The sequence below is a fragment of the Mesoplodon densirostris genome, chromosome 5, assembly GCF_025265405.1.
Source record: "Mesoplodon densirostris isolate mMesDen1 chromosome 5, mMesDen1 primary haplotype, whole genome shotgun sequence".
In the NCBI taxonomy this organism is placed as follows: Eukaryota; Metazoa; Chordata; class Mammalia; order Artiodactyla; family Ziphiidae; genus Mesoplodon; species Mesoplodon densirostris.
Window position 1 is genome coordinate 152,810,843 of NC_082665.1, and position 120,352 is coordinate 152,931,194.

The window sequence follows — 120,352 nt, forward strand, 5'->3', positions numbered from 1 at the left end:
AACACTCCCTAACACCATACACAAAAATAAACTCCAAATGGATTAGAGATCTAAATGTAAGACCAGACACTATAAAACTCTTAGAGGAAAACATAGGAAGAACACACTTTGACATAAATCACAGCAAGATGTTTTTTGATCCACCTCCTGGAGTAATGGAAATAAAAACACAAATTAAAAAATGGGACCTAATGAAACAAAATCTTTTGCAAAGCAAAGAAACTACAAACGACAAAAAGACAACCCTCAGAATGGGAGAAAATATTTGCAAATGAATCAACGGACAAAGGATTAATCTCCAAAATATATAAACAGCTCATGCAGCTCAATATTAAAAAAACAAACAACCCAATCAATAAATGGGCAGAAGACCTAAATAGACATTTCTCCAAAGAAGACAGACAGATGGCCAAGAAGCACATGAAAAGTTGCTCAACATCACTAATTATTAGAGAAATACAAATCAAAACTACAATGAGCTATCACCTCACACCAGTTAGAATGGGCATCATCAGAAAATCTACAAACAACAAATGCTGGAGAGGGTGTGGAGAAAAGGGAACCCTCTTGCACTGTTGGTGGGAATGTAAATTGATACAGTCACTGTGAAGAACAGTATGGAGATTCCTTAAAAAACTAAAAGTAGAATTACCATATGATCCAGCAATCCCACTACTGGGCATATACCCAGAGAAAACCATAATTCAAAAAGACACATGCACCCCAATGTTCGTTGTAGCACTATTTACAATAACCAGGTCATGGAAACCACCTAAATGCCCATAGACAGACGAATGGATAAAGAAGAAGTGGTACATATATACAATGGAATATTACTCAGCCTTAAAAAGGAATGAAATTGGGTCATTTGTAGAGACGTGGTTGGATCTAGAGACTGTCATACAGAGTGAAGTAAGTCAGAAAGAGAAAAACAAATATCATATATTAATGCATATATGTGGAACCTAGAAAAATGGTACAGATGAACCGGTTTGCAGGGCATTAATTGAGACACAGATGTAGAGAACAAACGTATGGACACCAAGGGGGGAAAGTGGCGGGGGGGTGGTGGTGGTGGTGTGATGAATTGGTCGATTGGGTTTGACATGTATACACTGATGTGTATAAAATGGATAACTAATAAGAACCTGCTGTATAATAAAATAAATAAAATTTTAAAAAAGACAATTAAAAAAATTAAAGTTTCATGCTGCACAATTGTAATTACTAAATATGAAATCACTTGGTATATTGGCCTCTTCTCTCAAATCTCAAAATTACCTGTGACCTCAAAATGGCTGGACCCAAATAACCACCGCAAAGTACCCATCTGCCTAGAGCTCCTGTGGCCTCCCCTGAGGACCTCAGTGCTACCTGACATCCGCTCAGTCTTCTGAGCTGAGGAGGCACCCTCCCTCTCAGCCCAATAGAATTTGGCTTGCTGGCCTACTCCCCAGTCTGGGGTTTGAGGGAGGTGCCTGGCATAGCCTCAAGGAATCATTGATTAGCCCCTAGTCAAATGTTTACACAGAGGAAGAAAGTATTTTGATGAGTTGGACCAACCTCCTGTGTGGAGTTCCTCCAAGATGGTATGATTCTGGGGTCTGCACCCTACCCCCGTCCACCCCCAGGCCCATCCTCAGGCAGACATCTCCATGCAGTGGGTTGCCCAGCCTGAGAAGTGCCAGAGGGTAGAAACTGGAAACTTTTTGTGAGGCTGCTGGGAGCTTTCACCCTTGTTGTTGGCAAACCTCCTCCTTATGGGCCTCTGGGGGTCTTGGCCCTGGAGGAACAAAAAGCATGTCACGTAACCAATTGTAAAATAATATAAATCAATAAGATACAATCAAAGGTTATGTATTAAAGCTGCTGCCAAACACAGCTCAATGAAGAATACCTCTGCTTGTAAGTTCTAGTAAAATGGCAAAGTTAATTAAAGGTTCTTAGTGATGCTGTGCCCTTCCGTCTCCCCTAGCCCCACATCCATGAAAAAGAAGCTCCGATACCAGCTTACCCTGTCCTGCTCCGCCAAACTGCAGCAAATCTGCAATGGCTCCAAGAATGCTTATCACCATATTCCAACTCAATTCCCAGGTCCCTGGGTCCTCACATTCCCCAGGATGGCCTACACAAAAGGGAACCTCGTTTCCTGGGTGTGGAAAATGTGCAGCCTGAAAATCTCCTCCCTTTACCCTTGAGTGTGACATCTGGATGAAAACGACCTGGCATTTGGTCTTGCCTGACCAGCCTCGGTGGAAGCTGACTCCAGGTGCATGTCGACTTTGATAACCTTCCGAGGTTCCCGAGGACTTCCTGTGTTCAGTTCCAGTTTACTCAAAGCACTGTCCCCAGAGTCCCCTTCCCAAGCCTGCTCCTTCCTGCACTTCATTCAGGGTCCTCTCCTGGACCCTTGCTCTGTCTGGATCCACCCATGAGACTCATGGCCCTTTTGAGATTTGGTGGACATTGGAATGGTTTTGAAAGATATGATTTAGTGTTTTATAGGTTTATTTTTGCATACCTTATTTCCTCATCTAAAGACTTAAATAGAAAGAAGGCAAAAGGAAAACTACAGGTAGGAATGTAATGCAGGGAGAGATGAAGCTAGTGCAAAAAATACACATCCAAATGCTCTGGAAAGTTGCTTTTGGAGGTGGGGACAGGGCAAGCTCAGAATGAGCTGCCTAGCATTTTTCCCAGATGATGTCACAGGAAATTTTGATTTTAGCCACTGACGATGAAGATGATTTGGGGGCCAAGTTTGGATTGTTGTCCCAGACCCTCACAGGCTTGTGAGTCTGAGCTGTATGAACAGCTGTGCCTCCTTGCATCTGGAAAGAATCATGCCACTGCAAAGCTTCTCTGTCTCCCGCACATCCTGTATTTCCCCTCTTTGGACTTTTTCATTGACCACTGCCTCTTAGAATGTTCTTCATTCTCCTGTCTCCTTGTGGAAGTCAACATGTTTTTTAGGGCCGCCATCACTTCTTCACTTTCCCAGGCATCCAGATGGAATTAAACTCTGCCTTTCCCAGGTTTGCATCTCTCTTAAAGCACTGATCCCAGCCTGTGCTAGTCACCTTGGTATTTGTCACTGGCTGGCTATAGATCTTTGGGAGGGCAGGGACCCAGGGGATTTTCTTCCTGGGCCTACATCTGAGCTGATGCTTTCCCTTAGGTATAGGATCAGTCAGAATCTTCAAACTGAAAAGCTCCAGGGACTTGATGACCTCTAGCACAAACGGTCCCTGAAGATGGGGTACTCCTGGTCCCTTGGTGGGAAGGAGGGATTAACAGTCTCTGGGTTACTAAGGCCTCATGGACTCAGGGCCTTCCCCAGTGTCCTCAGTTCTTCTGCTGGGCCAGCTGGGCCTTCCTAGAGCCCTCTGATTCCATGAGCTGGCCTGGCCTATGGGTCCCTCCTTCTGGTCATCAGTCCCTGTGACTAAGTAGTCAGCCAGCCAGAGCCCTGGGGCATAAGCATCTGAAGTCAGCCTGATTGTCTGCCTCCATCACAGCCTGCCCCAGGCCCGGCCCTCAGGCACGCCTAGCTCACTGGTCCAAGAAAGAACTACTTATCATTCCCTTCTTTTTCTGCTTCTCATCCTACCCACCCAGCTGCCCTGGGCAGAGCCCTAGGGTCATGCTAGAGTACTCCTTGTTCCTCACGCTCCATCCCCTTAATCACTAAACCCTGCCCTCCAAACCAGGGTGTTTTTTTCTGGATCAAAAAATCAGATCAGGTTATCACTCCCCTGTTTAAAACCATTCAATGGTTACTCATTGCTCTCAGGGTACCAGCTACAATTCTTAACAGGATTTAAAAACCTTTCACCTGGCCCTTTTGAAATAAGGGGATTTATAATCTTTTCAAAACCAGCAAGAATCCTGACACAACCTTAATTTTCCAGCTGTCAAAACTATTTAAGATCTATGAGGTCTGCATTAAATTGTTAAAAGGTGATTAACTCATCTGGCTTGAATGGGTGTGAATTCCGAGGGAATTGCTTTTCCTACCCCCTTCTCTGCTCTGCCTGTGACACTCTCCTTAGGTGACTGCTGGTGACAAGGTTCATTAAGGCAGTCAGGGTGGAGAGGACTGTGGAGGGGGCTGGAGGTGGAGTCTTGTAAATGAGATTCCTAGTAATACCAAAGAATGGCCCACCCCTCCCTTTAAAATTCCTACTCTGTATCAATACTATGCAACTGTCAGAATTCCTTTTAATGGCAAAAAGATTTGGAAGGAATGTAAATACTCAACAATAGGGGAATGGTATGTAAACTACGGTTGGATTAATATGCTGTCATTTAAAAGGAAGGTTTTGGGCTGTTTCCCTGGTGGCACAGTGGTTAAGAATCCACCTGCCAGTGCAGGGGACATGGATTCAAGCCCTGGTCCGGGAAGATCTCACATGCTGCGGAGCAACTAAGCCCGTGCGCCACAACTACTGAGCCTGTGCTCTAGAGCCCACGTGCCACAACTACTGAAGCCCTCTTGCCTAGAGCCCGTGCTCTGCAACTAGAGAAGCCACTGCAATGAGAAGCTCATGCACCACAATGTAGCATAGCCCCAGCTCGCCGCAACTAGAGAAAGCCCGCGTGCAGCAACAAAGACCCAACGCAGCCAAAAATAAATAAATAAATAAAAATTTTAAAAATAAAAGGAAGGTTTTGAAGGCTTTGCAACATGAAGAAGCACATATTATGTCACATTAAGTGGAATGTAGATCACAGTCTGAGACAAGAGAGGTGGCGTAGGGATGTGAGATGGTGAAAAAAACATGGATTTTTTAGCTGCATATATAGACTGGCCATTCAATCGCCCCTACTCTCCCCACTCACAAGCTGTGTGATCATCTGCAAGTTAACTTCTCTGGGCTTTGATTTCTTGTTTTTTAGAAATGTAGATAGTAACACAAGCTAGATGCTCTTGAGTGTTAGATAAGGTAATGCATATAAAATTGCCAGGCAGAAATCAAAACAGGAGCTCAGTAAGTATTAGTTCCCTTCCCCTTCTCTAAGTTGTGTGTGTGTATATTTTTAATTTTGTAAAAAGACTTGAAAATAATTAACAAAATTAAAGACTTTATTTTCTGAACCATTTCAGTTATCTGTTGCTGTGTGACAAAGCAGCCTACAACCTAGTGGCTTAAAACAACCACCTTATTGAAACCGTGCGCCTCAGATTGGAACTTGAACCCATGTGCCGGGACACGAACCCAGCCAAAACCCACAGTCTTCCAACTGAGATCACACACCGGGTTTCAGGACTCAGTGAAGCTCAGGTTCTTGATGTCTCTTCACAGAAGTAATTCAGTGAGAGACAAAGTAATAGGTAAGAAGTGGACTTATTTAGAGAGAAACACTCCACAGAGTGTGGGCCATCTCAGAAGTGAGAAAGGCACCAGGGTATGGGGTTGTCAGTTTTTATAGGGGTGGGTAATTTCATAGGCTAAAGACTGGGAGGAGTATTCCAGCTATTTCAGGAAGGGGCGGGGATTTCCAGGAATTGGGCCACCACCCACTTTTTGATCCTTATGGTTGGTCTTGGAACTGTCATGGCGCCTGTGGGTGTGTCATTTAGCTTGCTGATGTGTTACAGTGAATATATACTGAAGCTCAAGGTCTAGTGGAAGTCGACTTGTCCACCATCTTGGACCCACTTGGTTCTAATCAGTGTATGTCATGTCCTCGGGCTGCGTCCTTCTTTCAAAGGCTGTGCCCTGCCCCCTTCCTTCCCTCCCGTTTCACTATTATCATATCACACAATTGTCACAAAAGTCAGGAATTTCTGCAAATCTCACCCAGGCAGTTCTTCTGCTTCACATGGCATTAACTGAGGCCACTCCATGGTATTTATCTGGTGACTGGGCTGGTCAGGAGGGTTAAGACAGCTTCCTCATTCACAGGTTAACACCTTGGTGAAGATGACTGGCAGGCTGGGCTCAGCCGGACTATTGGCCAGGACAGAAGTGAATCACAGGAGGACAACTTATAATATGCAAATATGTGAAGTTGTGAAAGTCCAGAGCAAGTACAGGCAGACCTGGGAGATATTGTGGGTTCAGTCCAGACCACTGCAGTAAAGCAAATACTGCAATCGAGTGAGTCACATGAATTTTTTTGGTTTTCCAGTGCATATAAAATTTATGTTTACACTGTACTGTAATCTATTAAGTGTGCAATGGCTTTATGTCTTTACTATTAAAAAGTGCTAACCATCATCTGACAATGCATGGTTGCCACAAACCTTTGATTTGTAAAAATCACAATACTTGTAAAGCACAATAAATGAGGTATGCCCATACTTCAAAATAACATGGTACTTTGGAGCCTCAGATGAAAGAAAGCTTATATCTGTGTGAGAGATTCTGCAAAGGCCCTCACATGGACTTTTGAGGGTGTGGGAGAGTTCCCAGGTCCAGTTGGGATGGAAGGCGTCTTAGAGGAAATAAAAAAGCACCAGCAAATGTGTGAATGTGAGAAGGTAAGGGACCTGTTTGGGCATGAAGGAGGAGATAGATTCGGAATGAGGTGTAGTCACAGGGGTAAGTCTCAGTAAGCTGTGCTGTGAAGGATGTTTGAATGCCAGGGTGAGATTAGATCTGTTTCACTTGATAGGCAGAGGGGAAGTCTCACCTGGCCTGAGTGAAAAAGATTCCCACAGGGGTCAGGCAGGGATGATAAGTGAGTCAAATGGTCTGGGTATAAAAATAATCAACTTGGAGGTAGCCACTACTCAACTTTGTCATAGTTACCATTCAGGGATATGAAGCCACTTGGCCAGAACCTTTGATTTTCCAAAAGAAGTTAAAAAAAAAATCCAGATTCTTAGAGAAAACTTCTCACTTAAATATATATATATATATATATATATATATATATATATATATATATATATTTTTTTTTAGGCTGTGCCGGGTCTTTGTTGCAGCATGTGGGATCTTCATTGCAGCATGCAGAATCTTTATTTGAGGCATACAGGATCTTTAGTTGCAGCATGCGGGATCTTTTAGTTGTGGCGTATGGGCTTCTTAGTTGCTGCATGCAGACTTAGTTGCGTCATGCAAACTCTTTAAGTTGCGGCATGCATGTGGGATCTAGCTCCCCCACCAGGGATTGAACCCAGGTCCCCTGCATTGGGATCATGGACTCTTGCCCACTGGACCACCAGGGAAGTCCCCAAACTTCTCACTTTTAAAATGTTTACCACTACAACACGTAAAAACTATGGGCCAGATGAGGCCTGTGGGTGTTAGCTCTCCTTGGATATTTGTAGGGCTGAACTGTGTTTGGAAGGGTGGCTGGGGCAGAGGGGCTGGAGGGAAGACCAGGATACGGCTCGGCCAGAGGACTTAGCTACTTTTGTTCTCTTTCTGTCCTGCCGAAGAAATCCGAGGGAATTCATCTCCAGAGTTTTTGCGTGTGTTTTTGGTTTTGTCTATTGGAATCCTCTCTACCCTAGGGCTGGTTTGCCAGGGAATTTTGGATTGGGCTTGGCAGCTGGTTCTCACTTTTCAAGGTTTCTCACTAAAAAATCTTATATATTCCATCCTCTTTCAGTGGTTTGTTTCTATGTCCCGGGGTGAGGCCTCATATAAGCATTTGTGTGTGTGTGTGTGTGTGTGTGTGTGTGTGTGTGTGTGTGTGTGTAAGAGTTCTTCCTTCTGAAGAATTCAGAATTAACAGCAGATCTTCTGCGCTGGGCTTTCTGAACCTGGCAGGAGCTGACCTTTATGGAAACAGAACCCTTTACCTGCTGTAGACTTGAGGGAGGCCACTGACTGAACTCATAATCTTGGCTGATTACCTTGCATCCAGAGGTTATCAGCAAACCTTTGTAGAGGAAAATGTTCTACTCTATTATGTCTATACGTTGGGATGACAGATAACATACTGGAAGAAATATTAGAAGCAGCAGAGCTAGATGAGAATGTTCTATTTGCTGGGTGACCTTGGTCCAGTCACCTCCCCTCTCTGCATCTCAGTTCCCTCATCTATAATGTTAAAACCACAAGTGTTCACCTCCTTGTGTATTGTGAGGATTCAGTGAGACCATGCATGCAGAAGTACCTGACACCCAGCTATGCTGAGTCAGAGGAATAAATAAAGGTATCGAGCTAAGGAGATGTGGATTTAAATATTGACTCCACTACTTTTCTCATGCTAAGACATCTGTGTTCACTACAAAGCAATCATCACCCGAAGTCTGGTTACCATCCATCACCATATGATTGACCCTCCCTCACCTATCACCCCCCCCCAAACATCTTCCCCGCTGGTAACCACTAATTTGTTCTCTGAGTCTGTGAGTCTGTTTTTGTTTTGTTTTGTTTGTTTGTTTAGATTCCACATATGAGTGATATCATATGGTTTTTGTTTTTCACCTTCTATCTTATTTCACTTGACTCTACAACTAAAATAACAGCTACCATGAGTTCAGTAATTACTATGCACTAGGCTCTGTGCATCTTTTAAAATCCTTACAACAACTCTATATGGATGGAGGTATGATTGTTGTTATCCTCATTTTACAAATGAGGAAACTGAGGCACAGGATTAAGTAATTTACCCAAGACCTCCCAGCTAAGTGGTGAACCCAGGCTATCTGATTCCAGAGCCTATACTTTCTTTCCAGCTGTGTGAGTTACGACAAGCCCTGTAATCTTTCTGCTCCTCAGTTTCTGATGTATAAAATTGGAAACTTTTTGGGAGGATTAGAAATAATGTAGATAAAATGACTATCATGGCAAGTGCCTGGCATTCCATGGATATTAACTTTCTACTAACTGCTCAGTGTTATGGGTTGAAGTGTACCCCTCCGGAAGATGTTGAAGCCCTAGTACCTGGTGCCTATGGATATGACCTTATTTGGAAATAGGGTTTTTGCAGATGATGAAGTTAAGATGAGGTCATTAGGGTGAGAAATTTGGACACAGAGACAGACACAAAGGGAGAGTGCCATCTGAACTTGAAGGCAGAGATCGGGGTGATGCATCAACAAGCCAAGCAATGCCAACGCCTGCCAGCAAACCACCAGAAGCTAAGGTAGAAGATTGGCACAGATTTACCCTCACAGCTCTCAGAAGGAACCAGCCCTGCTGACACCTTAATTTGGACATCTAGCCTCCAGGACTATGAGAGAATACCTTTCTGTTGTTTTCAGCCACCCAGCTTGTGGCACTTTGCTATGGCAGCCCCAGGGATCTAACAGGTCAGTGAATGGTACTTACACCGTCATTCACTCTGCAGTGTGTCTCGGGTTCTTTGGGTGCGCACAGTAGCCTGCCACTGAGCATGCTGGGTGCCCTGCACACGTGCAGCCCTGCAGCCTAACTGTACATAGAGTCAGTCTAATGTATTAGGAGGTGGACCAAGGTCAGCTTTTGAGATCCCACCTGCCTTTTGTGCTTCCCTGGATTGAGTTCCAACTACTGTACTCCTATGCTATCCTGGGCAGGGCAGAATGTCTTCAATAAACTCATTCTGAAGAAGGTGCTAGTGGATAATTTGTGCCTCCCAAATGAATTAATCACATTTGAAAGGTGAAATCTCAGATACCTTGGTGCCTGGTTAGAAGAGATTTTAGGTTAAGACCCCTCAGGCCCCCACAGAATATCTGCATGTCTGACAGGACATGCACCCTGTGCATTGCTCTCTGCACACAGATATCCATGTTGCCAGAGATCAAGGGATACTTTCTAGCAGAGAAGGTGATTTAAGCAGCCCAGGTAAGCACCTCAGGCCTTCAGGGAAATCAGGACAGCCTCAGAGAGCATTCAGAAATGGAGAGGCAGGAGGACTTTGTGAGCCCAAGAGATTCATTGTTAAAGCTTGGAAAACAATCAAGAGTTGGAATGAGCTCAAGCAGCAGCAACCAGGGGCCCTGCCAGCCACTGTTCTTCAGGAACTCTAGAAGCAGAATTCCCTCAGGTTGATTTTCAGGAAAGGAAAAGAAATTCCCAAAGAGAAAGACCATCACAGCTGTTTAAAACAGGGGGAGATCAATATCTGTTAACCACCCCTGTTCCTGTTATCTATTAGGGGGTATCAGACCACCTGCATAAGTTACCTATTGCTGTTTAAAAAACTACCCCAGCTTAAAATAAGAGCAGCTTAAAATAATCAGTATTTATTGTCTCACAGTCTCTGGGGGTCACCTTACCTGGGTGGCTCTGGATCAGGGTCTTTCATGAGGTTGCAGCTGAGCTGTTGGCTGGGGCTGCAGGTGGCCCAAGGCTTGACTGGGGCTGGTAGATTTGCTCCTGAGATGCCTCCCTCATGTGGCTGTTGGTAGGAGGCCTTGGTTTCTTGCTCCCTGTTGTCCAGAAGCCTCACTTCCTCACCACATAGGCATAGGGTGACCAATCATCCTGGTTTGCCCAGGATTAAGGGCGTTCTCAGGATGTGAGAATTTCAGTCTATAACTTCAGTCCTGGGCAACCTGGGGACAAGTTGGTCATCCTATGTGGACCTCTCTCCCAGGGGCTGGTCAGAACATGAAGAGTGACCTGAGAGAGTGGCCAAGACAGGAGCCACGAGGTCTTTTATCATCTAACCTTGGAAGTAACATACCGTGTACATCACTTCCGGTCTATTCTATTGGTCACACAGACGAGCCCTGGTACAGTGTGCAAAGTGACTATACAAGGTGTAAATATCAAGAGGTGGGGATCAGTGGAGCCATCTTGGAGGTCCCCAAACTCATTGGTTTAAAGCAACCACCATGTTAATATCTCTCATGAGTCTGTGGGTTAACAGGACTCAGCTGGGGGGTTCTTCTGTCCCACATGATGTCTGTTGGACCTGCAGTCTTCGGGGCTCAACTGGGCTGGAATCCCAAATGACTTATTCCCATGGCTGGCAGTTGGTGCTGGCTGTTGGCTTGGAGCTCACCTAATTCTGCCAATGGGAACATCTTGGTTCTGCTTCCTGTGACCTCTGCACATGGCTTGGGCTAGGTTCTGAGAGGGAACATCCCAAGAACAAGTGTGTAAGAGCAAGGAAACAGAAGCTGCCAAATCTCCTAAGACTTGAGATCAGAAGTCCTCGAACAGTTTATACTGCATTCCACTGGCAAAGCTGTCACAGGGACAGCCCAGATTCAAGGAAAGGGGAAATAAACCATACTTCTTGATGTGAGGAACAGCATATGTTTATAGGAAGGGGAGAAATTATTAGGGGCTACTACATTGCCTAATGGGGCTACCACTCCCCAAAGATTGTGCTGCAAGGCCTCTCATTGGCCAATGTGCAAAATCCCCAGGGGTGGAGAAGTACTCCAGGCATTCTTAAATTTATGCATCTATAACCCTGGCTTTATTTTTTTTTAAATATTCTTAGTTAAAAAAATTACACATGTAACTGTAATGAGCTTCATTATAAATAGAAAATACAGGTAAGCATAAGAAAAAAACCTATAATTCCTATACCTAAAGACAATACTGTATAATTTTGGTACATAGCATCTTAGAATTTATTCTATGCAAAAATAACAATTTTGGGACTTCCCTGGTGGTGCAGTGGTTAAGAATCCACCTGCCAATGCAGGGGACACGGGTTTGATCCCTGGAATGGGAAGATCCCACATGCCGCAGAGCAGCTAAGCCCGTGTACCACAACTACTGCAGCCCACACGCCTAGAGCCCGTGCTCCGCAACAAGAGAAGCCACCACAATGAGAAGCACGCACACCGCAACAAAGAGTAACCCCGCTCACCGCCACTAGAGAAAGCCCGCACGCAGTAGCGAAGACCCAATGCAGCCAAAAATAAATAAATAAAATAAATAAATTTATGGAAAAAAAAACAATTTTATTTTACAAAACTGTAACCATTCTGTACCTACTATTTTTGAATCTGCCATTTTCTCTTAAAACTACATTACGAACTTCTTTCTGTGACAGTTAATACAGAGCTACCTCAGCTTAAGGGTTGCATAGTGTTTCATTGTGTATCTACCAACTGAGACTGTAGATGGCAACAACAGAAACAAACCGTGGTTAACTTAATTAGCAGAAAAGGAAATTTTTGGAGCGTATTGGATAGCCCATAGAATCTATGATATGTCAGTTTAGAGTTCCATTAGTTCTTGTTGTGTAACAACCCATAAGACTTGGTGGAATAAAAGAATCACCATTTTAACGTATTCATAAATTCTGTGGGTCAGGAATTCCAATAGGGAGCAGCAAGGATGATGCCAGAATGTCTGGGACCTCGGCTGGGAAAACTCAAACTAGGAGTGAAATGAAAGGCTGGGGTGGGGTGTGGGTGGAATCATCTGGAGGCTTCTTCATGCACATGTTGGAGATTGGGATGGCATGAGTTGGACTATGGGCTGAGTGGGGACTCTTGATCAGACTGCCTATGTGAGGTCTCTCTACATGGCTTGGGCTTCCTCACAGTGTGGCAGCCTCTGGGAAGTCTGACTTCTTACAAGATGGCTCAGTGCTCCAGGAGCTGGTGTCCCAGCAAGTAGGGAGGAAGCTGCATGGCCTTTCATGACCTAGCCCTGGAAGTCACTTCCACCAAGGTCCAGTGATTGAAGTGGTCACAAGCCTGCTCAGATTCAAAAGGAGGGGACATACTCTCTACTTCTCAGTGGGAGGAGTATCAGAGAATTTGTGGCCATGTTCTAAAATCACCATAATTAGGATAAGCTAAGATACCATAACAAAGGAAGTTCCACTAAGAGTGACTTAATGCATATAGAAGTTTATTTCCCTCGCACATAACAGCTCCAAGGGGAGTGGTCTAGCTCATGGAGGCAGCTCTTCTCCAGCAGACGCTTACCTCTATGCCGCTGGAATCCAGGCTCCACCGCCAACGTGGCAATCTTGAAAAGCACTAGCCGTCCCTGTATCTTTGTGGGCAAAACCTTAGGCAGGAGCATCACACTGGCCACTCAGCTCACATGCTTGTACCTTGCCTTCCAGGGAGCAGGGAGTAGGCATATCTGCCTTCTTCCTGCTTCTGTAGTGGAAAGAAGAGGTGCTTCTTTCTTGTTTTAGAATTTTCTCTTAAAAGGAAGGAAGATCAGATGCTAGATACTCTAAAAGCAACAAATATCCAGTAGAATATGGATGTATCATATTCCATCCCTTATTGATAGATATTTAGGTTGATACGTTTCTATTGATAAGATGTTATACACCCTGCTGCAAAGAACATTCAAATATCTTTGAGGGCCTCCCTGGTGGCGCAGTGGTTGAGAGTCTGCCTGCCGATGCAGGGGATACGGGTTCGTGCCCCGATCTGGGAGGATCCCATATGCCGCGGAGCGGCTGGGCCCGTGAGCCATGGCCGCTGGGCCTGCGCATCCGGAGCCCGTGCTCCGCAACGGGAGAGGCCACAACAGTGAGAGGCCCACATACCGCAAAAAGAAAAAAAAAAAATCTTTGAATACTTGTAAGATATTTTTTTCCCTTTAAGATACATTCCAGGACTTCCCTGGTGGCACAGTGGTTAAGAATCCAACTGCCATTGCAGGGGACGCCAGTTAGAGTCCTTTTTGGGGAAGATCCCACATGCCGCAGAGCAACTAAGCCCGTGCGCCACAACTACTGAGCCTGCACTCTAGAGCCCGTGAGCCACAACTACTGAGCCTTCGTGCCACAACTACTGAAGCCCGCGTGCCTAGAGGCTGTGCTCCACAAGAGAAGCCACTGCAATGAGAAGCCCACGCACCACAATAAGGAGCAGCCCCCGCTTGCAGCAACTAGAGAAAGCCTGCACACAGCAACAAAGACCCAACATGGCCAAAATAAATAAATAAATGAATAAATTTATTTAAACAAGGAACATTCCAAGGAGTCATGTCATAGTTTCTGACTTCTGCATCTAGTCCTACAGGACCCCACTAAAGAAGGCAGCCTCCTTTTCTTCAAGTCAGGGGTGGTAGCTCAGCAATTTGTATGAGCCAGGGAGAAAGAATGGAGAGATTCAGCAGGTACTATCAAGGATGCTCCAGGATCAAGTGTTGGTGTGGCCATGATCATAACCCACTGTGGTTTACGGAGCACTGTGTGAAGGACTTTACATGTATGTCTCATTTAGTCTTCACAGAAATCGGATGGGGAAGGTATTATCTTCATTTGGAAGATGGAGAAGCTTAGGCTCCAAGAGATTGGGTAATTTATCCAAGGCCTTAGAGCCAAATCAGTGCTTGGAACACTTGTTCTTAGGATACTCCCTCTCCTAGCCCAGCTGCCATACTGTGGGAATCCCAAGCCACATGAAGAGGCTATGTGTCGACATGTCAGCCAACAGCCCCAGCTGAGCTCCCAGCTGCCAGCCAGCATCCGCTCTCAGCCATGTGAGTGAGCCAGCTTGGACCCTGCAGCCCAGCTCTTCAGCCCAGTCGAGCCCCCAGTTGGCTGCAGCCTCAACCAACATCACAAGTAGCAGCACTGCGAAGCTGAGCTCAGCCAATCCAAAGACTGGTGAGAACGAATAATACAATAGTTTTTGTGTCAAGTCACTGAGGTTTGGCAAGATTTGTTACGTAGCAATGGGTAACCAAAGCAGGTGAGGAGCTCCTCATTCTTGGATGAATCCCAGCAGAGCCTGAAGAGGGGGTTCCTCCTCTGGGGATGTAACTGGGGTAGGGAGCCTTTGATGATCCTTATGAACTCAGTGCACTAAGCTGGGTCTATATATGACAGTTTTCCTTGCTCCCTGCCCCAGATGGGGAAAACTTCATTGAGTCACAAGTCTGGGAGGAGAAACTGTGTGTAAATGAGTTGACAGAAATCTGGGAAAGATTCCTAAAGTAAATAATGTTGATTCTCAGCACAAAGAAGGCATGGCTTAATGCTGGAAAAACTCACATAAACAGTCATTGCTTTATTACTGATTTGCTATATTTTTAAATTTCAAAAGGTAACCATAATAACCATCATTAAAAAAAATAGTACTTGGAAATGCTTGAACACTCTGCGCAGTTCCTGAGGTCATAAGAGTGTCCTTATCTTTTGGAACTTCCCCGTCCTGTGGGCCAGAGGTGGTGCCAATATGACCTTTGGGTAGCCCCAGTTGGCACTTGGATCCCAAAGCAAAATCCAACTTCTCTCTCCCTCTCAAAGAGCAGAGGAGGAAGCTCACAACAGTTCAGTAAGACGGTGGCCTTATCAATCTTAGGTGTTTACTCTCCTAACCCTCCCTTCTCAGTCCCTTCCAGTTCAGTGGTCCTCAGATTTGGGGGCATCAAAATCATCTAGGAAGTATGTTAAAAAGTGCAAAAATCTCGGGTTCTTCCCCAAAGATTCCCATTCTCTAAGTGTGGGGTGGGATCCCAGAATTTTTATTTTAACAAGAACCAGCTGGGACTTCCCTGGCAGTCCAGTGGTTACGACTCCGAGCTGCCAGTGCAGGGGGCGTGGGTTCAATCCCTGGTCGGGGAAATTACCACACATTGAAGATTGCTGTAATCTCAGGCCTTTCCTAAAAGTATAGAATAGAGATGGGGAGAGTCCTCTCTAAGCCAGACCTCCAGAGACCAGGATGGACCTTGAAGGGGATCAAGATGGGATATTCAGGTACTAAGCCAGGAAGGATATAACAAACCCACCTGGAGCAAATGGTTTTCAAACTGTGTTTCTTCAAACCCCAGGGGGTTCCTCAGATGTGCTATGACCTCCACCCCAGCAGTTTCTCTTTGATCTGCTTTACTATAGTAGGTTTCCAAGAAAGATTTCATTCGAAGAAAAGGTTTTATTACTAAATTCCCTTCCTGCTTAAAGATATTATCAGTTTGGTGAGGATGAGGAGCAAATAGAATCCTCAAACCTTGGTGGTGAGAATGAAAAATGATGCAGCCACTGTGGAAAATAGTGTGGTGGTTCTGTAATAAGTTAAGCATGGATTACCATATGTCTTAGTCTGCTTAGGCTGCTGTAACAAAATACCATAGATTAGGTGGCTTAAACAACAGACATTTATTTCTCACAGTTCTGGAGGCTGGGAGTATAAGATCAGGGTTAGATTCTTGGTGAAGACACCCTTCCTGACTTACAGATCACTGGGTCCTCACACGGGTGGGCAGGGGTGGGGGGGTTGGGAGGGAGACTGCTGGTCTCTTTCTCTTCTTATAAGGACACTAATCCCACCATGGGGGCCCCACCCACATGACCTCATCTAAACTTAAATTACCTCTCACAGACCCCATGTCCACATATCATCACATTGGAGGTTAGGACTTCAACGCATGAATCTGGGAGGATGCAGACATTCAGTCCATAACACCCTATATCCCAGCAATTCTACTCCTGGATATATCCCCCCAAAGAATTGGAAACAGATACTCAAATAGATTCTTGTACACATATGTTCATTGAATGTTTGGCTCTTTACAACAGCCCAAAGGTGGAAACAACCCAAATGTCCATAACTGATAACTGATGAATGGATAAAAGATAACTGATGAATGAAATTATCTAGCCAGAAAAAAGATTGAAGCATTGATACATGGATGAACCTTGAAAACATTACGGTGGGTGAAAGAAGCCAGTCACAAAAGACCACATAATTGTATGATTCCATTTATATGAAATATTCAGAATAGGCAAATCCATAGAGACAGAGACAGATAGCAGATTAGTGGTTGCCAGGGGTTAGGGGGAGGGGGTAATGGGGAGTGACTGCTTAATGGGTGCAGGACTTCTTTTTGAGGTGATGAAAATGTCCTGGAACTAGATAGTGGTGACGGTCACACAACATTGTGAATGTACTAAATGTCAGTAATGACAAGTTTTATGTTATATGAATTTTACAAAATACAACAATTTAAAAAAATCCCAATCAACAGATCTAGAACAACTATCTCATTTTTTTTTTACTGATAAGGAAGCTGAGGTCAGAAAGAGGAAATGACTTGGTGAGGTCACCCAGCCTGTCAGGGGTAAAGCCAAGGCTGGTGACCCCCAGCCTGCCATAGCAGGCTGCCTCTCTTCCTCAACATCCTTAGTCCCCTACACCCAGGCCCTACCAAAAAAGCTAAGATCCAGGGACATGCAAAGTCCTGAGCTACATGCCACGCCATAGTTTTTGCAGCCAGGCCCCCTGCTTCCCAGGCAGCAGTCCACCTTACCCACCCATAGAGCTGGGTCAGCCTTTCTTCTGCTGACTCCAGTGCCTACTGCCTTCAAGTGTGTTGATGAAAGACAAACCCACTTCTAACTTCATACCTAAGTAAGTAGTCCTAAGGGCCTCGCTGCAGCTGCAGTCTTCAGACAGGTTTGATAGGGCTGGGTGCATCAGATTCCTTACACAGACATTGCTGAGCTTCCCAAACTCCAGCTGAGCAGACAGTCTGGAGGAGCTGGTGGTGGTCCCAGGGCTGGGTTGGATTTCTCCCAGCCATATGCATTTGTGCGGTTGGCTCTTCTCTCCAGCTGTTGGACCGTATGCATCTATCCCATAGTAGGTGCTTAATAAAGATTCATTGGCACCAGTTGTTCCTGTCTTGTGGTCATCCTGGGACTGTTTTCTTCATTCTAGTTAAAAGAGTTCAGGAAAAAGCCTCCGTTTCCTCAGTGCCCTTGAGAAGAAAGGACTCAGGGTAAGCTTGTACGTGAAGTGAGAGTCATGTATCTGATCACCGTCTGAGATGGAATTATTTGCCATTCTGGGAAGTGGCAGCGACCGAAGGGTATGACTTATTCGCATTGGCTTTACTGTGTACTTTAGAGGTCAGGTCTTCCGGAACAATCCCTTCAGCCCCTTCCCCGGGGTCTCAAAAAGCTGCTAAGGCTTTTGCTCTGTCCCAGATCCTGACCTCTTCTTACATCTCTTAGTTACAGCCTCCAAACAGACCATGGATTTTTAAAAAAACTGCATAAATATACAAAAGGGCAATTGCAGGACCCAAGAAAGCTGGTTCTCTGGAAATGTACTGAACTCAGATGAGAACCTGAGTTGAGAAGGGATACCTAATTCTGCCCACTTGTGTTCAAGACCTGCTTCAGTGTGGGAGTGGGGAGGGCGAACTCCCTCAATCCTGAGAAGGTGACTCTCTTCATTCAGCCGCGGAAGATTATCTAACACCTTGAACTTGAACCTGGATATTGGCTTCATGCAGCAGGGATGAATGGTGCCATTATGGAAGGTGGCAGAGTAACAGTGGCTGCAGTTTCTAAGTTGCCATTTGGGATAAAGCAGGAAAGGCGAGGATTGCTACAATGCAGAGGTTTGGGAGTGAATATTTAGAACTCGCAGCTGAGGCTGACCTTGGTGGTTGTATGTGGTTTCCCTGCTGTGTGGACGATGCCTTATGTTTGGATGCAGATTTTCCTTTCCCAGGACAGAGAGGTTTAGGAAACGCTGTTGACTCCATGTCTCATTGGGGATTTCAAAGTGCATGACTCTGCTCAATGCTCTGAGGAGTCCTGCAGAAGAGAAACCTACTTTGATGTTTTTAACCCAGTGTTTCCCAGTTATTTGACCTCAGAATTCCTCCCCGCTACCCCCACCTTATAGCACTTCTTTATGCCCTGTGAAAGGCAGGTTTCCAAGAAATGCTGGGAAATGCCTCCCTATGTCCTGTGGAGTTGGTTCCCCTGATGCCCTACGGTGAGCAACAATGGGGATATTTGGGTAGGACACAGGACAGGGGGCCCTGCTATGATAACCCAGGAAGTAGCATTGTGTGTTGTACCTATCAGGCTCCCTCCCACACTGAGATGTTGTGATTCTCTCCACGCTGACCAGGTAACCACTGACATTTGCTGAGCACACGTGCTAGGAGCTTTTTGTATGTCACCTATGTAATCTTCCCTCAAGTCTGTTGTCCCCATTTTACAATGAGGAAATGGAGACTCTTAAGAGGTTACGTAAGAAGGTCACCCAGTTGAGTCTGTGGCAGAGCTAAGATTCGGGCTGGGGACTCTGGGACTCCACACTGGTACTCCCTCTTCAGACATCAATTATGGGAATAGAAAACAGTGCAGCCACGTGGAAAATAGTTCCGCCGTTCCTCCATCAGTTAAAGAGAATTGTCTTAGTCTGCTCTTGGGCTCCTCTAACAAAATACCATGGACTGGGTGGCTTAAACAGCAGGCATTTAGTTCTCACAGTTCTGGAGGCTGAAGAGTCCCAGAACAGGGTCAGTGTTTGGTGAGGGCTGGCGGGTGGCTGCCTCTCTCTATGGCTCCCCTGTGCTGTGCCACTTCACTAGCAAGGTGCATTTCGTGTCACTCTTTCCAGAGTGTCTGGTTCCCGTGAGGGGCTGTTACTGGTCATGTGACCTTGGGCCTCTGGGCCTCAGTTTCCTCATCTGTAAAATAGGATAATACTCTCATTTTCTTCCTTTTGAACGTTTCCTCTTTTTCCTCTAACTTCCCTCCTTTCCTCTTTCCTTCTCCCTTAATTTCTTTCTCCCTCAATTCGTTTTTCCACATTGTGATAATCCTCAACCTCCTGTATTAATTTTCCCCTGGAAGATCCTTGAAACTGCCCTGCGAGCTCCTCCCTAAAGTGGCTTGAGAAGCACTGACGGTTTGTCAGTAACAGAGACCAGAAGAGAAGGCAGCTGCTGATTAATTCCACGTCAGCCGGGCGTTCTGTGCTCTGCATCTAGAATAGGGCAGTTTCCAAGGTGACTGAGCCTGGTGTGTGAGGATAAGGTGAGGGCCTGTAGTTATGAGCTGCCAAACTCGTAAACCACGTGGGCTTCCTCTGAGCCACTCGCCGAGCAGTTTAACAACCGGCTTGTGGCAAAGTGTTCCAACACTATTTAATGATCAGTGCATCTATAAATAGGGTCGTAAGAACAATCTGGATGGATGTTAATGTATGGGTCCAGTCCTGGAGTGACTAAACCTTGAGTTGTTTTGACCTCAGAGAGCCATCAAAAGTCTGCTGCAAGGAACAATTCTGCAGTTGTCTTGTGGCAGATGTTTCGCTCCTGTTCAACATGTCCTTGTGTGTATAATTTACTAACATGGTAATAATGTTCTGCTTGGCACTTGCAGTTTACTAAGTGCCTTCACACACATGTTTTCATTTGATCCTGGCATGACAGGAGTTATTACTGAGGCTCAGGGAGCCAAGTGACTTGCCCAGGGACGTCCAGATTGTGGGGTGAATGGGGCTGGGGTGGGGGAGTAGGGATGATGGTGGTGGTAGCAGAGTCCAGATTTCAGATAAGGACGACGTGGCTTCCAAATTGATCTTCCTTTCTTATTCCATCAAATCCTATTTCCTGGTTTAAAAGACTTGAAATAATCAATGACTCTCCTGTCCTCAAAAGGGCCAGCACATCAGGGTGCAGCACCCTGATCTCTCCTTTGATTGCTTTGCATTAAAAGTAGGCTTGCCATGGGCTTCCCTGGTGGCGCAGTGGTTGAGAGTCCACTTGCCGATGCAGGGGACACGGGTTCGTACCCCGGTCCAGGAAGATCCCACATGCCACGGAGCGGCTGGGCCCATGAGCCATGGCCGCTGAGCCTGCGCATCCGGAGCCTGTGCTCCACAATGGGAGAGGCCACAACAGTGACAGGCCCGTGTACCCCCCAAAAATAAATAAATAAATAAATAAATAAATAAAAGTAGGCTTGCCAGATTTAGTAAATAAAAATACAAAGCACCTCATTAAATTTAAATTTCAGATTAAACAATGAATAATTTTTTGGTATAAGTATGTCTCATGATATTTGGCAACTGTAATTTAAAGTACTTGTCATTAAAATTTTTTCTTTTAAAAGATAATACAAATTACTTGTAGAAATTTTTGGGAAATGATAAGCAAAAGGAAAAAATATAAATTACTCCTAATTTTACCATCAGGTAATATTAATCTTTTAATATTAACTGTTAATACTTTTGTATATTTACTGAGACCTCTTTTTCCATGCATACGTTTATATGCATAAATTCCTTTTATTAAAATAGAAAATGAGAATTACTGAATACATTATTTTAGACCTGTCTTTTTTCACTCAGTAATATGTCATGAACATCTTTCTGTGCCTTTATGTACTCTGTAACATTCAAATGACTGCAAGGCCATTGATGGGATAGCACACAGCCTTCAGCGAATCCCCTATAGGCGCGAACATTTAAGTTGCGTCCAATGTTACTTATTGTTTTTTTAAAGGCTAGATTTCTTTTTTTCAATATTTATTTATTTATTTGGTTGCACCAGGTCTTAGTTTCGGCTTGCGGGCTCCTTAGTTTCGGCACGTGGGCTCCTTAGTTGTGGAATGTGAACTCTTAGTTGCATCATGCATGTGGGATCTAGTTCCCTGACCAGGGATCGAACCCAGGCCCCCTGCATTGGGAGTGCGGAGCTTTTTCCACTGCGCCACCAGGGAAGTCCCTGTGTCCAATGTTTTATTACTACAGACTTGTCATGAACAACCTTCATTGAGTCTTTCTGCACATCCCTGGGATAAATTTCTGGCAGTAGAATTTCTAGGTTAAAGGATATGCAAATTTTAAGGCTTTTTTACATATTGTCAAATTGTCCTCCGGAAAAATTGTACCAATTTACAATCTCACAAACAGTATCTGAAAGTGCCATTTCCTTGCATATTGTCAACATTGGAAATTATCATTAAAAACGAAAAGAAAAATAACCATTTTGATTCTGAGCCTACCCTGACTCCATAATCACATTCAGCATTCTGTCCTTAAACATTAATGATCTTCTTTCTACTGAGACTTCACTTCTTAAAGAGGGGAGTAAATTAGATTAGGAGTAGAAATCACTACCACTGTCCCGTCACATGCCCACGTCAGACATCAATAATCAACCCTGCCGTTCTTTCTACTGAATTTCAACAGGGCTTCAGAATCTTATTCATCCCAGCCTTGCTGGTGGCCATTACTAATGTAAAGAACTTGCTCATTCAGTTAATAAATGGAGAAAGAATGGCAGAATTACAATGGCATTGATCATCAGTGGCTGTTTACTTCAGGTGCAGAGAAAATGTTAAACTACACTATGAACATGTAATCAGTGAAATCCAGACTGTGGGAAACTCTATAGTTCAAACGACCTCTTTTCTTTAAAAAAAAAAAAAAAAAAAAAGAATGGAGGGGAATCATATAGAGTAAAAGATACCTGAAACACATATCCGTCAGTCACAATGAACGTATGGACCTTATCTGAATCCTTATTTTTTAAAAAACCTTCGGAAACAGTCCACTTATACCTTTTATGAGACAATTAAAAATTTTAACACTGTATTTTTTGGGGGGGTGCGGTACGTGGGCCTCTCACTGTTGTGGCCTCTGCCGTTGTGGAGCACAGGCTCCGGACGCGCAGGCTCGGCGGCCATGGTTCACGGGCCCAGCCGCTCCGCGGCATGTGGGATCTTCCCGGACCGGGGCACGAACCCGTGTCCCCTGCATCGGCAGGCGGACTCTCAACCACTGTGCCACCAGGGAAGCCCCAACACTGGATATTTGATTACATTAAGAAATAATTATTAATTTAAAAATATATGATAGTATTATCATATCTATGTTTTTTAAAAGAGCCCTCATCTTTTACAGCAGTGGTTCTCAGTTTTGAGATTTTGCTGCTCAGGACATTTGGCAATCTCAAGACATTTTTGGTTGTTAAAACTGGGGTGAAGGTGTTATAGCCTCTAGTGGGTAGAACCCTGGGATACTGCTAAACATCCTACAATGCACTGGACAGCTCCTCGCAACAAAGAATTATTTGGCTTACAATGTTAATAGTGCTGAGGTTAAGAGGCTCTGTTTTAGAGATATATACTGAAATATTTATGGGTAAAAGGATCCTATGGGTGAGATTTGCTTCAAAATAATACAGTAGTGCCCCCCCCCGGCCCCATCGCGGTTTTGCTTTCTGCCCCGTTTCCGTTACCTGTGGTCAGCTCTGGTTCAAAAATATTAAATGGAAAATTCTAGAAATAATTCATAAATTTTAAATTGCACAGCATTCTGAGTAGCGTGATGAAATCTCACACCACCTCACTCCATCCTGCCTGAGATGTAAATTATCCCTTTGTCCAGCGTATCTGCCCATTAGCCACTTAGTAACCGTCTAGGTTATCAGGTCGACTGCCATGGTAGTGCAGTTCTCATATTCAAGTAACCCTCATTTTATAGGGACCACATTTACATAACTTTTATTCCAGTATACTGTTATAATTGTTTTATTTTATTGTTGATTATTGTTGTTAATCTCTTGCAGTGCCTAATTTATAAATTAAACTGTGTCTTAGGTATATATGTATAGGAAAGAGCATCATATATATAGGGCTCAGTACTGTCCACAGTTTCAGGCGTCCACGGGGGGTCTTGTATCCCCCGCAGACAAGGGGGACTACTGTATGTGACGGAGGAAATGGATAGAGGTCTGGACGCACAGACTGGTTGATGGTTGTCGTTTGGGGCTGGGTAAGTGGTATGGTACTTCATTATATTCTAACCCCTTTAGATAAGTTTGAAATTCTCTATAATAAAAAGCTTAGGAAATTCCCTGGCGGCCCAGTGGTTAGGACTCTGCGCTCTTCCACAGCAGGGGGCCCGGGTTTGATCCCTGATCTGGGAACTAAGGTCCTGTAAGCTGCGTGGCGCAGCCAGAAAAAAAAAACAAAAAAACTTCCCATGAAGTGAACTGCCATCTCCGGAGTCCTTCTCTAAGGACCATCTTTTCTGTTCTCTAGTGACTTCAAACTTTTTCTGACCTCATCCACAAGGAAATTGTGAAACACCTTATTTTGGGTGTTCTCCTTACTCTGCCTACCCCCAGAGGGGAGATGTGTAGGTCAAAGTTTCCCCAACCTATTTCTTATCTGCGAAGCAGGGACACAAATGAAACTGTTTACTTCCTGGAGCTTTTCTGAGACTGAGGATTCCATTTGCCTGCTATTACCAAAATTGTGATATTTTTTTCTCCCCTTAATATTAAGTGCAGTATTTGGTCTTGAAGTAAAGTCTTTTAATTTCAGTGTAATTTTAACTTCATAGTTAGTTGGGAAATAATCCCTCCTCTTCAATTTTTGAAAATAATTTGTATAGAATTCATATTATTTCTTCCTTACATTATCTGGTAGAATTTACCTGTAAAGCCATCTGGACCTGGAGTTTTCTTTGTGGAAAAGTTTTAAACTATAAATTCAATTTCTTTAATAGGTATGATATGCAGGTTATCTGTCTGTTCTTCAGTGAGCTTTGGTAGTTTGTGTCTTTCAAGGAATTCGTCCATTTCATCTAAGTTGTCAAATATATTGACATAAAGTTAAGTTGTTCATAAATGTCTCTAATCCTTTTTTTAAAAATAAATTTATTTATTTATTTATTTATTTATTTATTTATTTATTTATTTATTTATTTTTGGCTGCATTGGGCCTTCATTGCTGCACGCAGGCTTTCTCTAGTTGTGGTGAGCGGGGGCTACTCTTCGTTGCAGTGCGGGTGCTTCTCATTGCGGTGGCTTTTCTTGTTGCAGAGCATGGGCTCTAGGAGTGTAGGCTTCAGTAGTTGTGGCTCGCAGGCTCTAGAGCGCAGGCTCAGTAGTTGTGACGCATGGACTTAGTTGCTTTGCGGCATGTGGGGTCTTCCAGGACCAGGGTTCAAACTCGTGTTCCCTGCATTGGCAGGCGGATTCTTAACCACTGCACCACCAGGGAAGTCCCAAATGTCTCCTACCCTTTTAATCTTTGTAGAATCTATAGTGATGTCTTCTCTCTCATTTCTTAAATTGGTAATTTGTGTTTGAATTAAAGTGTTTTTTTTTTTTTTTTTTGGCTGCACCATGTGGGATCTTAGTTCCCCGACCCGGGATCGAACCCGTGCCCCCTGCATTGGAAGCGTGGAGTCTTAACCACTGGACTGCCAGGGAAGTCCCTGAATTAAAGTCTTTTAGAAGACAAAAATTCAACAGGAAGACAGAATTTCTTTGTTCACATGAGAGAATCTACTTATGTTAGAGGTTTTTGCTTTTACATGTTTTATAGATTTATTCCTTATGCTGAATTAATGCAGCAGGAGGCTTATGGGAAGCAGAAGGGAGACAGATGAAAATCTGATTTGTAACCAGGCTCTGTCTTTATGAAAGGAGGAAGCAGGGGTGATGGGTCACCTTGGTTTTTTGCATTCTGAGTTGCTTCAAAGAAGCAGGTAGTTTGTTCTGTTTTGTTTTTAGACGTAGGTAGTTTTGTTCAAGGTCATTGACTCCTACATTCTGGATCCTTTCCAAACCATTCAGTTTACTACCCTATTATTTTGGTAGCATGTGATCGTAAGTGATGTCACTGTGCCTGTTTATTCCCAAACACTGGAGATTCTGACAACAACATTGACCAGCTCAGATAATATTCTAGGTCTGCTTTTCCAGGAAGAGTCTGGGGGAAGTTTGAAATAGTGAGAAAACCATGGGTTTTAGAGTAAGACAGACCTAAATTCAAAGTTTTCCTTTGCCACTCACTAGCTATGGACCCAGGGTAAATTGTGGAATTTCTCTGAGCTCCACTTTCCTCATGGACAAAATGGGGACAATGAGACCTACTTCATAGTGCTCTTGGGGTGCTTAAATGAGACAATATATGGGTCTAGCACATATTATCAACTCTGAGTGGATCTCAAAGTGTGGTCCCTGGACCAGCAGCATCAATAGCACTTGGAAACTTGTTAGAAATGTGAATTCTTGAACTCAACTCCAGAACTACTGAATCAGAAATTCTGGGGTGGGGCCCAGCAATCTACGTTTTCACAAGTCTCCTAGGGGATCCTGAGGACCTGCCATGTTCAGAACCACCGGATTAACACATTCCTTGGCAGATGGTAGAAGCTCAAGATAAGCTAGCTTTCTCCCCTCATTTATACTTTCTTGATAACTATTCTTTCAGCTTATTCTTGGCTCTCACATTAAGTAAACTCTTCAAGAGTTAAGCGAGTCTTTCTCTGCCTCCTCTTCATTTTTCTTTCTTTTTGCAAAGTTGCTGGTGCAGAAAGTTCACTGAATTTCCGTGCCACATAAGGACAGAACTGCCCTTGGCTTTCCAGCTCTTTACTTATTTATTTGACTTATATGGCACCTTGGCTCAGTCGTGTGTCTGGAAGATGAAGTGTTCCGTGTGCATCCAGAGTGAATACCACTCCAGCTCTGACACCAGGGATGTAGGGAGTGTAATGTCGTCCTCTCAGTGTCAGCCAATAAACATAAAGGCCTGAGCAATGTCACAGACCATTTGGTCCTGATTAAAGAAGAGATGTCATAAAACCACATCAGTTCATAGCAAGTGGAGTGAGAGAGAGAGAGGAGGGCAGGCCAATAAATAAATGAAAAACCTAAGTTATATAGAAAATTCTTTTGTTTAAAAAATGCAACTTTATTTGCATGGCACTTTATGGTTTAAGAAGCACCTTAATCTAAGACCGGTCACAGCTACCCTACAGAACTGTTGTGAGAAATGAATGTGATAATCCAGTAACATTGGAGGCATGGTGACCTTAATATTTATTAAGCACTCAATAAAGAATATTACTAAATTATTACTGGTAGTAATAATAGGTGACAGGTGAATGCTTACTGGATAAATGGCTTACTGAATGAGAGCTTGGTTGAATGATATAATGAACTATCAACTTGTTTGATCACAGATATTTTTTCTTAGTGCAAAAACAAGCTTCAGGGAAAATTATTCATTCCGTAGCTAGTGAGTCCCATAGCAGCTATTGAATAAGTACAGTTAAAACTCAAAAAAGGAAAGAAAAGAAAACTTTTACTTATGATAGCCCCAAACTAGAAACCACCCAAATGTCCATCAAAAGGTGAATGAATAAAGAAATTGTGGTTCATCCATACAATGGAATACTCTTTTTTTAAATTAAATTTAATTTATTTTTTTATAGAGCAGGTTCTTATTAGTCAGCCATTTTATACATATTAGTGTATATATGTCAATCCCAGTCTCCCAATTCATCACATCACCACCCACGCCCCCCACTGCTTTCCCCTCTTGGTATCCACATGTTTGTTCTCTACATCTGTGTCTCAATTTCTGCCCTGCAAACCAGTTCATCTGTACCATTTTCTAGGTTCCACATATATGCGTTAATATACGATATTTGTTTTTCTCTTTCTGACTTACTTCACCCTGTATGACAGTCTCTAGATCCATCCACGTCTCTACAAATGACTCAATTTCATTCTTTTTTACAATGGAATACTCTTAAGCAACAAAAAGAAAAGAACTATTGGCAAACACAACTTGGATGAATCTCATAAACATTATACTGAGCAAAAGAAGCCAGACACAAAAGGGTGCATGCTGTATGATTTCATTTCTGTCACATTTTAGAAGAGGCAAACCTAATGTACAGTCAGGAAGCGCATCAGTGGTTGCCTGAGGCTGGGAATGGGGGTTGGGATTGACTACAAAGGGACCTGCAGGAACCTGAAAAGGTGATGGTGAAGTTCTATATCTTGATTACAAGATATATATATATATATTACAAGTTCTATATCTTGGTTACAAGAGTGTGTACATTTGTCAAAACTCATCGAACTGTTCATTTTAAATGGATGGATTTTATTGGCTCTAAATTATATTTCAACAAAGCTGATTTAAAAAAAAGATCAGAAAAGAAAATACCAGCAGTCTCTCCTACCAAGGCCTGGAAGCCACTGTGGATTCTGAATCCAAAGTGAGATGGAGCCAAGGCTGCACAGTTTGTCCTGCTCTGGCTGGAGAGTCTGTGCCCCATACACCCCGGTGCCACCTACCAGGGCTGATCACCCTGGGAAGGCCAATGCAGTGGTGTGGGACAGCGTGCCCTAAAATGAAGTAATTTTTGCAAGCAGAGCAGATATTTCAACTTGTTCCTCAAGCCTTCTCTTGTTTTGTTCTTAAACTAAAAGCTAACCTCTAATTTCACCCTGACCTGGCATGTGTCCAAATGCATTTAAACACGATGTTCCAAGCCCTGCAGGATTCTTTCAGAGGGCCTCGAAGAATCTTAACAAGTTGTCTTGAAAGGCTATCTTACAAATCATTTTTCAGACTCCTACAGTCACAGACATTCTGTGTGGCCCCACTGCAGTGTGTGTTTTGTTACCACAGAAGAATCCAGACCAAAGTCTGGGATGAGAGAACAGGCACCAGGGAGGGACTGCTTCCATCTACCCAGCTACCATTCACCTCTCCATCCGCTTAGATATCTTCTCAAGTAATGTTTCACACTCTAAATACAAAATCTAAAAGTGGTCATTTAGTTTACTTAAAGCATAGAAAAAAACACATACAAAATAAAAATTACCGGGCTTCCCTGGTGGCGCAGTGGTTGAGAGTCCGCCTGCTGATGCAGGGGACACGGGTTCGTGCCCCGGTCCGGGAAGATCCCACATGCCGCGGAGCGGCTGGGCCCGTGAGCCATGGCTGCTGAGCCTGTGCGTCCGGAGCCTGTGCTCTGCAACAGGAGAGGCCACAACAGTGAGAGGCCCGTGTACCGCAAAAAATAAATAAATAAATAAATAAATTAAAAAAAAATAAAAAAAATAAAAATTACCACCTATCAGTGATAACCACTGACTAACATTTTGGTTTATATTTTTTCAGGGACACAAACACATACACAAATTTATTTAAAATACAAAATAAGATCTTACTGTATGAATTATTTAGTAATCTTCTTTTGCCATTATGTAATTTATTGGGAACATTTCCTCATGTCATGTAATAATCTCAGTCAACCCCCTGTTAGTCAGTTACTGCTGGGTAACAAGTAATCTCAAATTCTCAGTACACACACAGTTAACATTAGTTCTCACTTAAGTGTTTTCAGGTCAGTTGGGGTGACTCTGGTCCGTATGTCTCCATCCTGCCCCTGGGATCAGCAGGCTAGTTCCAGCATGTTCTCACGATGATGAGAGAAACACAGGGGACTCACCCCACTGGCACACTTCAAATCTCTACTAATTTCACATCTGCTAACATCCCATTGGCCAGAGCAAGTCACAGTATACAGGGGGACTGTGGTTGTACACAGGGGACTGTGGCAATATACAGGGGGACTGTGGTTGTATACATGGGGTCTGTGGTAGTGTACAGGGGGTCTGTGGTAGTATACATGGGGACTGTGGTTGTATACATGGGGTCTGTGGTAGTGTACAGGGGGTCTGTGGTATTATACAGGGGGACTATGATAGTATACAGCGGGACTGTGATAGTGTACATGGAGAGTGTGGTTGTACACAGGGGGACTCTGGTAGTATACAGGGGGACTGTGATAGTATACAGGGGGCCTGTGGTAGTATATGGGGGGACTCTGGTAGTGTACAGGGGGACTCTGGTAGTATACGGGGGACTGTGATAGTATATAGGGGGACTGTGATAGTATAGAGGGGGACTGTGGTAGTATATAGGGGGACTGTGATAGTGTACAGGGAGACTGTGGTTGTACACAGGGAGACTGTGGTAGTATACCGGGGGACGGTGGTAGTATACAGTGGGACTGTTGTTGTATACAAGGGGTCTGTGGTAGTGTACAGGGGGACTGTGGTTGTATACAGGGGGACCACAGTACTGTACAGGGGGACTGTGGTAGTGTACAGGGGATTGTAGTAGTATAGAGTGGGACTGTGGTTGTACACAGGGGGACTGTGGTAGTGTACAGATGGACTGTGGTGGTATATAGGGTGACCGTGGCAGTGTTTAGGGGGACTATGGTAGTACAGGAATCCTAAGCAGGAATGGTCACTCTGAGGAAGGGTCAGGGAAGGCATTTCAGAGCAGAGGATGTTTGTGCCTAGTGTTAAAGGATAACTGGTGGGCTGGTGGGCAGGACAGTAATGTAGGTCTTGGTCAAATTGAAGCTAGGTTAAAACAAAACGTGTAAGTTTTCTAGAGCATACAGGTCTTTCGTGAGACCCACAGGAAACAGAGTCTGCCCAGGCCTTGAATAGGAGCCCTGTACACTCTGAGAGCCAAGGCAGAGATCTTCCTCAGTCTCCAAAGCCGGGAGTTCTCTGTCTCTCCTCCTCTCTGCACGTCTGCTTCCTGTCTTCCCCTCAGTAGACCAGCCTTCTAGGTTTCTCTGCCCACCCACAGCTCCTGAGCTGGCCCATCTTTCAGTCAAGCAACCAACAGAAATGGACTCACTTGTTTTAGGCCCAATTTACATTTTTGGGAGAAGACTGACTGATCTTCAGTCAGGTGTCCATCCTTGACCCAGTCAGCTATGGTCAGGGATGGGCAGGTCACTGGTGACAAAATGGCTGCCAAGTCCCCTTCCTGAAGGTGGGTCAGGTGGTTCTCAGGGAGGGGTGAGTTGAGCCACACTGACGCTGCAGAAAGCCTCTCCGACAAGGTGTAAAGGTGAGGAATCCATTAAGGCTTCTAATTTTAAAATCATTCAAGAAAACTGGCAGCATATGCTATGAAGAGGAGCAAATACCACAGGTCAAATTCCCAAACCAACAAGAATAACTGAACACAAAGAACTACATAGTAAAGCTTGCATAACAAATACCAGAGGATTAAGTAATAGAATCTCGTGAGAATTCCATAGTCACTCTAACCAAGAAGGAGGAAGTGTACGTGAATTCAGGGGGTCAGGATCTTGAAAGCTGGGAGTAGGAAAAGAGCAGCAAAAAGAGAAAATGAAATCTCCCTAGGTGGGAGTCTATAGCATAGAGGTCCTTACTTCACAGGCTGCTGTGAGGACAAAATAAGATCATGCACAAGAAGAATTTAGCCCCATGCCTGGCCCAATTGTACCTATAATTAGGAACATTAAAGGGTACAGGGCATGTTGGGGCTTCTCTTTGGTTAGCTGACAAATCACTGAAGCCCAGCCCCAGGAAAGCAGTGCCATCCAATGAAGATGTGAGTATAGGTCCCCATCTCTTTGGGCATGAGGACCTCTTTCTAATGTCAAATTTTCCAAGCTAGGACCTTCAGTGTTCAGATCTGGAAAGTCTGAAATTTGAAAGCTGAAAGGAACATTTAATGTCATTGCGTTGAGACACCTCAATTTACTGTTGAGGAAACTAAGGGTCAGAAAAGTGAAGGCTTTGCTACTATCATACTGCAGGCTCGACACTGACAGAACCTACGCCCCCTACCTGCCTTCCACGAGGATCCTTCTTGCCTCACCACCCCCACTCTGAGAGATTGGGTTTTATAGGTCCTTGCTCTGAACTTCCTTAATTTGAGGTTGTGCTAACATTCATGCACTCCTTCATGTAAGCCTTTGTCCATCCACCAGCGACCAGCCACTATTTGGTACCCAGGGCCAGTCTGGACACTGAGTGTACAGCTAGATATCAGAGGGTCCTAGTGAATGAAGGTTCTTCGTTATCGAGAAGAGTCCCCAAATATAGAAGGACAGGAGCACCAGCCCCTCAGTGTCACTTGAGGATTTCTAATTAATACCAGTAGTATTAACATCTTTGTTTAGGGGTTCAGAAGTCCTACAGGCTTCAGAATGATTGAAAACTAGCCCAATAGCTTATTTACATGGCCTCATCTTTATTTTTGATCTAGTTTAGTAACCATTATTTATCCAGCTAGCCAGCTTGAAATTCACATTTTCCCCTAGCACACAGTTAAGGAAACTGGTGAAAGGCTCATGTTTGATGAATCAAGGAGGAAACAGGCATACACAGACACAGGAGAGTGAGCTGTCTCATTTTAGCCCCTGGATTCATGAGTTTTGGGAAGCACATTTTCATGCCCTGTCTTAAGAATGGAATGCTGAGAGTTAACACTTATTCAAGACACAGCCATGTAAAATCAAAGCTCTCACCACATTCTTTCTAGGAAGCAGATACTTTAAAATGTTCAGCCACTGGCATTGTGTTTCTAAAATAGCACATGTTTCCTTTTCATGTTATTTCAGTTGTTAAGGAGACAGATGAAACTGATGGTTATTTGGCTGAAAATATTTATGTTGGGTGATGTCCCTATTCTGTCTCTACATCCAAGACATTCTTTCTACAAATATTTATTAATGGTATTAGAGTGGAGTGCAGGGTTTTTCAAGCTGTGGGTCACAACATATGGATGAGTCATGAACTCTGGTGGGCTGCAATTGGCCTTTAAAAAAATGAAATAGAACCAAATAAAATAGAATAGAATACATCAGCACGAATTATGTGCAGTAAGGGTAAATATTGTTACATGCACCTTTTGATTCCTCTGTGTTTGTGTATGTGTGTGTGTGTGTGTGTGTGTGTGTGTGTGTGTGTGAGTGTGAGTACTGCACTGTGCTGTAAAACATTTCTTATTGGGAGTCACCAATGAAAATGTTTGAAAACACTGATAGAGCAGTGAAAAGCACAGGCTCTGGAGTTAGACAGAATGATCCCAATCCTGGCTCCATCACTTTTCTGGATGTACGATTATTGGGCAATTATTTAAACTCTCTGTGAAACGGGAATTAGGGCAGAATATGACTCAGGGCCGACACATTGTTAGTCCTGGGAGGATGTGGGCACGATGACTGGGACACATGGTATTTTTAGGAGCCTACTAAAATGTTTGATTTCTTTTAAAATCAGAAGGAAGAAAATGACCCTTCAGGGTTGAAGAAAACATTTTACATTTTTTTTCTCATATCATAAAAAAATGAAGTTTTTAGGGCCCACTAAAATCTACTACAGTGGGAGGGTCCCTCGAAAGCAAAAGTTCCTGGGCCAAAGAAAGTCATAACACAGCCCTGAACTGACCTAATAGGTAAGGTGACCAATCCGTCCCAGTTTTAAATAGAAAGTCCTGCATCCCATGAACCCCCTCAGCCCTGGGCAAACAGGACTCTCAGCCTCCATGCGGATAGGCTTGTTGTGAGGCTGAAATTGATGGTTGTTGACAAAGCTTGGCAGATTGCCTAGAACATCAGCGCTCAATAAATGCCTTACCAAGGGTCAGGCGCTGTGCTGGTCTTGGAGAATTGTAAGAGGAATCAGATAAGGCCAGCCCTTGAGAAGCGATAGAACACTATGGAGGTTGAGAGTGTGAATGCGGAGCCAGAAGACCTCTGTTCAAATCCCAGGTCTGCTACTTGTCAGCTTCATGATTTAGGGCCAAGTACTCAGCCTTTCTGTGCCTCAGATTCTTATCTGTATGGTGGATAAGATCGTAACTGTACCTACTTCACTGGAAAGTTGTGAATATTACATGAATTGGTGCTTTAAAAATACTTAGACTGGTGTCTAGCATATGGCAAGCACTTAGCAAATCTCAGCTATTTAAGCATTATCAACTAGCAGCTGGGGTTGCTATAACAAAATGCCATAGACTTGTTGGCTTAACCAACAGAAATTCATTTTCTCATAGTTCTGAAGAGTGAATGTCCAAGGTCAAGGTTTGGCAGGGTTCAGTTTCTGGTGAGAGTTCTCTTCCTGGCAGGCAGATGGCTGCCTTCCTGCTGTGTCCTACATGGGAGAGATAGAGAGAAAGAGAGAGAGAGAGAGAGAGAGAGAGAGAGAGAGCGAGCACATGGTCTGGCATCTCTACACCCTAACGACCAGAAATGAGCCACGTGCCCAAGCTTACATCCCTCACTGGCAGAGGACTGTGGGATTGCCATGACTGGTTTAGCCTAATCGTGATGTCTCCAAATATGATTGGTCTTCTGTTTGCAAGGAGGAAGAGGGGCATGGCTGTTGGGTAGGCTTCTGACAGTGTCTGCCTTGAGGCGCTCACAGCCCACCTGGGAAGCCAGACAAAATGCTAACAGGTGATGGAGTGGGAGCCGTGGCGCTCATGGTGCAAACAAAGATGGGGGGGGTGCTTCAGGGATGTGACGGGCACATGAGTGGGGTCTTGGGGCTCGAGGAAGATTTCTTCAGGCAAAGAAGTGGGGCAGAGGAAAGGAAGCAGCGTGGGGAAGGGTGCGGAAGCAGCAGGAGCACAGGGTGGTCAGGGACCCTGAGGAAAGTGCTGGAAGGGAGTCTTCAGGAGGTAGGAGTGGGTGCTGAGAGGCAGGAGAAGCGGGTGATCCCAGATCATGGAGGCCTTGAATGCTGGGCTAGGGAGGTTGGGCTTGATCCTGAGAGCGGTCAGGAGCCTTTGGACGTTTGAAGCAGGGAAGTGGCTGATTAGCTGAGCCACTTTTCAAGGGAAAGCCTATGTTCCTCAGTTTTGGGTGTGCACTTCCCAGGGGTTATATGGTGGTGTGATCGGGGCTTTTGAAGCCACAGGATGAATGCGTGCATCTTCTTGCATGTAAGGGAATGGTTAGAGGAGAAAAAAATTAAGACATGTATCCAATAAGCAACTTAAAATTTATTTGGATACTGAAACTAGCAAAGTAAGACACAGGATTTGCAGGAATAATAGAGATAAAAGAGACGACTTTAAATAAGTCGTGAGTTTGTAGTGGGTTTCTTTGGGATACGATCCCAGTCCTCCTGAGTCTACGTTTACTGTCGTATCTGATCAGGGGTTTGTTGATGGAGAGGTTGCAAAGCCCTGGAGAATGTAACGAGGGCAGCAGGGAGCTATCTTATCCCCCACCCCCACCCCGCACCCAGGATGTTTGCCACTGGCCTGCCAGTGTCTGAGATCCCTGAAAGTTTCACTGGAAAGTATCTTTCTCAGAGGCGTTCACAGAGAGTATCAGGCATTTGCAACTCTGTATGAATTAACCTAAACATACTCTGCTGGATTGTTCTATTGTCGTCAACTTGGTTAACTGGGAACTATGTTTCCAGAATCCCCTTTCCTGTATGGTTTCAGGTTAGAGTTGGCCAAAAGAGGAACCTGCACCAAATTTGGGAGGTGGAAGAGAAGCAGAAGGCATTACTTTTGGATGTCATCATGGTTAGAGGCAGTGACAGGTGAAGAGGTGTCAGCGTGTTCCGGCTCGCCCTGGCCCTCCTGAGCTCTGAGACCAGCTCTTCTATCCAAGCGCTGTCCCTGATGACCACTGGCAGCCCCAGGCCCATCACCAGATGCTGTGGACCCACAGCCCACACAGGCACAGCTTCGTACATGCTTCTCCATCAGCTTCCCCTTCGCATCCCACTTCAACAGTGGATGTACTTCTTTGATTGACAGGCTGGGGACTCTCTCATCTCACTCCTCCTTTCTGACCTCCACTTCCAAGCTCCTCCCATCATTGTAAAAGGTCTAATTCCAAATCCGTTATCCCAGAGCTCACTGCGGTTCTGCTTCCCTGATTGAACCTGGATTGATATACATAATTTCCTTTTGATGCTTCACTCAGCCCTGAGGACAGAGAGGTTTTGATAGAAAATAAAGAGAGGAGGTAATCTCCAACAAGGACCTACTGCATAGTGCAGGGGACTATACTCAATATTTTGTAATAACCTATAAGGGAAAATAATCTGAAAAAAAAAAAATATATATATATAACTGAATCACTTTGCTGTACACCTGAAACTAACACAGCATTGTAAATCAGCTATACCTCAATAAAAATAAACTAAGTTAAAAAAACAAAGAGAGAGGAGGTAATCTTAAAGCTGTGGCAATATTTGAGAGGTGAGCCTAGACAGGGATATGGCAGTGGGAAGTTGTAAGCCCAGAGATTAGTGAGGTCCCACCACGGGTGGCAGATATAAGGGCCGTGCAGAGGTGAGAGAGCGTCAGTGGAAGAATGGTTCCTGGTTCCTGCTTCCTGCTTTCACCATGACCTGCTTCGGACAACAGCTTACTCATTCTCTTCTGGCTGTCAGAATGGTTTGTTGAACAATGGCTTGTAACAGATGAGGCTTTCATGCCCAAGAGAGAAACAGAATCACAGAAAGTGCACAAAGGCAGGAGCAGTGGAAAATAGAACATTGAGTAAGAAGAAAGCCGCACAAGGGATTCATTAATCTAGACAGGACTTTGAAGAATTCCTTTTGTGGCACTGACTTTATAAAACTACATCTTTCTTTATTGTCTTCATATCTGGAATCATAGAAGACATAAGTAGGTCTCTCTGTACATTTTGAGAATGTTGTCTATTCCACTGTTGATGATCCTATACATAAAGATCCATGTAAAAATTGTCCTTTCAGACTGCAAAGATGGGAAAAATTTGGAGTCTTGCAATAATCTGCAAAACAATCATTTATAAGGCAAAAAGGAGTATGACACCTATTTTATTTTCCTTTTTGTTCTGGCTGCCAGGAAACTCAGAGATACATTTAATGATTGGAGGCAAGAGTGTTCTTTAGTCTGAGTTGGTATTATCATTCTGTATTTGGTTCCTTTGAGAGTCAGTCCTTGAAAAGTTTCTTTGTGAATACTTTAAGGTAATTTTGTGTTTGTTGAATTTGCCAAAGGTCCCGCCTCTTGCCTTCTTCTTTGGTTTTGGAGACAACCTAGAGAGGACATATTTCATTTCTGATACTTGACACCATTCCTTCCCATTCCACCCAAGAAATCAATGTGATTCTTGACTGAGAGGAAGACAAAGGAGAACGTGGAAGCTGTATTTAGTTTGGACAGAAATGAAATTACACTTGCACATGGATCATAATTATGCATATGGTTATTTTTGTGATGAAATACAACCAAGATATGGAATACCTTCAGGATTGCTTAGTCGTTTGGGAAAAAGCTTAGTGGTTTGCTCCCAAATAGTCAATAAGGGGTTTTCAGAGTCATATAATGCATGTTCTTATAGGTTACCATGGAGACCGTGGGCTCCTTCTATTGGTTCCTCAGCTTTTTCATTTTTAGGTAATGGTCCAGTTACTAAAACAAACAAACAAATAAAAAATATATAAATTGTTGTCCAATAGAATCATATAGAGGTGGCTTTATTCTTTTCCAACTGTTTGAAAATGTAGTTATATAATTAGTAATTAAGTTTATAAAGAAAAGTTTGTTATGACAACAAACTGAATTCCCATTTGTAAGGTTGAAGCCCATAAATTTAATCACAACAACTTTATCCTCAGGCTACAGAAAAGTAGATTAAAATCAACATGGATAATTTAATCTGAAGCCCTGAGGGGAATTCAAACTGGTTCCAGAGAACAGGAAAACAATAAATGTCAAGGTAAATTCAATCTCACTTCATTAGAGAAATGAAAGATCTGGGTAGCACAGCCCAGATTAACTATCAGTAAAATGGCAAAAAAATGATATAGTTATTATGTAAACATATCATAGCAAACCCAAATACACAGACACACTCTATGTACACACACAAACATGCCCACACAACAAAAGTACCACGAAAGCAAGAACTTTTTCTGTTTTGTGGTATTGCCAGAGACCAAAACCCTGTCTTGCAGTGGTAGGTACTCAAATCTATGTTGAATAAATGATTCAAATATAAACAATATAGAAAGATACCAGCATGGAAGAAAATATCACCCTTAACCTGGGGCGTATTCTCCATAAGTGCTTTGTACTAAAAGAACATGTAGATTCTTAATTTAATATGATAATATCTATGAGATAATCAACAAGACAGCAGAATGGGTTGAAGAGGATATTGCAGAGCTAAATAAAAGTTAATACTATTAATATGTAATAAATAAGCCCAATATAGTTATGAATAGATGTAGCTGCAAGTCAAATTTTGGTGGGGAGTCTTGAGATAATCAGAATGAATGCAGAGAAAAGGAGAAAAAATTCTTTTAAATTAGACAGGAGATGATAGAAATGAAGAGGGCAAAGATGACCCTTTGATGGCTTTGAAGTAGAGACTCTCACAGATGGAACAGAAAAAATATTCAGAGATGTAATACAAAAAAGTTGCCTTGGAATGAAAGAAGAATAAAATTTTTAGGCAGAAAGGGCATATCACATACTTGGAAAAACTGATTAAGACTGATGGTGATTAAAGCAGATCTACATTCTGATTTATTTAAGAACTTGAAAAAGTGGAGGAAAATTATTCAGGTGTCCAGGAAGAAGAGGTAGGAGTTAGGCTGGCCTTAGACTTTAAAAGTCCAAAAGCCAAAGACTAAGAAGTAAAGTCAGCCGAGTTCTGAGGGAAACAAAGTGTGACCCAGAAACACTGTACCTAGTCAATTCTTATCCGAATGTAACAGAATCAGTCAGACATGCTCAAACATGAAGTAAGTCAGGAAGTCAAGTTCCCATCAGCCATCAGCACTTCTTGGAAAATTCATTAAAGATAAATCTATTTAACCAAGAGATGAAACACAATAAAGAATCCAAGAATGACAAAGCTGTGGTTAAAGTAATCATAGTTCATTTAAATATAGACAGACCAAGGCTGGACAACAAAAGGAATTATAGTTTCAGAAAAGAATGTGAATACTACAAACCTTGATTAAGTAAAAATGACGTGAGCCAAAAAAAAAAAAAAAAAAAAAACTAAGAGGGAAAGAGAAAGAAAAAGAGAAAGGGTGTAGCTGTGCTAACAAATGCATGTTTTCTAGTATAGAGAACTGATACTATATAAAACCAAAACATGTATTATAAAGTAATACATAATATTCCAACCAAATGAGTTGAAAACTTATGTCCACACAGAGTCTGTACACAGATGTCTGTAGCAGCTTTATTCATAATTGCCCCAAATTGAAAGCAACCAAGATTTCCTTCAATAGATGAATGGATAAACAAATTGGTGTACCATATTTCATCCATACAGTGGAATAGTATTCAGTAACAAAAAGAAATGAGCTATCAAGCCATGAAAAAACATGCAGGAACTTTAAATTCATAGTGCTAAGTGAAAGAAAGCAATCTGAAAAGGCTACATGCTGTATGATTCCTACTATATGACATTCGGGAAAAAGCAAAACTATAGGGACAGTAAAAAGATCAGTAGTTGCCAGGGGTGCCAGGAGGGGGAAAGGATGAATAGGTACAGCACAGAGGACCTTTAGGAAAGTGACACTATTCTGTATGATACTGTTATGGTGGATACATTTATCAAAACCCAAAGAATGTACAACACAAAGAGCAAACCCTAATGTAAATTATGGACTTTAGTTAATAATAATGTATTAATATTGGTTCACCAATTGTAACAAAGGTACTGCACTAATGCAAGATGTTAATAATAGAGAACACTCTGTGTGGGAGACAGAGTATACAGGAACTCTCTGTACAATCTGCTCAATTTTTCCGTAAACCTAAAACCGTTACAAAAAATAGTCTACTAATTAGAAATTATTACCTAACTTTAGAAATTTTAAATAATAAATCCCAAATTTAAAGTTTTTGTCTCAGTGTTTGCCTGTCAAAATTTCTAGAGCTAGATAAGTATACAAGAAATTTTAATACCTTAACTTTAAAATAATTTTTTGTAAGTTGTAGCATATATATGTCTGAAGTTCATAAAGCTTAATACTGCATTAAGAATTTTAGGGTGGTTATCTATCTATCTTTCTATCTATCTATATCTATCTATCCATCCATCTATCTATCCATCAATCATCTATCTGTCATCATCTATCTAGAACGTTAATATTCGTGGAATCTAAGTGAAGGGTATACAGGAATTCTTTGAAACGTATTCTTTCAACTCTTCTGTGTCTGAAATTATGTCAAAATAATAAGTAAAAGAAAAAAAATCTTCAAATCCCAAACGTTGTAGCCTTATGGGTTACAGACAAATACATTTTGTGTTGCTTCTGGAAATCTAGCTTTGCGCCCCTTTCCTTGTGGTGGCTGGTGTGTAAAGTACAGCATGTGTCTCACTTTAGAAGGTCTATCCCAACAACCCCAGACCACTGGACCCTCAGAGGCTTCACCCATGTTCTTAGGGTTTATCTCCCCCATCTGGCATGAAGGTACCTTACTGAGGCACCAAATGCTAGCTCCTTGGGCCCACCAAGTCCAATTAGCATCATGAAAACATGTAATGGATCAGCTTGGTGTTCTTGGGTCCTTCTAGAATACAGTATGACCAAGTGCAGGGGAGCAGACATGGCCGGAGGCAAGACAGGAAATGTATACCTTTGTCCCTGCTGGGAGGGACAGGAGAGGATGGGGATAAAAGCATTTTCCGGGTCAATAGAGGCACACCAGGTGCCAGGGCTATGTGGATTTGCTCCAGTGAAAATACCACCCCTGCAATCTTGCTGTGATTCCCCTCACCATTTGCTTACTCTGTGATCATTCTCCCTGACCCACCTGACTGTGCGCTGACCATCCAGGTGAGTTAGCTGGGCATAAGGTAGGAACCACCACCCTGCATCTTCAAGTCTTTGGTGGTGGCACTAAACTCTCATGGGGGGCAGAGAAAAGCATTATAAGAAGGCTGGCACACTGAAGGAGCTTGATAAATGGTAGCCACCATCATCATCATCATCATCGTCATGGTTGTCGTTGTTATTGTTTAAGCCAAACCAGAGCCAAAATTTACATGACCACTTTCCTTTATAAGTACCATATTTCATGGGTCCGAGGAAGCACATTGTTTCACACTTTAACGTCTCTGAAATCAATATATGATAACAGTTGATGATGTGTTACTGCTTTCCAATTGGATTGAAATTGAATTCATTCACAGAGGATTTCTGTTTGCTTCTACCAGTCCCTTGGGGGCAGAAACGGATCTACCTGAAGCCAACGAAACGAAAACCTCAAGGCCCATCACTTGTGTTGCTCTTCCAAGGCCCTACAAGGGGCCTGAGTCACAGCTTCACATGTTCATCTGTTTTTGTAAAATTTGCAAGAAAAAGATATTCTTTATTCCTTTCCTAAAGATGGCTCCGAATTGTGTAAGCTTCAGGCTCTGGCTGAAGCTTCTCTGGCTGTCCTACTCTGCTGGTCTTTTTCTTGCTCTCTCTTTTCTGTATATTCTCTTTTACCCATAAACTGAGGCCTTTAGTGTCTCAGTTTTCTCTGGGGTCTCATAGTAGACTTCCATTTGGGGTGGTTTTATTTCTTAGGGTTACCTCCAGTAATAGTGCATTTTATAATCAATGATTCCTTAAGTTCTATGAACATAGTATGTAATAGGGCGCTCAGGCTGGGTCCAGACCCTGTGGAGTTGGACTGCCCTGTTCCCTAGAGGTCCCTTTTGTGCTCTGGGGAGATTAGCCCCCCCTAACTCAAACTGACAGTTCAGGAGTTTCTTAAAACTTAGGAAATATCTGGGGACATTGAAACAGATGCCTGGTCACATACCCTGATTTGCACGGGGCTGAGAAAAGAATATGAATTCAGCCCAGATGTGGGGTTCACATCTGTCTGAGGAACTGAAGTGGTTGGTGGTAAGTCCTGATGTAGCTAGACTGAGGGAGAGGCTGTGGGACCTTGGAGAGAAAGTCACTATGAGGGAGAGGAAACTGGCAGAATGGTTCAGCTGAGCAAGTGGGAGCTAGATGTGAGGTCATGTGAGCCTCTCTTGATTCATTACCCCTTCCAAGAGGTCAAAGAAAGGAGAGGGATGCGCATAAAATGAAAGACCTACATCACAGGAGGCCAAGCGCTCTGCTAGGGGAACTCCTTCCAAAAGAGCTGGTTATGAGAAGCAGTGCAGTGGAGTAGAAGGATTACCTGGAGGAAGGCTGCAACACTGTTGGAATGGCAGCCACGCAATTTATACTCACTTAGGATACTATGGGATACTCTCCTGCCAGGCACTTCAGACATAATTGGGGAAGTGGAAGCAGGACTCCTCACAAATAAGCTTGCAAATATGACCTCAGTTGTTTTCATGGTTAAGCCCATTGTACATCCCACCTACCTCTACTCAACTTTAATCTTCACTGTCCAATATGGTAGCCACCATCCATGTGTGGCTATTGAGCTCTTGAAATATGGCTAGTGTGGCTGAGGAACTGAAATTTAAAAAAAATTTTTTTAATTGGGATATAGTTGTTTTACAATGTTGTGTTTGTTTTTACTGTACAGCGAAGTGGAGTTCCCTGTGCTATACAGCAGGTTCTCATTAGTTATCTGTTTTATACATATTAGTGTACATATGTCAACCCCAATCTCCCAGTTCATCCCAGCCCCCCTTCCCCCTTGATGTCCATCTGATGTCCATCTTGTTCTTTACATCTGTGTCTCTATTTCTGCCTTGCAAACTAAAATGTTGTTTAATTTTAATTAAAATTTTAATTTAAAAATTGAAACAGTATAGAATATTTGTCCTGTAAAACTTATAAGAAAAATTTGAAACATGTTTCATTTTTGATATTTATAGATTTAGAATTGATTTTGCAATTTATGTAATACCTCCTTAAACATGATATTAATAATTGGACACAAGAGTGAGTGGATTTACTCAACTTGGGCAGGTGTGGTTTTGAAATTGACATGCTTTTGCTTCAAAGTTACATGAACTCTTCTGAAAAAGGTGAATATAGGTGGTCAATATAGTTGTAAACATCAAAGGAAAACAATTTTTTGGTCCTCAATTCACTTACTGGAAAACTTTTTTTTTTTTTTTTTTTTTTGTGGTACACGGACCTCTCACTGTTGTGGCGTCTCCCGTTGCGGAGCACAGGCTCCGGACGCGCAGGCTCAGCAGCCATGGCTCACGGGCCCAGCCGCTCCACGGCATGTGGGATCTTCCCGGACCGGGGCATGAACCCATGTCCCCTGCATCGGCAGGCGGACTCTCAACCACTGCACCACCAGGGAAGCCCTACTGGAAAAGTTTTAAGTATGTTTGGAACAACTTGGATTTGTAAATCTACTTTTTCAGCTATAACTTTTATGAGAGCTAAATACAGATCAAGTACTTCTGATGAAAATTTAGTATCCAAATTGAGATGGACTAGAGGGCAAAATATAAGCCGGATTAGAAGATTTAGTACCCCAAAAGAATGTAAAATTTCTAATTCATAAACTGCATGCTGAAATGATAGGATTTTGGATATAATGAGATTAAGTAAAATGTTATCAAAATTAGTTTGACATATATACACCTGTCCCCCACTCCCTTTTATTTTTTTTATTTTTATTTTTTTGTGGTACGCAGGCCTCTCACTGTTGTGGCCTCTCCCGTTGCAGAGCATACCCGGGCCTCTCACTGTTGTGGCCTCTCCCATTGCGGAGCACAGGCTCCGGACGTGCAGGCTCAGCGGCCACGGCTCATGGGCCCAGCCACTCCGCGGCATGTGGGATCTTCCCAGACCGGGGCACAAACCCGTGTCCCCTGCATCGGCAGGCGGACTCCCAACCACTGCGCCGCCAGGGAAGCCCCCCCCCCACTCCCTTTTAAAAATGTGACTATTAGAAAATTTTAAATGACATATGTGGCTTGCATTCTATTTCTATTGGACAGTGCTGATCTAGATTATTTGAAGGCAGGTCCACATTTTGTACATCTCTGTATCCTTGGCACATACCATGGTGACATGTAACAGGGCTGCATAAATGTTATTGAGGAAGAGGATTTAATCTTGGAGTGAGTTTTCCACTACTGAGCATGATGATTGCTCAGGTAAACTGCTAAGACTGAATTCCCAAAATAATGTGTAAAACCACTCTTTAACTTTCCCAGGACAGTGTATGACCCTATGTGTTTCTCTTACCTCTTTTCTCTTGGTCACCAGTAGCTAAATGATGAGGTGCTGAACCTACCACTAGGCTATTTATTCCTGCCACCCGCCCCCTCTCCCCACCGCCTGTCCTGTGATTCCCTCTTAAAGCACCCAGAGCACCACTGGTTAGCAACAACTTGTAAGCTTTTTTGCCAAGTACGCTTTTTAGTTTAACATTGTGAACCTTGTTTATACATTTTTCCTGTCCAGGCCATCAATAAGAAATTTCGCTGCACAAAACAAAACAAAACAAGCCAACAAAGTATCTATGACTTGTCCAAAGAAATTATGTAGTTTGTTGTTCACCCAGTTTGCAAAATGCCTTCCCCTAAAATGCAACATGGCTTTTGTGTCCAATCCTAGAACTACACTGAAAGCTTGACTCCCTGTGGTGTGAATTACTTTTCACTCTCAGGAGGAGCTGGAGAAAATGGAGTATTTCCTCTTGTGCATGACCAGGACAATGGGGTTTTCTGTTGACTCTGCAGCACAGCACATCTATGCTGGGATCTACTCTGGTTCCTGCTCAATCTGTTGTTCAGAATAACCAGTCTATATGATCTAATTAAGCCCGTCGCTTCTGCGGAGAAACTAGTTTGCTTTATTTCATCACTCATCTAGCAGATTAATTTCTTGAACATGACCGGACCTGCTGCGCTATTGTGTCAGGAGTCGAAGTTTTCAATCAAGACTGGGCAAGGACATGGCCTGGGTCACCCCTTCCTCTTCTTGTGTGTTGGAATATCCAAGCTAGAAATGCTGGACAAAACTTCATGTATTATTTGAGGTCAGATAACTATTTCGGGGATATGAAGTATGGAGTGTTTCTGTCTGATATGATTAGGGCTGCCAGATAACTTTTTAGTAGACATATGTCTCAAACAATATGTGGGACATACTTCTATTAAAAATTATTCTTTATTTATCTGAAATTCAGAGTTAACTGGGCACCTTGTATTTTTATTTTCTAAGTCCAGCAACCCCAGATAAGATGTTAGAATTGCCCCAAAGAGGCACCATCCTCTTTTACCATTTCTCAAAACAAAAAGATGATGTGTTTATGAAAGGATATCTATAGCACGATAGCATCAAAAACAATAAAATACTTAGGAATACATTTAACCAGGGAGGTGAAAGATCTCTACAGCGAAAACTATAAGACACTGATGAGAGAAATCAAAGAAGACACAAAGAAATGGAAAGGCATTCTGCGTTCATGGATTAGAATTAATATTGTTAAAATGTCTATACTACTCAAAGCCATTTAGAAATTCAATGCAATTCCTATCAAGATTCCAATGGCATTTTTTACAGAAGTAGAAAAAAACACTTCTAAAGTTTACATGGAACCACAAAAATCCTGAAGAGTGAAAGCGATCCTGAGAAAGAAGAACAAAGTGGGAGGCATCACACTTCCCGATTTCAAGCTATGGTAATGAAAACAGTATGATATTGGCATAAAACAGCCACATAGACCAACGGAACAGAACTGAGTGCCCAGAAATAAACCCACACATATATGGTCAACTAGTATTTGACAAGGGAGCCAAAATACTCAATGAAGAAAACACAGTCTCTTCAATAACTGGCAAAATTGGATATTCACACATAAAACAATGAAACTAGATTCTTATCTTACACCACTCACACAAATTAACTCAAAATGGATTAAAGACTTAAATGCAAGATGGAAACCCATAAAACTCCTCAAAGAAAACATAGGAAAAAAGCTTTTTGACATGGGTCTTGACAAATGATTTTTTGGATGACACCTAAAGTACAAGAAACAAAATAAAGAGTAAACAAGTGGGACTACATCAAACTAAAAAGCTTCTGTGCAGCAGAAGAAACACTCAACAAAAGAAAAGACAACCTACGGATTGGGGAAAAATATCTGCAAACTATACATCTGATAAGGGGTTAACATCCAAATTATAATAAGGAACTCACACAACTCAATAACAAAAAAACCAAATAACCCAATTAAAAAATGGGCAAAGGGCATACAAACATTTTTCCAAAGAAGATATATGAATGGCCAACAGGTAAGTGAAAAGATGCTCAACATCACTAATCATTAGGAAAATGTAAATCAAAATCACAATGAGATGTCACCTCATGCCTGTTAAAATGGTTAGCATCAAAAAGACAAAGGATAGGGCTTCCCTGGTGGCGCAGTGGTTGAGAGTCCGCCTGCCGATGCAGGGGATACGGGTTCGTGCCCCGGTCTGGGAGGATCCCATATGCCGCGGAGCGGCTGGGCCCGTGAGCCATGGCCGCTGAGCCTGTGCGTCCGGAGACTGTGCTCCGCAACGGGAGAGGCCACAACAGTGAGAGGCCCGCATACCGCAAAAAAAAAAAAAAAAAAAAAAAAAAAGACAAAGGATAGCAAATGCTGGAGAGGATGTGGAGAAAAGGGAACCCTTGTAGGATTGTAAATTGGTACCATCGCTACGGAAAACAGTGTGGAGTTTCCTCAAAAAATTGAAAATAGAACTGCCACATCATCCAGCATTTCCACTTCTGGGACTATATCCAAAGGAAATGAAAACACTATGTGAAAGAGATATCTGCACCCCCATGTTCATAGCATCATTACTTACAAAAGCCAAGGTATGGAAACAACCTAAGTGCCCGTTGATGGATAATGGATAAAGAAGTTGTGAGATTACACACACACATACATACACACACACACAGTGAATATTATCCAGCCATTAGAAAGAACGAAATCTTGCCATTTGTGACAACATGGATGGAATTCGAATGCATTATATCAAGTGAAGTAAGTCAGACACAGAAAGACAAATACTGTATGATCTCACTTATATGTGGCACCTTAAAAAAAAAAATTATGGAAAAAGAGATCAGATTTGTGGTTACCAGTGGTAGGGGGTAGGGGTAGGGGAAATTGGATGAAGGTGGTCAAAAGGTATAAACTTCTAGTATATGATAAATAAGTACTAGGGACGTAACATACATGATGTTATAGTTAGCATGATGACTACAGTTAGCACTGCTGTATGGTATAGATGAAAGTTATTAAGAGAGTGAATCCTGGGCTTCCCTGGTGGTGCAGTGGTTGAGAGTCCACCTGCTGATGCAGGGGACACAGGTTCGTGCCCCAGTCTGGGAAGATCCCACATGCCATGGAGCGGCTGGGCCCGTGAGCCATGGCTGCTGAGCCTGCGCGTCCGGAGCCTGTGCTACGCAACGGGAGAGGCCACAACACTGAGAGACCTGTGTACCGCAAAAAAAAAAAAAAAAAAAAAAAAAAGAGAGAGAGAGTGAATCCTAAGGGTTCTCATCACAAGGAAGAAAAATATTTTTGCTCTCTATTTAAGGTAATGGATGTTAACTTATTGTGGTAATCATTTCACAGTATATCAAATCATCATGCTGTATACCTTAAACTTATACAGTGTTGTATGTCAATTTTATCTTTATAAATCTGGAAAAAATATTTGTGTGCTATTTGGAGATAATCAGAGACCAGCATGGTGCTTGATGATTCCTGCTGAATCATCTTACCGAAACCAACAGAGATCAGACCTGAACGTCTACGTTCACGTTTCCTATGATACACTGAATTATGTGAAGGGGTCGTGCAAAGTGTAATGTGCTGCTCTGCCTGCTTTGCTTTGTTTCTCCTTTTATGTGCACATGTGAACTCCTCACAGAGATTGTAAACCCACCAGGGCAGAAACTGTCTCTTCTTTTTACTGGGATCCCCAAAGTCCAACAAAATGTCTGGGCGCCAGCAGGTTCTTGGAAGTGTCATAGATGTTAATGAAGGTGAGACTTAAGGACTTTGGTCTGAAATCCAGTGGATGTTCTAGCAATCTCAGTGGGAGTTTACACTGTGCTCCAGGAGCCAGGCCAGAGGCCAGTGGAATTCGTTACCTTGTCTGGAAATAGAGCCTGTCTGCGCTTTCGGAGGAGTCCGTCGGGAGCTCTTCTCTGGTCTCTGCCCCAGAACAAACGGTCCCTGAGACCAGCACAAGCAGCATCCTTCCTGCCACCTGTCAGTGAACTGCCGCCAGAGTGTAATTGTACTGGATGTTGTAAGAGGGAGTCTGAGTTAAATGAGGCCCCAGAGGAGTCAGGGGGTCAGCAGTGCCTTTTCTTACCTGTTAATGAAGCCTCATTAGAAACAGCAAGAAACTGTGCTGAGAACTGGAAGCACCCGTCTGCTGGGCTCTCCCTGACAAAGGATGATTAACTTAATGGTTTAAGGCAGCTGCTCTTTGAGATTACGGAGCCAAGGAGACGGAGTGTGTGCGGCCCAGCACAGCGTGTGTCTGGTGGAAACTCAGGAGGGTGTGCAAATCCATTCTCCCCTTCCTCCCGTGGCTGAGACAGCTTCCAGGTTCTGGAAAATGCACAGCCATTCAGACACAGAAGTACCTCCTTCTGAGGCCCTCCAGCTGTGTTTAGGTTAGGGATTCAGGTCTTGGCTGGGGGGCAAAAATTCACTGTAACAAGTAAGAAAGAAAAGAAACAGACCTCAGTGAATGGGCATTTGATATAGCCAGGCGCACACTCTGTCTTCTGGGGAGGCCCTGGTACCCAGTGTTTCAGTCATGGGCACCCCTGGGGTGTGCAGCTGCGGAGGGGATTGGTGCTTTGCTGAAACGCAGCTTTGCTGAAATGCAGCAGTAGGTGGTGTCTTGATGGTTTCTGTGCCTCAAACAACAGAGGGAATTGTGCAAAGGTGCCATACAAACTGTAAATAGCTGTCCTGCCCACGGGACTTATTATTACAATTTCTTTGATCCTGGAAGCCCAAAAGGGAAAGCAGCTGGAGCAATTTCAACCAGGAGACCTAATGTCTTGCCTTGCTTCTCTTTCCAGCTTTCTTAAGGGTAAATAAGATTTCATTTGTTTATGTCGGCCTTGGCTATTTGGAAGCCCAGGTACTGAGGGAGGGTGTCTTCCAATGCGCCCATATTGGACGCATCGTTCTGTCTGGATGAGCAGCTTACGTGAGGACGGAGATTCAGCTTGGATATTTTGGTCTGCAATTCTGTGTGACAGGTGGACTGACAGAAGCTTGGGGGAAGAATTGAGAAATTAAGTCTGGGCTGCGTGTGTGTGGTTTTGGAGGCATGCGAGACTGCGCTAGGACACAGGTGGTGGATTCAGTTTTAATCAGAAGGCAGGGGAGTCTTGGCTGGGTATGTGGCAGATTCATGAACTATATTTGGCTGGCCTGGGCCCTGAGAGGGCTGGGGAAGGACCCTGGAAGTATATTCTGAGGCTGCAAGTGTAGGCAACCACAGCCTAATTCATCCCCCACAGATTTAAACTGAAGCTCCCTTTAAGCTGATCGAGAAGTGTTCTGCCAACAGCAGTGAAGCGGGTGTGTCTGTGCATTACTACCCACGAACGGCACGTGAAAGACACCCAAATACTTTGTGACGCCTGTGGTCATGATACACACAGACCCCCTCTGTAGCAAGAACGTTGCTTTTGCCTCCAGTGGTGGCAATCTTGCCCGCCACGAGCACAACTCTTGCCCAAGAAGCACATTTATGTTGATAAACCCAAGAGCTGCTGACCCTTGAACAACAGGGAAGATGGCGTCACGCTCAAGGACCCTTCCAGAAGCCTTTAAGAATGGCCCCAGGAGGAAAGGTCAGGCAGGTAAAGCGATATCCATCTCCATCCGACAGTGGATTGAACAAGGTGGGCAGACTGGAAGCCACACACAAAGCATTTATTTGGAGAGGGGCAAGGGAGGCTGCTCAAGCTACAGACTATTTGAATTCAGGCAGCAGGACACTCTCCACTTCCAGGAAGCTTTTCAGCTCAAGCTGAGCCAACTGGGGCATCCAGCAGGAATCCAGCTTGGGATGGGGGTGGGGAGGGGGAGGGAAGAGGCGGGTTGGGGGGCGTGTGGGGGTGGGGACTCCTCATGGAACTTGGTTGGTCACTCGGTGAGGAAGGCAGCATTTTCTTCATGAAAAGAGGGTGTTTCTCCATTAGCTGAAACAAACAAACAAAACGCACCAAACACATTTGAGTGAGACAAGCAATGGATGATGAAAATTAGTGAAGAAATCACAACAGAATTATACGAAAGGCAGGTGCCTCATGGAAAGAATTTGGCCTTTGGAACAAGACAGTTTGACTTTCAAATCCCACCTCCATGGTCATGAGCTGTGTGACCTTGGGCAAATGATTTAAGCTCTCTGAGGTTTTGTTTCCTGTCTGTCAAGTGGGGATAATGATGTAGTTCTGGCAGGGTTTTGTGGAGAAATGATGATATCATAAAGCTTAAGACTGTGCTGGCACAGAGCAGGCACTCACTGGATGGAGTCCTTATATTCTTGAAGTAAGTTCAGTCTATCTTGTTACTGTTTGGATTTGTTTAATACGATTTTGTGTATTCAGATATTCATAGGCATCTGAAAAAATTAGCTTTGTTACAAACATCTAGCTTTTATAATCAACAGAAATCAATCCAATAAAAAGACAGCTGGAAAGGAGCAGGATGACATGTTTTTGTTTGAAAGAGCAAGGGTTAGGTTGCTTCCATGTGGCCCTCTTGCCTTCTGAGAAAGAGATGGTAGAGAGCACACTGGAGACCCAGGAGACCTAGGCTCTGGCCCAGCTCGGCCTCTTCCTCCTATTTTGATCATTGGCAAATGGCAAATCCTTTTCTGCTCTGGCCTTCTTATTCTCTCTGGAATCAGGAGGGGTTGTACCACATAATCGATAAGTTGTCTCTTAGAGCTGCTATTCTACTATGTATTCTCTTCCTCATTCAATGTATGCGACGGAAGGGACCTTGGAGGGCAATATGAAGATATAGAATTGTGATAAAGGCTTCAATTTCCTTAAAAAGCTGGCAAGGAAGCTAAGCCCCAAGACTCATGCATATGCCACAGGAATCCTTACCCATTAAAAAAAGACTACATATATATGTGCATGTGTATACATATATGTATATATACCACATACACACATATATATACATAGACGTTTCCATGCCATTCCCAACCTCTTGCCTCTCTCCAGGATGGAGGCTGGAAAAGCGAAATAGTTACTTTCCCAGCATCCCTTGCAGGTAGGTCTGCTCGTGTGAGATAGAAGGAAAAGTCCATTGGAGCCTTCCCAAAACATTTTTCCTTCACTGAAAAAAGGAGTGAGCCATGCAGGCAAAAAAGCCTTTCTGCTGTTTCCTCTTACCTCCCTTTTTCTGGCCATGCATGATGTCTGGTTACGATGTCTGGAGCTGTGGTAGGCATTTGGCAATTGGGGGTGACAAAGATGAAGACAGGGATGGTATATCAGAGGGATGAAATGAGCTTGGGACCTGACTGATATCATGGAACAGGCTGGCCTACCTCATTTCTGGAACTCTTAGGTAAACATGGTTTATGCCCTTGCTGCTCAAAGTGTGGTCTGTGGACCAGCAGTATAGGTGTCACCTGAGAGTTTTGTCAGAAATGCAGAGTTTCAGGCCCCACCCCACTCCTTCAGAAATAGAATATGCTTTTTTTTTTTTTTTTTTTTTTTTGGCTGTACGCGGGCCTCTCACTGTTGTGGCCTCTCCCGTTGAGGAGCACAGATTCCGGACACGCAGGCTCAGCGGCCACGGTTCACGAGCCCAGCCGCTCCACGGCATGTGGGATCTTCCCGGACTGGGGCATGAACCTATGTCCCCTGCATCGGCAGGCGGACTCTCAACCACTGCGCCACCAGGGATGCCCAGAATCTGCATTTTAAAAAGGTGCTCAGGCTTGGCATGTTTTGAGTGCATATTAAAGTTTCAGGAGCGTTGGTTTATAGCTACACTAATTAGGTTTTATCACAGGCAGCTGAAAGCAATCCTAACTGCTACCATGTATGGTAGGAAGTATGCATGAACACATATAGGTATGTATATGCTGTGTGGCTGTATGTCTGCATCTATGAATGCATACAGACATCCACACATATACGTATACATACATAAGTACATAATATATTTTTGTCTATATATTTGCATATATATGAATAGAAAAATCCTGGAAGGACACAGGCTGTGGGAGTGGGGCTGGGTGTTGGGAAGTTTGGGAGGTGATTTCTCCTTTTTACACTAATTACTTCTATAGTGTTTAAAAAAGTGTCTAGTTTAAACCCATGAGTATCTACTCCTTTCCTAACAAAGCCAAGCAGAGACGCACCTGCTCTCCTCGCGGTCCAGCAGCGCATGGTAGGACGCCACGTCCCGCTGCATCTGGCACTTGTGTGCCAGCAGGTGCTCGCGGGCCTGCAGCTGCTGCTCCGCCTCTGTGCGCATCTCCCGGAGCTCCGCCTCCAGCCTGCTGACCACGGCGCCCAGGTTCTGCAGCTCGATGTCGTGCCAGTGCTTGGCGTCGTGCAAGGTGTTCTCCAGGCCTCGTTTCTACAAGAGAGGGAATACGGTCGAGACCCAAGGCCGATGGGCAGGGCCCTGGAAGAGGGAGATGGGCAGAGCAGTGGGAGGGGCTGGCACCGGCCTGGTCTGTCTGTTTCTCCCAGGACGATAACCTTGACGGGCTTACGGGGCTTAGTGGGGAAGTAATGAATCCTCCTGGGGAGGCCAGAGTCTTGCTTAGTCTGATTCACTGATCCTTCTGACAGGGGTGGAGGTGGGGAGGGAGAGAGACAGGAACCGGAGAGCCAGATGAGAGAGGACAAGTGAGAGAGAGAGATTCACACACACACACACACACACACACACACACACACACACGGGGCAGTTTGCAGGTGTTTTTTCACAGAAATCTTGCTCCCTGGGACCGCCACCCGCCATCCAGCTGGAACGCAGTCTCCTCGGCATTCCTCCCAGAGTCCCACAGTCAGAACGAATGTCTCTGGCCTCTACACGCTCCCTGTGGTTTTAGTGGTTTAGTAGCTCATCTTGCGAGTTCCTGTGCCCCTTGCTGCCCACTCGCGCCCTCCTCTCCCTGAGCAGGTTGGTCTCCACTCCACGCGCAGCTCGGTCATCTCTGTGGATGACTCCTGTGTTGATGCGTCCAGCACAGATCTCTCCCCCAAGCAGACTCGGTACTGAGGTTCTTACTGGTAATTTATGCAGGCCATGGGCCCCATTCAAATCGAGGTGTCCAAAATGGAGCCATCGGCTTCCTTTGGAAGCTGCTGGCCCCTCCTCTCCTGTGCTCCAGCTGGTGGTGAACCCACATGAGCTAGAAACCGGGGAAAGATAGGCCCCTGATCCTGCTTCCCTCCCAAATTCAGGCATGACTGAGTCCTACTTCTTGTACGTTCTGAAACATTTTCCCATACGTGCCCCCTCTTGCCCAGACACTAATGCCCCAGATTGATTCTTATCACCTCTCACCCGGGGTAACCTCTGTGGCCTCCTAGCTCACCTCCCTGTCTGTGGTTCCTCCCCCTCTGTATCCCCCCACAGTAGCCACAGTGCACTGTCTAAAGTCCAAATCTGGGCTTGTATCTCCCCTTCTCCTCACCTGGCTGCCTCCTATTCACCCCACGTCCAAGCTCAAGGCTTACGTCTCCTGGGAAGACGTCCTCCATGCCCTCTTGCCTCTGCCACCACCAGGCTGGGGTAGGGTGTCCCTCCTCTGGGTTTCACAGCTACCCAAGCACATGCATGCCCTTGAACTTATCATAGCAGGCTGAGCTTCTTAGGGGCGTGTCTGCTCTAGCAGATGCTGAGCTCCTTGAGAGCAGGAACCTAGTCTCTAACCCCAGCGACAGGACAGGGCCTGGCACAGAATAGGTGTGTGTGTGTGTGTTGCGCAAATGACAGCACTTGTATCCTGGTGCACTTATTGCCTTGTCTCCCCACTAGACTGAAGCTTTCTTCTCCTCTTCCCGTATACCAAGCCCTGCAAACTGTAGGGCTGACCAATAAAAAAATGGTATGCCTCTCTCTTTAACATCTCTTAGTAGTAGTAATTATGTAGTTCTATAATTTAGCATCTGGCTTTTTATTTTATATAACACATAAGAAATAAATAAATATCTTTCTAAATTGGACTGAGTCAAGTCTTGATGAAACAAGTTTCTATACCCTTTTTTGACCACTGTGGCTGAAATCGAAGATTCTTGGTCATGATGTCATCTTGAATCATGGCTGCTGTTAAGCAGGGGCCGCCATATTATCTTATTTAAATCTTCCCAATTCCATAGGATATGAGGAAGTTGAGTCAGATTCCCATCCTAGGTATGTCTACAGGTGGCAAAATGTGATTCGTGGAAATAAATCTAGATCAGTGTCTGGTCTGGTTATTATCTTGCTGGTGAGACCTGAAAAGCCCTCCATGGAGTGAGGAGGCAGAAATGGTCACCTGGACTTTGAGAATCATTTATTCCAACCTCTCTGGGTTTTCTCCCTTCATCAGGAAACTGCTTGGTTTGTGCGTGGTGGTTGTTGACATTGGACCTGTAACACCTGTGATTTGGAAAAACCTTTCATGGAATCAGGTTTGGATCATCTGTCTATAGTGTTTGCCCTGTGTACGTGGTGACTTTTCCATGTGGCCTGGGGTTTTTAGCTGAAGACTTAGGACCCACTGCCCAAGGTGGGTTCATGGGAACACCTATCAGAGGTGCCATGTGTTTTCCATTCCACCCTTAGAGTCCAAGTCAAGCTTCTGCACCTATGTCCCTGACATCTTGGCCTGGTTCTCACAGAGATGCCTGTGCTTGAGTCTCTATAATCAGCTGCTGCTGTGGGTCTCCTGCCCCGGCCCACTCACGACACAGCACCAGCAAGCAAACAGAGATCACAAAAGCATGCTTACTCTTGTCTCTAGAGATCTGAAGGGACTTCCTTAAATTGCTAAGCCCCCCGGAAAGTAAAATAGTGACCTGTGATTTCTGGACTGAATTCCATTCCTGGTCTGAGTTGACTGAACACAGAGCTCAGGGGTCCTCAGACACCATTACTGATGCCTGGCTGCCACTATAAACAGTACCTTGTTGGCAAAGGAGCTGCAAATGTCGCCAGCTCGGCTGTCTGAGGCTTACATAGCTTTGAGGGCCTGTGTGTGCACAGGTTGCTGTGACTGAGGGTAGCAGGCTGGCTGGATGGACTCTGCCATGTCGGAAAGCTGTAGACGTGTGTGCTACCTGTTGTGGCTCACCTGTGCTCCTAACCTTGCCTGCAAGGCCCAGCGACCAGAACTGTGATCTGCTAGAGTCACAGGGGACAGAGGCAGCCCATCCTGGGTTCTGAACCCAGCCAGCACATCACTGCTCCATCTTCTGGTTAGGGGGTGGGTTCTTGTCCTATTTGTCCCAATAGTCAGGACCATGGGGTTTAGGTGTGGTGGTCAGATGATGCCAACTTGGGGCTACTATACTAGTGGTTATAATAATAATTTTATAATGATAATTAATAACAGATACCATTTATTGACTGCTCATGCCGGGCACGGTGCTAAGGGCTTGACCTGAATTATCTAGTTACTCATGCCAATGACTTTATGAGGAAAATCCTAAGATGGTTCAGTGGTTGATCACGTTTCCAAAGGCAGCTGCAACAATGATCTCCATCCCACCTGCACTTTCTCTCTGTGATTTTACCACTGTTTCATCAAGAGGCAGATTCCTGTGGAATCTGGGCTGGTCTGTGACTGCTTTGACCAACAGAATGCTGCGTAAATGATATTCGGGGACTTTCAAGCCCAGGTGTTAAGAGACCTGGTACTTTCTGTGCTCACCCTCTGAGGGAAGCCAGATGCCATGTCAGGAGTCCAACAATGTAAGACTGCCATGATACGAGGAAGTCAAAGCCAGGTACATGCAGAGGCCACGTGGAGAGAGAAAAAGAGAAGCAAAGCTGAGGCACTGGGTGTGTGAGCTGAAGCAGCCATTCTTGGACGTTCCAGCCCCAGCAGATGCCACATGGGATGGAGAAGAGCCATCTCTGCTGAGCGCTCCCTAAATTGCTGAATAAATGAGCAAATGATTTCCTGTTGTCCTAAGCCACTAACACAGCAGATGGATGTGATAACCAAAATAGATCCTCACTGTACAAGGGAGAAAACGGCATCTTCGGGGGGTCACACAGCTACTGAGTAGAGGAGAAAGGATTCAAGACTCCAGGGTCTGAGCGCCCGTCCCCAGCTCCACAGGACGGCCGCCGTCTAGTGCGTGATAGAGCCAGAGAGCTCTGCCTTTCTACTTATGACTCGTGTTAGTGGGAAAATCCCTGAACCACAGTTTTCTCTTCGGCAAAATGGGATGCAGTCACGGTCCACCCTACTTAATGTTTCCATGAAGCTCTGATGAGAGAATGCAGGTGAGCGTGCTCTTACTACTGTTTCTATCACTGAAGAAATTGTGTTTTAGGCACTGTATCAAGTGCTTTGGGGACATAAAACTAATTAGACATGGTCCCTGCCCTCCAGGAGTTAATGTGAGTTCAGTGCATGAGCTGATATAACCACATGAACCAGGGGGCTCTGAGTGTGAGTGGGTGGCAGGTGGGAGGGATCACCCCAGCTCTGGAGTCAGGGTCTAGGCTTCACGGTGGGTGTGGCACTTCGGTGAGCTCCACCTCACCTGTGCCCAGGGTGTGGATGACAGGAGCAGGTAGAGGGGGCAGAGTAGGGGGAGGAGTCTCCTTCGAGACATGGGAGCACACATCCAAGGGCTCAAGTGCAGGAAAGCAAAGGATGAGTTCTGGGCATTAAAATGAAGCCCGAGTTGGGTGGTATTGGAAGGTCTGGCAAAGGAAGACTTTCTATTTTACCCACAGGCAATTCCAGGGGGTGGGGGCACTGATAGTGCAGGAGAGAGGGGACGGTAGATAGAGGAATGGCCCAGATGGTGCAACAGGGGACAGGTGGAGTCTATCGAAGGGAGGAGAGGGTGGATAAAGCTTCAGAGATATTTTGAGGTGGGAAATGGAAGCCGGAGACCTCAAGTTGGAGGACATTCATCTTCTCTGCAGAGCAGTGCTGGTGACAGCACCTGCCAAGGGGCAGAGGGAAGGGCGGGCTGGGGGCGTGTGAGGATGGAGGCTGCTGGAGCATCCACTCTGGGAAGCACAGGAAGTACCCCTGCTTTGTTCTGTCATTCGTGTACCGGTTTCCTTTTACCAATCAGGTGATGAGCGCTTAGAAGACAGGAAACATTTAATGCTTGATGGCCTCTCCCAAGCCTAAGGGAGGGCTCAGCACGTAGTAGGCTCCCAATACGTGTGTGTGGAATATGAGCTGAGTGATGTGCACCAGCTACTTAGGCTGCAATTTCTCCAGGCTTCCTTTCTGATGATGTGGCTTGAGGATACATCCCTCACCTTTTGCCTGGAACTTTCGATCACCAGAAGAGTGGCAACTTTGGCAGCCACAGGGACATCTGGGGGAGGAATGGCAGCCTCTTAACTGTGTCTAAAGCCACTGCATTCCCAACCTTAGGATGTTTATCAAGGGTTATGGCAGGTGAATAAAACTGATTAGCATAAAATCCACATAACACTGAACAACGCAATCTCTTTCCGACAACTTTTTAGTTAAAGTAGCAGTGATTTAGGCTGTAGTTTCCTGATCTTTCTCACCTCAGGTCCTTTCCTCACACCCCCTTGCACTGACCCAGATCCCATCAGAGGATGACTCGGAGAAAAGTGGAGCAATGAGACGTGTGTCGTGTTGTAGCAAGACTGAGCATCTTCCCTGAGTTGACTGGGCACCATGTGACCTTGTTGCCGAGGACAATGGACCAAGTCAACTGAAGACCCTTGAAGGAAGGGAACTGGGGGCGGTGGGATGATCTTGGCAGCAGGCAGAGGAAAAGTTGTTTCTGAGGGGAACCAACTAGAACAAATACTTGAGCTAACTTCGTGGCAGGCTGTGGCTACAGTGGGAGGTGGGGCTGGCGGTTTGTGATGGAGCTGTTATGGGTGGCAATACTGAGATGAGGTTTATGGGGGGTGGTGGAAGAATGGGTACCCAAGTAGCCCAGGACTTGAGGCTGATGGGAGAGAGGGGCTTCTTGGGCCTCAACGACGTCCAGACTACCTCAGCTGCGTGGGGTTTATACAACCCAACCCCTTCATGCACTCTGATGTGTACAAACACTTGTGGTTTGATTCAGTACACATGGCCCCCTGGAGGCATCCAGGAGGAGCCGTGCTTGACCCTAACAGAACTTCAGTCCATCCCAGAGATCAGAGGGTGGATTACTGTATTATTAATCATCATTTTAACTAACAATAATAATTAATAATGCAAGAGATCCATCCACAAACCACAGTGAGTCTGAAGAGCTAACTAGCTTACTAGTTTTGCTTGGGTTCCCCAGAAGCAGAGCCAGACACAGGGATCCTGGCACATGTCCACAATTAAGGAGCTCCTTTCAGGAAAAGGAGGAGAAGGAAAGTGGTTCAGGGCAATGTAAAGTGTTAAGCCAGGAGGTGCTCTTGGCTGGACTCTGGCTACAGCCTGATCCCTTGGAGAGCTCTGGAGTGTGGATTACACCACAGAGCAGAGTCCACTTTGAAGCAAGTGGACTGGGCTTTTAAACCCCACTGTCAGTCAGTCATTGGGCGACGGCTGAGGACTGGGGGTGGGGCATGCCTACCATCCTAGGCCAGGTCTTCTTTTTGGCGGAGGGCAAGTCTCTGGGCATCTGTGGCATCAGCAGCCAACAGTCATGGCAGCAGCCTGGTGAAGGGAATTTCACCGGGGCACTAACTGTGTCTACTACATTTGTCATTTGGTATCGGATGATCCTTTGCAGGCCTCAAAATGCATGTGCTGTGAGATGGGAAACCCATATGACTACAGTTAGACAGTTGAGAGTAAAACTTCACACAGGAAAGGCCAAGGCTGTTCCTGGCCCACTCACCAGGGCCCGTAAGGATTCCGTCTCAGCCTGCAGGCTCTGGATTTGGCAGGAAGTGTTGTGCATCTCCACCCTGAGGGCAGCAGCCAGCTTCTCTTCCTGGGTCTGGGCCCTGCGGGCCACCTCCGTCTGTTGCTGTGGAGAGGCAGGGGTGAGCAGGGGGAACCAGGGCCTGAACCCGTCCTTCCCTCTTACCTTCTCCAGTCACCACTCCGCAGCCCCTAACGCAGAGCAAACAGCCATTTGATTTAAAAATCACTCTTTTTCTATCGGCGCCCACACCAGCTTGTATTCCAACATTTATTTAGTTTGAACATATAATGCATGCAAATGGAATAAAATTCAAAAGATTTTCTAAAGGATATATAGTAGAAAGTCTCCTTTTCTTCCTGTGCCCTACTTACTTTGTTCTCCTGTTTCTAGTTTCTCATATCTCCTTCCAGAAATATTTCATATATTTATAAATAAATGCGTATGAGCATCCCTCCTTGCCTTGGTACTTAACATATTTTCAGAAATTATTCTATAGCAGTATAAATAGATCACTTACATTTTTTTTAAGGGCTGCATGGTAATGCCTTGCTTGGAAGTACTATGATTATTTGGAAGTTCCCCACTGGTGGACACTTAGCTTGTTTCCAGTCTTGGCCTATTATGAACAATGATGCCGTCCCTCATTTTCCATACATGGGAGGATCTCTGAGGGGTAAATTCCTGTCGTGGAACTGCTGAATCAAAAACATAGGCATTTGTGGACTTCCCTGGTGGCTCAGTAGTTAAGAATCTGCCTGCAGTGCAGGGGACACAGATTTGAGCCCTGGTCCGGGAAGATCCCACATGCCACAGAGCAACTAAGCCCGCGAGCCACAACTACTGAGCTTGCATGCTGCAACTACTGAAGCCCGCAAGCCTAGAGCCCATGCTCTGCAACAAGAGAAGCCACCGCAGTGAGAAGCCCACGCACCGCAATGAAGAGTAGCCCCTGCTTGCCGCAACTAGAGAAAGCCCGTGTGCAGCAACGAAGACCCAATGCAGCCCCCATACCAAAAAAAGTAGGCGTTTGTAATTTTGATAAACGTTGGGAATTTGTAACCCTTTCCAGTGCTCCAATTGCCCCACACCTTGCTCAAACAAGGAGTGAACAAACTTGACCTGATAGTCCCTGTTTCCCTGTAAAAACCCATCTGACCACACTGTGAATTTAGGAGGAAGTTCTGTGCTTTGAACCTTCTCCCCAGAGCAAGATGGACATATTCTGATTACTCCTCTTTGCCGGGGAAAAGGGAAAACACGAGAGCTCTCCCTCACTTATCTTCAGTGCAGTCTGATAAAATGTCTACAAGGCAGTGATGTAGGAGAAAATAAACTGCTTCCTCTCCTAAGTTACTGGCTTTCTGAATTTGCCATCTTTACCACATATGAATACTTATTTACAGAATTATGTGCAAATAGTCCAACCTAACTGACTGGCTAAGAAATCCCAAGTCAAAAGGCTCACATCTCAGTAGTAATTCTGCCAGTTCTTGCTGTTTGGGGGCTATAAAGAGCTCAACAAAAATGTCCATTAAAGGCTTGGGAGCAGCTGAAGGAGAACATAACCCGTGGACCCTGCTCTGACTGGTTGGCCCGTGACTGTGTATCTCCGGGCCATCATTCAGCCTCTCTGAGTTCCAGTCTCTGCCTGTAGATGACATTGAGTGGGGAATGATAATCATATGATGACTGCCTCCTGGGATCACTATGAGGCTCCCATCAGGTTATGCACGTGGAGGCTGTTAGAACCTTAAAATCATGCAAATATCGGCTATATATATTTTCTATGTGTAACAAGGAATGTAGTACCCAACAAATGAGTTTGTAAAAAGCCACTATGAGTTGAATACTACTAACGATAACTAATATATATTGAGCATTTTGTGGCAAACACTTTGTTAACTGCTTTTTTTTTTTTGGTTGTGCTATGTGGCTTGTGGGATCTTAGTTCTCCAACCACCAGGGAATTCCCTTAACTGCTTTAAGTCCATATATCATTTAATCTTTACAACCCTGTGAAGCAAATGTCATTGTTATTTCCGTTTTACATGAGGAAACTGAGGCGCAGAGAGATTGAGCTATTTATTCAGGATCAAATAGCCCGGACTTCCCTGGTGTCTCTGTGGTTAAGAATCTGCCTGCCAATGCAGGGGACACGGGTTCGAACACTGGTCCGGGAAGATCCCACATGCCACAGAGCAACTAAGACGGGGGCACCACACTTTCTGAGCCCTGGCAGCTAGAGCCCGTGCTCTGCAACAAGAGAAGTCACCGCAGTGAGAAGCCCACGCACCGCAATGAAGAGTCGCCCCTGCTCGCTGCAACTAGAGAAAGCCCGTGTGCAACAATGAAGACACAACACAGCCAAAAAGTAATAAATTTTTAAAAATTAAAAAAAAAAGAGCATATGTCCCTGATGGTCAGGGCTGGGACTCAAGCCCAGCAGCCGACCCCAGTGCTGTGCTCTTAACAACCAGTACTTAAGGCTGCCAATTCCACCAATGCCTCAACTTAAGACCCTCCAAATTAGAGCTGTCTCCCTCAAAGAGAAGGTGGATCCCTCTAAAATACCCTCATGGTTCACCAACTCCTGTGATCAGTAGCCCGGTTTTTCTTCCTCCCTCTGGGGCCGGGGCCTGGCCAGATGGGCTGTGTGGGAGAGGGGTACCCTGGCAGACAAATGGAGTCAGAGTGGCCAGGGACAGTCGTGAACTGAAGCTGGCTCTTAAAAGCTCACAAAAGCCAAGTGTTAAAGTTTCAGGAATTTTGTGATCTGGTGGTTATGTAGCCATCATTCAAAATTAGATCATATCAAGTTACAATCAAATAAGTTATATGAAAAAGGGTAATAAATAAACACATCACTGGCTAATTAGTTTGCATTTTATCATTATCTATGCTACTGAGGTAATTTACATCAATGGTACTTGTGTGGTAGAAATAACACATAAAGCTGTGCTCCTGCACATCTCTTCCCAACTTTGTGTTCATTTACATCATGTTAGTAGTTTGAAATCAACCATGGTGAGAGTATTTACACCATGGAAACTGGCAAACACTACAAATCAGGGTTTGAATGATTGTGTTGTTGATGGTCCAGATTTAAGAAAGGGATGAAGAAAATGTTAATAATGCAGATTAAACTTAAAAGTGGGTCATGTCTGTAGCTATTGCACTGGGAAGGGCACAAAAATTAGAGGGACTATTCTTCCAGTATCTGAAAATTATCATGTGATTCACAAAGAAGTCACTCACAACGCTGATGAATGAACTCATCCAAATATTAACCAAAATTCATAGCAGAGCTATCCTCATTCATCATTGATATGAGAGACTATTTGCTTAATCAGATATTAATAATCAAGCATTTTTCTGTAATCTGACTTTGTGACACCATTGTTGATGACAGAATTATAAAAATGGTTGGTGGATTTCGCAAGAAATAGCAAGTCACACTGAAGCTATAAATGCCAATGGAAGAGCAAAGTATTTTATCTTAAAATATGTTATTTCTAAAACTACAGAAAGAAAACATCAACAGAAACTTTTATGTTACCTTTTAGGTAGTGTTATGAATTTGATTGGCACATAAAAACATATGTTTACATTTCCTTGCAGAGAGCAGTTGGGAAACATCACCAGCACAGGATGGGTAAGAGCCGGGCATGAGGGGAAGTCCAGTCCCACGGAGGCATGTTTTAAAGCCTTGGTGGGCAGGTCTGGGGTAAAGCTGCTGGCCAAGGCCATAGCCCTAGCACTGAATGAATTGTCCCTCCTCTCAACCCAGATAATGTACTCTGTAGTTCAGTGGCACACACTGGTCTCTGGAGAAATGAATCCCCAGGTCTTAGTTTTATTGGCAAAATGCTGTACCCAAGTGTTTCCCAAATATTCTTGGACAATCAGCATGGTTTGTCATATATCTGAATACTAATTCAAACTGTTTTTATTTGAACCAATCCACTTTTTCTTTGCAAATAAATGTCTTTAAAATGTAAACTACAGTTAAGTTCTCAGATTTTAAAGTGTGTCAACATCATCTGGGGGACCTTGTGAAAATGCAGATTCTGATTAAGAAGATCCTGAGTGGGGCCCAGGAATCTGCATTTAAAACTTCCATGTGATGCCTGGTTCATGGCAGCAAAGTTCTAGATTGCTACAGAAACTGATAAAACTATTATTTGCCATAGATAAAAGGTAACTGAAAAAAAATCAATAAAATTAAAGCAAGCCACTGTATTATATTCGAGCAAATGTTGCTTGCCAAGCTGCTGAGTCTCAAAGCTGGCTTTCTCTTTGCTGAAAGGCAAAATTAATAAGTATAAGAGAAGTGTTAATGACGTCCCAGCACCAAATGGAAACTTTCTTGCACCACTTTTTAATTAAGATGGAAAGAGAAAAAGAAATTAATTTGATCACTGTGGGTTTCAGTGTTGTTTTATATCACGTCCCAGACCTTCTCAAATCAGCTTGCCACAAATGATACTTGTCCTTCATCTGGGGACTGTTAATTGTTTTAACTCACCTAAAAGTATTACGTGTTCTTCTCCAATGGCTATTTAGATTCATGTTTTCTCATTATTATAATAACTCTACTTCTGTTTCCATTTCAACCCAACGCCTACAGATTTCTCCTCACAGACCAAATAGGAGGTGTGTGGTTCTAGCTCCTGAGCGTGGGAAGGGAAGATTGATCTGCCGTTCAGTGCCATTGCTGGGATGTGTGCTGAGGTTCAGATATGTTGGTTCCCAGGCTTGCAAACCAGCTGGAATTCTGGGCTCCACTATGCACAAGCCGAGCCACCCAGGTTTGCACTCCAGCTGTGTTTCTGGGGCAGGAAAGCATGCTGGCATTTTGAAATACGGTAAAAATTTTCAAATTAAAATTTAAAACTTGGCACAATGCTGCCCATGAGGGATGGATGTGACAGACAAAGAGCAGCAGGCTGTTGAGTGAGAGTCAGAATGAAGAATTGGAGGGTCTGCAAATGGAGGGGAAAAGAGGCATCTCCACACCCCACCCATTTGGCTGATTAGCGTGGCCATTCCCCCAAACACCCTTGGCGATTGGAAAAAATGGCCACTTTGTGGTGTGAGGGGAGAGTGAGAGTTTAGGAGGGGGCAGGATGTGGAGAGCAGTGATTCTGGTGTGTTCTTAGCAGAACACGTGTCCAGACTGAGCCCTCAAGGGTGGACGTGTGCAGCCTGCCTTTCCCCATGCAGTTGCTGCGTGGGTTCCAGCAAGTCGCAAGCTCTCTGGGTTTTGCAGCTGGGGGACAGCTTTAGGAGAGTATTGCTCTGATGCAGAGCACAGCTAACGGCCTTGCTCTTAAGCTTCTCAGATCTCACAGGATCACACGGACCTCATTAGGGTCACTTTCATAGAGAAAGGGAAAGCAGTAGGCTCCTTGGGGACAAAGGGGTTCCCGATCTTGCATGATAGAAGAAGCTTATCTGCAGTGAAGGCACAGATTTGTGGTCTGGAAAGATCCTGACAGAAGTCTGGCCTAACCTTTTGGTCCCTCAAGACAAAGCCCTCCCAACCTCACACAAGATGTCACTTGTGCTCATCCTTAAAAAAGAGGATGAATCAAGGTCCGCCCACTCCATGAGGTCTGTCTGGGTCAGAGTAGCAGTTAAGAGTGTTGATTCTATAGTCAGAACATGTGGTTTGAATCCCAGCTCTGCCATGGTCTAACTGTGTGATTTATCTAACCTCTCTGTGCCTCAGTTTCCTCCTCTATAAAATGGATGAAATCACAATACCTATCTAGGGCTGGGAAGATGAAATGAGAACAGACCTGTCAAGTGCTCAGGACACCGTCGGGCGCTCGGTAAGCCCTCAGTAAATGCCCTGCTGGCCCCGCTTTCCCCGCACAGCTCACTCTGCCTGGCGTGGTCTTTCTGTCTGTTGTCTCTCACCTGCACCCCAGCCAACCTCACACTAGACAGTGGCACCTTGTGTACAGCAACAACTTCTTGCTCACCCCTCGACACCCCGGGCACCTAATCTGGTTTTTACCCCTAGAACATGCCCAGCGATGTTTACTGGAGGTCTACAGCGTGTTTCAGGTGCAGGCTTGGGACTGCGGAAGAGGAAGACCTACCAGGAATGGAATTAAATCTCCTTTTCATCAGGAGGATCGGCTGTCATTATTGTAATGATTATAAGGCACTTTGCAGCCACCCAGTGTCATATAAATGTTATTTAGCTGAGGATAGAGCTTGATAGGCAGCACACACACACCTGAACTACCCCAGCCAGGTGTAGGATTCACCTGGGAGAAAGCTGGATGCCATCCAGTCTTCACCAGATACATGCGTCCTCCTTAGTGGGAATTAAAAAGAAGTGCATGTCTCACTCGGTGAAACGTCAACACTGGCAGAAGAGCTGGCCTGGCTAGGCTGAGCCATGTCTCTCCTTGAACTTACATGAGAGCTGCTTGGCTGTTGAAGCGTATCTCTTTAGGGTGTAGGACCGATTCCCAGCCTCGGTCGAAGCTGCCAAAGGAAACACAGAGCAGCGTGTGGCTTGGCAGACTCACTGCCCTATTGGCCGTGCGTGAGCACACCCTGCTGATGAACGAGGCAGAAGGGGCTCAGCAAGGAGGGGTATTCTGAGGAGAAAACTATATTCTTCATCTGCAAGTAATTATTGGAGAAGTCTACGTGACAGCATTTTGGGTCGGGGTCATGAAGGTCACTCCATTCCAAGAAGGCTCGTCTCTGCTCTATCCCTGCCAGGAGACTCAGTGCTGGATACGAGCCCCCTTACCTTAATTTCTCACGGATTTGGGTTGCTTTGTCTTTGCAGATCTCTTAGTTTCAAAGTAAGATCCCTACGCTTTTCCTGGGAAAGAGTTACTATTAAGAAATATCTAAGACAGCTTTGAGATCGTCTGAATCAGTGGCTGGAGATGAGCAAGAATTGAAGCCAGGGACGTTGTGTCCACAGCACCAAGCATGGGGCCTGCAGCCTGGTTTGTGGTTGACAAATGGAGTCTGAATGAGTGAGTGAAGATTCCTTGGTGGAAGGTGTGAGGATGAGGGTGCCATGGTGGATGGGTGTTGACCAGTCGTGGGGTTGAAAACACAATATAGGAGATGAGGACCTGGGCGCCTCCCCCGCTCCATGTGGCTGTGCTGGGTAGTGGGGTAAAGGACTGGCGGTGCCCCCTTGATGAGACAGTCTCTTTATTTTCCCTAGTCTGATACCCTACCTTCCTGCCCCTAGCCATACCCGCTGGGGCACAACGCCGTAGCACACAGCTATACTAACACTTCCTTACGGGCTAACAATATCTTTTGAAAGCCAGCTGGAACTACCATAAATTAAGTAAAAAGACAAGTGACAGGGAGTTCCTTGGTGTCCCAGTGGTTAGGACTCTGAGCTTTCAATGCCAGGGCCTGGGTTCAATCCCTGGTCAGGGAATTAGGATCCTGCAAACCTCACACTGTGGCCAAAAAAAAAAAAAAAAAAGACAAGTGACAAGCTGGGAAGATATTTGCAACTTATATCACGGAGAGAGGACTAATTTCTCTAATTTACAAAGAGCCACTACAAACCAGTAAAAAAGAATCCCAGACCTAATAAAAATGGGCAAAAGATATGATCTGAGGGCTTCCCTGGTGGCACAGTGGTTGAGAGTCCGCCTGCCGATGCAGGTGACACGGGTTCGTGCCCCGGTCCGGGAAGATCCTACATGCCGCAGAGTGGCTAGGCCCGTGAGCCATGGCTGCTGAGCCTGAGCGTCCAGAGCCTGTGCTCCGCAACGGGAGAGGCCACAACAGTGAGAGGCCCGCGTACCGCAAAAAAAAAAAAAGATATGTAAAAGGATGTTCCACATTCCTCATATGACAAATGCAAGATAAAAGTATACTGGAAAACCATTTTTCACCTATAATATCGGCAAAGATCACAAAGTGATCACAAACTGTGAGAACTCACAGTATCAATGAAGATGCAGGGAATGGACACTCTCAAACATTTCTGATGAGAATATAAATTGTTATAACTTTTATAGAGGATAATTTGGCAATGTTTATCAAAATTACTGATGCACATAATTTTTGCCCCCGCAATTCCATGTCTATAAATTTATCCAGCAGATACATTTCTATATTGGGAAATGAGGGACATACAAAGTCAGTGACTAGTCTTATTTACAATAGCTAAAGATTGGAAGCCACCATTCATCAGCAGGGCACAGGTTAAAGAAACCCTGGGATACCTGTTAGCTGGAACAAGGGTTGGCAAGTTTTTCTGTAAAGGGCCAAATAGTAAATGTTTTAGGCTTAGCAGGCCATATGGTGGTCTCTGTTGCAACTATTCAACTTTGCTGGTGTAATGCAAATGCAGCCATAGACAATATGTAAATGATGAGCATGGCTATGTTCCAATAAACCTTTATTTGTGAAAAACGGGCAGCAAGTCAGACTTGGCTTGTGGGCCATAGTTTGCTGCCCCCTGTGGTACAATATTGTGCAGCTAAAAAGCAATATGTTCTGAATGCTACTAATTGTGTTAAAAGAGAAAATATATACATAGTTTCTTGTACATGCATAAAATGTCTCTGAAAGGGCACATGGGAAAAGGAAAACATTGACTGACCCTACAACAAAGACTGGGTGGCTGGGACATGGGTGGGATGACATTTTTCACTGTATATCATTTTGAATTTTGAACCAAGTCCCTTAAGGTATTAGATATTAAAATGCATAAATAAAAAAAGAAATAAAAGCAAGCTGAGGCCCTTTTGCAAAACTTGCTCTGTGACGTATTTTGAGGTTTAGAAATGCTAGGTGACTCATCTTCAGTGCTTGCTGTGAGCGCACCAGGAGGAATAAGCCAGTGCTTATTTCACAGAAGAGCCATTGAGATTATAGCCAACTCATCAGCACACAGGGACCCCTAGATTACAGATGCTCTCAGCGTTCTGCGCTCTCAAAGGAACTCTCCCAGTTGGCTGTCATGGCAGGACCACATTAGGCTGTCTTGGAGACTAGAGCAAGGGACGGTTGAGTGCCAGAAATCCATTTAATCTAATTTCATATATCCTAGAAAATACTGAATCTTCTTGGTAAAAGCAAGCAAAGAAAAGGCATAGACACAGCATCCTGTATAAAATACTTGCCCTCACAGAGCAAGTTATTGTTTGTGAATACGGATGACATGGTGACATGTTGCCCAAGTCTTCTAGTCTCTCATGGGTAGATCTAGACCTATGCTGTACAGTACGGTAGCCACTAGCCACATGTAGATACTTATGTAAGAAGTCATAAGCATTAAATAACATTAAGAATTCAGCTTCTCAGCTGTATCAGGCACATTTCAAGCACTCAGTAACCACACGTGGCTGAGCTGCCACACTGGACCCTGCACAGATTACAGAACAGCCCCATCACTGCAGAGATTTCCATTAGAGGGCACTGTCTGGTGCCTCCTGCAGCTCTAAGACTATCAACAACCAGAAACCTCGCAGTTCATTTCCATCTCTTCACCTCTCTTCATTCTTAACCACCTCCACAATCTGTCATCCTGACTGTTTGAGGCACGATGCTTACAGCTCAGATAAGTTTCTGACCACAAATACCTTAAACTGATCTGAGGCAAGTGTGACCTGCTGTCAGGGCAGGGAGCAGGGAGAGATCTATTTGTTGTGGAGTTCCTGGCCCCGAGGGGCTCCTAGGAGCTGCCAGCCACCCGCCTCCAGCTCACGCTGGTGACTGAATAAGCCTTTGGTTACTGTGCATGTCACCCAGCTGCAGTGAACAAGGGACAGAGATTTGGCTTCTGGGAATTGAGGGGAGGGCCTCCAATCCCATCAAGGGGAAACTGAAGTGGGGTAGGTCAACCTTTCGAACCCTAAGCAGCCTGATTCTGAAACTTTGGGAGCCCTTAGCCTTCAGGGTGGCCCCGTTTCCAGGAGGACCGCACACTGTAAGGAAAAGGTCAGTTGGAAGAAACATGGGATTATATGTATCATGATGGACTGACATGGACATGAAAGACCATAACTGCATTATATATATATATATATATATTTTTTCTGTGTGTGTGTGTGTGTGGTACGCAGGCCTCTCACTGTTGTGGCCTCTCCCGTTGCGGAGCACAGGCTCCAGATGCGCAGGCTCCGGAGGCGCAGGCTCAGCGGCCATGGCTCACGGGCCCAGCTGCTCCGCGGCATGTGGGATCCTCCCGGACCGGGGCACGAACCCGTGTCCCCTGCATCGGCAGGCGGACTCTCAACCACTGCGTCACCAGGGAAGCCCAACTGCATAATATTTTTGAAAGTGTCTTTTTGGCTACCTGGAACTTCATTTTACTGTTGATGATATGATGCTTGAAATGCTTGCATTTGTGAAAAAAAAACTTAGTAGAAACAGCCTCGCTGCAGGGAAGCTTCCCTCCCTTCCTTCCTTCCTGGTAGCAGAAAACACATCTGTGAAATGGGAACAACAAGAGTTCCTGCTTTTGAGGCTGTTGTGAGAATTCAATGAGCAGAAAGGATGTCAGAGGTCTGTCTAGCCAGCACAAATGGCCTCACATGGTTATCAGTTTTATTTTTAAATTCTAGGTCTTGTAACAATGACTGACAGACGATTTCGATGTATCCATAAGTTCTGCAAGTTTTAGGAAGCAAGGGCACTGAGACATCTTAATCTAGCCAACGTCAGTGTACAGCATACATGCACTCAGGGCTCTCTCTTTTTTTTTTTTGTCGCTCTACAGAGAGGAAATGTCTCAGCACATGAATCCAGGAAACAGGTGAATAAGAGTGACCCTTCATTATTCCCCAAGGTGGTCTTTTTAAGGTCTGTCAGTTGCAGACTGAGAAGTGTGTTCCATGGTTAGCCAGGAGGAGGTGTAGAGGGTGGTATGGCATGCTGTTGGAGGTTCTCGAAGGATCCCCAAATACCCTGAGTTGGGTAATCACATCAAACAGAAAAGGAAGGGCCAGACTTTAAAACACTCTGGAAATTCTCTGGACCAACGTGATCCCCCAGTCACAGAATCATACAACCTGAGAAGCTCCAAAGACTGGACCACTGAGGTTCCTGACATCTATAACACCGTGGCTGGAGAGAACCTAGTGTTATAAGCTTTTACTGATTAAGGAATAAAAGGAGTTGGCAGGAAAGTGATAGCAGATGCTGACGACATCCACCTTGACTCCTTGGGCCATTACATGTTAGTTATCCCCAGCTTCCTTCCCACTGTCAGATTCTGCACCTCTCCCTGGGAGCTCTCTCTGAAGTCTTTGAAAGGTCACTCTGCTAGCAGGTGGCAGATGACTGAGGGGAGAGGGTATTACTACCCCAGCTTCCTCACCTCTCTCCTCTCCTGTATTCTGTACTGTTCCCCAGGCCCCCATGGGGATGCTCCAGTCGCCCCCAGTGGGAGCTAGTTGGATAACGTGTTCTTTGTTTGCTTCTCTGCTTCCCGCAACTTCCAAAGAAACCACCTACACTTCAATATTTGTCTCAGGATCAGTTTCTGGAGGAACTTAAATGAAGACAACTTAATTGTGTCAATTAATTTTTAGCCTCTCCAAGCTGAGAGGTAATTAAATACATGTCTGTATTCTGTCTGCAGAATGTTTAGAAAGCAGTGTGTGCTAAACCATTTCACATTTGCACTTCGCAGCCAAGAAACGATGTTTAGGCTGGACAAAAGTCAGCCCCCGAGGGCATGACGGCAGTTGACAAAACTATTTATTGGAGGACTTCTGGCTGTCAGTTCTGATCTCTGTTGATGATTAGAGGAATTCACTCATTCTGCAAATATTTTCTGAGCTCTTCCTCTCTGCAAGAGGCCCAGGGAGTATGGCCAAACTGAAACAAGTACTGTCTGTTTTCTCTGAGATGTAGCTTTCAGATTACTCTATTAAAAAAACACTAATGAATCTGTTCAGAATTAATGTTTGAATGACTGTTGGGCTGGTGATGGTTCTCAAGAGGGTGAAGGGTGAATAGTAATGAAGTTTCTTTTTTCTTTTTCACACTATGCAGGATTAATTTCTGTTAATTACAATACCCCTCCACCCTTTCCCAAAGAGATCATCACTATGGTGTGGTGTAGACCCCAGGAGGGTTGGGGCAGAAACAAGTCTGCAAATCCCTGGGCCACTGTGATTTTGGAAGCGGAGCCAAGGAGAAGTGACAACCTAACGCAGAGAAAACAATCCCGGGTCAGGAGCCAGGAAAGCTGAACCGTGGTGTTTCAACCAGCCGTGCAACTCCAGGACATCAACTGCCCTCGCTGGGTCTCAGTTTCCTCACCTCTAAAATGAGGGAATGGGACTGATGGTCTCTAGGGTCATTAATTATAAATATTCATGAGTCCCCTAAGAAGCAATGGACCCAAACCATATATATGCTTTGGTTTCACTTTCTCTTTGTGTGGTTTTGCCTCTCACTGGTTATGGGGGTTGTATTTCATGGAGTGACTAGGCACTATTTACCGTGGAAATTGTTTGTAGTGACCTGGCCCAAGGATTTGAAGGTTAGAAAGAAGAGCTTTTGAGAAGGGGTAAGGGGTGGAGCATTGGGGAGTGGAAGATGTTTTCTGGGCTGGAGAACACTGGGGGATCCAGACTTGTGAAGACCCTGCGGGGAAGTTTCCTGTTGATACTTGGGGGGGCAGGGGTTGAGGAGGGCTGGGAGAAGAAAGAGCAGAAAAGGTCCTCCGGTTTTCTTTTGGGAGTTTTTTTTATCAACTCTTGTGGTTCCCAAACTTGACTGTGTATTAGAACCATCAGTGAGCTTAAAAACCATGAAGTCCCTCCCCTCCTTCTGATTTAATTGGTCTTGGGCCTGGGTGTTTCTGAAAGTGCACTGAAATAATGTTGTTGTGCAGTCAGGAGTGAGACCCACTCAGTGGTCCCCGAGAAATCAGGAGCAGCCCTCTTGCCTTCTTTCAAATTCTACTTTATTTTTCCCACTTCCTTCATGCTTTCTTTCCTATTCTGCTCTTTCAATCCTCTGCCTCAGAATTCCAGAATCATGAATGGGTGGGAGAAGGGGAAGGGAAGGACAAACCCTGTGCATTCTATTTTCTGGTTAATTCCTTTCTTATTTATGAGGTTTAATAAAAGATGCTTTCCCCCCATGACTATATTCATACTACTTTAAAAAAACTTAAGAAAAACTCGGAAGCAAGAAAGAAAAAACATCACAACATGAAATGGGTCCCACACTTAAAGACAACCACTGCTAATGCTAATACCTTTACAGTTTAGAGTTTTCTTTCTGATTTTTTTTTAAGGGAGACCTTTTCTTCACAGCTTTATTAAGGTATAATTGAAGTACAATAAACTGTGTTCTGACCTTTTCTTGATGCCTAGTTTCTTTGTTTGAATGCTTTACCTACTGTGTATAGCAGGGGTTGGCAACTGCAGCCTGAAGGTCAAACCCAGCCCACCTCCTGTTTCTGTAAATAAAGTTTTATTGGAACACAGCCATGCTCACTGGTTACCTTCTGTCCGCAGCTGCTTTCACACCACAGTGGCAGAGCTGAGTATTGCAACAGAGACCATCTTGCCCAGGAAGCCTCAATATTTACTATCTTGTCCTTTACAGAACAAGTTTGCTGACCCCTGGTACATACCAATCTGTATTCTCTTTTTTCTCCCCATTTTACCTTATTGCCTGAGCAGTTCCCATATTGCTATAAATGCTTCATAAATATCATTTCTAATAACTGCTTGATATTTCATTGCATGGTTAGGTTGTGGCTTAGTCTTTCTCCTGTTATTAAATATTTATCTGGTTTTCTTCCCAATTTTTTTCACCCTTATAATAATGAAGGCTTCAGTGGGTCTATTTGGATGTACACTTTATCTGTATTTTCAGTTATATCTTTAGGATGGGGTCTAGATTATTCAAGTGGTAGGCAGGAGCATTTTATGATTCTTGGTACATGTCATCAAATCCCTTCCTCAAAGACGTCACATGGGTTTGTGCTCCCCAACAGCTCAGGAGATCACCCACATCTCCACAGGCTTGCCAGCACTGAGTATTACCATTTAAAACTTTTTCTGCATTTAGACAGGTAAACCAAAAGCTTTGCTTTAAATTGCATTTCTTTTCTGTATAACGAGATTGAAATGGTTGCTTTTCTTCTTTTGCATGTTGGCTGCTGCTCACCTCTGCTTGGCCTCCTTCTGCACAGGGCAGAGGGAGGGTGCTGGTCCTGCCTCTTACCTTAGCTTGGAGCAAGGCTCCCGCTTCCGCCCACTTCTTTTCGACATCTCTCTCCCAGTGAACTCTGATCGTCTCAAGGATGTCATCCAGCCCAGTGCCAATGGGAACATCCAATTGTTCCAGCTCAGACCCTGCCAGCTGTTTGTATAGCATTTTCACATCCTGAAAATGACAACATATACCTCAGTGAGTTCCAGAGGAGAAAGAAAAGACACGGAATTCCAGCCAGCCGAAGCCCAGCTCCGTGGGCAATACTTTGCTTCTCATTTTGCTGCTGCCAGACATGGGGCTTCACAAAGACGGGAAAAGTCCCTGGTCCTCTTCCCAGCATGGGCGCTATATTCTCTTTTCCCCAGGATGCATTTCTTAGGCTACTCTTCACAAACCCATGCCCACCCAAAGCAAAGATCAAAATAAATAAATAACAACACAGAGTAAGCAATAACAGCAAGATGAAATTTATGAATTTCATAAAGTCAGAGGAGGCGGAAAGAGATTTAAAGATAACTGCCGAGTTTTTAAAACGTTACCTTTGGAGAGTGGTGACAAACTATGGAGCTAAGGACAGGAGGAAGTGGGCTTATTGATTCCTGGTTAGCTTACAGCTGGACAAAAGAAGGAACTTCCCAATGTGAACATGGTTAAATGGGTTTTGACTTTTTCCAACTGCAAGCACTTTTTGGATCTTGGATGTTTGGGTCTTGACCGGTGTGAGGTTGTTTAGAATCACTGCAGTTCTGCAGGACACTGGACATCACTACAGGCGGTCCCCTTCAGTCCTGTCACTCAACGATCTGACCGAATTTCATTGAGTGTGACTAAACCACAGCCTGGGTCTACTCTCGGAGTTATTTTGTTCGCCCAGTACAGTGTTGAAAAAACAGTGTGAACTGGAAAGCTCAGGGGATGCTCCCTTCCACTCAACACACGTTCCATCACTCACGACTGCTTGGACCGGCTGCCTCCCCATTGAAGTACCGGCCTGGTCCCTGAAGCCAGTTGAGTTTGAAACTCAGGGTAACCGCACCCACTACAAGAAGCTGGAAATATTGTCCTGGCATTGTGCCTGCAGCCCTGGGCAAGCGACGCGCAGCGTCACCTGTGTTGTGAAGCTCAGCCCGACAGGTGAGGGCCCCCTCCTACCTCTTCATAGCTCCTTGACAGAAAGCCAAGTTCTTCTTTCAGGCTTTCTATTTGACTCTCCAGATCCTTTTTTGTCGAATTCGCTTCATCAATGACTTTATACAGAGAGTTAATTTCCTCTTCCGCCGCCTTTCGAAACGGCTGCTCATTTTCATATCTGTAGGTAAAGGCACTCAATCAGCAGAGCTGGGTGACCCCAGAGAAAAATAATCAGATTATAAATGTGACCAACAGACCAATTATGGGATACTTAGGCAATGACTGTTCAAAGTCACTGTTCCAATGGGTTTGAGGACACTGTTAATGCAATTGCTGCCTGTTGATTTATTAAAATGAAAGCGATTGCAGCCAACTTCTGATAACAGGGCACCTGGCTGAATTAGGTGCCATCCTCATGGGGCACGGGAGCAGAGAGCTCTAGGGAAAGCTCCTCCAAGCGGCCAGATCCAGGTAAGGGACCAGCGCTGTCATCATTATGCTGATCTGACATCCTTTTCACCCGGGAATCCTTTAACGAACATCACTGAGAATCTGCGAAGTCCCAGGCTTTGTGCTGGTGATCCCCAAATGAAGAACATGCATGGTTCCTCTCCCAAAAAGCCCAGGTAAAATTTCAGGACCGTGGCTGCAAGCCCAAATGCCTTCAGGGACCAAGTGGGGAATGTAGATGAGGGATGAGGGCCAGGTCTGGGCAACAGCAAGAGGTGGGGGTTGACAGGTGTAGGATAGCACATGCTTCACCTAAAGGGGCGCTGCTGCACAGCCCTCCCATCACTGCGGCGTGGGAAGGGGTACGCCCTTCTCTTGAGAAACCAGAAACCTGGATTTGCATGCGAAATATGCAGAAACACACAGGCACACATATACACGCAGACACAAGTCTGAAACTACCCAACATCTCTGGCAGTTTCTCCCAGTGGCGCTCCTTTCTTCCATGGCCTTCCACTCAGCCAAATTTCACACCTTACCTTCATCCATCCACAGAAGGGAGAAATCTCACACCTCTCATTTCAGAAAGCCTCTTAAGGTCTTAGAATTTTAAAGGATTTTCGTGTTCAGCTATCCAAACTCCTGCCTGGTGACAATCCCTTGATGGCATTTTTGATAGGTGATCACGCAGGATCTGCTTCAATACTTCCAGCAACGGGGACCTCATCATCTCCCAAGGCCATCATGTCATTTTTGGACAGCTCTAACTATTGCAAATTGCTTCCTTCAAGAGCTTTAGTCTCTATTCCTGAAAGAGTCTGAGTTCCACCCACTGGACACCCAAAGTCAGTCTAACCCTTCTGCTGGCAGTCCTACAAATATTTGGAGACACTCTCTTATGTCACTCTCTTGTCCCCCATCTCCATCCCCTACACCCCTCCGAGACTTTTTGTCCTCAGGTTAAGCATTCCTACTTCCTTCCTCCATTTTTCATGCAAATGGGTTTTCATATTTGTCATTATTGAGGGCAGGGACTATGACCTTTTCATTTTTGTTTTTGCAGCAGCAGGTTTAAGATATATTTTTGGAACGACTTGAAATGCTCCAATTGGTCTGTGTCCTTCTTAAAATGTGATACAGAGAAAGAAATGCAAAACTCCAGGTGTTACCTGATTACTTCAGGATCTTGTGGGACTGTCTGCTCCTTTGTTTAAACCCTTTAATTCTATTCATCACGGATCCTAAGATTTGTATTGTGGGTTTTGTTTGTTTGTATGTTTGTTCATTTCATTTTGATTAGCTGTATTTGCTGCTAACTAATATTGAGTCTCCTACCAAGTAGACGTCCTGAACATTTTTCACAAAAGCTACTTTCAGCCCAATTTCCCTGTCCTCCTGGGTGCAACTGGTATTTGAACCCAGGAATCGGAGCTTATGTTTCTCCTCTTTCCATGTCATTGGTCCATTGTTCCAATGTATGGGATCAGAATCGTGATCCTGTCATTCTACCCTTCACCACCCCACCTGGCTTTGTCTCATCTGCCACTTTGCCACGCCTGCTTTCAAGCACCTTGCAGTTAAAAAAACAGAGTCCTGTGGCATACCACCAGAGACTTCCCTCGGAGCTGGACCTGTACATTTGAATCAGCACTAGGGGGCTGGTTTCTGAAGCATTGTTCTGTGCTCTATATGTGGAATTAGATTTTCTACCCAAATTTATTCTTTTTGAAGGATTGCGTTCTTATTAACATTTAGTTCTTTTGGAAACAAGTCCTATCCTTCCAGCTGAAATGGAAACCCACTCATATGACGGGGATTAGTCTCTTTTGACCCAAGCTGGAAGAATCCCCCACGTGCCTCTGGAGTCCTATTTTGCTCACCTCTCCAGGGAGCCTGGTCCCTTTCAGCACATGATCCATTCAGCATGACTGGAGGTTCTGGTCTCCTACAGACCGTTTTCTTGGCAGTCCTCTGAGGGATAACTCTGTGATATCCCCCAAGGCTGCTGTTCCACTTTGAGCATTTTTTTCACTGCCCCATTTTGAATGGTGCTTCGGTTAGAACCCCTGGGTGCTCATGACACCCAGAGCTGTCTTGCCTTGACCTGCAGGCCACTCTAACACAACATTGTTTATGGCATCCCATCATTTCTGCTTGGCTGCTCCACCATCAGCTCTACTCAGCTTCCTCAAAACCAAACTTATTATCAAACCCTGAATTTTAGGTAAACGTTCCCTCCCCGATTTTCTATTTCATTCAAAGAATCACCTTCTAGATTACCCAGGTTCAAAGTCTGGAACTTACCTTTAACCTTCTCTTTTCAGGCTATCTATGTAGATAATTTTCAAATCCAGCCAGTTAGTTCTTTAACCCACCCCTCAAGTCTGCCCGTTGCTACCATCCCAGGCAGGCCCTGAACTACGCCCCTCGTTGTCTTCCCAGGCCCACAGCACTGCCCTCAGAGTGACTCTCCTTAACCACATGGAGTCACTCCTCTGCTCAGACGCCTTCAGTGTCATCCGCAATAATCCGACCTCAGCTTACTTCCCAATCCAGACCTTGCCTCTCCATCCGTCCAAACCCTTCACTCCCATTGTTTCCTGCTCATTGGCCTGCCTGTCCTCTCCACCCTTCAAAGCTTCCTTTAAAGCTAAATCTGGTCATGATGAGCCACTGCTCGAACCCCTTCTATGGGTCTCCTCTGCCCTCAGATAATTTCAAGCCCTCTGGAATGGCTGGCACGGTCCTCCAGGATCTGTGTCCCCTTCATGCACTCTATGTGCCCCAGTTATCCTGGGGGGCTTGGGATTCCACTAACGCACCATGTCTTCTAATGTCCTCCTGCCTTTGCACACGCTGTCCCCTCTGCCTGGAAAGTCATGCCTACTTTATTTGCCTGTTCAACTTCTACATGAGTTTAGGACCCAAATCAGGCATCATCTCTTGTCAACACTCCCTAACCAGGCTAAATGACCCCCCTCATCTGGGCTCATCTCAGTGATGGCACATCTGCTCAGTAATCACTGTCTGTTCACCCTCTGTCTTTGCCACTAACCTGTGGGCTCACTGAGGTCAGGAACCATGCCTGATTCACTTCACTCTCAGTACCTGGCAAGGAGCCTGGCACAAAGCAGACATTCAAACATTTGTTGAATTCATTCATTCACTCATTTGATTTTTTTTTTTTTTTTTTTTTTTTTTTTGTGGTACGTGGCGTCTCACTGTTGTGGCCTCTCCCGTTGCGGAGCACAGGCTCCGGACACGCAGGCTCAGGGGCCATGGCTCACGGGCCCAGCCGCTCTACGGCATGTGGGATCTTCCCGGACCGGGACACGAACCTGTGTCCCCTGCATCGGCAGGTGGACTCTCAACCACTGCGCCACCAGGGAAGCCCTCGATAAATATTTTCTGAGCATCTATCTTGTGCTGGCACTCTTTTAGGTGCTGGTGATACACTGGGGCACAAAATAGACCAAGCCCCTGTTTTCGGTGAGTTTACATTCTACTCTGTTGAATGGCAGGACAAAGGTATGTATGAATGAATAAACAAATGAATGAATGAGTTCATGCCAAAAGGAATAAATGAATGAATGAGTGAAAAACATTTCAGTCAGATGCTACCTTTATCACACTTAATTAAATTCTACCTTAAATTTAGTGTGAATAGTTCGATGTCTATTGGCATCTTTTTTTTTTTTTATTTTTTTTATTTTTTTATTATTATTTTTTTTTAATTTTTATTTATTTTATTTTTTTCTTTTTGCTGTATGCGGGCCTCTCACTGTTGTGGCCTCTCCCGTTGCGGAGCACAGGCTCCGGATGCGCAGGCCCAGCGGCCATGGCTCACGGGCCCAGCCGCTCCGCGGCATATGGGATCCTCCCAGACCGGGGCACGAACCCGTATCCCCTGCATCGGCAGGCGGACTCTTAACCACTGCGCCACCAGGGAGGCCCGGCATCTTTTTTTTTTAATATTTATTTATCTATTTGGCTGTGCTAGGTCTTAGTTGTGGCACATGGGATCTTTAGTTGCAGCATGCAAGATCTTTTTTAGTTGTGGCATGAGGCATCTTTTTAGTTGTGGCATGCGGGATCTTTTAGTTGCAGCATGCAGGCTCTAGTTCCCTGACCAGGGATCGAACCTGGGCCCCCTGCACTGGGAGTGTGGAGTCTTAACCACTGGACCACCAGCGAAGTCCCAGTTGGCATCTGTCTTTACCATGCAGAGAGTTGTCAGTGGCTGGATGATGGCTGCACTTCTTTGTGCGCCTCTGACCTTGGCTACCAGTGCTGAGCAAGACGGCAGCCCTGGTTGGTTGAGAGTCTCCTTGACTCCAGAGTGGCATGAAAGGAGGCCTTTTAGCAGGTGGGTAAGCTTGGTCTTAAAGAAAGGAAGTGACTGGGGATCTGAGGAGATGGTGGACATTCCCTGTTTCATCATAGCACCCTTCTTATTCCTAAGATAAGAATGGCCATGGGATCATGGTCTTCCCCATAGACTCCTAACTATATGCCTTTCTCTTCATCTTTGCTAATTTAGAGAATAACAATCCCATCATCCACCCATTTGCTCAACTCCCAGGACACCTTCCCCTCAAAATATTCTCAAAATCACTGTGTTCATCCATAAAAGGGGCATCTTCATTTTGCTTCTCCATTAGGCCAGTGTTTTACAAACCCCACTCACTTACACGATTTTGCACTAACTGTGTATCTTCTGTATCATTATTTACTTTATGTTGTTACTTAAATTCATGTACTTAAAGAGTAAATCTTAAATCAATAAACTTTAAAAGCTCTTTATATTAAATAAATTTTAAATTGCCACTATAAATGGTAGTACTGTAGTGGAAAAACAGTTTCATGGGCCATAAACAGAAGGTAACTATAAAAATAAATATATGGGGCTTCCCTGGTGGCGCAGTGGTTGATAGTCCATCTGCCGATGCAGGGGACACGGGTCCGTGCCCTGGTCCGGGAAGATCCCACATGCCGCAGAGTGGCTGGGCCCGTGAGCCATGACCGCTGAGCCTGCGCATCCGGAGCCTGTGCTCCGCAACGGGAGAGGCCACAACAGTGAGAGGCCCGCGTACCGCAAAAAAATAATAATAATTAAAAAATATATGACTGGGACTTCCCTGGTGGCACAGTGGTTAAGAATCTGCCTGCCGATGCAGGGGACACGGGTTCGATTCCCCGTCTAGGAAGATCCCACATGCCGCAGAGCAACTAAGCCTGTGTGCCACAACTACTGAGCCTTGTGCCACAACTACTGAAGCCCATGCGCCTAGAACCTGTGCTCCGGAACAACAGAAGCCACCACAATAAGAAGCCCGTGCACTGCAACAAAGAGTACTTCCTGCTCACTACAACTAGAGAAAGCCTGTGTGCAGCAACAAAGACCCAGTGCAGCCAAAAATAAATAAATAAATAGATAAATTTATAAATAAGTAACTACATGACTATTAAAATTAAAACGTTTATCTTTATACCGCTTAAGTTGATCTTCATCAGCCACATTATAGGAAACACTATTAGACTCCAAAGAGGTGGCTCTCAAGGCTGGATGGACATAAGAAAGCCTGGTGGACTTTAAAAATACAGAGGCCGGGACCCACCCCCACTAATGTCTGTGGGGCTTGTGCGCTGGCAGTTTGAAGGGCCCAGGTAATTCTCATATGCAGCCAGGATTGAGAAGCATTGCTCCAAACCAGTAGTTCTCAAAATTTGGTCCCAGGACCAACAGGATCAGCATCATTGGGAACTGGTTAGAAATGTAAGTTTTAGGTCCCGCCTAAGGCCTGTTGAATCTGAAACTCTGAGAGTGGGCACAGCAGGCTGCGTTTTCTATCAGTCTCTCAGGTGATTCTCATGAACACTAGGTTTTTTTTTTTTTTTTTTTTTTTTTGCTGTACGCGGGCCTCTCACTGCTGTGGCCTCTCCCGTTGCGGAGCACAGGCTCCGGACACACAGGCTCCGCGGCCATGGCTCACGGGCTCAGCCGCTCCGCGGCATGTGGGATCTTCCGGGATCGGGGCACGAACCCGTGTCCCCTGCATCGGCAGGCGGACTCTCAACCACTGCGCCACCAGGGAAGCCCGAACACTAGGTTTTGAGACCTCTGCTCTAAGCCAAGTGACACTGGCAAAATCTCTGAGGCCTTGGAACTGGTTTGTGTCTACAAGGAGGGTTTGAGCCAGGTATTCTTGGCTCTGGATTCTCCTGGGGATGCTGTTATCCCACCCAGCCTTCCATGAGGCTAGGGTTCATGCTGCAGACTCTGGGGCTGCATTACCCGAGTGGCCCAGGAGTCTGGGGCACGGAGGGACTGTCCCCTCGGCTGTGGAGTGTTACCTCTCCTTGAAATCGTCCGCGCCAGCCTGGATATTCTCCGTCTGCAGCATGAGCCGTGCGTTTTCCAGGACTGCGTCGCCCACCTAGAACGACCACACAACAAAGGACAAGGTCACTGTGATGTCTTCCTACTTCAAATGGTGCCTCATGCTGGGCACAGAGGCTCTGGGACACTGAGAGCACTTTCTAATGGCAAATGTTTTTAGAATTCAAGTGTCCCTCTCTAAGAAGCAGGGGGCGAGATAGACACTAAAACATAAAATCTCAGTGTCTTCTAAGGGCTTTTAGGGTTGGATTTTTGGAGCGAAAAGATTACTCAAGGCAGACTTGTCTGTGGCCTCTGTCACAATGATGAGCTTTCGGCTCTCCAGTGAAATTTCTGGCTCCTTAAATGAAGTTTCACTGGCTTGACTTAGTGTCTCTTAACATTTTCTGGTCATGGATGCCTTTGGGAAGCTGATGAAATCTCTGGACCAGTGCTACCCAATAGAACTTTCGGTGGTGATGGAACTGTTCTACACTGTGTGGTCCAACACAGTGGCCACACGTGGCTACCGAGCACGCAAAATGTAGCAAAGGCAACTGAAGAACTGAACATTTACTTTTATTTAATCTTAACTAATTTACATTTAAATAGCCACAGGTGGCCACAGGTGGCTCCAGAACTGGACAGCTCAGCTCTAGAATTCTGTCCACCCTCAGAACATACATGTGAACATAAACATTGTACATACAGTTTATGTATGTACATAAATATTGTACATACAGTTCGGGGGTTTCATGGAGAAGAATGATTTTTCAAACTTGGCCCTCAGCACCCCTCAGGGTTCCCCACAGGTGGGGATTGGGAGGATAGTCATCTTCTTAACCTGAGAAACTTCTTTTTAAAATAAATATATTTTTTACATATTGGCTTTCGGATAATCTTCAGCTTGGGATGGGGGATAAACTAACTGTTACTTTAAAATAAGGATGCAAATCTGAGGAAACTTTCTGGAGTGATAAAGATGTTCCATATCTGGATCTGGTGATTACATTGATGTATAATATGTAACAATTTGTTAAGCTGTACCATTAAGATTTGTGTATTTTACTATATGTAAATTATGTTTAATAAAAATACATAAAACTGAAAGAAAAAGAAGGTTGTAAATCACTGTTTTAAGCTCTTATCAGTCCTTTGCTCTTGAAAGTAAATGAGTTGGAAGTTCTTCACCGACTTGGTGAAGGACTTCTGGCACCAGAGGTCAGAGACCGGAGTAAGATAAGAAAGAACGGGGATGGGAAGACCCCGGTTGCCTGCTCCCCAGTATGCATCAAGGCAGGGCTGCAGCAGAGAGAAGATGAGGTTGCTGGTGGGAAATTCAATGAAGTGGACAGACAACACAGGATGACCCTACTGGAACAGGGGAGCACCATCCCTTCCACCCAGATATGGGACTTGGTCCGCGCCTGTACTCCCTCGGTTTCCCCAGCAAAGCCCTCAACCCACTGTGCTGAAGTGGCCCTTCCCAGGGTCAACTCCTTGTTCATTGCTGTGTCTCCAAGCTCTGGTTGTGGTGGACATTCCATCAACACCTGTTGAGTGAATGCCTGCATGAATGAATTGTGTGACCATGGGTGAGCTATTCCCGGTCTTCCCCTGTCCCAGGTCTGGAGATCATTTTCTGGAAGCCCCCAGGAAGGATGTTTTAAGATGTACCTGGGATTTTGTTTTTATTCTGGTATGGAGAGGCCAACAGATCAGGAGACAACTGACACTGCAAAGACCATTTGTTACTTACAGTTCCCAAGAGGAGGGGGCAGCCATACCATGTAGGGCAACACAGAGACGAACCAGGTTGGTCAGGAAGCAGAAGGGGCGAGCGGAAAGCGTGGGCAAAGGCTTTATTGTGGTTTTCATGGGAAGGAACGGGCACAGCAGTGCAAGCAGCTGGGATTGGCTGGTTTGAATAACTTCAATGGTCTCTGGGCTATAGGGGTGGTCCCTTGTTGTCTGGTACCCAGCCCTGGGTGGTCAGAGCAGAGGAATATTGCCTCTTGGAGTGTGAGCCCCAGCAAGGGGAGGCAGGTTGGGATATTGACTCAGGATGGGTTGGTTTGCATCTCAAAGGCTCGCTCACAGGTAAGTGGTTCTTATCTCTAGGATTCACTAGCCCTGCAATGGGGCCGTCTCTCCCTGTCAGTGAGGTCCCAGCTGCCACAGCATCAAGAATACAGAAGATGGGGCTTCCCTGTTGGCACAGTGGTTGAGAATCTGCCTGCCAATGCAGGGGACACGGGTTCGAGCCCTGGTCTGGGAAGATCCCACATGGTGCGGAACAACTGGGCCCGTGAGCCACAGCTACTGAGCCTGCGCATCTGGAGCCTGTGCTCCACAACAAGAGAGGCCGCGACAGTGAGAGACCCACGCACCGCGATGAAGAGTGGCCACTGCTCGCCGCAACTAGAGAAAGTCCTCGCACAGAAATGAAGACCCAACACAGCCAAAAATAAATAAATTAATTAAAAAAAAAAGAATACAGAAAATAAGAACATTGAGTTAATATCGTTGAGTATAGTTCATTCAAAGTCTCTGGCTATGTGAGGCCTCTGAGAACTAGCTTTGGCTGCTCTGACCTATAGCCCTCTATTGGTCCTCCTTCACACGCTGCTGCACCCACATTTAGGAGCCCCTTTCCTTGTCTTTGGATGCTCCATGATGCCATTTCGCAGATGATGAATTTGCAGCCCAGGGCAATTACCCTGCTTGTTTTCTCACAATGGTGCCCATGGCAAATATTCCACCCTAGCACGGGACCTTGAGTCATAGCAGGTGTCCAGACTGTGGGCTCAAAAACCCCAGCTACAGAGATGATGGCTTCCAAAATGCTCTAGAGTAGGTGGCCATGCAGGGCCAGATGCGGGCAGATGTGGGCCTGGAGCTTGTACAAGTTGGGAGACTGCCTTTACGAAAAAGAATAAAAAATTACTAATACAAAGGGGGACGTGCAAGTGAGGGAGCTTGAGGCTTAAACTCTTCACGTGGGTACAGCTCTGTTTTGTTTCTGCTTTGAAAACATGCAATGCAGGGGGTGGACAGAAAACGTAAAAACCCCAACCCTGGGGCGTGGGGGGTATGTGTACCATACTCAGAGGCACGCAATTCTGGAAAAGCAGAAAGGTGCCTGGGGATGCAGTCACCTATGGCCCACCGTCCAGAGCAAACACACTACCGCTTTCATGTGCTGCCTTTTGACTTGGGCTTTGCTCTGCCCAGCAGCAACTGTCCCCTGTGTGTGAATCGGTGACATCTGCCCAGCGGACTGCACACTCTTCATAAGTAAGAGGCTGCCGGGAGCAACGGTGCAGGAGTCGGTAGGAGATACAGGCTGATGGGAGGCGAGGCCAGGGCTGTGTCCTTGCTTCTCCTTACTGGGACACTTTGGACGCTGCCCAGCAGATGGGGAGGTTCTGTCTAATGTCTGTCCAAGGAGGCTGGGCAGCTCTGGGCTCAGGGAAGCTGGAGGTTCCTGCTTTCGCTGTTGTTTAGTAACAACCAGGGGTTTATTCGACCCTCACGTGGAGGGTAATTATAGGCCCTGACTTGCCAAGGCACAGTTTGCTGGCCGTGCGTCCCCATCTCCACAGACTGGATCCTAAAATAGACCTCCAGGCCATCGCTGAGGATAGCGAGGCTTCCTCTGTCCTCCCGCGGCCCCTCGGCCCCACAGAAGCCACGCCCTCTGGGTGTCAGGGGGGGCTCAGCGCCCCCAGCCGGGAAAGGGCCAGGCGGCGGGTCCAGGGCTGGGGCGTTGGCTGAGGTTTAGCACAGGCTGAGGACTGGGATGGTGGCCAAGGCCAAAAGTAAGTGTGGTGCCTGCAGTGGACAGGGACCATCTTTGTCTCTATACCTGGGAAAACCATGAAGCCTTCCCCGGGCCTGAGGACAGGAAAGGAAGAGGGAGAGAGGTTGGACTTACTGCCTCCAGGCGTGGCCCACTCACATGCTGGAGCTGGCTGGTACCTGCTTGCCAGGGCAGACTGTTAAATAAACATCTCAGGAGTTTCGTGAGCCGGTTGGTAAACACAGCCACCATGAACATTTTAATTATGTGAACTTACTATTACATGAATTATACTAAAAACAAAGGTAACAAATACTCAAAATACAAAGGTAATGACTACTCATCATTTCCTAATTGTTTTACTATGTTTGACGGTCACCTCTGCTTTTGAGGTCATTTGCTTCTATTGTATCTGTAATGATGTGTGGACAGGGAACACTGCTTGCCATTCCAGTAAACAAAGAATGTTGCCCACCAGTCCAGTTCCTCAAGGACCCGGCCATCAGCCCCTGCAGCTGCCCCCAGCCCCATGGTGCACCCAGAGAACTCAGGGTGGAGAAAAACAAGAAGTCTTCTGTGCTTTGGATACTGGCCCCAGAGAGTTAAGATGCACATTGCAGAAATAACTTCAATGAGCCCAGACGCTGCATCTTCCTTTATATAGAAAAGCACTAAAATCATCAACTTGAGATGTCAGTTTCTTGTGACTAGCAGTAATCTTTTGATATTCAACCACATGTTGTTTTCCAGCAAAAAACTCCAATATATCCTGCCTCTTACCTTACCTCTTCTGAGCAGCTCCTCAGAGCTATTTGGGAGGCTGTCTCTGGGGCTATAGTCCTCAGTAAGGTTCCCTAATAAAACTTAACTCTCAACTTCTAAGTTGTGTGTTTTTCTTCAGTCGACAGGTGGGAGCACTATGCAACGCTGTCCTACAATGCATCTCTTCCCAACTCTGGATTCATGATGGTAGCTTGTGTCAGCTGTGGTGAGAGTAGCTACACTAGGGAAATTGGCGAACACCCTAAAGTAGAGCGTTTCATCCATGGAGAGCCAATTGTTACACAGATCCCAGCTCACTGACTGTTGCCCACCTTCCACCCAGTACTCAATATTCGTGACTTCACTAAATGCTCACGGCCCTCCTCTAACGCTGATATCATTTTATGGATGAGGATGGGAGGCTCAGCGAGCAGATGATAATGGCCCAAATCGCATGGCTGGAATGTGGTAGAGCCAGAAGGCCAAACCAGGTTAACGTGACTTGAAAGTGTGCATATCTTTGTCATCTGTTTTGGAAACTGAGTCAGATCAGAATCAAGAGAGACTCTGTTGTGGAGGACTGTTTTCTGCCTTTGCTGTAACATAGAACAGTCAGGACTCCCGGTTCCTATGTGGGCTGCATCACAAAGACAAAGAGGCATCTTCCCTACCGGGTGTGAGGACGCTAAGCAATCAAACCGAACCGTCTCCCACTCCGAGTCCCTGAGCTTTCATTTCCGAGCCCTGTAGGCTGAGGAGAGCTGAGGCAGATCTGCGGTCCGACTCTGAAGGCCCAGGGGGCTTCTGCGGCTGCGAACTTTGCTGTCAGGCCCTAGAGAGGAGAGGGCACTTGTGTTTAACATTTTGAGAGATGTACATTAGCTATCTGGTCTTCTTGGATTTATGGCTGAGGTGGATGCAAATTAACCTCGCTTCTCTGATCACCTTTTCTTTCCAGGGGAGAAGGTGATAAAAATACCAAATGGACAGTCCCTGCCTGATGCTGTGAATACAAACACACTTACCCGTGACCCTGGGACCACTCCTGCCCACTTTTCTAGTAGGAGAAAAGTATAAACTGATGTAACATTTGCATTCAAGCGCAGAATTAAGGGAGGGCAGGCTACCAGCTTGCACAGGGTGTGCTGGGGACACCAGCAGGTGACGTCTTCTCCTTCCTGTCCTTCTGCCCAAACAGAGCTGGGACTCCTACCATTGAGGCTACGTAACTTAACACCAGGTCTTCTGTTGAAAAGAGGCACTGTCGTAGCAGCAGCAGTGCGAATCGTTATGTGAGATTAGCTGGCTTTAAGGGATTAGGACCCATTCATTTTGCTGGAGCCAGAAACAAAATTCACCTTCAAAGCCTAAAACGCTGTGGATGAGAGTAGCTGGGGTCGAGCGGCAGGGGAACGGCAGTCAGAGGTCATGGGGGGCAGGGGTGTGTTCTGTGAGGGGCGGTGCAGGGCGGGGCGCTGCCCACTGGCTGGGGCGGCTCAAGCTGCTCCGGGCTTGGCCGGCAGCCGCCTCCTCTGACTTCCCTGGAGCTGTCTTCCTTTGAGCCTCCACGTGGACGCTTCCTTAGCAGACTTTACACCAGTGGTTCTCAAAGTGTGGTCCCTGGACCAGCAGCATCAGCGCCACCTGAAACTTGTGAGAAATGCACATTCTCAGACCCTACCTCAGATGTGTGAGTCAGAATCTCTGGAGTGGGTCCTAATGAGCTGTTTTTTAACATGCTTTCCAGGGACTTACGATGCACACTCGACTTTGACAGCCTTTGCTTTGCACAGACCTGCCTCCGGTCCTGCTCAGGCCGCCCCCAGGCTGCTCCTGGACCTCCTTGTTGTCCTGACCCACGCCGTTGCCTCTGCCTAGAACACCTGGCCTTACCACCTGACACTCCCTGGCCCTGGCCACCTGAGAAACCCTTCCCCACTTTAACGCTCCTCTCGAACGTGGCTTCCTCTATGAAGCTTCTTTATTCGCTCATCCATCACTGCCTTCATGTCTTCAGCACGTGATTATTATTTCCTCTGTGCCAGGCTCTGTGCTGGTCTTGGGGAATCAGCAGCTCTGGTAGGAGATGCAGTTAGAAGGGCAGGCAAAGACCAGATCCTGGGGGAAAGGCCTTGGGAAGAGTGGGGAGGAAGTGGCATTTGCTGGGATGCCAGTGGAAGGTTTTGAGCAGGCACAGGGGTAACCTGCGTGGTAAGTGGATCCCCCTGGCTCCTGTGGGACACAGGGGGCCATGCCGAGGGCCCAGCTAGGGGGCTCCTGCACTCATCCAGGGGAGGTGAGGGCGGCCTTGACTAGGGTGGTTGAGGGATGGTGGAGATGGAGCAGTCGTGGGGAGAGTGAGGGAGAGGAACTGAGGACGGCCCCTAGGCTTGTAGCCGGAGCTACTGGCTGCACACGGGCCCTAGCTGGCTCCCTCCCTCCCTCCCTGAATCATCCTGCCTCTGGGTCACGTTCCCCCCACAGCGGAGCTTGTCCCCCTCTCTCCACGCAGTGTAAACAGTGAGCAGGCAATGACCGCATGGGCCTATTCTTGACCCCAGCTCCTCCCTCACCAATCGGCCAGTTACGGGGACAAGTGACTCTAAGATTCAGTTTCCTCACCGGTAGAATGTGGATAATGCCACTCCCTGCCCCCTGGGATAGTTGTGCATGCGAAGCACTGGCTGAATGCCTGGAGCAGGGTAAGCATGGATGGTAGCCATCTTGACGGTTGTTATTCGTCTTAGGACAGAGCAGTTGTTCAGTGATTGTTGAGCGAGTCTGCTGGGCATGTGTGGTCTGGCACGTCCCCACTCTGCTTTTTCTGGATGCACAGTTGGCTGAATGAAGACTTCTATGTAGTGGCTTCATGTTATTTGTCTTTCAGTTTTTCCATCCATCGTCATTTGAAAAGCCCTGGTCCCTGGTGCTACAACGATGAGGATTTTACCCTTTCCTACTGCCGTCCTCACTGCGGAGGCAGTTAGAAAACTAAACGGAGCTGGTGGTGGCAGGTGAGGGATTTAACCTTCATTCTGTTTCAAAAAGGCAAAGATGAGACGCATTTTCAAAAGGGTTAGCATTTGGGCCCAAGGGTATAATTAGGGCTTTATTTGGAGTTAATGATATTGGCATCCCAGCAACCAGAGCTGCAGGTGAGAGAGGAGGTGGGGAAGACTGGGCACTGGGAAATGAGACTCAGCTGGTGCACTGGCAGATACAAGAGCCCTAGAAACACTGCTCACATTTGTTTGACTTTCAAGTTTAGGATAAATGCTCAGCATGACTTGCTTCCAGCAATAAATGAACAAGAAATCATCATCTGTCCCTGTACCCCACTCTTACTGCATCTTCACCAGGATGGTGAAGGCCAGCACATCACCAGCCAGCCAGATGCTCCTCTGTGCTCATCCTGACGTGCCGCTATGTTCGTCTTTAGACACACTTTCCTCTCTTGGCTTCCATGAGCCACTCTCCCCTGCTCTTCCTTCTACTCTGTTGGCCATCTTTCGGCTTCCTCCTGCATGAAGTCTGTCTCCCTTGTCTGACCTCTAAATGCTAGAGTTCTCAGGACTGGGTCCTGGGGCTTTTTCTCTTTAATCACTGAGTTATCTGATCCATTCACATGGCTTGAAATGTATGTGCGGATGACTTCTGCGTTTCTATCTCTAGCTCAGAACCTTCCTTTCTACTCTAGGTTTGCGTACCATTCTCTCCTCGACATCTTCTCTACTTGGCTCAGATGTCTCAAACTCAACGTGACCAAAATGGAACGTTTGCCCTCTAAAAGCACACCGCAACCCCCCCCCCCCCGCCCCAGCTCTATGCCAGTAAAACAGGACTAACAGAAACCAGGGCGTCTTGCCATCACGCTTTGTCTCATCTCCCACATCTAATCCAACACCAAGGTTAGTCAATGCCCCCCCCCGCCCCAATGTGTCTCAGGTCCACCTACTCCTCACATCTCCACTGCTGTTACCCTGCTGCACACCCCCATCGCGCCCGCCGGCCCCACGGCAACATCCTCCGAATCCCCTGTCCTCTTCTGCTTGAGTCCATTCTTCATCCTGCTTCCAGAGTGATTTTCTTCAACTCTTCACATCAGATCATGTCACTCTGATTAAACTAAAACTCTTCTGAGGTGTCTCTTGTGCTTAAGATAAAATCCAAGCTTCTGACAGCGGCCCTCAAGGCCCTGCATGTGTGTCAACCTTCCCACTGCTCACAGGCTCCACCCTGCCGGTGCCGGGTCTTTGTGGACCACGCGGGCCTCTCTCCTGCCTTGAGGCTTCAGCATGTGCAGACTCCTGTGCCCGGACTGTTCTCCCCTCTCCTGTGTTTGGGTGGCTCCCTCGTCCTGATCACCCTGCCTAAGGCAGGACCTCCTTCCTCTCTGCCCCTCTCTGCCTTGTTCACTTTCTTTAAAACACTTCCCACAGCTTGTAATTATTACCAATGTTTTGTTTATTCTATTAGTTGTTATCTCTGTATTTGCTGCCAGAATATAAACTCCTTGAGGCCAGGCACCGCCTTTCTGTCCTGCTGTTGCTCATCCCCAGCACAGTGTCTGGTACAGGACACACAGTTGGATTAAGGAGCCCAGAAGTCGTGCTGCTTCTTCATGGACAACCATGAGGAAGGAGAGACCCTCCGGGGACACCCAGGTTCCTACCTGGTTCCAACCTGAGAATCATCTTTGGTACCTCCCTCCCCTTGACTCCCAAATCAGAACGTATCAACTCCCCACACTGATGAGCTTCACCCCATTCCTGTCCCTTAGCCAGCCTTGCTTCGAGCCCCAATCGGCTCTTTTCTGGTTCAACCTGATAGTTGTTACCTGAAGATGGAAAATACGAAGCCCACGCAGTGAGTTAAGGTTGCATCTGCAAGTGGAGTTAGGGGACATGTCATCAGGTAGTGGAGAGGGTGCCATGTCCCAGACAGCTGCCCCCCAAGCATGGTCACAGCCACTGTGGGTCCCGGGAGAATCAGGCACACTGAGGGCTAAGGTCGGGTCTTCCGGGCAAGTTCAGGAGGGTGGGCACTTCTGAGCTGTACTGCATGTAAGCCTTGACCTCAACATCACACCGCGCTCTGGCTGAGGGAAGGTCTTAGTAGGAGAGGTCGGAGGAGCGTGGAGTGAGAGGCCAGAACTGGTGGGTGCTGGTGTTCACAGTGCTGGGCGGTCGGGAGCACCTGGTCCCCAGAGGCTGTCCTCTGTCTCGAGGAGGACAAAGTCCCCTAGGCTTCATCTTCCGCGGAGGCCTCCCTCATCCCGTTCCCACAAGTTCTGGCTCCGGGCTCACCCAGCATCCTGCCTGCAGCTACCTTGGCTGGATATAGGAGGGCTTGCTTTGGGCACTAAAGAGTTTAACTGCCACAGTACACACCAGTATTTAAGCCTGGGCGTACGTGTCATGACCCGGCCCTTCAGGGCCTAATTTTCTACACATGCCCTAATAAAATCTGAGTTTTGAGCACCAGGCACATCAAGATACAGTGACCCTGGGAGGCTCTGCTTGGGCAGCCAGCTGGTCTCCCTCTGTGATATCTCTGTCTCTCTTTGCTTCCTAGATTTGGAGCAACTGCTTTCCAGCTTCTCAGTCCCCTTTCTACTGGAATGAACTTACTAAGATGCAGTTTGAACTTACTCAGGGGTGTGTGCTCTTGAATAAACCCTCACAACTGGGCCCTGCTCTTCACTCTGGCTTTATCTTTTCTTCTCTCCCCTGCTATAGGCGGAACTATTTTTCTAAACAGATGTGGGCCTCTCCAGCTTCCAGACCTTGACTCATGTTGCTACCTCTGTGTGTCATGACCTAACTAGGCCATCCAGCCTCCATGCTTTCCTTATCTGCCAGGTGAACTCCTACCCATCCTTCAAAACCCAGCTCAGGAATTAACACAACATAGTAAATCAATTATACTTCCATAAAATAAATTTTAAAAAACCAACTCAGGCTCCCCTGGTCATCCTCTATACTTCCCATATTCCCTGTGGGTATACCTCTATCACTGTAGTTGTCATGTTAGACTTTATTCTGATATTTTTCTGTCTTTCCCCACCACTAACATGTGTGTCCCTGAGACAGGTACAGTCTCTCATCTCTGCCCTCAGAATGGGTGCATCTGTATAATTTTCATTATACAGATGGGGAAACTGAGGCCCAGAGAGTTTAGGAACTTGCCCCCAGAACTAAGTGGCCCAGCTGAATTTAATCTGTATCAGTCTGACACAGCTCATTGCTCTTTTTTTCTTTTTTCAAAAGAACTTTTTAGGGCTTCCCTGGTGGCGCAGTGGTTGAGAGTCCGCCTGCCAATGCAGGGGACACGGGTTCATGACCTGGTCCGGGAAGATCCCACATGCCGCGGAGCGGCTAGGCCTGTGAGCCATGGCCGCTGAGCCTGCACGTCCTGAGCCTGTGCTCCGCAACGGGAGAGGCCACAACAGTGAGAGGCCCGCGTACCGCAAAAAAAAAAACAAAAAAACTTTTTGTTGTGGGAAATTTCAACTCCATCAAACTACATATAAAGGTAGAGAGAGACTCACCTCCTTACTTCAACAATGACAATCTCACGGCTAATTTTAAAAAAAATCTCTATTCCCACTGACCTCTACTCCTATCTCTGAGATTATTACATACATATCACTTCATCTATAACTATTTCAGATGCTCTCTTTTGTACTTCCTGTATTTCAATTTTAAAGTTATCAAAGCAATACATACATTGGTTTAAAAAGTTAAACAATACTAAAAAGAGATGCTTATAAAGGCTTGTAAAGAAAAGCGTTCCCCTTCCCACATTTTTCTCTCCCCATGTCCTAGTCCCCAGCTGTTCACTTGTCCAGAGCTTGCCCCATATTTCTACAAACTTCTTGATTGTTTGAGTTGTCAGGCACAGGCATTATTTATTGACTTCCTGGTGGACAAATGAAGATTTAGCTCACTCACACTCCACCTCCCTTTTCCTTTATTTATTGGCTATCTTGGTAACTTTAAACAATAAAGCTGTATGTCTTGCTGTATAAATTATGGACAGTTTCTTTCTCACACTCAGTCTTTCTCTTATAATTGCAGATGTTTTATTTTCTAAGGTCAAAAGAGAAGACAGAAAACCAGTTACTCTACTGATGCCTGTGTGAAATATAGGTCCTTTCTGCTAAGAATTGCGATGGAGGTGCCCCTGTCAGAAGCTGTGGGCAGAGAGCCAAATTGTTGTTTTATTTTCCAGCTGAGCATCCTCAGGCCTGCAGAACAATGTCAGCTGTTCGATTTTATGTTCATGGTGCTACTCTCTCCAGGGCATGCCTGCGATACCCACACGCGACCATCTTGCCTTACCACCATGTTTGAGCTGTGATTCTCACACTAAGTAGCTCAGTGTTTTCTCTTGTAAAAGAGGTAGCTTTATCTTGATAGTACCAGGCACACAATGATCCCTTAATAGATGTTTGTTGAATGAATAAGTGATATGTGTTTAAAGAGCCAAACGTGAAATAAGGATGAGAAACCAGTTCACAAGTATCAGACTGGCAAAACTTTGGGAGGTGAGGATGTGAAGAAAGTGGGGATCTCACACACTGTTTCCGGGAGGGTAAACTGGTGTGGCCACTTTGGAGAGCCATTTGAAAATGCCGTATAAAAGCTGGTGATGGGCACAGCCCATTCTGCTCCTAGGTACTGACCTGGAGCCGGGGAAGAAACTCTTTCTTTTTTTTTTTATTTTGGTCACATCACGAAGCTTGTGAGATCTTAGTTCCCCGACCAGGGATTGAACCCGGGCCCTCCGCAGTGAGAGTGCAGAGTCCTAACCACTGGACCACCAGGGAATTCCCAGAAACTCTTTCTATAGTGGGCCAGGGAGGAAATACTTTAGGTTTTGTGGTCTTTGCTGCAACTACGCATCTCTGCTTGGGAGTATGAAAGCAGCCTTAGACAATTAGTACATGAATGGGTGTGACTGTGTTCCAGTCAAACTTTATTTACAAAAGCAGGCGCCTGGTCAGATTTCTACCTATAGTTTGCCCACCTCGGACCTAGGGGGACTCTCCCATGTGTGCATGAGAAGGTTCATGCCCCTCCTGTTTGTGATAGTGAAACCGAAAGCAACCTCTATCCATCAGCAGAAAAATTCATGACCTATGGTATAAATACAATGAAATGCTTGATGTATAAACATGGATAAATCTCAAAATCAAAATGAGGAGTGAAGAAAGCAAGTTGCTGAAGGAAGTAGTGTGTGATGGTTAAGTTTATGTGTCAATTTGGCTGGGCCATGGTGCCCAGAGATTTGGTCAAACATTACTCTGGATGAGATTAACATTCGAATTGGTGACTCTGAGTAAAGTGGATTGTCTTCCACAACGTTGGCGGGGCCTCATCCAGTCAGCTGAAGGCTTGAATAGAACAAACTATCCTAAACTATCCTGAACTGAGGTCCCCAGAGCCGGCAGATGGCCTTTGGACTTGACCTGGAACAATAGCTCTTCCCTGGATCTCCCACCTGCGGGCACCTTGATTTTGGACTTCTAGCCTCATTATAGTGTGAGCCAATTCCTCAAAATAAATCTCTCTCTCTCTAGAAACATCCTATTGGTTCTGTTTTTCTGGAGAACCCTAATACACAGTGTAATACAATTGAATATAAAGTTTAAAATCATGCAAAACAATCCTATAAAGGATTTATATACATATATAGTAATATTGAAACAACACTGGTGGGAATGATAAATGCCAAATGTAGAGCAGTGGTTGCCTCCGGGGAGGGGAATGGACTCAGGATGGAGCAGCACGAAAGGTGTTTCAGTTGTATCTGGAATCTTTGATTTTGTGTTTTTAAAAGAGGTCTGTAGCAAATAACATTAAGCTGGACACTTTGGGATGTTGGGCACCCCTTTATATGTGTTTGACATATTTCATGATTAAGAAAAATGAGATAACGTCACAAAACAACGAAAATCAGTACAGTGACTGGCACGCCCTAGGCCCCTGTCATGTGAGCGAGAGTGGCTGGAACAGTTGGATGGAGAAGGCAGGTCAGCGGTGGTGGGAGGCCACTAGGTGGAGGGCAGGGCGACCTCTAGAGCTCCAAAAGCGGCTTCTGGGCAGCGCGCATGAAGATGGAGCGGGTTTCTCCCGGCGTGGGAGAGGGGGCGGAGAAGCGTGGCCAGTGTGCTGGGGCTGGGAGGTGGCTGCAGAGGCGTGGGCCGGCCCCGTGGACATGGCCACGGTCACGTGGGCTCGGAGGGGCACTTTGTGTTTACCAGGAGGAGGCCCTGCAGAAATAGTTATCCTCGACTTCCCTCTGACAAGATTTGTTTCCTGGGCGCTTGCCAACATCAGAGGAACTTGTGTTGCTCAGAAATACATGGGGTACTTGTTGAGGCTTAAACCGGATTGCGAACTCCTCTTCCCTATTTCAGGTGCTGCTGCTAGAGCAGACACTGTCAGCGCTCAGCCACATCCCCTTGGGTTGTTTTTTCCACCCATCTTGCGCCTGTGGGTTCCCTGTGCTTTCACTTCGCGGGGTCCGCAGTCGGGGCTCTTTTTGGAGCAGTGCCCTCCGGCCAGCAGAGCCCACTTTTCAGTTCCCTGGGCGAGTCCTCTGGGAATGACTGACAGGCATGGGGTGTGAAAGCCCCTTGCTTGGGGTTGGGACAACTCTGAGGTGGAACTTCCCCTCCTGAGTTCCCCTGAAGCTGGCCCTTGGCCTGAGATGGTTTGCTTGCTCCCTCCTCCCTCACAGGCTTCCCGGGGACACCTCCATCATATGCCACCTGCTAGAGTCCTAGACTTGGGGTCTGCCTCTTGGGAATCCACCTAAGACAACGGTTCTTCTCATCCCAGAAACTCTCCAGGGTCAGGATGCTGCAAGCCGTCGTCCATCTAGAGGGTTGCTGGGCACACAGGCTCTGGAATCAAACTACCCAAGCTGAAAGTCTTGTCTCTGTCACCTCCTAGCTGTGTGACCTTGCAAAAGTTAGTTAACTGCACTGTGCCTCAGTTTCCTCATCTTTATTTTATTTTTTTAATTTTATTTTTTTTAATCAAAGTATAGTTGATTTACAATGTGTTCGTTTCAGGTGTACAGCACAGTCGTTCAGTTATGTGTGTGTATATATATATCTTTTTCAGATTTTTTTCCCTTATAGGTTATTACAAAATATTGAGTAGAGTTCCCTGTGCTGTACAGTAGGTCCTTGTTGGTTATGTATTTTACATATATTAGTGTGTATATGTTAATCCCAGACTCCTAATTTATCCCTCCCTCTCCCCTTCCCTTTTGGTAATCATAAATTTGTTTTCTATGTCTGTGAGTTTCCTCATCTTTAAAAAGGGGGTCATAAAAGTATGGGCCTCATAAAGCTGTTGTGAGGTCAAATGAGTTAGGTTATGCAAGAACCTCAGACCAAATCCTGGCATATAGTAAGTGCTCAATAAACGTTACCTTTGTTACCCTTCACTGGAACTTAAGGGACACTTAAGGGCAATCAGGAATTAATATGCTTTACCCCTGAGCCTGTGTCTGCTAATTTAATTTAATTAACCCAGGCTAATTTAATGAAGGGGACAAATAACCTCAATTTATTTGTTATGTGGACACATAACCTCAACTTATTACAACGGTGTAGAATGGACCGGTCAGTAGATTGGCAGGGTGGGTGTGGGGCTAACCGCCTACTGAGAGAACTCTAGAAGAATCCTCACTTTTCCTTTGCCTGAGACTCCACCCCACTGCCCACTCCCGAGGCTGGTTGAAGTGCAGGAAGGTGGGTTTGGACACCGTGTCCAGGAATGGGATTGGATAGGGAGACAATTAGGGAAGGACGGAGAAAGGCTCACTCATCCTTGTGTGAACATCAGCAAGAAAGAGAGGACAGAACTCGAAGTAGTGGACTTGGAACAGGAAACCGAGTTCCAGTCCTGCCTCTGGTTATCACTAGACACGGATTTCTCGTCTCTGAGCCTCAGTTTCCGCCTCTGTAAAAGGGGGTAATAACACCAGTTCTGCTACTCCGCAGAGAGGCTGTGAGGATCTAGGGGGACACAGCAGAGAACACGCAGGGTACTGTGTGCGGCTGTGCTCTGCAGTCCTACAGACGGCGCCAAAGCAAGGTGTCAGGAGAACACGGCCAGTGCATGTTCTTGGAAATTATCCTTGGAAATCCCTTAGGAGGGTGCCATCTGGGGGACCCACAGTCAATACATCCAGCACAGACGGGTTTTTCTTCATATGAAACAGTTGACTTAAAAGAGGAGTCATGCTATCTGGAAAGCTCCTCTCTTGAAACACCGATCATGCTCAGCAAGGCATGTCCCTCACACCAGGAGGGACCCGTGGCAAATGAGCCCTTGTGAAGAGGAAGCAAATTCACGCCTTCCATCTCTTGGGCACAGGGCACATCCTCACTGAGGGAGCAGAACGCCAGCACCAGTTAAATGGTGTCTCTCTCCCCTACGCTTGCTTAAGGTACAGGCCTGTAGAAGACCCAGGGCATTAGAACAGGAAGAAGAGCGCTGAGTTGCCCGGCTGCCTTCCACGCTGGGGGTGAGGCCCTGCAGACTTCTCTGCCGTCAGCTTTCAGGAACCCTCAACTCAGAAATACCATGACGCGGTTTTAGACTGCAAAGGGCTCTCGGAGATCATGCAAGGTGAAGAAGCAAGGCAGAGAGAGGCGTGACGGCCGACCCCAGGCCTCACAGCAAGCCCTTCTCTCTCTTTTTTTTTTTTTTGCGGTACGCGGGCCTCTCACTGTTGTGGCCTCTCCCGTTGCGGAGCACAGGCTCCGGACGCGCAGGCTCAGCGGCCATGGCTCACGGGCCCAGCCGCTCCGCGGCATGTGGGATCCTCCCGGACCGGGGCACGAACCCGCGTCCCCTGAATCGGCAGGCGGACTCTCAACCACTGTGCCACCAGGGAAGCCCAGGCCCTTCTCTCTTTAGCGACCGCAGCGAGGACTCATGGGAGAACCGTGGGCCTTGACCAGGGACGCAGGGCTTCAAACCCTGTCTCGATTAGTTGGGGATGTGTGTGCGCTAAAAGAAGTCCCTGTTTGTAGAACGGGGATGAGGAAACTTTCTCCCCAGAGTAGCAAGACGATTAAAAGATGTGCATGTGTAGCAGACTGCTAAATTGCTTGAGCCCAGACGGGGAAGCCACTCACCCCTCTTTCAGTGCCCAAGGGTGCACCCGCCCCGGTAGCAAAGTCGGAACCCACGACAGGCATGGCGGCCTGGGATACGCGGAGCGGGGTCCTGGCGAGAGGGCACCTGTGGGGTGGGGGAGGCCGTGGGGCCCCAGCCGAGGAGTGGCTGGTCTGGCGGGGGAGCGGGGGTCTCAGCAGAGTTCATGAAAGTGTCCCCAGGAGAAGGAATCTGGTTTGAACTCCAGCCAGACCCAGGCGTGGGGAAGCCACCCGACAGCAGCGCGTCTGGAAGGGAATTGGCCGCCCTCCTCTCCACGCCTTCCTTCCTGCTTACACTCTGGCTGCGTTAGAAACAGCAGGGGGAGTGGGGGTGGGAGAGCGCTGCTCCCCACCTTGTGGGGCGAGAACGAGGGTCCTCACGTTGAATAATAGTTGACCAGCTGTGCTGTTTACTGGATTGAGACAGTGTTTTGTGACTTAGAACGAGCACAGAATTTTTAATTACTTATAAGTCATCAGAAAAATCCTGAGACCATCCATGTTCTCAACCACGGGCAGGAGGCAGTATTTATCTCCCACTGAACACGTTGAAAGGGACCTTGGAAGAAATTCCTTTCAAACCAAAGCTGATTTTGTAAGTGGACCTCGAGAATCTCTCCTGTTCAACACACAGTTGACATCCATTGCACGCCCAGCGCTGTGCTTGGCATACGGCAGGCTCTCAACAATGTGTGGATTCATTTATTTACTCCTCGTCCCTCTGGGATCTCCAGGTCCTGGAGGCCAAGAATTTTGACTCTTTAATGTCTGAATTCCATAGTGCCTGGTGCAGAGTCAACCCATCAGTGCCTGAGGCATGAGCAGAATAAAAAGGAATTCTGTGCCAGCTCCACAGCAGCCACCATGACAAAGGTCACGCTGTCGAGCCTGCTGGTGAGGAAGGAGGCGGGGCCCGCGCGCACCCACATCACTAAGATCCTGTAGTTACATGTGACACGAATTACACCCACAGGCTGAGGAGCTGCAGCCTGATCTCTGACACTGACAGAGGCTTTTCCCACTCATGTTATTCTCCTTAAATTTCAAAAGAGTCGGGGCCATGATGGCAGGTGTAATTATCTCTGTCCTTTTGTAGATGCGGAAGCTGAAGGTGGAGAGATTAGGGACCCAGGCAAAGCCTTTGGTGAGCTGAGACTAGGTGAGACTCAGGACCCCTACTCCAAGCTCAAGCTCTCACCTAAAACCCAAAGCCACAGAAATGCAACTGAAAGAGAAAAGGTGGGGGTGGTTTCTCCCACCACAAACGGCAGCAGGAGAGAAGAAGACTTGCTGGATAATGTATGCAGTCTCAGGGTAAAGTGCAATTTTATGGTTGATGTAGAATCCTCAGGAAATTGGGAGCTGTCGTGGAAATTCTGAGATGAATGAGGGGCGGCATGAAGTGCGTGGCTGGCCTCACCGGATCAGGGTGGCTCCGGCAGGGAAGGGATGATTCTAGGCATCCAGAACTTGGCACAAACCACATTTTGCTGCTGGGTGACTAGGGGTGCAATACAGTTCCTGGAGCAGCCAGAAGGTGGCGCCACTCGCCAAGGGAACCCAGTCAGAGGCAGCCGCCTGGGGCTCCTCCGCCACTCTGATTTGGCCTGGAGGCCACTGTTGGATTTCTGCCACAAGGCGAGATGCTTCCCAAACACCAAGGGTTCATCTCTGATTGCCCCTGTGCAACTGCTAATTCCTTCTCCCTCGGGTACTGCGGAGTTGGCTGAGCAGATGGTAATAATAGGAGGGCCTTGCAATCCAAGCAGTTATTGTCATTTTAACCACTGCAAACAGTGACGTCAGTTACTACCACAGTTTATCGAGTGCTTGGCCGGCCAGACGCTAAGCCAAGTGCTCTAAGTGAATTATTTAATTCCCATGACAATCCTGTAGAGTAAATATTATTATTCATATTTTACAGATGAGAATGTTGAAATTCATAGAGGCTAAGAAATTTGTTTTAGGTCACAAATCCAGTCAATGGCTAAGTCAGAATTTGAATGCAGGTCTTTTGGACTCTGTAGCTTGTGTCATGAATCACTGGGATGCACTTCTCCGTCTGTCTTCCTCCCTCCCACGCTTTCCGTGCACCTGGCATTGTGCCGGGGGTTCGATTCAGGACCCGTCGGACTATACCTCTGCTCCTGGGGATGAATGAGAGCAGTGGGCCATTGGAGCATGTTGGAGAACAGGAAAGAAGGTTCACTTGTATCTGGTACCACCTTTAGGTCAGGCATGATCCTGGGCACTGTTCAAGTCAGAAATTCCAGGTGTCTGTTGGTTACACTTAATCTGGGTTTTTTGTGATCTCAGATCAGGTATGGGCTCTGGGCTCTCTCAGTAACCCTCTGACTAAAAATGTCTCCCTTCACTGACAGTTAGCAAGGCCTGGGATATATTCTGGCAGGTGTGTGTGTGGAGGGGGGTGTCAATAGAACTGCTTCATTAATGCTGGGGCACAGGTCACCACCTGACACTTGAAAATGAAGGAGGCGGCCAACATGTACTGCACGTTCCTATCCCAGCTGGCCAACTAGCAGAGCCACGAAAGATTAGGGAACTGCGCTCACGGGAGGGCAGTTTCTTCCCTTAGACGTCCTCCACTGCTTGGGAATAACGAGGAACTGTGACAGAAAGGTCTAGGGTCAAGGCTGGGGAGAGCAGAGAATTCCACCCTCTCATTTTACAGGTGAGGAACATTGGAGAGAAAGGGGTTTGCCTCAGGGCATGCAGCCCGTTAGCAGCACAAAGTGAAGACAGACATGGGAGTCAGCTGTATTTGGAATCTTCATGCCCATGGAGAGTGTGGTAAAGTGACCACCTGCTCAGAGGAGTTATGAAAGGGAATCTGGCCTATTCCCTGTGTGTCTGCAAGGAGAGGTGAGGTTGACCCAATCTCTTCGTTTAACAGTTAAGGAAACTGAGGTTCAGAGAGGTGGAGTAACTTGTCCAAGATCACACAGCAACTTAGTAGCATTTACTGTTTCAACTATATGAATAGCACTCTCTCGGGCTCTCTGTACCATGGCTTTCCTTTCTGAACCCCAAGCTCTGTGTGGTTTCATAGGATTTGGGATCTGATTTCAAGTGCAAAAGGAAGTGAGGGTGAGGTGGATTAGGTGCAGAAATGTTCGCATTTCTGGAACCTTTAAAATGACATTTGAGGAAATAGGATAAAATGTTGGAAATCAGGACTATAAGGTGATAAAAAACAATAGCTATTGATACGGGTGGAACTGTGTACCACCCAAAAGATATATTAAAGTCCTAACCCCTACTGAATGTCTGTAAAGGCAACCTGATTTGGAAACAAGATTTTTGCAGATGTAATCAAGTGGAGATGAGGTCATGAGGGTGGACCCGAGGCCAATGTGACTTGGTGTCCTTGTAAGAGGGAAATTTGGACACTGACACACAGGGAGAAGGAAGGTGGCGACTGAACTAATACATCTACAAGCCAAGGAATGCCAAGGATGTGGCCCCCATCAGAAGGTAGAAGAGAGGCCTGGAGCAGATTCTCCCTCAGAACCCTCAGGAGGAACCAGCCCTACCGACACCTAGACTTCCAACTTCCAGCCTCCAGGACTGGGGGAGAGTCAAGTTCTGTTGTTTAAGCCACACAGTTTGTGATACTTCGTTTCTGTTTAAAAATTATTATTATTATTATTATTATTTTGGCCACGCCACACGGCACGTGGGATCTTAGTTCCCAACCAGGATCTTAGTTCCCACACGCCCTGCAGTGGAAGTGTGGAGTCTTAACCACTGGACCACCAGGGAAGTCCCCGTGATACTCTGTTATGGCAGCCCTAGAAAACAAATATAATAGAAATAGAAAACCTCTTATTAACTAATTACTTTGCTGGGCACGTCTTTGTTGATTTAATCACTATTTGTTGTGCATCTACTATGTGCCAGGCACTGTCCAGGGCGCCAGAGAAAGGTCAGGGAATAGAGAGGCCAAGCTCCTGCCCTCTGGAAGCTTACTTTCGAGTTCCCCTGCATGATCTGCCAGAATCCTCACAGCAGTTCTGTGAAATAGGGATTACCCCCCTCAACTGGAGGTAAGGGCCTCCCGTGGGGGAAGCACAAAGCTGGTGGCTCTGTCTGAGGGCACCACCCGGCCCTTCTCAGTCACTCTGTTCTACCTCATTGACCGCAGAGGCGTGCAACTGACTCCCGGGGAGAGGGTGACACAGGCAGGAGTGTGGGACCCAGCATTTCTGAGGTCAGAGTGGGTCCTGCTTCCCAAAGACACTGCACCTCGGTCCCAGCCTGGAGAGCCCTGCGTAGCCACTGTGAGGCAGAGACCCTGGCGCCCCAGCTGTGTCCCGAGCCCTCCCTCCCGCCGCTGAGGACGGGGCTCAGGAAGCCCAGTCTGGCTGGAGGAAGCAAATCCCTGGCCCTGACAGCGGGCAGCGGCGGCTAACAGCTGGGCCGTGGCACTGTCGCCTGCACACGAACGCTCACAGAGTATCAGCGACCGGCACACAGGTACTCTGGGATCCTGGTGGGAGGGCACAGAGACAAGACCACGCCGTGACCGCATCCGAACGCAGAGGCAAGGCCGCTCTGCAGCCACACAGACTCAACACGCGCCTTCCAGCCAGCTCCGTGAGGGACTGCTGTTTACCCCTGACGGCTCTAGGCCTGCTTCACTCCTGTCCACTGGGTACAAACTGTAAGCTACCCAGTCGTCCAAGGGCCCCCGGGTCCTGACAGCATCCAATGTAGAGCAAGTCCTTACTCTTCACTTCCCCCAGATCGCCCAGCACAGGCCCAAACCTCACAACAAGCCCCTTCCAGTCCCTCTTCCTGAGATGTCCCAGGTTCCCCCAGAGTTTCTCTCCTGCTGCAGCAAGTGACAAACCTGACTTTGTCCCCCTAGCCGTGTGCTCTTGGTGGTCTGCGTGGCTGTAACAGGTGCCTGCCTCACTCCCAGATCCAGGCCCTTGGGGGTCAGCACTGGGGGCCTCCCACTGGGTGTGGCCTCTCACCTCCCAGGAAGACCCCTCAGCTCTTCAAGGGGCTCGTGGATCTAGGTGTGGTGGGAGGCGATCACCCCCGCAGGGGACCGGGGCCCCAGCCCAGCGGTCTGTGGGAACCTGTGGTGTAGGTGCGCGTTTCCCCAGGGGCACTCCTACCACCCCCCGCAGGCGCCCACTGCCCATGCGGAGCTGCACCACGGGGAGTTCCTCAGCTCTGCTCAGAGAGAGAGGTTCCCGCCTCCAGGGCCGACTGCTCAGCACATTTTTCTGAGAGTTAAAAATCACTGAAAAAGGAAAATAAAAATCCCTAGGGGGCTACACCATTCCTGACAGCCAAGCCATTAAACTTTCAAGTCCCAGTACCGAGCCGTGTGACAGCTGGAAGGCGCCCAGCCTCACGCACCCCCGCTAAAGCCGTTAGTTCCAGTTAGAGTGAGTTTGGGTAAGGATCAATCACTGTTCCTGGCAGTTTCTCCCAGATTGAAAGAGGCAGAGAAACGGAGAAAAAGGAGGCTCATCCCAGAGTTTAAACTCCTCTCAGAGAACAGTCCTGGCTGACCACGGCTCTATCTTCTCAAGCAGTGGGCACTCAAGCCATCCCTGGCCTGTTTACCCTTTAGGGTCTGGGGTCTTTCAAATGAGTTTAACAGGAGGCTTTTCATACGTTTTGGGGGACAGACAACATACTGAGTTAGTCCTAGCTGGGACACTAACTCAATGAGGAACTTAATCTCTGTGGGCCTCAGTTTCTTTGTCTATAAAATGGGTGTTGTGGCCTGCATTGTGTCCCCCATCCCAATCAACATGTTGAAGTCCTAACCCCTAGTACCATGCAGAATGTGACTGCATTTGGGGAGAGGGCCTTTAAAGAGGTCAGTTAAAATGAGGTCACCGTAGTCTGATGTGACTGGTGTCTTTATAAGACAAGCAAATTTGGACACGGGTGTAGAGGGAAGACCACAAGAAGACACAGGAAGAAGATGGCCACCTATAAGGCAAGGAGTGAAGCCTCAGAGGGAACAATCCTGCAGACACCTTGGTCTCAGACTTCCAGCCTCCAGGACTGTGAGAAAATAAGTTTCTGTAGTTTAAGCCCTGCGGTATCACCCAGTCTGTGTTACTTTGTTAGGTGGGCCTCACAGACTGATGCAGTGGGCATTCCCCCATCTTCCTGGGTGACACAGACATTGTCAAGAGAATCCATTGAGACAGTGAGTAAAAGTTCCTGTTAATACTTGCAGGTGTCACGCAGAAATGAGGGTCCTACCGGAGGCCAGCGGCTCAGAGTGACAGTGTGCACAGCTCACCCCCATGGGTCTTATCAGAGAGCAGGATTCTGCTAGGAGACACTGGAGGGAACCGTGTAGGGCCTCAAGGGCACCTGTGCCTGCTCCAGAGGTTGGCTGGGACCTGGGTAGAGCCCCTGGGAATTGGGGGTTTGCCCTCCGCAGTGAGTGACTGGCCTGGCTAGCCCTGGGTGTGCTGGGGGCCTCCTGGCTCCCTCCCAGGCACCTGTGGGCACTGAAATCCCACCAGGAGCAATTCTTTCTGCAGGCAGTGCCCCTGGGGGCCAGGGCCAGGAGCTTTACTCCCTTGTCTCATTCATACCTCACAGCCACCGATGGGCCAAAAGCTGTTTCCACCTTCATTCTGTACATGAACCAGTGCTACTAAGTTAAGAGACACATCCCTCCCCAAGTAACAGTCAATTCATTTATCAGATAAACTTCCTCCTCAGAGTGGCTGGGAGCAGGCTGGAGCAGCAGGCCTGAGGCAGGAGATGGATGGGCTGCAGGCTGAGCCGCTGGAGTTGGTCCCCTGTGGACAGACACTCCACGATGAAGACAGTAGCAGGAGGGAAGAGGAGCTGAGCCCTGCCCAGATAAGAGACAAAGAGGCCACGTGTCCCTCATTCCGAGGTCAAGGAGAACTTCCTGACTACACATGCGCAGAAAGGCTCCTCGGGGACCGAAAGGGGAGGGGGCATCATCCCGTAGTAGGTGATGTCAACCTACCCATAGGCCTATTCACTAGAATCCATCTTGGCTAAGAGACGCTCACGCACACAGGGGAGGACGCTGAGTTATACCAGATATACCGGATACGGACTCAGAGCCAGGCAAAGCAAGATGATTGGCCAGAGGAAACCCGGAAGAAATGTCCCATACAAGTGATTCAAGGGCTTCCCTGGTGGCGCAGTGGTTGAGAGTCCGCCTGCCGATGCAGGGGACACGGGTTCGTGCCCCGGTCCGGGAGGATCCCACATGCCGCGGAGCGGCTGGGCCCGTGAGCCATGGCCGCTGAGCCTGCGCGTCCGGGGCCTGTGCTCTGCAATGGGAGAGGCCACAACAGTGAGAGGCCCGCGTACCGGAAAAAAAAAAAAAAAAAAAAAAAAAAAGTGATTCAAACTACCACGAGGGCACGACTCTCTCTCTGAGCCCGTCCATGTGAGTGTATTCACACGTACTCTTTTTACTCCTGATAAACACATTAGTAGTTTCACTACTTTCCGTCTCTTGATGAAAATTCATTTCTACAAGGCTGACGGGCCAGGGCCTTGTCACTGGCCACTCTCCCTGGTGGTCTAGTGTCTGGGATTCAGCGCTCTCACTGCCGGGGCCTGACTTCAATCTCTGTCTGGGAACAGAAATCCTGCTTCAAGCCACTGCAGGCCGAGGCCACCCGAGATCAGGCCCTTACCAGGAGGGGTGGGAGAGGATGAAGAGGTGACACAGTTAAAGGCTGGTGGTGAGGCCTTGTGCTCTGGGCAGCCAGGGAGGGCGAGTGAGGGCGGGGCCTCGGGCGCTCTGGGATGGGGGTGGGGGGTGACGGTTCTTAGCCTCCAGTGTAACTTTGCCCAGAGTCTGCTGAGAGGGGGCCTTTCTAACTTCATTTCTCTCTCCAGGCTGTAGCGTTTTGTTTCCCCTAAGACTTATTTAGATGGTTATTCACTGGTCCCTGAAATAAATAAATAAAAATGCCCAGCTCTCCGATAGCAGGTCGGTTTTGTGATGGAGTTTTCCACTCCCTGCACACTGCTTTTCATTACTTGCTGGTAGTGGCTGAAATAACTTCTCATTTCTCCTGAATAATGCATTTGTGACGCTCAGCTCTACCAGCTCGTTTACAGCCAGATAAATGAATCTTTATGTGCTTTTCCCCAGCCAGACAATGATAAACTAGGTTTTATTTTCCTAAATTGAGTCCTCAACTTCAATGGATCAGCATAAACCCTCTGGGGCAACGCCGGGGCCCCTGGATTACATTCTGCTGGGTTCAGCCATTCTTTCAATAACTCCCCGTACAGACGCACCACGTGTGTCCTCGGCACTCGCCTGGGTTAAGTTGTAACTTAGTTCTTCTGGAGAGTACAGGCCAGGAGGAGGTCTTTCCTGTTGCTCTTGTACATGGCTCTTGAACTTTGTAGGGGTTTTGTCTTGAGAGGCGGCTGTGGAGAAGACTTCCTCCTCCCACCTGGTTTGGTGCTTCTGTGAGGCTGTGGGGACTTCAGCAGCCCTGGACCTGGCTGGAATACCCCCTCCCCGCCCCCCCCCCCCCCCCCGGCCCTCAGTGACACGTCACTGGCAGGAGTTTTACTTATAACTTCATTTTCTTTTAGGATAAAACATTGTAACAGTGCAGGAGTCCCAAGGAAGCCTGCTTCTGCCTCTGTGTCCAGTCCCCCAGCCCCGCGCTAGAAGCATCCGTTGCCACCACTTTGTGTGTGCTCCAGAGAGGGTGTGTCCTCCCACCTCCTTCCCTCCCTCCCTCCCTTTTTTTATTAAACAAACAGTGGCATAGCACAGACAGGTTTTGCAGTCTGCCTTTTCATTCAAAAAAATGTAGATTGGTGCTAGCTACCCATCAGTACCCAGCGAGCTTCCTTGTTTCTTTCTTACAACTGCAGAGGATTCTGCTGCATTACTTAGCCTATGGAGCATTCGGCCTGTTTCCAGCATTTCTCTTCAGGGTTCTGGTTGGAAACCTTGAACCTGCCTGGTTCTGTATTCAGCACTCCCTGCCCAGCCCCTGTGGGCTGCCTTTTGTGCGCTGCGGTGTATCACTCCTGGAATAGAGAGCTGAGGGAGGTGGGGCACAGACCGGGAGAGCTTGGCGCTTGGAGGTGAGACCTGAAAACTGCACACACCCTCCAGCCACCCCCTCCCTCCACTAGGTGACCTGCCCAGACGCTAGCATGGCTTCCATTTGCTCCAGGCCACGTCCCTAGGATGACCCCAGCCCTCGTGAAATGCCTGCCTGAGAAAGCTTACGCTGCCAAAGAATTTACTGTTCCAGCCAAAACCTGACAAGAGGTTCCTGACCTCCCTCTTCTTAGACGATTACTTTAGGAAACTTGGAACTGTAACTGCTTTCTCTGCTCCTTCGAGATATGAATCTCCAACAACCCAGAATGTTTCCTCCAGGACCTGTGAAATGCAAACATCTGGGTTCCTGTAGGAGGGTATGATGCTAACCTTGGGGGGCACTTCCTCCCGTTTGTTCGTGTCATAAAGATATGAGAGGTGTGTTTCTCCTCTGGATAAGCGCCAGGTAGCAAGCACGGGTGGCCGGATTACCTAGACCACCCTACCTCAAGCTCCTTCAGTGTTCTCAGTCCTATTCTGAAGTCTCTCTCCCTACTGCTGTACTCTGAATAAAACCTGTCTTGCTGATTTTAACAAAGTGTCCAGTGCAGACTTTCCCTTTGACAGCTGGGGAGTCAACCCCACATGCAGATTGCCCTGCAGACGGTCATGCCTGGTCCTGACTCCCAACTTGGTCCATGCCGAGCTTCTGGCAGGTTCTTTGGGTCTCACATTTCATCTCCATTTCCTGGGGCACCTCTGAGGGCTGGTTAGTACCCCACTCATTCTCTAAACTCCTGCAGTGTCTGTGGTTTGAACCTCTCATGAATTCATGTATATAAACACAGTTGTTTATGTTACTACCCACTCAATGTCTCTAACTTCTTGTTTATTCAATTCCACAAACTTTAACTGGGTATTGCTTATACACCCAGCAATTTACATACATTATTTCATTTAATACCTATGGACCAATTCTAGGAGGTAGACATTCTATCTTCATTTTTATTATGAAAATTTCAAACATATATAAAAAGAAAGAACGGTATAATGGACCCCCGTATAACCATCACCAGCTTCAATGATTATAAATGCATGCCCTATTTTCACCAATATCCCCTCACATTTCCTTCCCACCCCAGATTATTTTAAACAAATCCTAGATATCATATTATTTCTTCTTCAGATATTTCAGTACAGTATTGCTAAATTATGAAGATAACTCAACAGTGTACCCTGGAAGTGATCATTCCATAATAGTTACAGAGCTATTCCTCATACCTTTTGTGGATTTATCATTGCTTATTCAACTAGTCCCCTATTGATAGGTATTTGGGCTGTTTCCTGTCTTTTGCCATTATTCGTAGGATTGAAATAAATGGTCTTATGCATACTTCTTGTTCACGTTTTTGCCAATGTGTCATTGGGAGAGATTCTTAGAAGTGGGATTGCTGGATCAAATTCAATATACATAAATGCATATAAATTTGTCTAGAAATTGCCGACTTCTTCTCTACGAGTGGTTGCAACATTTTTTATCCCCATCAGTACTGTATGGACTTCCCTGGAGCTTCACCAACAAAACAGATTGACATATTTGTGGAGTTTTGCCAATCTGATAGGTGAAAATTGTATCTCAGGTAGGTTTTGTTTTGTTTTATTTTTGTATTTCTCTATCATGAGTGAAGTTGAGCAAACTTCTGTATGGTTAAGAACCATTTTCATTTAATTTTTATTTCAAATGTCTCTTTATATCTCTAGCTTATTTAAAAATAAGAGTGTTGCTGGCTTTTTTTTTAAACCTCAAATTTTAAATGCTGTTTATAGAATAGGGATATTAACACTTTATATTCTAAGTTGCAAATACTTCTTTTTTAGTTTGCCATTTATCTTTCAGTTTTGCTTATGGTGTTATATGGCAATGTAAAATTTAAAAAATTTTTGGCAATCAAATTTACCAATATTTTAAAAAATCAATAAATTGCTTTTAGATTTTGAATTGTATCAAGAACAAATGTTCCCACAGCCAAGTTATAAAGGAATTTAGCTTTGTATGGCTTCCTCTTTTTCTTTTTTTTTTTTAAATTTATTTATTTTTGGCTGCACTGGTTCTTCGCTGCTGCACGCGGACTTTCTCTAGCTGTGGTGAGCGGGGGCTGCTCTTCATTGCGGTGCAGGCTTCTCACTGCGGTGGCTTCTGTTGTTGCAGAGCACGGGCTCTAGGCATGCGGGCTTCAGTAGTTGTGGTGCATGGGCTTAGTTGCTCCGCGGCACGTGGGATCTTCCTGGACCAGGGCTCGGACCGTGTCCCCTGCATTGGCAGGCAGATTCTTAATCACTGCACCACCAGAGAAGCCCCATGGCTTCCTCTTTTACATTTAAATCTAGGGTGCATTTAGAATTGATCCTAGAGTACAGTGAGAGATGGATCCTATTTTATTATTTTCCTTATGACTATCCAGTTTCCTGAATACCACTTGCTGAAAAGTCCTCCATTGGTTTCAGATGCTGCCTTTATCAATACTAAATTTCCATATACAGTGGGTCCTACTTTTAAATTTTGTTTTAAGTTCCGTTGGCCTTCCTATCCCTCATGTACTTTAATGCTTTAATGATCGAGACTTTCTAGTATGTTTTATTATCTGGGAGCGCTTTCCCTTCCCCTTGCTCTTCTTTTTTTAGTTTTTCTTCTTAGCTCTTCTTGCCTTTTTGTTCTTACAAATGAAGTTTATGATAAGCCCATCTACTGCTAAGAAAAAACAACTGTGGTATTTTAAAAATTAGGATTGCATTAAATTTATAAATTAATACAGAGAACTGACATCTTTATACTATTGAGTCTTTATATTTGAGCACATGGTATTTCTTTCCATTTGTATCTTCAGGAGGGTTTTATTGTAGTCTCATATAGATTTTGGACATTTTAAACAATATTTATTCATTTTATTCATTTCTTTTCTTTTTTAAAGAATTTATTTATTTATTTGGCTGCATTGGGTCTTCGTTGCTGGGCGAGGGCTTTCTCTAGTTGCAGTGAGCGGGGGTTACTCTTTGTTGTGGTGTGTGGGCTTCTCATTGCGGTGACTTCTCTTGTTGCAGAGCACGGGCTCTAGGCACATGGGCTTCAGTAGTTGTGGCACGCAGGCTCAGTAGTTGTGGCGCATGGGCTTAGTTGCTCCATGACATGTGGGATCTTCCCAGACCAGGGCTCGAACCCGTGTCCCCTGCATTGGCAGGCAGATTCTTGACCACTGCCCCACCAGGGAAGTCCCATTTATTTTCTTCTTTTCTTTTTTGGCTGCATTGGGTCTCAGCTGTGGCGTGGGCTCCTCGTTGTGGCATGCAGACTTCTCTCTAGTTGTAGCGTGTGGGCTTTTCTCTAGTTGTTGCGTGTGGGTTTTCTCTCTCTAGTTGTTGTGCAAGGGGTCCAGGGTGCGTGGGTTCTGTAGTTGCGGCATGCGGGCCCTTCAGTTGAGGCATGCGAGCTCGGTAGTTGTGGAGCACGGGCTTAGTTGCTCTGCGGCATGTGGGATCTTAGTTCCCCGACCAGGGATCGAACCCACGTCCCCTGCATTGGAAGGTGGAGTTTTTACCACTGGACCACCAGGGGAGTCCCGGACATGTCGTGTTAAGTTTATTTAAAGGTATGTCATTTTATTTTTTGCTATCATAAATGAGATTTTCTCTTCTGTTATATCTTTTTTTGTTGTTTATAGATATGAGGGGCATTGATCTTTATTTCTTTTTATAACCTGCTACTTTACTAAAATCATGTTATTGTTTGTTGTAAAATTGTCACATGGAAACTTTGGACTCTCCAGCAAGACCAGCATTTTCCCTTTTTTGTTCCAGTTCTTGGTGCTTCCCGATCACTTTCTCTTCTCTGATTGCATTGACTACTACGTCTGACCAATGTCACATAGTAGTAGAGATAGTACACATCCCTTTCTTTTTAATTTCTGCAGGAAGGGCACTAGTGTTTTCTTCTCAGGGACAATTTATCATTCAAGAAAGTCTCCAAACATCCTCATTATCCAGATGAGGTATCAAGATGCAGAGAGATCAAGGAAGAACTTGCCTCGAGGTCATGTGGGGCCCGGGTTTGACCTCAGGGCTCTCTGGTTTCATCATCCCCAGTCTTCGCAGCACAGCCTCTCTTTTCAGTTGTCTAGACTGCTCTGACCCCTTCCTCAGCACGGACCTCATATTTTAACAGATCTTAAGAGATTTAAGAGTGGCTGAGCTCGGCGTATGGGAAGGGCACAGAGGCCCTGAGTAACAGGACTCAGTCTCTCCCCTAAATTCTTTAGCAATTCTGCTCCCTCCCAGACACTCTATGCAGCAAAACAGGAGCCCCCAGGAAACCACCCTTCTTAGAACGCAGTTTACTGACCACCTGTATTACTCAGTCAAGAGCCTCAAGCCTCCTTCCCCTCCCCTGCTCCGTCCGAGGATTTTTTTTCAGTCTTACCCAGCACTCTCCCTCAGAGGAATTCTCAATATATTTTTCTCTGTATGGTTACATTTCTAATGATACGTCAGTGTCCCTTATAGACCAGCTAACAGAGTAACTATCTTACTGGCCTCCTCTCACTAAAGAAATTGTATTTCTTGAGCAGTAGACTGCGTGGTTTGTCTTGGGTAAATGCATTCAAGCTTTTGCTGGCTCAAAAACTGCTCAGTTCTTTCTCCTTCCCCCTTTCAGGGACACCACGTTGTGAATCACAACAATGACCCTGTTGCCTTTCTTTTTATTCAGTGGGGAGGATTCTTCTCGTATCTTTTATTTAAAAACCTGCTAGGACCACAAGTGCTGTGGGGAGAGAAACCTGGCCCAGACCTAGATTGCCTAAGTTTCCAGCTATTTCCCCAAATAGGTAGATCCCCAGAGTATGGGCTCTCTTTCTCTGCAAGGGACAGAAAGAGGGACTGTGAGAGCAGGGAAAATATTCAGATCAGGCATATTTAAAATTCTAATCCTCTTGCCTTTCAATAATTTTGATTTCTCCTGTACTCCAGCTGACAGCCTTTGCTGTTGGAGGTGTAAGCCACTGGTTTCTCCCATGGAGACCCCTAAATTCAGTGGAGATTTAAGCCGCCACGTTCCCCTTTCTTCCCCAGGCAGCATCTCCATGGACCTGGCCTCCGCCCGCTCCCTGTGCTTTGAGACTCTGCGGCTGCACCTCCTCTGTCGCCACTCTCCTTTTATCCGCAGCTCCGAGGAAGGGAGGCTGCTAATTCCAACCTTGTGTTTGGCCTGTTAGAGGATGAAAGGGCCTGATGTTGCTGCCAGAGCTTATTATCAGTATTATTCACTTGGCAAGGAAAGTCAGAGCACTCAGCAAAGCCAGAGACGGAAAGGGCCACCTTTTGCCCGAGCAGTGGGCTGGTGCCCGGGTCCGCCTTGGCCTCTGTGGCCACCACCTGGGAATTCTTCCATCTGTTTTTACTACTTAGCAGAAGTATCAATAGCTGAGAGGTTCTAACACAGCTGAGTCACACAGAGAGAGATTTGGACTTGAAAAGGAACTTCATATACATTTAACTCTAACTAGGACCGGCTCCATAATTTGTGGGTCCCAGTACAAAATGAAAATATAGAGCTCCGTGTTCAAAAAGCAGGAGAAAGGGGGCCTTTAAAAGTACTAAGATTTTCCTTTCTTCCTGGTTTTTCTCTTGACCGATCATGGTCATGTTTGCCGTTTAATCTTGCAATCCCTTGAGCACAGGGATGGTCAAGGGGCAGCTGCAACCCTCACAGGCACCCAGGGGGCTGGGCCTCATGACTTGGAGCACATTGTGGCCCACTACTGAGGGATCACCCTTCCTGCCAGCCACTGGACTGAGGTGCCAGGCCCTGGCCAGGGATGGGGAAGTCCAGCCAGGCATCTCCCTTTCCTATATACTGGCCACCCTAAGCCACGGGGGACAGGAGACCCCCAAGAGTACTGAACCCAACATGCCACCCTGCCCCTCCCTGCCCCTGTGACCAGGCCTCTGCTGGGGGTGGGGCGAGGAGGGGGGCTCAGGAGAGGCCTCGGGTCTCCAGGGGTCATGGGACCTGGCTGTCCCCGGGAGACAGGGACTCCGTTTGAGCCAAGGCTCCAAGTTCCTGACCCACGCTTCATCGTGCCCTTAGACTTCACTTACAAAATACAGATTCAAAGATACAGCTAGTGAGAGTTTCAAGATGGTGGCTACTGAGTCTTAAAACCCAACTTTGGGGGCCTTCAGAGCTCAGGTTCCATAGGGCTGTACTCGGCCAATACCCGTGAAGCTGGCCCTGACTCTGACCCTGGTTCTTCCAAGGCTCACAAACGTATACAGTGAAAGAGGATGGAGACACTTTCCTCAGGCTGCTTTCCCGACCCTGCTATGGTGTGAACCCCTGATAGAGACCCCGTTCTGGGCTGCTTTCCCGACCCTGCTATGGTGTGAACCCCTGCTAGAGACCCCGTTCTGGGCTGCTTTCCATGCTGTGGCTTTTCCCACAGTGGCAACAATCTCTTTCCCCCTCTCAACCCCTTCTTTGTTTTCCTGAATATGTGCCTTTGTCTCCTCATGGTTGGTGAGTGAAAGCTCTTGGTGGGGGTGGGAGAGGCTATGGGAGAGACCCTTTCCCAGAAAGGCTCTGGGAGTTCTCAGTTAATCCTGCCCTGTCCCCTTCCAACCTTTTGTTCTCTTTTCACAAACAGCTACAGAAATGTTGGACATAAAAGGAAATCATGCTGGTCACTTGTTCTGAACGTCCCCGTGGCTCCTGCAGCCTGGTCTGAGAATGTGCCGCTGAAATGCACTTCCAGCCCAACCTGCTCTTGGGCCACAGAGGTCCCTGTTGGATTCTGTTAGGGGCCCAGGCTAAGGAGGAGGTGACATGTCTCTCTAGGTGCCCAACCACCATTCAGCCCCTTCAGGGCTCAGTAACGGAGAGCTTGATCCCAAGCCTCAAGCACAGTGCTGGTCCTGAGGAGTCAAAGAAGATCAGGGAGGGCTTCACAGGGGAGGTGCCATTGAACTGGACTTGAAGGGTGAGGAGGTCTGCTGGGTGCACAAGGGCGGGGAGGTGGTGGCAGATGGAGGAAAATGGGCTTCCAAGGGGCGAGGGTAAGGGAGCGTTGTGAAGGGTAAGGAATGTGGGGGCACGTGTTTGGGAAGATGGGCAGGAAGCTCCAGGCCAAGAAGTCCAAGCGAGGGCAGAGGAACAAGAGTTTTCGGCTTCTGGATCCCAGCAACCCCCAGCACGTGTGGCTGCCCCTGAGACTCCGTGAGGAGAAGGCGCCGCTTCCTGAAGTAACAACTGTGGAGGTGCGGGGGGCTGAGCTCTAGGCCGGGAACGGGGAGACGGCCTGGTGGGGGGGGGTGTCGGGTCCTTCCTGAGCTCTGAGGGGACTGGCTGGTGGGGGGCGTCTAGGCCTCCTTGACCAGCACCCAGGGAGGCAGTGAGGCCTGCCGCCCAGGGGGAAGGGTGTTGTTTCTCAGTGCCCAGCAGTTGGGCCTACCGTTTGGGGACAGAGAGGGCTTAGGAGGGAGCTGTCTCCCCAGGTTCTTGGGTGACGAGAGGACACTGTTGGTGGGGGTGGAAGGAGTCCTGCTAAGGCCCTGAAGGGAGCCATGGCTCCAAAAGCAAGCCCTTGGCCAGAGGCCCAGCCCCCGGGGGCAAGTGCTCTGACTGAGGATGCCACGCTGCACGTGCACAGCCCCTTTCCACATCTTATTTCATTTCATGCTCATAGTGGCCCATTCTACTGGTGAGGTGTTCGTCCATTTCAAAGACGGGGAAAGGGAGACATGGAGCACATGAGTGGGTGGTCCACGTGAGTGGCAGAACCAGGATTTGAGGGAGGTCCCGCTCATCTCTGAGCATCGATCGTGTACATGGCTCTAGGTATCTGCAGTGCCAGCAGTGAAACTTTCTTTCTACGCTGTTAGTCACTGATTTTACTAAATACGTTACATTCAGTTAACCCCCTAACAGCCCTGTGTAGTAGATAAAGTGATCCCCAAATTGCAAATGAGGAAACAAGTTCAGAGAAGTTAAGTAACTGATGCAAAGCCACCCAGCTAGTACGAAGCAGAGTCAACAGTCAAATGCAGGTTCCCCTGACCCCCAGCTTGTGCCCCTTCCACTTGCCTAAGTGATCCTGGACTGTGAGGGTCTAGACTTGCAAATGACACAGGACAACCTGCTAACTGCCGCAGTGGATGTATGTGCAGGCTGTCAAGCGATCACAGAAGGAGCAGGAAAGCAGCTCAGAGGAGTAGCCAGGCCGAGGGCATGTGGTGTGTTCACGGCCTCCCAGGTGGGAGGTGTGGCTAGGATGGAGGTGGCTTCGGAAGGGCCTTGTGGACTGAGCCCAGGGTCGTGGATTGTGTCCTGTGGGTGAGGAGGAGCCCAGAGGGTTTTCGGCCGGGACAGAATGCAGTCAAATGGCACATGTCCAAGTGAGCCTCCTGGTGACGGGTGGAGAGTATGGGGTGGAGAGCGGGTATCAGCAAAGCCGTCTTAGAGCTGAATGCAACAGCAACAGAAAAAAAATCATGTGTCTATCTCAGATATGTAGAATTTTCTTTTGTTCTCTTTGATGGATCAGAGCTAAACATGGCTGGAGGACTGGGCTGTGTGATACAGAAATGACTCCACTTTATAGGTTGTTCTAACTGTATCTTCAAGTCCAGGTTTTATAAAAGAGGAAAAAGAGAACTCTGTATTCATACTTAGAATCTCACTTAGAGTCACTTGAAAGGAAAATGACCCCCATTCGGGGGCTGACTGTCTTGGCATCCAGCCCACAGCACTGTGCCTGTACTGCTCTCACTGTGCACTTCTCTGGTCTGTAGCCTACCTGCAGGCAGGACCTATGCAACTTATTTATCTACGGACTTGCTGGAATACCCACAGCGTTATTATACCCATTTTACAGATAAGGAAACTGAGGCTCAAAGAAGTTGGGTAAAAGTTGCCCAAACCTCTGGAGCCAGACCAAGTCAGTCTCTCTTGAGTATGGACTAGGTTTTGTGGTCATACTTTTTGACCTACAAATTGGGATGCCTGACCTCTCGTGAAAAGTCAGTGTGGCATCTGAGTGCAAGAAATTGTCTGGCAAATGCTGAAATATTGGAATAAGGGCGTTCTGGTGGTTTACAGGACACAAATATTTGGAAGCAGCACTGTTGGAGAGAACCCTGGAGGAATGGCTGTCTGAGATTTGCCAGCTTTAAGGCCCCGGACTGCTCTGAGATGGTTCTCCTCACAGCATAGATGGATGCCAGCAGAACGGCGGCTCTGGGGACAGGCCGAGAGGACAGTGTGGGTGTCATGCGTACTGTGCTGTCACCTAGGCGCCCGCTGGTGGCGGGGGAGAAGCATCCTGGGGTGAAGTGGGAGGCCGGAGGGGCAAATGGGGAGCCCCTGGGTGTGTCTGCCCAGCATCACCCGGCCACACACGGGTGAAGGTCCGTGAGCTCCCCCCGTGGGCTGCGTGCTGGGTGCCCCAGGGTGCGAAGGGTCTGAGCTGGCAGTTCCGGGCTGGGCTAGAGGCTGATTTAGCTCAGAGGGATGCCAAGGCCAGCATTCGTGGGAGTGGGGGAGGAGAGAAGCCAGCCACCCACAAAGAGGTAGGTGAGCTGTGCAAAGCTGGCTGCGGCCCCAGCGTCAGAACCACAGGCTGCAGGCAGACGTGACGGATGAGCTTGGCACCCTGGAGAGCAGGTCCTGACCAAGAAAGGGACAGAGAGGAAACCTCTGTGCCCTGCCCTGGCCAATAAGGTAGCCACTGGCCACATGTGGCTATTTAAATTTAAATGAATGAAAATGAAAGAAAAATGTTAACTCCTCAGTCTCATTAGCCACAGGTCAAGTGCTCAATAGCCAGAGGTGGCTGGTGGCTACCAGACTAGACAGTGAGGATACAGGACATTTCCATCATTGCAGAAGCTCTCGTTGAATGTAAATGATCTCATTAATACTTTTTATATTGATTACATGTTGAAATAACATTTAAAACATATTGAGTTAAATAAGATATACTAATATTAACCTCACCTGTTTTTTTTACTTTTATTACTGTGGGTAGTAAACTTGTCAATTACCTGCATGGCTCAGATTTCTACAGGACAGCCCTGTATAAATGGATACAGGAACACACCTCCATTTAGCTATTGTTTTTAATGCCACATCCATTCAGTGGTATTCCATTTGACGATGCCTGTAAAAACCCGTTCTTAACACAAAGGTTACAGAGTCAGCCCAGGCTGATGGTACAAATGCAAGCTTTGGACCTGGAAAAATTCAGGTTCAAATCTCAGCTCCATCTCCTGACGGGCTGTGTGATTTTGGGCACATAACTTCTTCGCGCCTCAGTTTTTCCAGCATTGCTTTGAGCCCCAGAGGAGATAGTGCCTGCACAGGACCTGGCGTGGGCGCGGCCCTGAGCGCACCTCAGTAAATGGTGGGCCCTGTTACTGTTATTATTATTATTATTATTACTGTTGTTATTGTCCTTCACGGTTTTAGCACGGAAGCGTAAGGGGTTAGGGTCAGTCTCTCTGGCCTCAGACCGCTCACATCCCTGCCCCCTGCCTCGGCACCCTTGCTGTCTGATAATGACCCTCCAGAGGTGCAGCAGGCAGCTGTCAGCATCCTCTCCCAGGCACTCACCTGCTGGCAGCTGCTGGTCCATGAGGCCCGGAGGGCGCTGCAGCTCTCTGAGCGCGTGGTCTTGCTGTCCAGGTGCATCCGCAGCTGTGCCTCCAGCTCCTGGCTGACTTTCTCAAGGGCGTGCACCTTGGCCATGTATTCCACCAGGCAACCCCCCAGGTCCTCGACGGCACTGAGGTCCCTCTCCAGGCCTGGAGTGGGTGCCGTGGCCAGGCCTGAGCTCCGCAGGCCCTGCAGAAAGACGCTGCTGATGCCCAGGGCCCGGCGGGTCACGCGGGCACCCAGGCCACCTGTGCACCCACTGGGTGTCATGCCTACATAGACCCTGGGTGTGCGGGCAAGACCACCCACGGCAATAGTCCTGGAGGCTGGGAGGCTATCCAGGGAAGACGATGACTGTGCTCCCCGGAAGGATGCCTTGTGCCTCTGGAGCGGCATGCTGGAGCTGGCCCCCGCGGGCGCGTCCACCACCACCCGCCTTGTGCTCATCGCCCCTTCTGCCTCTGCTGTGCCTAGTGGGTTTGCAGAGCCCAGTGGCTTTTGGTTTCCAGCCCCAGCGTCCCCGTGACTTGGCCTCTCTGGCAGCTTCCCTGTGCCAGGGCTGCTGTGTCTGCTGTTTTCCATGAGTTTCCACCATTCACCAAGCTGAAAGGGAAATGGCCCCCCCAAGGGCTGTGTGCAGAGAGGCCCTCAGGCGTTCTCCGCAGGGTCATGTGCAGGCTGTGCACATGACCTCCTAGATTTTTCTGCGGGTAGTGGGGAGGCTGGATCAGTGCAGGCTGTGAAGGTGGCTCATCTGGGCTTGTGTATTTCACTACCTGAGAGGGCAAGGCAGGCACCCAGCAGCCCCACTTCACAGATGAGTGAACTGAGGCTCAGAGACCTTAGATCACAAGTGCAGTGAGTGGCTGAGCCAGGACTTACTCCAGGTGTTCCAGGGCTGATGTCAGGGCTCTCCAGCCTTACTTGTGTTGCATGTGTGACTGTGGAGGTGTGCCTGGAAATGGCTGTGAACCAGCCTTGGTGGGAGGCAGCCCCAGGGACTCCAGAGAAACAAAGTAAGCCTGTTGCTTCCTTCACGCCTCCTCCCTCAGTCCCTGCAGCAGCTTCAGGTCCCTCCCTGGCACCTTCCTGCCCCCCTCCCCGCCCCCACCCTCCCGCACTGTGTTCATCAGCTGCTTGACCTTGGCCACACTGCTTCACCTCTCTGGACCTTATTTTCCATGCACTGGCCTGGGGTCTTAACTCTCTCATACACTAGACAAGGGACCGTGGGCAAATTCAGGTCCCACACACGTCAGCCACCTATTATGCTCCAGATGTTCCCCACACCTCTGTTTCCCCAACTGCCAGAAAACTAGTAAATAAAAACAAGAGGTTTTCTGGTAAGATCTTTAAGGCTGCTCCAAGTTAGGATTGGATGACACCCTCTAGACTTTAACTCATGCCCTCAGTATCCAGAAAGGATCTTGCAGCCCCCAGGATAACAAAATGGACCTAAAATCCACTGCATTTAAGTTTGACCCTAGAGAAATGAAGTATCCAAAACCCAGAGCTGGATATTTACCCCAGATCCTGCAATGTGGCAATGTCCCTTGAGGAGAGAAGGGGAAGGGGTCAGCTGAATCCATCCAGTGCTGGGCAGGTTTCCATGCTTTACTTCACCGAGTTCTCAATTCGACCTTAGGAGGTAGGTTCAGGGCTGACATGCACTGACATTTGGGCTGCACAGTGCACAACTCCAGAAGCATCTTCACATGTCCTGTGATCACCTATTCTCCCTTGTGCGATGACAACCTGAGGGCTGCCGTGACTCACCCAAGGTCCCCTGTCCAGGAGGTGGCGGAGCTGGGATGAGAAGGCCTCTTCTGACTCCTAGTCCAGTGACTTATCTAGGACCCCCTCTGTCTCCCTAAACCCAGAAAACAGGGTACCTCCCGATGTCACACAGGTAGAGTTAAATATTCTGGAATATTCTATGTGCTCCTCCCTTTTTCTTTCTTCCTTCTACTTTTTCTATTTGAAATGACATGGAAGGTACTTTATAAATATCAATGTTGGTTATATGATTATCAGATTAAGGAACCGACTTGATCAAGTAAAGGCGGGCAGTGCCCCTTGTTTATTTAGATGTGGCTTTCTCGCTGAGAACACCACCTCTGGTGCACCCCAAAGGCCCGTGGCTCCCACTAGTCTGTGTTATAATAACATCCTCTTAAAACAGGTGATGCTGATGGGTCCCAGGAGCTGCAGGAATTCTAGGATGCATCATCCAAGGCTAAGTGAAGAGCTCAAGCCACTGCTTACGTTGTTTGCAAAGGTGCCATGTTTAGGCACTGTTACTCTACGGAATGGTGACACTCAGTGGCGAGGTTAACTTCAGATTTCTCTGACCAAAGATATTTACAATACAATCCTGAGCCCAGGGATGGGGAGGAGGCTGTTTCTTGACACCAGTATCTCTAAAGACCTGAAGACAAATGACTTTTGGGAGGAGAAATCCCAAACATGTTCTAAAGATTTTGTTTTATCAAATGATAAGTGGCTATTAGCTCATCACTCTGATAAAAATCCAACTTACTGTTAAAACAGATTAAAAAATACAGATGGGCAGGTAGTGTTGGTACTGAAGGAAGACTTAAAAGTTATTTAAAAATGAAAGAATGCAAAATGTATTAGCAACTTAATCCTCTGGCTAATAAAATAAGTTTATTTATATATACATGGTAGCTGAATTCTGTGGATAAGGAAAAATAAGTCATACATCCCACATATGTATATATAACATATGTATCTCTGATTACATATATTATATATAAATTTTACTTTTCAAACAGATTTCTTTCTCTATATACACACACACATTGATATTTTAAATGCAATCACGGACAGAAATATTATGATAAGGTTGAAAGATCAGACAGCAACACGCTGGGAAATGAATCTCAGAGAAACACGTAACCCGCTTCTTTGTGGGTTGAAGAGTCTTTGAAGACAGACAATCACCAAACTCATGTTAAGTAGGTTCATAGACATTGAGAACACACACTTTTGAAGGCCATCTTTTTTTTTTTTTTAAGGAAAATGTAGGAAGAAAGGAAAAAGTTATGATAAAGAGACCACAGCAATAACACGAACATATGACTCAACATTCAAGTTCAGGTCCCAATCTGACTATAAGAACATCTATATTCAAAATATACTATCAAACTATTTTTCTTTTAGAGAAAGGAAGGTCAAAGCAGTTATCTTCTCTCCCAGCCACTATACAGCAGGGATAAAATGGAGAAGCAGCCATCTCCGGAAGCCCCTCTCACATCTCTGGGGGTCTGACCCCTGTTGGCCGTGGGCCCACGGGGCAGTAGGTGACCACCGACGGAGAGAGCAGTGGGGGGAGACATCCCCGTGACCCCCAGGCAGGCCTGCAGGGCTGAGCAAGAATACAATGACATCTTCCTCCCGAGCCATCCGCTTTGGCAATCTTGTTATTTTAAGATCCTGGGAGGA

At 46.4% G+C, this 120,352-nt stretch overlaps 1 protein-coding gene and 1 non-coding gene across 2 annotated transcripts; both read right to left on the bottom strand.

The window, feature by feature from the left end:
• Window positions 1-34,716: 34,716 nt before the first annotated feature.
• Window positions 34,717-117,334, bottom strand: BFSP2 (beaded filament structural protein 2). The gene is made up of 9 exons (XM_060098904.1): window positions 116,846-117,334; window positions 80,337-80,419; window positions 73,554-73,710; window positions 72,411-72,572; window positions 58,176-58,307; window positions 51,536-51,756; window positions 48,776-48,923; window positions 47,265-47,328; window positions 34,717-34,871 (listed from the first exon to the last, which is right to left on the bottom strand). The coding sequence occupies exons 1-9, from the start codon at window positions 117,332-117,334 to the stop codon at window positions 34,717-34,719; spliced, it is 1,611 nt and encodes a 536-aa protein (XP_059954887.1).
• Window positions 92,684-92,756, bottom strand: TRNAE-CUC (transfer RNA glutamic acid (anticodon CUC)). Its single transcript has one exon. It is a non-coding gene; the product is annotated as a tRNA-Glu (tRNA).
• Window positions 117,335-120,352: the final 3,018 nt, after the last annotated feature.

Excerpts from the sequence above, each read along its gene's own strand:
- BFSP2 (XM_060098904.1), bottom strand. The coding sequence starts at position 117,334 with ATGAGCACAAGGCGGGTGGTGGTGGACGCGCCCGCGGGGGCCAGCTCC. Across the intron at positions 73,711-80,336 it reads GCGGACGATTTCAAGGAGAG|ATATGAAAATGAGCAGCCGT; the intron begins GTAACACTCCAC and ends CTTTACCTACAG. Across the intron at positions 48,924-51,535 it reads CTGGACCGCGAGGAGAGCAG|GGTCAGCAGCTCTTGGGTTT; the intron begins GTGCGTCTCTGC and ends CTGTTGTTCAAG.